The sequence below is a fragment of the Hyla sarda genome, chromosome 4 (assembly GCF_029499605.1).
Source record: "Hyla sarda isolate aHylSar1 chromosome 4, aHylSar1.hap1, whole genome shotgun sequence".
NCBI lineage: Eukaryota > Metazoa > Chordata > Amphibia > Anura > Hylidae > Hyla > Hyla sarda.
Genome location: NC_079192.1, coordinates 172,118,195 through 172,240,090, shown reverse-complemented (window position 1 = coordinate 172,240,090; position 121,896 = coordinate 172,118,195). Strand labels below are relative to the sequence as shown.

The window sequence follows — 121,896 nt, the reverse complement described above, 5'->3', positions numbered from 1 at the left end:
GCAACTTTTAGTGTCACAAATCAGCCCTAAAGTTGCATGTGAGGAGGGCAACCCCCTGCATGCCCCCTCCATGCAAAGCTGCACCTACTACCGGCCTCTTTCCTTCTCGCTTCACAGAAGTCACCCTAAATCCTCCAAAGGTGCACATTTTTGCGCAAAAATTAAAAATGTTGTGCAAAATCTCTGACTTATACATTTAGACAGCAGCTCACACTTTCCTCCTCTCTCTAGTCTTAAAGAAGTTGCAGTGGTGGTAATTAGAGATGAGCGAACTTACAGTAAATTCGATTCGTCACAAACTTCTTGGCTCGGCGGTCGCTGACTTTTCCTGCAAAAATTAGTTCAGCTTTCAGGTGCTCCGGTGGGCTGGAAAAGGTAGATACAGTCCTAGGAAAGAGTCTCCTGAACTAATTTATGCAGGAAAAGTCATCAACTGCCGAGCAGAGAAGTTCGTGACGAATCAAATTTACTGTAAGTTCGCTCATCTCTAGTGGTAATGTTACCTCTATGTTAAACAGGGCCTACATGAATGTGGTCATGTGACCTTATCTGTTGAAGTCCTTTCGCAGGTACTACACACTTTTGTGGCAGGGAGCATTGCGCAACAATGTTTTGTTGTGTGTTTTTTGAACAAAACTGACAGAAAGAAATCGAATGTGCATCATATCATTGGTCCATTAAGAAAGCAGCTGATGTGGCTAAAATATCAAATGTTCCGCAGCCTCACCCCCCCCCCCCCCCCAACTACCAACAAAGCTAAACCCCCAGTTAAAAAATGGTACTTCTCCATGCACAATTGTCAGAATTATTGAAATTTCTGTTCTCTTACATGCTGAACTAATAACTTTTTTTTTTAAATGATATAAAAGTACTAATAATGGAGTCATACATAAATATTCTTTTTCAATTTCAGTTGAATATTTTATTACAAATGTACATTTTTATACACCAGCAACATTCCAAATATATATATATTTGATTCACAAATTTAGGATGTGATTTTTTAAGACTATTCTGAATGTAATTGTAAAAAAACATACCCGAAACTCATTGAGCCAATGGTGTTAATTCATAGAAGGTGTTATTTGCCAACAGATGGACCTATGTGATCATAGCATAATTATTGCCCTCCCAATATGTAAAGTTGGTCTGTAGCTGTGGAGATTTTGTGTATGTGACTATATAACTATTGCAAAAAACAAAAAGTTTAAATAAGCGGATTCTATCTATTATAAATAAGGCATGATTAAAAATGTGTACCATTGTTATCTATCACTAAAGTATACAAAGCCTGCTAACAGATTGCACTGGTCTTGCAATGACTCCTTAACTTTCTGGCACCAGTTGATGTGAAAACATTTGTTTTCCACCGGATTACCCCTTTTATTGCAAATATTGAATACAAAGCCAGGAGTGGATCTGAAAATATGTCAAGTCTTAGTCTTTCCTATATAGACGATCCTCCATTTATGATTTGTTTTTGGCTTTGTATTTAATAGTTGCCATAAAAAACCTGAACATGTGAACGGTACCATGTTACATATATAAACACTAATTAGAATCATTTAGTAATAACTGTGTGGTTCATATATTCTATTTACAGCTGTTCAGTTTACTCCTTCTTTCTTCTTTCTAAAAATAATGATTATTTACAAAGTCATTTACAACTCTTGATAGCGCCCTCTATGTTCTGGAAGACAATGAACCACGTGTAAGAATTTCTTTTGGTACACAAGACAAGATTACATAGTAATCCAATTAGAAAATAAGTTCAACAGTGCTACAAGGTCTCATATGAAGTAGTCATATCAATGGATCTAGCTTGGCGAGCCTCCTTGAAGAATGTTCTGGTTCCTTCTGCAAAGACACGAAGCACAAACAAAGTGAAGTCTCTTTATGGGGGATACAGCTGGTATCTTTAGAAATAGAATACAGAGATATCTTTAGAAATATATATTTCATGGGGATCTGTCACAGAAACACATCATCCTCCAGGTATTAATGAAGTATGTCTCCTAGCTCCAAATGCCATTATCAGAGATAAGCTGCATATTAGAACCTGTTTTATTTTGTTGGTGCTATAAATAAGACAACCAGTTTATATTGGTCTTGTCTTTACCCATAAAATTTATATTTAAAAATAATTGACACCTTAAAGGCTTGACAAAAATCTATGAAACTGTGGACAATGTTTAAAGATGTAGGAGCTAATAAAGTAGGAGAAGGACCTCCTAAAGTAGGAGTAGGACCTCCTAAAGTAGGAGTGGGACCTCCTAAATCACCAGGGTTATAATGGTTCCATCATGGAATATAAGTCATTATGACAGGTCTTTGGTACCTAAAGTAAATGTGAGGAAAATACATCACAAGTAATATAAATATTAAAGGGGTACTCCGGTGGAAAACTTTTATTTTTTAAATCAACTGGTGCCAGAAAGTTAAACAGATTTGCAAATTACTTCTATTAACAAATCTTAATCTTTCCTGTACTTATCAGCTGCTGAATACTACAGAGGAAATTCTTTTCTTTTTGGAACACAGAGCTCTCTGCTGACATCATGACCACAGTGCCCTCTGCTGACATCTCTGTCCATTTTAGCAACTGTCCAGAGTAGGAGAAAATCCCCATAGCAAACATAATGAACAGAGATGTCAACAGAGAGCACTGTGCTCGTGATGTCAGCAGAGAGCACTGTGCTCCAAAAAGAAAAGAATTTCCTATGTAGTATTCAGCAGCTAATAAGTACTGGAAGGATTAAGATTTTTTTATTGAAGTAATTTACAAATCTGTTTAACTTTCTGGCACCAGTTGATTTAAAAAAAAAAAGTTTTCCACTGGAGTACCCCTTTAAGGCCTTTAATTTATATGGTATAAATGCCGATCATTCATTATTTTCTCCATGCCACTTAGTCATTATATACTAAATTACTGTTATGTATTACTGTATTACAGACATTACACTGTAACAAAAATGTATTAGTCAGTTTTCTGAAATAATTCCTTCTTATAATTCATTGTTTAAAAAAATAAAAATAAATAAACTGACACTGAATACAATACATGAATCTTAATAAAAGAGACTAGCAGAAGGCGCCTTACTTGGGTGACTCTAGATCCCAGTGCATGAATCAAAAAATAAAAAGAAGTACTTGCAAAATGTCCGCTTACCCGTAGCAGTTGTAAGGCAGGCTTATTGAGTACCAGCATGTTTCAGGGGTAAACTCCCCCTTCTTCAGGGGGAGTTTACCCCCCAAAGTTATCTGCTACCCCATTTTTGGTTTTATGTAATAATAAACACCTTATGAGTTCATCTACATCCTCTCTGGTTTGATAAATTCCACTGTCTAAGCCCTAGCAGTGCCTGACTAGAAGTTGGAAATGACTGACTACGGCCAATGTCAAAAAAGGATATCTGTCAGCTGGATTATCTGGTCATCAGCTGAATCTACAGTATGTGTGTACGGTATGCTCTTTGTGCAAGGGCACTTTGCTTTTTATTAATACTTCAGTATATGTATATTAAAAACTGTCCCTGAACTGCCAGTTTACTTTGATATGTTGATGTTTGGATTATTTGTATAAACGGTTCATGATATAAATTGATAGATCCTAATCTAGTGTCTATAGACACTGTAATAGTGTAATTATTTCTGCCTTGCTGTTTAACTTTGAGCTTTCTTGGTATATCACAACATGTAATCACATACATTTCACCAAGTACAGTACATTGATGCTTGACATGATTTATCCAACATTGTTATAAATAAAAACTGCATAAAGAACAGCGGATTTTCCAGATGTACAACAATGTAAAATGAGAAGTTAATGGGTTATTCAAGGGAACGACGTGACCCCTGTGGATGAGTCATAAGTTTATTTCCCTGGAATACCCCATTTTAATAGGAGTATTCTTAGGGTATATATTCTCATGTCAGGTTTGTTTGCAACTGAGAAGTAGTTTAAAGGGGTACTCCGGTGAAAAACTTTTTTTTAAATCAACTGGTGCCAGAAAGTTAAACAGATTTGTAAATTACTTCTATTAAAAAAATCTTAATCCTTCCTGTACTTATTAGCTGCTGAATACTACAGCGGAAATTCTTTTCTTTTTGAAACACAGAGCTGTCTGCTGACATCATAAGCACAGTGCTTTCTGCTGACATCTCTGTCCATTTTAGGAACTGAACAACAACCTACAGGTGTGGAAGACCACACAATAAAATGGTGAATATACCCCAGTTAAAAATAATTTATGACAAGTATAATCATGTATAAAAGTAATTTTATTGAAATATATAGTTTAAAAAAATACATATATGTATATCTGAAATCACAGAATCAATTCATAAACGGTAGTATAAAAATAGAGGATATATAAAAGTATAAGTATAAAAGTATAAGGTGGATACTGGGGTGAGAGAGCCTGTATGCCAATAAAATAGATAAAGAAATAAAATAGTTCTTTGAGAAGTCACAATGCTAGTAGTGAGCTGCAATTAATGGTTTATAAATAAGTAGATTGGTAATAATAAATAAATTATAAATTAAGATCTGCAGGGGTTGCATGCACAAGGTGAGGGGAAGGAGGGGGGAGGGGCGTCGTGCAAAATATGTGCAAGAAAAATGTGCAATACTTGTGGAATTAAATTACCACGCAATGGCCGGTGAGGGCAAACAGATATATGTGATTGAATTTGTCAAAGCCGCTTCCGGCGAAACGCGTCGGAGTTGTGGAGGTGGATTGGGGTGAGTCCTGTGCCAGCTTATACCAAACCGTTTCTTCCCTGCATACTACTCTCTGCTGCTAGTCACCACCCAAACTTGCTGCTATCTATCTGCTGCTATCTGTATTATTGCTGCCCATTGCCTGTTGGTTGTTATTGCTTATTATCAGCACTATACTGTGTGACCCAGGTGATATTATTCCCCCTTTTTTCAGGCTGCATGTTCAAGTCCTTGCCCACTTCATTTGCACGGTTAATTAATTTTTTAATTTTTAATTCTTTGCACTTCTTGCAACTCACTTGAGTGTTATGTTTTATTCATTTGCTTTCTGCCTTGGTTATTAATCAATAATTCAATCACATATATCTGTTTGCCCTCACCGGCCATTGCGTGGTAATTTAATTCCACAAGTATTGCACATTTTTCTTGCACATATTTTGCACGACGCCCCTCCCCCCTCCTTCCCCTCACCTTGTGCATGCAACCCCTGCAGATATTAATTTATAATTTATTTATTATTACCAATCTACTTATTTATAAACCATTAATTGCAGCTCACTACTAGCATTGTGACTTCTCAAAGAACTATTTTATTTCTTTATCTATTTTATTGGCATACAGGCTCTCTCACCCCAGTATCCACCTTATACTTTTATACTTATACTTTTATATATCCTCTATTTTTATACTACCGTTTATGAATTGATTCTGTGATTTCAGATATACATATATGTATTTTTTAAACTATATATTTCAATAAAATTACTTTTATACATGATTATACTTGTCATAAATTATTTTTAACTGGGGTATATTCACCATTTTATTGTGTGGTCTTCCACACCTGTAGGTTGTTGTTTTAGTTGCTCTTTCAGTGAATAATAAATCCCCTACCCTACCTATACAATATTTCTATATTTGAGCCCTTGAGGAAAGTTTCTTTCGGTCACATTTTAGGAACTGTCCAGAATAGCATATGTTTGCTATGGGGATTTCCTTTTACTCTGGACAGTTCCTAAAATGGACAGAGATGTCAGCAGAGAGCACTGCGCTCATGATGTCAGCAGACAGCTCTGTGTTTCAAACGGAAAATAATTTCCATTGCAGTATTCAGCAGCTAATAAGTACAGGAAGGATTAAGATTTTTTAATAGAAGTAATTTACAAATTTGTTTAACTTTCTGGCAGCAGTTGATTTAAAAAAAAAAAAAGTTTTTCACCGGAGTACCTCTTTAATGCAGCTGAATGGTGCTGTTTCTGCAGCATGTGCATAGACTTCTTCAGGTCTTATTTGGAAGAATAGGACAGTGGTAGAAATGTCTGCAATAAATCAGCCACATGTGAATATCTCATTCTTGCAACACTTTCTGCCTACAGCTCTGTCATCACTCTGATATGGAATCGATCCCAAGTAAAGAGCTTTTTGTTAGCAATAATTGCTATTGCAACAGTGGATAGGTACAGCTATACTCGCAAGGAAAGAAGATTATACTTCTTCCACTTCTAGATATCAACTAATATGTATTTTAAAAATGTCAGGAGATGCTGCTGAGTTAGCGTCCATGAGCTGGGCTTCCCCTAATGTTCATAATAAAAAGAGGTGTAATGTGCCCTAATGTGCTTCATAATGTGCACACATTCCTTCAGTGAGTTATAATATCTAATCCCGTTCTTTTCGAGAAGCACTATAACACTTCTTTCAGGCAAGACTAAATGTTATGAATGTCTCACCAAAGAATAAGTAAGCCTGCACAAATGGTGCCATGATTGTACTTTTAAGGTAAGCTTGAAGGTATTCATCGTACATAAACAACATCTCTGACAAATTTCTTAGATACCGTATTTTTCGCCCTATAGGACGCTCCGGCATATAAGACGCACCCAATTTTAAATGAGGAAAATCTAGAATACAATGTAAAGTATAGGTCACAGTGATCTTCAACCAGCGGACCTCCAGATGTTGCAAAACTACCACTCCTAGCATGCCGGGACATCCGTTGGCTGTCTGGGCATGCCAGGAGTTATAGTTTTGCAACATCTGGAGGTCCGCAGGTTGAAGACCACTGGTATAGGAGGCAATACTCACGTGTCCCCGCCGTTCCGGACCAGTCACCGCTGCCCTGGTTGTCGCCCTCCATCGCTGTCGCTGCGTCCCCAGGGTGTCCCCGTCACTCCGGAACGTCTCTGCTGTATCCTCGTTCTCCGTTGCCGCCATCACGTCGATACGCATGCCCCCCCCAATAGGATGACGGGGTGGCGTGCGCGATGACGATGAAGGAGAGCGCCGGCCATGCAGGGGATCCCGGCACGGAGCAGACACCGAGGAGGCAGGTAAGGTCCCTCCCGGTGTAGCCGGGTTAGTGTCACTTTCTCTTCAGACGCGGCGGTCAGCTTTGATCGCCGCGTCTGAAGGGTTAATACAGGGCATCACCGCGATCGGTGATGTCCTGTATTAGCCGCGGGTCCCGGCGGTTGATGGCCGCAGGGACTGCCGTGATAGGTATGTATTCGCCGTATAAGACGCACCAACTTTTCCCCCCCAGTTTTGGGGAAGAAAAAGTGCGTCTTATACGGCGAAAAATACGGTACCTTCTAACTACAGACATTGATGGAACAATGAATACATGAACATGGTACATGAAAATGGTACAGTCTTGAAATGACTTAGTTAACCAAAAGTGGAAAATATTTGGAGACATAAACATGGTGGTCCCAGAGCAAAGCAAAACATGATCCTTACCATAGGAAAATGATGTAGAATTGTTGTGTGTGTACGGCTGAATCCCATCTGCTGCTCTGAAAGTTGAGTTAAGAGCTGCTGTTTCTCTCGGCCATATCGTCGAGCTGCCTCCTCCAGCTGGCAAGAAAATTCACCAAGAGTAAGAACCAAAAATGACTTAAAAACACTGTATTTGCAAATGCCACATCGTTTCTACAGTCACCTCTCTCTCCAGGCTCTGTACTCTAGCTTGGGATTTTTCCAGTTTACTAAGTAGAGAAAACTTCTCTCTATCAGTAAATGTTTCATGGACCTGGAAGAAAAATAATAATTTATAATTTATTTTTATCTTATTTTTATCAGATATTGCATTCAACATAATATATAAAAAAAGATATCTAAATATAATTTATATTACAAAAATAGAGTAAAATATATTCTTATTGATCAATATTGAAACATAAAACAGGCATGGGTATGAATAGAATAATGCCTTCACCTGAACAATGAGCTTTCCTTAGTTGATACAACTAATAAAAACTGTTTACTACACAACAAACTGACAATGATTGTAAGTATGTTCCTACATTAGTTACTGTCGAAAGAACGAATATCTGTAAAAAATAATTTGAAACTACTGGCAAGCCAAAGGGTTAATAACGGTTAGTGTTAGTACAATCCTTGCTGTGTCTTTCTGAGCCTCCTTTCTATTTTTCGTTTATAATTGGCCCTTTTTTGTAGCCATATTCATTTTTTTGAGCTTTAGTAAAAGTTTTTGGCTAAAAAAAAATCCTTTTTTTAATTTGGGCAATATTTTAGATGATGTCCATGTCCCAAATCAGGAATAAAAATGCAGGCAATATACAGCAGGGTTTTGTTTAGCCGTAACTAGCTGGAAGAAAAAAGGCTGTGCGCTTAATTATACGGCAATGTAAATTATGGCCATAAAATCAATACATGTGCGAACAAAGGGCTGCTTTACAATTGCGTTCTCAATAGAACTCAATAATAGAAAATATGCCCGTGTTTGGGTTGTTATTTAACTCATAAAGCAGCTAAAAACACTGATCAATGCTTTCTAGCATAAAGTCATGTCAGATTTATGGTAAATTTGTACAATGTGTTTTCTAAATGACAAATTCATAATACTATCAGTGCTATTGCTTATTATTCTGATCTGAACTTGCCCAAGATTTCTCTCAAAAGACATGTAGTACGAAAAAAATGAAGCAATTTTTTTTCTGGGTTCACATATATCCGGCGATCCGGCTCAGTGAACCCTACCGAAAACTGGTCGCAACTGATGCCACAAATGATGGTAAAGGACATCAGTTCCTATCTGATGTCTAGGATCTGGCAGCCATCATTTCTGCTGGATTGCCAGACATATATATGAAGGGATAAGTATAAAGTAATCCCGGCACTACAAAGTTCTTTTGCAATAAAGTGTTTCTTTCTTCAGACAAGGTGTACATCTTAAACGCAGCACGCGTTCCGGCCTCAACAGCCTTTTTCGACTGCATGCAGTTGAAAAAGGCTGTTGTGGCCGGAACGCGTGCTGCGTTTAAGATGTACACCTTGTCTGAATAAAGAAACACTTTATTGCAAAAGAACTTTGTAGTGCCGGGATTACTTTATACTTATCTTGGATACCTTTATCCCTGGCACCTGAATCTCTACAGTGCCGACCCGAATACATTGTGGATATATATGAAGGGGGCCTTGGATTTTGTCCATTTGCTACTTACAGGAACAGGCTGTGGTAATATTGTTGTAGTCATTCGAGCTCTCTCCAGTTCTTCTCTTAGCCGTGAGTTCTCTGACAACAATGTAGCATATACTTCTCCCTGAAGTGTGTCTGATCTTGTCCCTAAGAGTCAGGAAATAAATGAGTATGAAATAAGGACAAGTAACAATCTTTATTAGGTCTCATTCACATGTTTTGTTAAAGGGGTTCTCCGGTGCTTAAACATCTTATCCCCTATCCAAAGGATGCACGCGGCACCCCGTTTGTAATCAGTCCCCGGAGCGTGTTCGCTCCGGGACTGATTACCGGCGACTACAGGGCTGGTGGCGTGTGACGTCACGCCTGCGCCGGCATGTGACGTCTCACTCCGCCCCTCAATGCAAGCCTACGGGAAGGGGCGTGATAGCTATCACGCCCCCTCCCGTAGGCTTGCATTGCGGGGCGGAGCGTGACGTCACACGCCGCCCGCCCTGTAGTCGCCGGTAATCAGTCCCGGAGCGAAAACGCTCCGGGGACTGATTACAAACGGGGTGCCGCGTGCATGATCCCGGGGGTCCCCAGCGGTGGGACTCCCGCGATCAGGCATCTTATCCCCTATCCTTTGGATAGGGGATAAGATGTTTAAGCACCGGAGAACCCCTTTAATATGTTAAAAAAATACACCAAAAACTGGGTGTACCTACAGCTCCGTACTGCTGGGCTGTGAACATTCCGGGTGACATTTACTAAGGCTGTACATAATGGCATAGATTTATCACACCGTGTGAGAGAAAAAATAGAGAGATTTTCCACAACAACCAATCACAGCTCAGATAGCGAGCTCTGGTAAAGTGAAAGCTGAGCCGTGATTGGCTACTGTGGGAATATGCCTCTATTTTTTCTCAACACAGTTTGATAAATCTGGGCCAATGTCTTTCTGCGACTTTTGAAGAAATACGCCACTTGTGCCAAAGGGGGAGGAAAGGCGCTCGGAAGGGGGCCCTGCCTCACATTTACCCTCCTTACATCCGATGTGTGACAACAAAAGTCTCAATAATCTACGTTTCTTAGTGAATCCAGCAAACTGAAAATGGCCAGAGTTTTACATACGCGTGGCACATAGTGAATGCCCCCCCACTAAAAAATGCTAACATTCATTACAGATTTCTGCTGTAGAATTATCATCTAATCCAAAGAACATGTGCAGATTTAGTTTACGAATGTATCAGCTTTTCACCATATTTGTGAGGTAAGGATTAGTAATAGATATCTGCCTACTTGACTGTGATATAAACTATGACGTTTTCTGTTGTCTATTGTACAGATTACAGTGGTCCCTCAACATACGATGGTAATCCGTTCCAATCGGACCATCGTTTGTTGAAACCATCGCATGTTGAGGGATCCGTGCAATGTAAAGTATAGGACAGTGGTCTACAACCTGCGGACCTCCAGATGTTGCAAAACTACAACACCCAGCATGCCCGGACAGCCGTTGGCTGTCCGGGCATGCTGGGTGTTGTAGTTTTGCAACATCTGAAGGTCCGCAGGTTGAAGACCACTGTTAGAGGAAGTTGTATTCACCTGTCCCCGCCGCTCCGGACCGTCACCGCTCGTCACCGCTGCCCGGGATGTCGCCGTCCATCGATGTCACCGCTCCCCGATGCTCCGGTAAGGCCTCTGCTTCCCCGGCATCCGCGCGCTCCGTCGCCGCCATCACATTGTTACGCATGCCGCTCCTATTGGATGACGGGACGGCGTGCGGAGCGACATGATCACGTCGATGGAGAGCGACGACGATGCAGGGGATCCCGAAGAGGACGCGCCGGAGCCCCGAGGACAGGTAGGAGACATCACTAGAGCTCACGGGGCACCGTAAACGGCTATCCGGCGGCAGCTGAAGCAGTCAGATAGACATTTATGCGATGGCCCCGTTTATGCGATGGCCCTCTGAGAGGCCATCGCATGTTGAAATTATCGTATGTCGGGGCCATCGTAGGTCAAGGGGTCACTGTACTTGCTCAGTCTTTACACTAAGATTATATTTGTTTTACCACTACACTGATGGAATAGTACAGGCAATCCTTCTTACAGTATATGCTATATCACTTATTGATATCTTGCCGCTCACATAGTAAACTACTGCGTAAGGAAGCAGATCCAGAGAGTTAATGGCAACTGCCTAAGACATACAAGAAAAAAATGACTTCAGTCAGACATGCATTTAAAGTGATTTATTCAATGTTTCCTAGCTAAACATGTGCGCTAATGGTCTCACTTACGGCTGTCAGTCCTTGCATTCTCTTTCATTTATATTACCCCTTATTAAAGTGTTACTACTTACACAGCTCCATCATTCCATGCTTTGAGATTAATATCACCTCTCACCCAGTTATAAAAAGCCATATATCTTAAAGCAGTTGTGGACAAAAACAACAGCTTAGTCCATAAAACAGAAAGAATTGTTACAGGCAAGAACCTATACAAAAGGCAGAAGTATTCTACATTTACAGCTTTTTGTAGGCAGTTCAGAACTGATATTGATGTCTTGATTTTGTTGTAAGTAACCTCCTGAGGGCAACTTTATGTTATATTGGCAAGTGATCTGACCGCCATATAGACTGCAGGATTTCTATAAGTTTTGTGCCACATATGGCAAATAGGGCAGTATAAAAAGAACAAGTCATTGATTTTCAATGGAGTATACGCCAGTATACATATATCTCTGGGCTAGGCAGTGAAACTAAGATTTCTTTCAGTTCAGTACCACAAAATAATACAGTATAAATAATTCCCTGCATGCTTACTTTTAAAAAAAGATTTATAATTTGTTTTCCTGCTCTTGCAAAGCTGCAGCTCTCCCTATGTGAAGGAAGCTTAGTGCTAAAATACAGTGTATCCCTGTTATTATAAAACAATTTAGTAACCCCCCACACTGTCGTGCATAGTTGCATATATAAGGGGTAAGAAGCTTATATCTGAGCAAAATGGACATGCTATCATCAAGGTTAAGAGCCCTCAGCATTTGGCACCGGACTTCTATCCGACTAGAAAGTGCATCTGCAGGGTACAATAATGGCGTCTATAGGGCCAACATGGCAGCACCCTCACCTGGGGACTTTGGCATTAAAAGAAAGAAAGCTTGTGTATGGCACGCACATCCAAAATAAAGGGGGATGGATCTACAACAGTCTCTATAACAGTCTCTTATGATATATTTTATATTTACAGTCATCCTGCATTGCCTCCTTAAGATCTGCTCACCAGATTGCCCTGTCTGTCAATTATTAGGGGGACAGACAAGGCGATCTATCACAAAGACCGGGATTGCGGAACAGTGTGTTGTCTTCCTGGTGCTCGAGTTCGGCACATCGCGGATCGGGTTGACAGGTTGCTGGGTGGGGCTGGAGAGGACCCAGTAGTCATGATACATATTGGCACCAATGACAAAGTAGAAGGTAGGTGGAGTGTCCTTAAAAATGATTTCAGGGACTTAGGCCGCAAGCTTAAGGCAAGGACCTCCAAGGTAATATTTTCTGAAATATTACCTGTACCATGATCCACACCAGAGAGGCAGCGGGAGATTAGTGAGGTAAACAAGTGGCTCAGAGGCTGGTGTAGGAAGGAGGGGTTTGGGTTCATGGAGAACTGGGCCGACTTCGCTGTCGGATACCGGCTCTACCATAGGGACGGGCTGCACCTCAATGGGGAGGGTGCAGCTGTGCTTGGGGAGAAGATGGCTAGAAGGGGGGAGGAGTTTTTAAATTTGGGACTGGGGGGGGAAGGAACCTCAGTACCTCTGTCCAATAAAACAGAGCAACTGAAGTGGTTGATGTCTGAGGAAAATTATAACATAGTGGGTATAACAGAGATTTGGTTGGATGATAGCTGTGACTGGGCATTAAACATACAGGGTTATAGTCTATTCAGGAAGGATCGGACAAAATGGAAAGGGGGAGGAGTTTGTCTTTATGTGAAATCGAGTCTGAAGGCCGCACTTCGGGAGTATATATATGGAAGGAAAACGATAATGTGTGCTATAAGCCACCAAACATAATGGAAGAGGCAGAAGATCAATTACTGAGGCAAATAAACAAGGCAGCAAATCAGAATGAGGTGATAATAATGGGGGACTAACTATCCTGATATAAACTTGGAGACTGAGACCTGTGAATCTCATAAAGGAAATAGGTTTCTGATTATAGCTAAAGACAATTATCTGTCCCAAATGGTGCAGGGCCCGACCAGAGAGGGCGCCCTACTAGACTTAATATTAACCAACAGACCTGACAGAGTAATTATTGTGCAAGTAGAAGGACACCTAGGAAATAGTGATCAAAATATAATACATAATAGCTTTTTCTTCAATAAGGGAATCTCTCGAGGGGCCACAAAAACAATGAACTTTAGAGAAGCTATGAACTCAGAGAAGCCCTCAACAATATAAAATGGGATTATGTCCTCAAAAACAAGAATACTGACACTAAATGGGAGACTTTTAAAAATATTTTAAATTCTCACTGTAAGATGGATATACCTTATGGAATAAAAGGGTCAGAAATAAAAGAAAACCAATATGGATGAAAAAAAATGTTAAGGGGGCAATAAATTACAAAAATAAAGCATTTAAACTACTAAAACAGGATGGCAGTGAAGAAGCATTAAAAAGCTATAGAGAAAAATGTAAAATATGTAAAAAACAGAAAAAAAAACACGAAAATCGAGACAGATAGACTCATTGCCAAAGAGAGTAAAACTAAGCCCAAAATGTTCTTTAACTATATAAATAACAAAAAGGTCAAAAATGAATGTGTTGACCCTTTAAAAAAATGATAAGGAGGAAATTATAAGCGGGGATCAGGAAAAAGCAAATATATTAAACAAATTGTTCTCCACTGTGTTCACCACAGGTGAAATACAGCTAGATAAGGTAAACTCCCCTTTACAGGTCACCTGTCTAACCCCGGAAAAAGTACAGTGCCGCTTACAAAAAATCAAAGTAGACAAATTGCCAGGTCCAGATGGCATCCACCCCCATGTTCTAAAGGAATAAAGTAAAGTAATGTAATAGACAGACCCCTATTTTTAATATTCAGGGACTCTATAGTAACAGGGACTGTTCCCCAGGATTGGCGCATGGCAAATGTGGTGCCAATATTTAAAAAGGGGTCAAAAGGTGACCCCGGGAATTACAGACCTGTTAGTTTAACCTCCGTTGTATGTAAATTGTTTGAGGGTTTTGTAAGGGATGCTATTTTGGAGTATCTTGATAAAAATAAATGTATGACTTCATATCAGCATAGCTTTATGAGGGATCGGTCCTTCCAAACTAACCTGATTAGCTAGTCTGGAACTGGACCAGGGGCAATCGCTGGATGTGGTATATCTGGATTTTTCAAAAGCATTTGATACGGTGCCACATAAAAGATTGGTGCATAAAATGAGAATGCTTGGACTGGGGGAAATGTGTGCAAGTGGGTAAGTAACTGGTTCAGTGATAGGAAACAGAGGGTGGTTATTAATGGTACTTATTCTGATTGGGTGACTGTTACTAGTGGGGTACCACAGGGGTCAGTCTTGGGTCCTGTTCTATTTAATATATTTATTAATGACCTTGTAGAGGGGTTGAATAGTAAAGTAGCAATCTTTGCAGATGATACTAAACTCTATAAAGTGCATTGTTACAAATGGATCTGGATAGGTTGGAGGTTTGGGCTGGGAAGTGGCAGATGAGGTTCAACACTGATAAATGTAAGGTAATGCACATGAGGAAGAAAAATATGGGATTATGTATTAAATGGGAGAACACTTGGGATGACTGACGTGGAAAAGGACTTGGGAGTCTTAGTTAACAGTAAATTTAGCTGCAGTGACCAGTGTCTGGCAGTGTCGGGCAGCTGCCAAGGCAAATAAAATCATGGGGCGCATCAATAGGGGCATAGTTGCCCACAACAAGGAAATAATTCTACCGCTGTGCAAATCACTAGTCAGACCACACATAGAATACTGTGTACAGTACAGGGCACCAGTGTACAAGAAAGATATAGTGGAGCTGGAGAGGGTTCAAAGATGGGTAACCAGAGTAATATGGGTAATGGGAGGACTACAGTACCCAGACAGATTATCAGAATTAGGGTTATTTGGTTTAGAAAAAAGAAGGCTTAGGGGAAACCTAATAACTATGTATAAATATATCAGGGGGCAGTACGGAAATCTCACCCATGATCTATTTATACCCAGGACTGTATCTATAACAAGGGGGCATCCTTTCCTGTAAGGGCATTGAGACTGTGGAATTCTCTGCCAGAGTAGGCGGTCATGGTGAACTCTGTAAAAGAATTGATAAGCAGTCTGGATTTTTGGAGACTAATAACATTACAGGTTATGGATTCTGGATCTATATGGACAGAAGGTTGATCCAGGGATCTATTCTGATGCCATATTTGGAGTCTGGAAGGAATTTTTACCTCGAGTATGAGTTTCTTTTTGCATTCCTCTGGATAAACTCAGTAGGGACTCATTAAGGTTATAGGTTGAACTTGATGGACTTTGGTCTTTTTCGACCTTATGAACCATGTTACTATATTACAATATATCTGGTCCAGTTCAAACATCAGGAACAATAAAATCTGACTTGGCAGAATATAAAACATTGCAATCATAAACTTACAGCATTTTTTGGAACCTGACGCCATTTGCTCAGGCTCAACATGTTCCCTTGGCACTACATGTGGCTTCAGCCATTCTTACTCTGCCTTACACATTCTATCTTATTGGGGACTCCTGCCTCCCACCTGCATTCCAGTGCTCCCTGAACATCAACGGGTCTGCACAAGAGAAGGGGGACAAGACAGAGGTGCTGGGCAAGTACATGGGGGCACATATAAGGGGAAAAATTTAACACAGTGGTGTAAATATAAAAAGGGCAGTACCACCCACTTATAGTTTAGTGAACATGAATCCAGCCCTGCTAAAGGAAACATGACTGGCACCGGTTTGGGGATATTGGGGATGTCTGGCTGGTTCTGACATTAGACCACAAGTGGGAATATGTAGGTTACAGATTAGATGGCCGATTAGATGTAAGTGATAGGGGCGCACCATAGCTGACACATTTCTGGAGGGTTTCTATGACAAGTACTGTGTGTTCATGCAGCCATTCATGTATCCACCCTCTTGCATTGCTATGTACAGCTAAAGGGGAACAGTAATGATGACAATAGTTCAACCTTCAGACAGAAAGCATCAGAGTACTTAGTCTATATATATCAGTAGATGAACAAATGGGCACTATGGGCACCTCAATACCACATGGTTAATCCAAGGGACTTTACACTCAAGGTCACCTCTGTCTCCTCTCTCCACACGACTTCTCTTCTCATCTTTCAGTTTACTATCCAGCAGTTTCTCCATCTTCTCAATTACCTGCATAAACATAAATCAAGTCCCAAATGTAGTATAACTTAAGGGGCAGTTCTTTCTCAACTTGATGCAGATGTTTTTATTGCATATCACAGAAATGACAACTGAACAAGGCTGTAAAAAAAATATTTTCCCTGTTTTGGTCTATAATAGTTACATATAATCATTTTTCAGGTAACTTCATTATTTGCCTATACAATAGATAAATTATTACTATGTATATCTATTGAACAAATGCTATGTTAATAAATGAGAAAAAAGTTGATATGCATAAGAACCATTATGCTGAAACATAAAAAAGAACCAGAAGCCTTGACTCCCCCTAGACTTGGCTGACCCTTATTTTACTAGGGGGAATAAGTTAAGCTCCTCCTGACCAACTTGCAGTGGTGACTTTTTTGAAACAACAGAAGATACAGGCTGAAATTCCTCCCGTTGGATCCCTGGTTAAACCCCCCCCCCTCCCGCAAGAGATGAATGGGGCATCAATCAATAGACCATCAGTGGTATGTCTTTGCCTTGCTCTGTGTAATGGTTTATGACTCAACAACAATAAAAGAAAAATTGGAGGAGGATTGCAAAAGGAAAATTCAAAGCTAATCCTGATGGATTTTTTTTTTAATGGAACCCAGATGACTATATAGTCCTGCATACTTTTAGGACAGTATTAATTATGGACCTATGAGTCATAAGTGAAACTCATTTATGGGGAAGTATTACTGCGTGGGGTAAAGCAAATACAGCATTCCATAGTAAGAACTTTATAACGTCATTCTATCAATTAACCATGATGATGGGATTACATAATCCTTTCTCTAAACAGCGTGTGCATGTATAGTGCTTACACTTTATCTTACATTAACTGTCAAAATTCTGAGACTACCTTTAGCTCTCAGGGACCAGTAGATGACAAGTAAACAGACAATGCTTATAGCCAAACAGCTTAGTAACTAAGTGAAAAACTGAAGTCTTATTGTCACCTTGTCAATGTCCTTAAACTCAATTAATGCAATAAAGATGGTGTGGAGGGACCTGAAACATTAACCTCACACCTTTATGTTGTATGGTTAACTGAATGAGCTCTACAGAGGCAATGTCTCACCTTCTCCTGCTTTCGCACTGTGTCTTGTATGGCTTTTGCCCGGGTTAGTCTCTGGTGGTACTGGCCGAGCACAGTTTGCTGCTGTTGGTGTGCTCTCTGCAGTAGAAGCAGCTCCTTCTCACGGTCATTTCTCTACAAAATAATTAAGAAGCCATAACACTAAGAAAGCTTGCTAGTATAGATCGATATCCCGAATAACATATCAGTGGCATCTCCTTACACTGGAATGTACTGCATTATTTATAATGAAATTGTTATTGACTGTTGTTGGTGTATTAACTGAGCGTAGGCCAGGAGAAAACAATGCTGGAAAACTCATAAACTATAGTGTAGATAAGAAAATGTGTCACTTGGCTCTATTATTCCAGGACTGTTTATTGGTGATAACACTATGTGGCGGCACTATTGACTCAGCACAAAAATCAGACTCCTTGGTGGACACAATAATCAAACATTGTCTAAAAGAAAAACTGCCTTTGTTTCCCACAGAAACCCATCAGAGCTCAGCTTATTTGTACAATATATGCTCTTGAAGAGTAAAAGCTGCTCTTTGAGTAGTTGCTATGGGCAAGTTTTTTTTTTTTTTTTTTTCATCAACTTTCATACAGTGACCCAACGTATTCTATGTACATGGGTTGGTTATGTGGCTGACTGATGCTGATTTTTAGGCCTGCAAAAAAGATCCAATCAGTTGGTGAACAATACATGTGTTACCTTGTTTGTCAGCTGATAACTGAGCCTATTACACAGGGAAATTCGGAATATAATCACCCTGTGTAATGTGCCCGTAAGTTGTTATTTAAAGTCCTGTTTTCTTTTTCCGTTTTTTTGCTGCCAATATTTATATTTCCATTGTACATTTTCCCAAGGTACTTCTATGGGGCGCCTACAATCGACAAATCCATTTTTTGCCTCTCAGTAAAAACTTGTCTGTATAATTTCCTAAAAAGTTTGTATTAACAAACAATACAAAGTAGACACTGAGTTTCCAGTAATTATATGTGTATGCAGGGCTTGACTGGCCAAACAAAGATTGGCCCAAGCTTCAAGTTCACTAATGGTCTCTAAAGGTTTAGCAGAAGATATAGTCAGTTATGGCCCCATTACATGTCCTGAGATGCTGCGTCTTCTAGATCGATGCTTGTTTACAGAGCCTTTTGAATTGCTATGTGAGTGTGCATTAGGCCAACTTTCCACATGGTTTTTTTTTCTGGTGTTTCTTGGCAAACTGCCACTTCAGGTCTTAAGCCAAAGTCAGAAGTAGACCCATGAGGATGGCGAAGTGTAAGTCTTCTCTTTATATTTCCCTTCCAAATACACTTCTGACTTTGGCTGCAAAATGCAGTGGCAGTTCAACCCCACCCCAAAAAAAAAAAATGCCAGAAAAAAACTGTGTGGAAAGCTAGCCTTGAAGTAGAACTCCAATGAATAAACTTTGTTACATTCTGCCCCTCCCCCGATGCCAATGGAATCGCTTTCCCGTTCTTCGGCCCTGGTCTTCTTCCGGCTTTTGATATCCAACATGTCACACGACATGTGATGTAGCTAATTGCCAACCGAGCAAGGTCCTACCTTGGCTGGTAATAGCCTGAGCAGCCGTTACATGACCCGGGCCGTTACATGACACTGCTGCTTAACCAATCACCTGCTGAGGCATGAAATTGCTGCGGCAGGCAATTGGCTGAGCTGCGGTGTGATATGTTGTGCCCCAAAAGCCAGAAAAAGACCAGGGCCGGAGGGTAGGAGACCAATTCCAGTGGCATCGGGGGAGCGACGGAAGGTAAGTTAAAGTTTGTTACTGTTCTTCCGGCAGCCTGGGCACTTTATGTACAGTCATTTAGTATGTTATTATAATAAAGACAACATTTCATCCCTTCTAGACAATAATCTACATACAGTAGTACTCACCCTTACTAATTCATTCTGCAACTGCTGGACCCGGTCTCTCATACTACGGAGCTCTGATGTTTCACTTGCTAATTTTTGCTTGAGAGTCACTAAGAGAGGAGACAAGAGCAACATGTTCTAGACATTTCTTCATGACATTAGGTGTAACTGGATACTATTAGCTATAAAGTGCTGGCAAGGACTTCCACACTACTTAGTTGTCATTTGACTAAAGGTTTGTATTATAAATAAATTTACTGAAAATTATCTTCTGAATTTTTTTTTTTTTTTTTTTACAAAAGTTTAAAGACCATAACAAAGGCTTTTCTTTAGAGCAGAAATGTAGCAATTAACACTTTTTTGAATTTGTATGTTGCTGTTTCCTTGATGCATTTGGGATTTGTTTTTCATATATCAACATCATTGTTTCCTTTTTCATGTCCCATGGGATGTTTAGATATTAATGCAAGATCAGGGATGCTTTTTCGAAGGTACACCGAATGTATTTTCTCACCAAGTCTGTCTGCAAGCTCAGCTTTTGTCATGACATCGATGTCTGTGTCACTTAGGAGGCTGCGGCCTGCATCCTGATTCAGACTACGTTCACTACGGAGAGCACTGTTCTCTGCTTCTAGTCCGCTCATCTGGTGACGTAGAGCAATGATATCATCTGCCATACGCTGCATGGCGAGACGATAGTTTGCCAGCTCCTATTGGTGGAAAACAGAAAGGATTTAACAAGGCTGGTTTGGGTGTTTAATAGATGCAATTTGTGACATAATTTTAGAGCGTTTTGATAAGGCAGTAAAGTATTGAAGAAAATGGCATTAAGTGATTTGTGGACACTTATGGCAATTTACAAGTGAGGGGAGCAAAGAGACAAAACAAGGTGACACTCACCAAGCAGGTCTATTTATTCAGGGCACGGAGACATCAAACAGGTGACAGGCGGGGGAGTGGAGGAAGTGCGCAAGTTGCACGAAACAACTTGTTCCAGTTTACCCCATCCTCCACCGCAGCTCCCCCGCCTGTCACCTGTTTGATGTCTCCGTGCCCTGAATAAATAGACCTGCTTGGTGAGTGTTGCCTTCATTTGTCTCTTTGCTCCACTGGATTGTATGCTGTTTGTGGCTGAGCAACCCTGCTGCAGGCTTCTAGCGAGTCAGTCCCACATGCTTCCCCGTGTTTCTCTTCACGCATAGTCTCGTATGTACCTGCTTCTTCCCTCCGCTGCTAGCAATTTACCATAACCTGGTTAAAGAGGTATTCCAGGAAAAAACTTATTTTTTTTTTTGAATATCAACTGGCTCCAGAAAAGTTTTGTAAATTGCTTCTATTAAAAAATCTTAATCCTTCCAATAATTATCAGTTGCTGAAGTTGAGTTGTTTTTTTTTCTGTCTGGCAACAGTGCTCTCTGCTGACATCTCTGCTTGTCTCGGGAACTGCACAGAGTAGAAGAGGTTTGCTATGGGGATTTACTTCTACTCTGGAAAGTTCCCGAGACAGGTGTCATCAGAGAGCACTTAAACAGAAAACAACAACTCAACTTCAGCAGCTCATAAGTACTGAAAGGATGAAGATTTTTTAATAGAAGTAATTTGCAAATCTGTTTAACTTTCTGGAGCCAGTTGATCTATAAAAAATTTTTTTTTCCTGGATAACCCCTTTAACTTCCTGATGGTGCTCAATACTGTACTTAGAATACCTCAAAGATAAGATTTGTAAGGGCAGAGTACCCCTTTAAAATATTGGCCCAGATTTATCACTCTGTCTGTAAGAAAAAATGGTTTAACAACCAATCAAATTTCAGCTTACATATCTTAATGACTTTTGGTAAAATGAAACCTGAGCTGGGATTTGCTGCAATGGGCAAACTAGAGAGTTTTTGTCGCAGACTGTAATGTATTTTTTTTTTTACAAGGCTAATGTTTATAAGATTATTATAGAGGTAATTTAAGTGGTTCAGGAATATACCCCATAGAAATCTATGGGCAGAGACTTGTTTCATCAGAGGAATTGCTTCCAGGGAAGACCACGCAACTAACGGAGTATATATAGTACACATTCGAACATGATCACAATGGCACGATAGGATATCTTTCTACACAGGATATTCTACCGGGCTAACTTGTAGCATGATCATGTTATGGCTGGCTACATAGGTGCCTTGTCCATAATATGGCTTTGCAGTCCACATGAAGCATAACTAGTATGCCAGACTTTTGCAGCTTAAAGAAGGTGAAAATGACTGCAGTGCCAATTTAGGCCAGAAGAGGGTGATCTTATACCTTACATTTAGCATACAAGGTATATATATATCAACCACTATTAGAAGGCATAAAAATCTATTTCTCACATCGACATCATATATAAGGTATAAAAAGAGAGCGGATTGTACAAAATATTAACAGTCCTAATAACTGTTTCCTTTAATGAAAGCCTATATAAGTCTAGAATAAATCACTGCCATAAAGACATCAGACATTCCAGATTAAGAATCAATGTTCTCGCTCTATTGAATTCAGTAACAGCTGTTGATATAAGCTTGGTATTTTGCTGGGAAGGGCACGGGAAGTGTGTATTCACATGGAGATCATTGCTCTTTGTTTCTTCATACAAATTGTATAGAAAAAGAATAATATTTTTTCTTTCTGTCCCATGTCAAAAAATAATAGCATTTAGGGAAATAAATGCGTCTTTTATGCGGGCCTTTTTCGATATATCATCAGTTGATGGATTTATGACAATATGTACACTGACTCTCCACTTACTTGTTCCTGATGTTGCTTCACAGGGTCCTCAGACACTTCCATGGTATTGCTAGAAGAAATCAGAAATATTTCAGCTGAAGTGTAGCCTGCAGGTGTATGAGTATCATTATTTCCATTTTAGTTGAAATCCTGACTGGTTCTTCACTCATTGATAAGAGCATTTGGTTCCTGGCTTGGCCCTGTAATCTGACCTTGGGGTTACAGGTTTTACCTCAGGTATTGGGGAGCGAGGTTGGTGCCCGACTGTTTTGAAGGATCCGCTGGGTCAGAAGACCGCCGTTTTCTTGCTGTGTCTTGGACCCATGGGTCTGGGAGGATATCAGCCAGAGCATTGTAGGAGGGCAAAGAAGGTACATCATTCTGGAGCTAAAAATAAAGAGAAGGGCCAAGTGAGAAAATGACCACAGAACGTTTACAATCATTTAGACTGAAAGACACAACAAATGGTCATACTTACAGAGGAAGAGTATGGTCTATAAAAGCTCTCCATGCATGAGAATCAACAAGCCCTCCTACCCTAACCAACTTGGTGGTGTGAACTTGACCTATACAGAAGCTTATGTATCAGAATGTGCCAGGTAAAAGTAATCGGCATGTGCTATTGTGTATACTTTTCTAGCATAAAGACATTAGTCATTTTCCTATGTTACGCTATATGTTCCAAAGAGGTGAATGCTCATCTGTTGTGATACAGGAAGTATAGCTGTGCCCTCAACCCTATACTAATGGGAGATAACCAAACATAATTCTCCCCAGTCTCCTAGAGAGGTAAGTGTTACTAACCCAAACACACACCCTCCTCCCCTCACCAAATAGCAACCACAGCTTCAGCTCTCTTATAGTACTCACCTTTTGTAAAGTAGCCAGTTTGTAGGACAGTCAATAGGCTTAGGGAACACTTGGAATGCAGCTGAACATCCACACCCTGTCCACCTCCTTATTTACTTCTAATTCCGTCCCTCCTTACACAGTATCTGTCTACTTATATCTATCTATACGGATTCATTCCACATAGACACCTTCCTATCCATCCAGTGTCACATTACCTATCTCTAAAACTGGTTTTTCCTCAAAATATGATTAATCCCCTAACACTTCTTTCATGGACACCTAGCTGCGCAGGCAGGTTGTCACAACACCACATCTCCCTGGAAACTGTCACCAAGAGGAAGAGGGCAGGACTTGGACACTGGTCTGTCTGGAGACAATGCAACGAATCCTGGCAATATTGCTGATGTATCAGGCACAATTTTTAGGCAGACATATGATCATTAGGCATAAGAATGAGATTATAACCATGTGATCTGTCTAGTTAGTCTGTCAGTAATTCATATATATTCCCTCCACTCATTGACGACTATGACAGTTCTTCAAATAACATGAATTTAAGCAAAGAAGCAAACAAAATAGAGACAACCAGAAAAGGCAAATGTATATATACACACATATACACCAGCGCTCTTAAAATTGAAGCTTCCATGTATGGAAATTAACCCCTTATGGACTCAGCCCATTTGGACCTTAAGGACTAAGACAATTTTATTTATACGTTTTCGTTTTTTCCTCCTCCCCTTCAAAAAATCATAACTCTTTTATATTTTCATCCGCAGACTAGTATGAGGGCTTGTTTTTTGCGCGACCAGTTGTCCGTTGTAATGGCATCACTAACTTTACCATAAAATGTATGGCGCAACCAAAAAATACTATTTGTGTGGGGAAATTAAAAAAAAAACGCATTTTTGGAAATTTTGGGAGATTTTGTTTTCACGCTGTACAATTTATGGTAAAAATGACATGTGTTTTTTATTCTCTTGGTCAATACGATTAAAATGATACCCATGATTATACACTTTTCTATTACTGTTGCGCTTAAAAAAAATTGCAAACTTTTTAACCAAATTAGTACGTTTAAAATCCCCCTATTTTGAAGACCTATAACTTTTTTATTTTTCCGTATAAGCGGTGGTATGAGGGCTCATTTTTTGCGCCGTGATCTGTACTTTTTATTAATACCATATTTGCTTATGCAAAACTTTTATTACATTTTTTATAAATTTTTTCGGGAATAAAATGTTATAAAAAAGCTGCTATTTTGGACTTTTTTTTTTTTACATTCACGCCGTTCACCGTACAGGATCATTTACATTTTATTTTAGTAGTTTGGATATTTACACAAGTGGCGATACCAAATATGTATATAAAATTTTTTTTTTACACTTTTTGGGGGTAAAATAGGAAAAATGGGACAATTTACGTTTTTATTGGGGGAGGGGGTTTTCCACATTTATTTTACTCTATTTTTTTACTTTTATTACTTTTATTTTTACACTCTTATAGTCCCCATAGGGGACTATTCATAGCAACCACTCGATTGCTAATCCTGTGCAGTGCTATGTATAGGACACAGCACTGATCAGGGTTATCGGTCATCTTCTGCTCTGGTCTGCGGTAAGGCAGATCAGAGCAGAAGACTCCCGGAAGGCAGCGGAGCCAGGTGAGGGGACCTCCGTCTGCCATGCAGGATGAACGGATCGCCGCGGCAGCGCTGCGGGCGATTCGATCATCCTGTTAAGTGACCGCGATGCTGCAGATGTCGTGATCTGTATTGATCACGGCATCTGAGGGGTTAATGGCGGACATCCGCGGGATCGCAGGTGTCCGCCATTACCGGCGGGTCCCTGGCTGCGATCCACAGCCGGGACCTGCCGCGCATGATGCTGGCATCGCTCCGATGTACGCGGTTATGCTCAGGACATAAATGTACGTCCTGGTGCATTAAGTACCACATCACCAGGATGTACATTTACGTCCTGCGTCGTTAAGGGGTTAAACAAATGAGCCCCATCAGATGTCAGATGAATACAGATTTATGTTGCAGTGTAGATGGATGGATGGATAGATAGATGATTGATAGATGCGCCGTGATCTGTACTTTTTATTAATACCATATTTGCTTATGCAAAACTTTTATTACATTTTTTATAAATTTTTTCGGGAATAAAATGTTATAAAAAAGCTGCTATTTTGGACTTTTTTTTTTTTACATTCACGCCGTTCACCGTACAGGATCATTTACATTTTATTTTAGTAGTTTGGATATTTACACAAGTGGCGATACCAAATATGTATATAAAAATTTTTTTTTACACTTTTTGGGGGTAAAATAGGAAAAATGGGACAATTTACGTTTTTATTGGGGGAGGGGGTTTTCCACATTTATTTTACTCTATTTTTTTACTTTTATTACTTTTATTTTTACACTCTTATAGTCCCCATAGGGGACTATTCATAGCAACCACTCGATTGCTAATCCTGTGCAGTGCTATGTATAGGACACAGCACTGATCAGGGTTATCGGTCATCTTCTGCTCTGGTCTGCGGTAAGGCAGATCAGAGCAGAAGACTCCCGGAAGGCAGCGGAGCCAGGTGAGGGGACCTCCGTCTGCCATGCAGGATGAACGGATCGCCGCGGCAGCGCTGCGGCGATTCGATCATCCTGTTAAGTGACCGCGATGCTGCAGATGTCGTGATCTGTATTGATCACGGCATCTGAGGGGTTAATGGCGGACATCCGCGGGATCGCAGGTGTCCGCCATTACCGGCGGGTCCCTGGCTGCGATCCACAGCCGGGACCTGCCGCGCATGATGCTGGCATCGCTCCGATGTACGCGGTTATGCTCAGGACATAAATGTACGTCCTGGTGCATTAAGTACCACATCACCAGGATGTACATTTACGTCCTGCGTCGTTAAGGGGTTAAACAAATGAGCCCCATCAGATGTCAGATGAATACAGATTTATGTTGCAGTGTAGATGGATGGATGGATAGATAGATGATTGATAGATAGATAGATGATAGATAGATAGATCGATAAATAGCAACAAGTAAAAAACAGGAGCACTCAAAAATTTGTAAAAAAAAAAAAAGTGTAGTTTTGTATTTCATCCAATGCATGAGAACAGGGTTATGAGCTGCTTGCACCTGCACACTTTTTTAGGATTGTGCTGCTCTCTTTGGACGTATTTGAATTACATAGAAAGATAGATAAAAAATAAATAAATTCAATACAGCACTCCATTTTTAGAAAACTTGAAAAACATTCAACAAATAATCCATCAAAAACATAGTGTTACAGGCAGGCGTAGCTAGCCTGAAATATATGGGGGTCATATTCAAAACTCTTTACATCAAAAATGTTGTGTTTCGCGCAAAATCAGACACTCAGTGTTTAACATGAGAATTATCCAAGGTTTACACTAGTCACACCAGTTTTGCTAAAGTTGGCGTGGCTGTGTAAATGTCATGTTTTACATGATATTTTCAAAGGGGTGAGAGTCCATTTTACATCAAAATTTGTAGTTTTTTTGTTTTTGTTTTTCTTTAGGTTTTTTTTTGGGAAAAGGCGTTTTTCATCAATTATTGAAAAATAAATAATTATTATTAGAGAATGTTATAAAAAAAAAATGTTTTCATGGTCACTGCACCTGAACTCACATTTAAGCCCTAGAAATGTTTTATTTATACAGTTATCGCTTGTCTGGGCACTAGAAACCATGGAATATTTTGTGAGATGCTTCACCCAGAATTTTACAGGATGTGAAATTTTGGTGCCAAAAGTGCCGATTTTGGCACAACAAAATCCAATATGGCGGCAACAAAACAATTGTGGCACAAAATCTGGCACAAAAAAAAAAGTGGCACAAAAATAAACTCTCACATATTTTCATATTTTCAAAGCCCTTTGAAAATGTGAGGGAAAAAAAATATAATTAATATCTTTGGAATAGAAATTACCGGCGACTACAGATCGGGCGGTGTGTGACGTCACGCCTGCGCCGGCGTGTGACGTCACGCTCTGCCCCTCAATGCAAGCCTACGGGAGGGGGCGTGATAGCTATCACACCCCCTCCCGTAGGCTTGCATTGCGGGGTGGAGCGTGATGTCGCACGCCGGCGCAGGCGTGACGTCACACGCCGCCCGATCTGTAGTCGCCGGTAATCAGTCCCGGAGCGAACACGCTCCGGGGACTGATTACAAACGGGGTGCCGCGTGCATGATCCCGGGGGGTCCCCAGCGGCGGGACTCCCACGATCAGGCATCTTATCCCCTATCCTTTGGATAGGGGATAAGATGTTTAAGCACCGGAGAACCTCTTTAAAGACAATGGAAACTGGATTCCAAGTGGATTTCTACAGATCTAAATCAAAATCTGCATGGAGTTTAACCTGTCTTTACATACCAGTCATAAGCTAGTAGTGTAGGTACCCAGCCATAAATCTCCCTAAATTGCAAATGTGCAAAAGTATAAGGATGGACTGTATATCCTTGTGAAGGCAAAGCTGGATACTGCATGAGGATGAAGCTCTGATCTCACATCATCAGTGGTGCTCCTCTGGCTGGAAGTTACAATAGAGCAGTAGTTTTCCAATGTCACCATGAAATGTTTAGTGTTTTGAGATTCAATAAATTGTCCATAAAAGAGTGCATTCACACCATTTTGGGATCCAGTAGCCGGGCTTATGCTGTACCCCATTCATGTCAATGAGCTGAACGGAGTCAGCAAGTGACTCCAGTCGGTTCATTTTTGAACCGTATCAATTTTTATTGCCGGACTGTAACCGCAGCAGCCCTTGGTTTTTCGTACAGCAACAGCCAACTCCATTCGGCTCATTGACATGAATGGGGGACTGCACAGGTCCGGTAGGGATACGGCAGCAGCCGGTTTTCAAATTGCCAGAGCCCTAAAATGTGATGTAATTGTAGCCTAAGGCTTCATTGACATGTTCAGACATGTGTATTCAAAATATGTGCCCTACACGTAAGCAACTCATTTCTATTTAAAAAAAATGAAACTTTTGCTATTACATTAAAAATCATAGTCAAACATGGCATGAATCCAGCCATAGATAACAAGCTCTAGCGGTCCCAAGAGATCTGGACCAGTCTCTGACCAATTTCAGCTCGGTGTAATGAGTTTTCGTCTCTTTTCTTATGAACATGCCATTATAACCGGCTTGCTCAGTAGTCACAGGAGATTTCTAATTCAGAAATCCCCAAAAAGGCAGATAATGTCAGTGAAAAGATGTATGTAAAGCGAAAATAATCGGGGATAAGGAATGACAGGACAACTGTGCTTGTTCAGAGGACAAGTTACCATTTTGGGAGTGCATGCAACATTTTCATTGCTCTTTCTTCTGTTTTGCGATAGAAACAAAATTAGCATTTCTGGCTATGTACAGTGATCCCTCAACTTACAATGGCCTCAACATACAATAGTTTCAACATACAATGGTCTATTCTAGACCATTGTATGTTGAAACCAGACTCAACGTACAATGTACGGACAGCCCAGATCTGTGAAACGTGTCAATGGCTGGAAGAACGGACCAATCAGAATGGGCATTCACTGGTAAAACCCCTGTATTACTGAAGTGTATGCACTGACTGGTGTCTGGTAGCGCCCCCTACAGTACAGGGAGGTATTACATGTTCTGTACACTTTACCTGTATTACTGAAGTGTATGCACTGACTGGTGTCTGGTAGCGCCCTCTACAGTACAGGGAGGTATTACATGTTCTGTACTCTTTACCTGTATTACTGAAGTGTATGCACTGACTGGTGTCTGGTAGCGCCCCCTACAGTACAGGGAGGTATTACATGTTCTGTACTCTTTACCTGTATTACTGAAGTGCATGCACTGACTGGTGTCTGGTAGCGCCCCCTACAGTACAGGGAGGTATTACATGTTCTGTACTCTTTACCTGTCGCAGGGTTAGCTGCTCCTTTGGACACCAGGTGAGGGCGACTGCATGTTACTTTTTTAGGACACTGCGTGTACTGCACAGGACCCTGAAGAAGCTCCTGTCCTCTACATAGACCAGTGTTTCCCAAGCAGGGCACCCCCAGCTGTTGCAAAACTACATCTCCCATCATACCCGGACAGCCTTTGGCTGTCCGGGCATGCTGGGAGTTGTAGTTTTGCAACAGCTGGAGGCTCCCTGCTTGGGAAACACTGACAGACAGTGATTTACAGCTCCCAGTAGATCTGTATTACTTTTATATATATATATAAGGACTTGATTCATCTATATTAGTTATCTACTTATTTTTCTTTAATTCTCACTTTTTCCTATTTTTTGGATGACATTTTGGGGGCTTATGGTTATGGTCTCAACATACAATGGTTTCCACATACAATGGCCGTCCTGGAACCAATTAATATTGTAACTTGACGGACCACTGTATATGGATTTCAGTGTGTGTGGATAAAAATGTCGGGTCATTACAGAAACATCACAACAATCAAATATTATGCCTAATGCGTGTTTTGTGTCTATAGTCCCAATGAAAACCTGTTTCTTCTTTGTTGCACACTACAAACAAATGTGTTGTCTGATCTTATAGTCAAACTACCTTTCATCTGTCACCTATTCCTTCCAACTTATATTTGGTAGATCTAAGGTCTGCTGTTCTCTAGACCAAACAGTTTGATCTGTGAAAGGTAGAACTTGATGGACATGTATCTTTTTTGTAAGCGATAATAGGTGCAAATAAGAATGTTACTACTTTCATGGTACCTTACTTTATGCACCAGTTAAATATTTGGCAGACAGAGGCTTAAGAAAATAGGATTCTAGAAATCCTTACACTAACATGGGAGAGTTCTAGTATAATAACATTTTTTGTTGAATATAAAAACAGTTTTGAGGTTATATAAAAGCTGTTTCTTAGAAAAACACATTTATTATAAGATGTTGGGTTTCTTAGGAACAGTAGTTACACTATCTGATACAATGAGAGAAGTTATAACAGACGACGTGTCTTTTCTTTCAGCACTCCACACCCTTCTTTAGAAATATTTAAACATTCTCTTCTTCTTGGAACCATCTCCACTTTCCCATAAGAATGAGATGTAGTAAAAATAGAGCATGGCATGTTCAATGCCCTGAAAATATCAGACGATACAAACCTTTAAAAACATACAAATTACCTTTTTGTGCATTCTTAAATTTATTAACTATAAAAACGTCAAAGAAAGATGAAAATAGTGGTCCACGTTTACCTGGTAGTTAAAGGGGTACTCCGTTGCTACACATCTTATCCCCTATGCAAAGGATAGGGGATAAGATGTCTGATCATGGGGGTCTGGCCGCTGGGACCCCCCCCCCATTGATCTCCATGACGTCACAACCACGGCCCCAGCGTTCTAAACATAATATTCAGAATGCCGGGTGTCTGCATGGAGATCGGGGGGGGGGGGGGGGACGTAGCGGGTTAGATGTTGTGTCCTAGGGGATGGGATGTCTAGCAAACAATGCCAAAACAAGGTCACAAGTGGTGATAAATGAGGTGCAAGTGTATTAAGAATGGGCATTTAAGACACTTAGCATACAGCAATGTTCACAAGTCCTACAGAGGAAGAATGGAGCAATGGCGGCACCAATTAGCCTGGTATCCCTTGTACCAGAAAGCCAACAAGATGATCTTTACTGATAAGGGCAGGAATCCCTAAACAGTTGTCTACAGTTGGAGAACTCTTCCTTTTCATAGAGATTCAAGACTCTTTACATGGTCCACAGTGAAGATACCTCCAATAGGTGACATCAAAGAGCAAACTCTTTTCCTTCTGGAGAACAGCTACAATTCATATGCAAAGTTACGCTCTTTCAGAGGGACTGGGAAATTGTGACAGGAAGACATTAGGCCCCCAATACTGTCTATTTATAGTATATGTAGGTATACCTTAGGCTGTATTCATGTTCAGTATTTTGATTTTTATTTAGTATTAGGTTATTATTTCAGTCAATAGTTTTAGCCAAAATCAGGAGTGGGTCCAAGCACTAAAAAAAAAGAGCACATCTTTAGGTTTTGGCTAAAATACACTTAAAAAATACTTTTTTTCTCATTATGTCTCTCTTAGTTGAGGTATACCTATGATTAAAATTACAGGCCTCTCTCATCTTTTTAAGTCGGAGAACTTGCACAATTAGTGGCTGACTAAATATTTTTTGCCCCATTGTACATATGTGCATTTTAGCTTTGCAAACCCCAAGGGGACTACTAGCAATGTTTAAAATTACAAAGTCTGATCACTCTTGGAATCAGGAGGGAATTGTGAGGGCAGATTGGTTAATGCCTTATGGATTTATTGTCTTAATCTGTATCAATATGGGGAGGCATAGTTGTACAGTTACCCACACCACTCCCTTCCTAAGCATCTTTTCCTCACCCTTGGTTGAACTTGATAAACATACTGTCACGATTCGGCTTACGGGTTGTGGATCCGCTGTGTCAGCGAGGGCTTGGCGTGGACCGTGCTAGTGGACCGGTTCTAAGAGGCTACTGGTTTTCACCAGAGCCCGCCGCAAAGCGGGATGGTCTTGCTGCGGCAGTAGCAACCAGGTCGTATCCACTAGCAACGGCTCAACCTCGCTGACTGCTGAGAAGGCGTGGGACAGAAGGACAAGGCAGAGGCAAGGTCAGACGTAGCAGAAGGTCGGGGGCAGGCGGCAAGGTTCGTAGTCAGGATGGATAGCAGAAGTTCAGGTACACAGGCTTTGGACACACTAAACGCTTTCACTGGCACAAGGCAACAAGATCCGGCAAGGGAGTGCAAGGGAGGAGATCAGATATAGCCAGGGAGCAGGTGGAAGCCAATTAAGCTAATTGGGCCAGGCACCAATCATTGGTGCACTGGCCCTTTAAGCCTCAGAGAGCTGGCGCGCGCGCGCCCTAGAGAGCGGAGCCGCGCGCGCCAGCACATGACAGCAGGGGACCGGGACGGGTAAGTGACCTGGGATGCGATTCGCGAGCGGGCGCGTCCCGCTGTGCGAATCGCATCCCCGACGGCCATGACAGTGCAGCGCTCCCGGTCAGCGGGACTGACCGGGGAGCTGCAGGGAGAAAGACGCCGTGAGCGCTCCGGGGAGGAGCGGGGACCCGGAGCGCTAGGCGTAACAGTACCCCCCCCCCCCTTAGGTCTCCCCTTTTTTTTGTCCGGTGACTGCCTCCCCTGGGATGAGGACACCGGGAAAGAATGGATGGTTTCCTCAATGGCAGGCAGTACAGCAGGAGTAGGAATGGGGAGGGAGGGCAGAGGGTGAAGCTTGGCACGGGGCAGGGAGACACAAGGACGGGAGCCATGAGGAGGCACAGAGGCTTGCCTGACGGGACTGGGAGGGGGGGAGAGGCACTTCCTGTGGCAGGCAGAGTCCCAGTACTTGATCTCCCCGGTGGTCCAATCAAGGGTGGGCGAATGAAGCCGGAGCCATGGCAGACCGAGGAGGACCTCAGAGGTACAGCCGGGGAGAACGAAGAGCTCAATCCTCTCGAGGTGGGGTCCAATAGACATGAGGAGGGGTTCTGTGCGGTAACGCACGGTGCAGTCCAATCTGGCTCCGTTGACCGCGGAAATGTAGAGCGGCTTGACGAGACGGGTCACCGGGATGCTGAATTTATTCACAAAGGACTCCAATATAAAATTTCCAGAGGCACCAGAGTCCAAGCAGGCCACAGCTGAGAGGGAGGAGTTGGCTGAAGAAGAGATCCGCACGGGCACCCTGAGACGTGGAGGAGCAGACTTAGAGCCAAGAGACGCCACACCCACGTGAGCTGGGTGCGTGCGTTTCCCAGGCGTGGAGGACGGATAGGGCAATCCACCAAGAAATGCTCGGTACTGGCACAGTACAGACAGAGATTTTCTTCTCTACGGCGATTCCTTTCTTCCTGGGTCAGGCGAGACCGATTCACTTGCATGGCCTCCTCGGCGGGAGGCCCAGGCGTAGACTGCAAAGGATGCTGTGGGAGAGGTGCCCAGAGATCTAAGTCTTTTTCCTGGCGGAGCTCTTGGTGTCGCTCAGAAAAACGCATGTCAATGCGGGTAGCCAAATGGATGAGTTCTTGGAGGTTGGCAGGAATCTCTCGTGCGGCCAGCACATCCTTGATGCGACTGGATAGGCCTTTTTTAAAGGTCGCGCAGAGAGCCTCGTTATTCCATGATAACTCGGAAGCAAGAGTACGAAATTGGATGGCGTACTCGCCCACTGAAGAATTACCCTGGACCAGGTTCAACAGGGCAGTCTCGGCAGAAGAAGCTCGGGCTGGCTCCTCGAAGACACTCCGGAGTTCAGCGAAGAAGGCCTGGACTGTGGCTGTGGCAGGATCATTGCGGTCCCAGAGCGGTGTGGCCCAAGACAAGGCCTTTCCTGAAAGAAGGCTTACTACGAACGCCACCTTAGACCGTTCTGAAGGAAACAAGTCCGACAACATCTCCATATGCAGGGAACACTGAGACAAAAATCCACGGCAGAGTTTAGAGTCCCCATCAAATTTGTCCGGCAGGGACAAGCGGAGGTTAGGAGCGGCCACTCGCTGCGGAGGAGGTGCAGGAGCTGGCGGAGGAGATGGTTGCTGCTGTAGCAGAGGCAGAAGTTGCTGTAACATGGCGGTCAACTGCGACAGCTGCTGTCCTTGTTGGGCAATCTGCTGCGATTGCTGAGCGACCACCGTGGGAAGATCAGCGAGACTTGGCAGCGGCACCTCAGCGGGATCCATGGCCGGATCTACTGTCACGATTCGGCTTACGGGTTGTGGATCCGCTGTGTCAGCGAGGGCTTGGCGTGGACCGTGCTAGTGGACCGGTTCTAAGAGGCTACTGGTTTTCACCAGAGCCCGCCGCAAAGCGGGATGGTCTTGCTGCGGCAGTAGCAACCAGGTCGTATCCACTAGCAACGGCTCAACCTCGCTGACTGCTGAGAAGGCGTGGGACAGAAGGACAAGGCAGAGGCAAGGTCAGACGTAGCAGAAGGTCGGGGGCAGGCGGCAAGGTTCGTAGTCAGGATGGATAGCAGAAGTTCAGGTACACAGGCTTTGGACACACTAAACGCTTTCACTGGCACAAGGCAACAAGATCCGGCAAGGGAGTGCAAGGGAGGAGATCAGATATAGCCAGGGAGCAGGTGGAAGCCAATTAAGCTAATTGGGCCAGGCACCAATCATTGGTGCACTGGCCCTTTAAGCCTCAGAGAGCTGGCGCGCGCGCGCCCTAGAGAGCGGAGCCGCGCGCGCCAGCACATGACAGCAGGGGACCGGGACGGGTAAGTGACCTGGGATGCGATTCGCGAGCGGGCGCGTCCCGCTGTGCGAATCGCATCCCCGACGGCCATGACAGTGCAGCGCTCCCGGTCAGCGGGACTGACCGGGGAGCTGCAGGGAGAAAGACGCCGTGAGCGCTCCGGGGAGGAGCGGGGACCCGGAGCGCTAGGCGTAACACATACATTATGTCTTTTTTTCATCTGTACAAATTATAATAATATTTAATTTTATTTTAAACCATAGGCATGACTGTGGACATGAACACACACAAACTTTGTCTTTACTGATATCTTGAGCTCAAGTGTATCTGATACAAACTAATTGGAAGAGACCAATGGTTGGAGGGTGAATTAATGCGCAACTTATAAACCACCAGAGGTGGTCCAAAAAACCCTTGGGTTCCCAACCATCAAGAACTATTTATAGGACTTTATTAGGAAGGTCCACAACAAAATAATAATTAATAGAAAAAAGGAGAAAAAATGAAAACCACACACTTAAAAACTCTGTGTACAATTAACTACCATAATTTACAGGTGGTATGGGCTCTACTGGCTCCATTATTGCTTATTGAATTGTTGGGGACATTTCTGCAGACAATGTCCCTTATCTACTTATTGATAACGCACACAGCAGATTAAAACCAGTAACAATGTCCCCCTCAACGTTTCACCACCTAAGTGGCTTTGTCAAGAGGCATGTGGGAAAGGATACACCACTGGCCAGGCACATGTGGGAAACCCATAAGGGAGATACAATTCTGGGGTTTTATTAAATGTAAATTAGGTCCCAGGAGAGGAGACCTTAATAACATGTTGCTGCGTACTGAGGCAAAATGGATTAATAAATTACAGAGCCTTAGCCCTCAAGGGCTCAATGAGGGTTTTACATTTTCTGCCTTTTTGTGAATCCTTCCTTCCTTCCTGCTGGGAGTTGTAGTGGGGAAACAACTGGAGGCATACTGTATAGGTGAACACCGTATCTGTGATGGCCGCACATCCTGCTCCCCGCCGAGCTGCCCGCAAGCCCCTCGGCATAATATTTTACCTGTCCCGGAAGCCGAGGCCGGCGTGTGAGGCGAGGGAGCCTGCGCGCATCCTCTTCCTTCAAATTGCTCGCTCCCGCCTGTCTGATTGACAGGCAGGGAGCGAGCGCAGCCTGACTGAATTCGGACCGATGCCCGGCCAGCATCAGTCCGAATTTAAGTGTGACGTCACGCCAGGCTGCAGCCGGCCACTAGGAGGGAGACCCCTAGTGGCCAGTTTTGAAATGTAAATTAAACCATAAAAAAAAAAATAATATATATATATATATATATATATATATATATTATATATATATATATATTAGAGATATGTTGTAGTGCATAAGTACTACAACATATTAAAAAAAAAATGTTGCGCAGCCTGCGCATTGTTGACATGCAACGTCAGCATAGGACATCCAGTCTCTATGCCTATCATGGTTAGATACGTGGAATTCCCTGATAGGTAAGGCTAATAAAGGTCTGCCCTTGGACTTTTTAGCTGTCCATCATTTTATATAGAGAACAATGATTGGAGAATTTATCCATGGATTATGGGAGCGATATTTGATTGGAACAAGATTCTAATGACATCATCAGAGGAGGTTATAAAACCTCAGGTTGGCGTTCTTGGATGCCATTGCCCACATGTCTCTTGACAAAGCCACTTAGGTGGTGAAACATTGAGGGGGCAGTGCTACTGGTTTTAACATGCTGTGTGTGTGTGTGAACAATAAGTAGATAAGGGGCATTGTCTGCAGAAATGTCCCCTACAATTCAATAATCAATAATGGAGTCAGTAGAGCCCATATCACCTGCAAATTACGGTGGTTAATTGAACACAGTGTTTTTAAGTGTGTGGTTTTCATTTTTCTCTTTTTTTCATTAATTATTATTTCCTTGTGGACCTTCCTAATAAAGTCCTGTAAATAGCTATTGATGGTTGGGATCCCAAGGGTTTTTTGGACCACCTCTGGTTGTTTATAAGTTGCGCATTAATTCATCATCCATCCATTGGTCTCTTCCCATTAGTTTGTATTAATGTACACACAATATCTGAGTCCCTGCAGCAGGAACTGAGAGACACAAAGTCAGGAAGTGAAAGCTGACGCAGCTTGCTCAGGGACACATCCCCTGCTAGGGAGAGGAATGCAGGAGACCTGAGCAGTACAACAAATCTGTTATCTTGCCAAAACTAAAGTCAACACAGATATAAGTAACATGAACATGATTCTAATTACAGTGTCAGTAACATACTTGATTTTTTATTTTAAAGAAAAATGACAACATAGCCAATACAAATAAAGTAGGTCCCTAGATATAAAGAACTAGCTGCTAGAAGCTATAAATCTCTCTGTACATTGAGGGCAGGTGCTTATTTAAGGTCCTGTACAGTATGTTAATTATATCAGAGATATAAAATGGAGCCATCCTCACCAGGTGTCCAAAGGAGTGGCTAGTCCTGGTACAGGTAAAGAGCGGTACAGTGCCACTCTATACTATAGGGAGTTACTACTAGACAACAAGTCAGTGCATGCACTTCAGTTTTACAGGGGTTTACCAGTGAAATGCCCATTCTGATCGATCAGATCTTCCAGCCATTCACACAAGCCACAAATCTGGACTAGTTCTGGCATTGTGTGTTGAATACAGTTTCAAGTTACAAAGGTCCAGGAAAAAACATTGTATGTTGAAAATATTTTAACTAGAGGCCATTGTTGTTACGCCGAGCGCTCCGGGTCCCCGCTCCTCCCCGGAGCGCTCGCTACACTCTCCCCGCTGCAGCGCTCCGGTCAGATCCACTGACCCGGGGCGCTGCGATTCCGCTTCCAGCCGGGATGCGATTCGCGATGCGGGTAGCGCCCGCTCGCGATGCGCACCCCGGCTCCCGTACCTGACTCGCTCTCCCTCGGTCCTGTCCCGGCGCGCGCGGCCCCGCTCCCTAGGGCGCGCGCGCGCCGGGTCTTTGCGATTTAAAGGGCCACTGCGCCGCTGATTGGCGCAGTGATTCCAATTAGTGTCTTCCCTGTGCACTTCCCTATATCACCTCACTTCCCCTGCACTTCCTTGCCGGATCTTGTTGCCATTGTGCCAGTGAAAGCGTTTCCTGTGTGTTCCTAGCCTGTGTTCCAGACCTCCTGCCGTTGCCCCTGACTACGATCCTTGCTGCCTGCCCCGACCTTCTGCTACGTCCGACCTTGCTTCTGTCTACTCCCTTGTACCGCGCCTATCTTCAGCAGCCTGAGAGGTGAGCCGTTGCTAGTGGATACGACCTGGTCACTACCGCCGCAGCAAGACCATCCCGCTTTGCGGCGGGCTCTGGTGAAAACCAGTAGTGACTTAGAACCGGTCCACTAGCACGGTCCACGCCAATCCCTCTCTGGCACAGAGGATCCACTACCCGCCAGCCGGCATCGTGACAGTAGATCCGGCCATGGATCCCGCTGAAGTTCCTCTGCCAGTTGTCGCTGACCTCACCACGGTGGTCGCCCAGCAGTCACAACAGATAGCGCAACAAGGCCAACAGCTGTCTCAACTGACCGTTATGCTACAGCAGTTACTACCACAGCTTCAGCAGTCATCTCCTCCGCCAGCTCCTGCACCTCCTCCGCAGCGAGTGGCCGCTCCTGGTCTACGCCTATCCTTGCCGGATAAATTTGATGGGGACTCTAAGTTTTGCCGTGGCTTTCTTTCCCAATGTTCCCTGCATCTGGAGATGATGTCGGACCTGTTTCCCACTGAAAGGTCTAAGGTGGCTTTCGTAGTCAGCCTTCTGTCTGGAAAAGCCCTGTCTTGGGCCACACCGCTCTGGGACCGCAATGACCCCGTCACTGCCTCCGTACACTCCTTCTTCTCGGAAATCCGAAGTGTCTTTGAGGAACCTGCCCGAGCCTCTTCTGCTGAGACTGCCCTGTTGAACCTGGTCCAGGGTAATTCTTCCGTTGGCGAGTATGCCGTACAATTCCGTACTCTTGCTTCAGAATTATCCTGGAACAATGAGGCCCTCTGCGCGACCTTTAAAAAAGGCCTATCCAGCAACATTAAAGATGTTCTGGCCGCACGAGAAATGCCTGCTAATCTTCATGAACTTATTCACCTAGCCACTCGCATTGACATGCGTTTTTCCGAAAGGCGTCAGGAGCTCCGCCAAGATATGGACTCTGTTCGCACGAGGCGTTTCTTCTCCTCGGCTCCTCTCTCCTCTGGTCCCCTGCAATCTGTTCCTGTGCCTCCCGCCGTGGAGGCTATGCAGGTCGACCGGTCTCGCCTGACACCTCAAGAGAGGACACGACGCCGCATGGAGAACCTCTGCCTGTACTGTGCTAGTACCGAACACTTCCTGAGGGATTGTCCTATCCGTCCTCCCCGCCTGGAAAGACGTACGCTGACTCCGCACAAAGGTGAGACAATCCTTGATGTCTACTCTGCTTCTCCACGTCTTACTGTGCCTGTGCGGATGTCTGCCTCTGCCTTCTCCTTCTCTACTGTGGCCTTCTTGGACTCTGGATCTGCAGGAAATTTTATTTTGGCCTCTCTCGTCAACAGGTTCAACATCCCAGTGACCAGTCTCGCCAGACCCCTTTACATCAATTGTGTAAACAATGAAAGATTGGACTGTACCATACGTTTCCGCACGGAGCCCCTTCTAATGAGCATCGGATCTCATCACGAGAGGATTGAACTTTTGGTCCTCCCCAATTGCACCTCGGAAATTCTCCTTGGACTTCCCTGGCTTCAACTTCATTCCCCAACCCTGGATTGGTCCACTGGGGAGATCAAGAGTTGGGGGCCCTCTTGTTCCAAGGACTGTCTAAAACCGGTTCCCAGTAACCCTTGCCGTGACTCTGTGGTTCCTCCAGTAACCGGTCTCCCTAAGGCCTATATGGACTTCGCGGATGTTTTCTGCAAAAAACAAGCGGAGACTCTACCTCCTCACAGGCCTTATGATTGTCCTATCGACCTCCTCCCGGGCACTACTCCACCCCGGGGCAGAATTTATCCTCTCTCTGCCCCAGAGACTCTTGCCATGTCTGAATACGTCCAGGAAAATTTAAAAAAGGGCTTTATCCGTAAATCCTCCTCTCCTGCCGGAGCCGGATTTTTCTTTGTGTCCAAAAAAGATGGCTCCCTACGTCCTTGCATTGACTACCGCGGTCTTAATAAAATCACGGTTAAGAACCGCTACCCCCCTACCCCTCATCTCTGAACTCTTTGATCGCCTCCAAGGTGCCCACATATTTACTAAATTGGACTTAAGAGGCGCCTATAACCTCATCCGCATCAGAGAGGGGGATGAGTGGAAAACAGCATTTAACACCAGAGATGGACACTTTGAGTATCTGGTCATGCCCTTTGGCCTGTGCAACGCCCCTGCTGTCTTCCAAGACTTTGTTAATGAAATTTTTCGTGATCTGTTATACTCCTGTGTTGTTGTATATCTGGATGATATCCTAATTTTTTCGGCCAATCTAGAAGAACACCGCCAGCATGTCCGTATGGTTCTTCAGAGACTTCGTGACAATCAACTCTATGCTAAAATTGAGAAATGTCTGTTTGAATGCCAATCTCTTCCTTTTCTAGGATATTTGGTCTCTGGCCAGGGACTACAAATGGATCCAGACAAACTCTCTGCCGTCTTAGATTGGCCACGCCCCTCCGGACTCCGTGCTATCCAACGCTTTTTGGGGTTCGCCAATTATTACAGGCAATTTATTCCACATTTTTCTACCCTTGTGGCTCCTATCGTGGCTTTAACCAAAAAAAATGCCGATCCCAAGTCCTGGCCTCCTCAAGCGGAAGACGCCTTTAAACGACTCAAGTCTGCCTTTTCTTCGGCTCCCGTGCTCTCCAGACCTGACCCTTCCAAACCCTTCCTACTGGAGGTTGATGCCTCCTCAGTGGGAGCTGGAGCTGTTCTTCTACAGAAAAATTCTTCCGGGCATGCCGTCACTTGTGGTTTTTTTTCTAGGACCTTCTCTCCGGCGGAGAGGAACTACTCCATCGGGGATCGAGAGCTTCTAGCCATTAAATTAGCACTTGAGGAATGGAGGCATCTGCTGGAGGGATCAAGATTTCCAGTTATTATTTACACCGACCACAAGAACCTCTCCTACCTCCAGTCTGCCCAACGGCTGAATCCTCGCCAGGCCCGGTGGTCTCTGTTCTTTGCCCGGTTTAATTTTGAGATTCACTTTCGTCCTGCCGATAAGAACATTAGGGCCGATGCTCTCTCTCGTTCCTCGGATGCCTCAGAAGTTGAACTCTCTCCGCAACACATCATTCCACCTGACTGCCTGATCTCCACTTCTCCTGCCTTCATCAGGCAAACTCCTCCAGGAAAGACCTTTGTTTCTCCACGCCAACGCCTCGGAATCCTCAAATGGGGTCACTCCTCCCATCTCGCAGGTCATGTGGGCATCAAGAAATCTCTGCAACTCATCTCCCGCTTCTATTGGTGGCCGACTCTGGAGACGGATGTTGTGGACTTTGTGCGAGCCTGCACTATCTGTGCCCGGGATAAGACTCCTCGCCAGAAGCCCGCTGGTTTTCTTCATCCCCTGCCTGTCCCCGAACAGCCTTGGTCTCTGATTGGTATGGATTTTATTACTGATTTACCCCCTTCCCGTGGCAACACTGTTATTTGGGTGGTCGTTGATCGATTCTCCAAAATGGCACATTTCATCCCTCTTCCTGGTCTTCCTTCAGCGCCTCAGTTGGCTAAACAATTTTTTGTACACATTTTTCGTCTTCACGGGTTGCCTACGCAGATCGTCTCGGATAGAGGTGTCCAATTCGTGTCTAAATTCTGGAGGGCTCTCTGTAAACAACTCAAGATTAAATTAAATTTTTCTTCTGCATATCATCCCCAGTCCAATGGACAAGTAGAAAGAATTAACCAGGTCTTGGGTGATTATTTGCGACATTTTGTTTCCTCCCGCCAGGATGACTGGGCAGATCTCCTTCCATGGGCCGAATTCTCGTATAACTTCAGAGTCTCTGAATCTTCCTCCAAATCCCCATTTTTCGTGGTGTACGGCCGTCACCCTCTTCCCCCCCTCCCTACCCCCTTGCCCTCTGGTCTACCCGCTGTGGATGAAATTTCTCGTGACCTTTCCATCATATGGAGAGAGACCCAAAATTCTCTCTTACAGGCTTCATCACGCATGAAGAAGTTCGCAGATAAGAAAAGAAGAGCTCCTCCCGTTTTTTCCCCTGGAGACAAGGTATGGCTCTCCGCTAAATATGTCCGCTTCCGTGTCCCTAGCTACAAGTTGGGACCACGCTATCTTGGTCCTTTCAAAGTTTTGTGTCAAATTAATCCTGTCTCTTACAAACTTCTTCTTCCTCCTTCTCTTCGTATCCCTAATGCCTTTCACGTCTCTCTTCTTAAACCACTCATCCTCAACCGTTTTTCTCCCAAATCTGTTCCTCCCACTCCTGTTTCCGGCTCCTCGGACATCTTCTCTGTCAAAGAGATCTTAGCCTCTAAAAAGGTCAGAGGGAAAACTTTTTTTTTAGTGGACTGGGAGGGTTGTGGTCCTGAAGAGAGATCCTGGGAACCTGAGGACAACATCCTAGACAAAAGTCTGCTCCTCAGGTTCTCAGGCTCTAAGAAGAGGGGGAGACCCAAGGGGGGGGGTACTGTTACGCCGAGCGCTCCGGGTCCCCGCTCCTCCCCGGAGCGCTCGCTACACTCTCCCCGCTGCAGCGCTCCGGTCAGATCCACTGACCCGGGGCGCTGCGATTCCGCTTCCAGCCGGGATGCGATTCGCGATGCGGGTAGCGCCCGCTCGCGATGCGCACCCCGGCTCCCGTACCTGACTCGCTCTCCCTCGGTCCTGTCCCGGCGCGCGCGGCCCCGCTCCCTAGGGCGCGCGCGCGCCGGGTCTTTGCGATTTAAAGGGCCACTGCGCCGCTGATTGGCGCAGTGATTCCAATTAGTGTCTTCCCTGTGCACTTCCCTATATCACCTCACTTCCCCTGCACTTCCTTGCCGGATCTTGTTGCCATTGTGCCAGTGAAAGCGTTTCCTGTGTGTTCCTAGCCTGTGTTCCAGACCTCCTGCCGTTGCCCCTGACTACGATCCTTGCTGCCTGCCCCGACCTTCTGCTACGTCCGACCTTGCTTCTGTCTACTCCCTTGTACCGCGCCTATCTTCAGCAGCCTGAGAGGTGAGCCGTTGCTAGTGGATACGACCTGGTCACTACCGCCGCAGCAAGACCATCCCGCTTTGCGGCGGGCTCTGGTGAAAACCAGTAGTGACTTAGAACCGGTCCACTAGCACGGTCCACGCCAATCCCTCTCTGGCACAGAGGATCCACTACCCGCCAGCCGGCATCGTGACAATTGTAACTTGAATGACCACTGTGTAAGCTCAAATAATTCTAAGGAGACTATATTACTTAACAGTACTACACAGATCTGTTATATATATATATATATATATATATATATATATATATATATATATATCTGAGTGAAAGAGATAAGATGGATGCATTTTAGTTACACTACATGTAGAATCTCTGTAAAGACAGTTTTATATGTTTTAAGGGTGCCTGCTTGAATGCAGTAGTCTATGTAAATAGATTGGGACAGATGAATTGCTTGGACTTTGTATAGATGTCTTTAAAAATGGTTATGGTGTAAAAACCCCAGCATGGACTTTATACCACAGACAAAGCAGTCAGCTTAGAATTGATGTGGTTTTAGCTTTTTCTCTGGTGACCTAGGAGCACATTGTGAACATCACGTTGTACGATGGGTCCTTATGTGCAAGTCTAATGTTTGCTGAGAGGGAGCAGCAGGATGGAAAAATGTATGAATATATTATTTAACAAGGCAGAGTAATTTAAACTTTGCCTAGGGCTTATCAACTTCATAAAATGCTCCCATTTCAGTAATAAGATATACGGAAAAGAAATAAATCCCAATTACCCATAGATTAGAGTTTATATAATAAAAAGCTGTAAAATGTGAGAATGGAATCAAAGCTATGAAAAAAGCATAAAGAATGTGTTTTACAGTGTAACTGTATAACACAGTTAAATTGACTTTAACAGAGGAAAAGTACAATTAGGTTTTTTCTACTCATAGATTTTTGTGTTTTTTTGTCTTGTAAATTATTTTGTGTTTTTTTTTACCAGCAATTTTTAACATTCACCTTTTTGAAGACCTACAGAGAATCCTATGAGAAAAATGGCTGAAAAAACACCAGAAGCATGCCAAGTTTAAAAAACAAAAACACAATGGACCAAACAAAACAGCAAACCTGTAGAAAAACGCCACAAACACAAAACACTTGTGGTGTATTTAATTTTTTACTATCAATTTTGAGATCCCATCTGGCCTTAGCATTTTTCCAAGAAAAGAAAATGCATATTTCAAATGTAGGATCCCAGGTACAGTATTCTACAGTATATCAGATACTGTATTGTATGAAAGAAAAAACTCCAAGAAAGATATATGAAAATTGCCCCTTCCACACCATTTGTAAGCCTGGCCTAAAGCTTCACTACATATGCAAATCCTATTCTCTTTTTACTCTTGTTTAGTCTTTATTCTTTAAACCAGCATTCTTCCCTTTCCCAGTAGCTTCCCCCTTCCCAGAAATCCTATAAATCTTTCCCTTTCATTATTCTTCTGTGTGTTTACAAATAGGAATCAGCTTTTAATCAGATTCCCCCCAAGGAGCCATAAATCTGTTCTGGAGACATGCTTACTACACTCTTCATCCTCATGCGAGAATAGTATCCCATTCATGGAAGACCCCTTTGCCCTCTAGTCTGTATACTACATGTAGTACGCTCTATTCTACGCTCATATTTTACACATATAAACTTCTCTATATGATATAAGATTAAATATTTGTCTATAAAGAATTTTGTGGGCAATTATTCAGAAATCAGTACAATAATATGTCCCTTAAAATATTTCCATTGTTTGAATGTATTATCCTATGAGTGAATTAATTGAGTTCTCCTACATAAAGTGAAACTGATCTTGAAGAAACAGTAAGTAAAAAAGCTTCCCTTTATGACCCTTTCACCTTTATCCACAACCCCAGGACTTCAATATAGTTGAATGTTCTGGTGGAGCCAGCAGTTTACTGCCCTGACAAACATTCTCAAAGGCCACTGACACTTCAGACTTGTTGCCTACAAGACTCTACACAAGCCAATATTTTGTAGTTATAATGAGAGAAAATTCTCCCGCTATACTCCTGTAAAACAACAGACTCCATTATAATCAATGGGATCCTGCCATGTCCGTTGTAACCCATCCCGATAATGGCCGTTAAAGGCCAAAAATAAAGAGCCTAATGGACCTGTTATGGGTGGGTCACAATGGCAGTGTGAAAGTAGCCTAACATTGTAGACCACAGATTAGAAGAGGATTGTAGGATTTTATTCAATATTTTTGGGTGTTGGTGGGGGATTGTTGGGGCACTTGGATGTAGCTATACTGAAATAACTTATGTAGTCTACAGAGCACTTGAAACTGTGGTATCTGCCACTATGTAGTCACTGGATGTTGATAATACTGGTCTTTGTGGGACAATATTTTTTGTGCCAAATGGTAAAAATAACATGTTATACTTATTCTATGTGTGAGTATAATTACAATACCAAATTTTTTAAATTTATATACAGCCATTTTTTTTGTTTTTGCTATTTTCTCTTCATGTTATATGAGCCATAACTAAACTTTTAAAGGAAAACTGTCATCCTGTTCACCCACACCAAAACCAATACACTGGGTTATAGTGTGGGTGACAGTGGCGTAGCTATAGAGGTCGCAAAGGTCGCCATGGCGACCGGGCCCCACAGCCCTGCCACTACACTAAATTCTGACAGGTCAGCACTGCGAGGGCCTGGGGTGGAAGAAGGGGTGGCGCCAAGAAGTTCCTTCATGCCGGATCGTGAGGCTGGACTGACCATCGGGTCATCTGCCTGCTTTAAAGCATTTATTTTTAAAGTGTGTGGCTGCGGCCGCCATGCCTCTATGATGCCCCATTGATAGTTGCAGGACCTCCTCCAAGCATGTACCTGTGCTCAACCCTGCCACATTACACAGTAAATGGAAGCAGCATCCCGGCGCCTCACACATCCTCTGCGGTTACCTGCACCGTGATCTCCTCTGGCACTGACCCCGCTACTTCCCTGGCACCCGGTAAGCAGCAAGCCACGACAGTGATCCCCAGGAGCCGGGTGAGTGAACTGAGGGGTGAAGATACGGAGGATGGGTGGTATGTGTATATGATAGATGTGTCTGTATGTATGCATGTATGATAGATGTGTCTGTATGTATGCATGTATGATAGATGTGTCTGTATTTATGCATGTATGATAGATGTGTCTGTATGTATGCATGTATGATAGATGTGTCTGTATGTATGCATGTATGATAGATGTGTCTGTATGAATGTGTGTATGATACATGTGTCTGTATGTATGCATGTATGATAGATGTGTCTGTATGTATGCATGTATGATGGATGTCTGTATGTATGCATGTATGATAAATGTGTCTGTATGTATGTACGCATGATAGATGTGTCTGTATGTATGCACATATGATGGATGTGTCTGTCTGTATGCATGTATGATAGATGTGTATGTATGCATGCATGTATGATGGATGTATCTGTATGTATGCATGTATGATAGATGTGTCTGTATGTATGCATGTATAATAGATGTGTCTGTATGTATGCATGTATGATGGATGTGTCTGCTTGTATGCATGTATGATAGATGTGTCTGTATGTCTGCGTGTATGATAGATGTGTCTGTATGTATGCATGATGTATGATAGATGTGTCTGTATGTATGCATGTGCGATAGATGTGTCTGCATGTATGTGTCTATCATAGATGTGTCTGTATGTATGCATGTGCGAAAGATGTGTCTGCATGTATGTGTATATGATAGATGTGTCTGTCTGTATGAATGAATGATAGATGTGTCTGTATGTCTGCGTGTATGATAGATGCGTCTGTATGTATGCATGATGTATGATAGATGTGTCTGTATGTATGCATGTGCGATAGATGTGTCTGCATGTATGTGTATATGATAGATGTGTCTGTATGTGTGCATGTGCGATAGATGTATCTGCATGTATGTGTATATGATAGATGTGTCTGCATGTATGCATGACGTATGATAGATGTGTCTGCATGTATGCATGATGTATAATAGATGTGTCTGCATGTATGCATGATGTATGATAGATATGTCTGCATGTATGCATGATGTATGATAGATGTGTCTGTATGTATGCGTGTATGATAGATGTGTCTGTATGTATGCATGATGTATGATAGATGTGTCTGTATGTATGCATGTGTGATAGATGTGTCTGCATGTATGCATGATGTATGATAGATGTGTCTGCATGTATGCATGATGTATGATAGATGTGTCTCTATGTATGCAAGTATGATACATGTGTCTTTATGTATGCGTGAATAATAGATGTGTCTGTATGTATGCATGTGTGATAGATGTGTCTGCATGCATGCATGATGTATGATAGATGTGTCTGTATGCTTGATAGATTTGTGTAATACTACAGCTGCAGGTCTGAAGGGGAGTCCTGCCGCTGTCAGCACACTTTTATTTATAAAAAAAAAAATAATAATAATAACACTTTTCTCCCTGCAGGAGCCTCACTCTGGGCCGGCCGTTAGCACAGTTAGATTGGGCGGTGACACTGCCCCCTTAAGAGTAGAGGGCTGCTGGGAGCAGACGTGCCCCACGCAGGTAAGCACATCTGCTCCAAGCCCCTGACAAGTCCCTGCCTGCGACTGCTGCTACATCCAGAAAAAGCAGCAGCCTCTGCTCCACTCCATCCCCTACAGTTACCAGCTGTATAATCTCCTCTGCCTTACTGCATCCCCGGCACCTGGTGAGTGGCAGGTCGCGGCACTGATCTCCAGGAGAGTGAGAGGTTGGGGATGTGTGTATGTATGATATATGTGTGTGTATGTATGATAGAATGTGTGCATTTATGATGTATCTATGTATGACGGATGTGTGTATGTACGATAGATGTATGCATGATGGATGTGTGTATGTATGATGTATGTATCTATGACGGATGTGTGTATGTATGATTGATGTTTGTATGATAGATGTATGTATGAATGATAAATGTGTGTATGTATGATAGATTTGTATGTGTATTTGATATATTTTGTATGTGATTTGTATTTGTATGTGTATGATAGATGGGTGTATGATGTGTAGATGTATCATACATATACATATGCACATCTACTATACACCAGTCACATACACATCTATCATACATAAATACATACTGTACATCAATGCGGAGGGGTGAGGGGCCAGGGGGTGATTGGGTACTGGTCGGACTTTGGGCTCTGGGGAGTGGGGCAGAGGAGCCTGGAGCGGAATCTGAGGGTCTAGGGAGATGGGAAGAGGATCATGTAGGAGGACTTAGGGGTCTGGGGTGGGGGGGGGGGGGGGTTCAGAGGAACCTGGAGAGGACAGAGAGGTCTGGAGGAGGACAGGTAAGATTCAGCTAAACTGAGAAGAAACTGTGTGACAGTATTATGATTATTATTATTATTATGGGCACAGTGTGTGGCAGGTTTATATTCGGCGGGTACAGTGTGTGGCAAGTTTTAATTCAGAGGGTACAGTGTATAGCAGGGTTATATTTTGTGGGTTTTTATTGAGGGGCACAGTGTGTGGTATTATTATATTCAGGGGCTACAGTGGGTGGTAGTATTATATTCATGGGTACAGTTTGGCAGTATTATAATCAGAGGGTACAGTGTGGGGCAGTATTATATTCATAGAGTGCAGTGTGTGGCAGGAATATATTCAGAGAGTACAGTGTGTGGCAGGATTATATTCAGAGGGTGCAGTATGGGGCAGTATTATATTCATAGAGTACAGTGTGTGGCAGTATTATATTCAGAGGGTACAGTATATGGTAGTATTATATTCAGAGGGTGCAGTGTGTGGCAGTATTATATTCAGAGAGTACAGTGTGTGGCAGGATTATAATCAGAGGGTAAAGTATGTGGTAGTATTGTATTCAGAGTATACCGTGTGGGGCAGTATTATATTCAGAGAGTACAGTATGTGGTAGTGTTATATTCAGGGATATAGTGTGTGGCTGGGTTATATTTCAGGGGAATATTGTGTGGTAGTATTATATTCAGGGGGTATAGTGTGTGGCAGTATTATATTCAGGGGATACAGTGTGCGGCAGTATTATATTCAGGGGATACAGTGTGTGGCAGTATTATATTCAGGGGGTATAGTGTGTGGCAGTAATATATTCAGGGATACAGTGTGTGGCAGGGTTATATTTCGGGGGTATAGTGTGTGGCAGTATTATATTCAGGGGTATAGTGTGCGGCAGTATTATATTCAGGGGGTATAGTGTGTGGCAGTAATATATTCAGGGATACAGTGTGTGGCAGTATTATATTCAGGGGGTATAGTGTGTGGCATTTTTATATTCAGGGGATACAGTGTTTGGCAGTATTATATTCAGGGGGTAAAGTATTTGGCAGGATTATAATAAGTTTGTCTTTATACAGAGGATGAGGATCTACTGACAAAGTGAGGAACCAATGATGTCCAGGCATCAGACTCTGCTGAGAAGATGTAGCTGGAAGATGTCCTGACATCTGAACCAATTGAAGTAGAAAAGGAAAGACAACAGAGAAGACGTCACTCAGGTCACTGCGTATTCTTCTGACTGTCCCATCAGCTGGAGTCACTTGTAAGGTCTGCAGTGATGATGGCTGTACCCGTGCTTGGCTCTCCAGCTGTTGTAAAAGTACAACTCCCATAATGCCTGAAACTCTACAGACATGATGGGAGTTATAGCTTTACAACAGCTGGAGAGCCACTTGAACCAAGGTGATTGGTGGGGGTCCCAGCATTCGGACCTCCACCCAAAAAATGGGCTGCTTATTTTAAAATGCAAAGGCCTATTTTTTATACCAGTCCAGCCCTGCCTGTTAGTCACTTTTATCGTTGTGTATTCTCTTGACTGTGTCCCATCAGTGCTGTAGTCGCTGGAGGCAGGCCTGCTGGGTGAATTTAAAGGGGTACTCAGTGATAATTTTTTTTTTACTATACTGCATCTTCTTTGTAAGTTTAGTTTTTTTTGCAATATACATGTGTTATATGTTTTGGCAGCATGTGTGTGTTTTTCTTACCTGTTTGTTGGGCAGGAAGTTCTGTAGTTCAGAAGGTTTTCTTTTACTGTTGTCCACAGTTCTGAGTCAGTTGTGGACAAGATGTCACAGCTTTTTTTTTTCTCTGTCTGCATGAGAGGAATAAGCCACGCCCCCTCATCTCATCCAGCTGAGTACACAGCTCCTCACCTCCCCTCCCCCCTGCTCTGTATTCTAAGGACGCAGGTCTGCACAGGAGAAGGACCTCACAGAGAAGATAAGTGTTATCTGAAGGGGAGGATGAGCAGGTGCACGGGCTGGGGATGTATGGACTGCAGGGGATTAAATCTCATACTGGGAATGATCTCTATATATGAAGGGGGAGGGGGGACTCCTGAATGACACATGCTGGGAGTTGTAGTCCCTGTTATGTGTGTGTGTGTGTGTATGCTAGTGTTTACAAACCAGTGTGCCTCCAGCTGTTGCAAAACTACAACTCCCACCATGCCCTGACAGACTTTGGTTGGTAAACACTGTTCTAACCTATTCAGCATACACATCATGTTACCCCAGTGTTTCCCAACCAGTGTGCCTCCAGCTGTTGCAAAACTACAACTCCTAGCATGCCCAAAGGCTCTCAGAGCATGCTGGGAGTTGTAGTTTTGCAACACCTGGAGGCACCCTGGTTGGGAAACACTGGTGTATGCCCTACAGAGGTGTGGTGAACTACAACCCCCAGGAGACTACAAAGGCAGCATTCTGGTGTTATACCACAGACTGAAGACTCCTGAATGACACATGCTGGGAGTTGTAGTCCCTTTTGTGTGTGTATCCCAACCAAGGCTGATTTTATTAGTGTGCTGTGTATAAGGGGGCTGACCCGGGAAAATTGTAGGATGGGTAAAGGGCGGAACAAACAAACAAACAAAAAAAGGAGCCGCCCCAAATCAGCAAGGCATGTGGCATGCTGGGATTTGTAGTTTTCAGCACAGCAAGAAACAGGAAATAGAAGTAAAGATAGGAAAACAAAGTGGGGGATAAAAAGACAACAAAGTACGGAAATAGAATAGGCTAAACAACAAGAATAGAAATAAAACAAAACAAATAGGGTAAGTCTCAAACGGAAAAAACGTTGACCACCGGAGTACCCCTTTAAATATTCATGATCGCTGTCACGTGAGCACTCAGTAGGCACAAGCGCTCACGTGACCAGCGACCATGAATATTCAAATTCACCCAGCGGGCCTGCCTCCAGTGCGCATTTCAGAGAAGATAGAAGCGGACCTTCAGAGGGACACCGCTCCGGACTACAGGTACGTATTTAACTCACTGACCCTGCATCGGTCTATTGTTCATCCACACTATAACCCAGTGTATTGGGTTTAGTGTGGGTGAACAGGCTGACAGTTTTCCTTTAACCCCTTGGGGATGGAGCCCATTATGACCCTAGGGACGGGAGCATTTTTTGCAAATCTGACCACTGTCACTTTAAGCATTAATAACTCTGGGATGCTTTTACTTATAAATTTGATTCCGAGATTGTTTTTTGTGACATATTCTACTTTATGTTATTGGTAAATTTTCGTCGATATTTGCATCCTTTCTTGGTGAAAAATGCAAAAAATTTCATGAAAAATTTGAAAATTTAGCATTTTTCGAACTTTGAAGCTCTCTGCTTATAAGGAATATGGATATTTCAAATAAATTATATATTGATTCACATATACAATATGTCTACTATATGTTTGCATCATAAAATTGATGAGTTTTTACTTTTGGAAAACATCAGAGGGCTTCAAAGTTCAGCAGAAATTTTCCAATTTTTCGCAAAATTTTCAAAATCGGAATTTTTCAGGGACCAGTTCAGGTTTGAAGTGGATTTGAAGGGTCTTCTGGTTAGAAATACCCCATAAATTACCCCATTATAAAAACTGCACCCCTCAAGGTATTCAAAATGACATTCAGTATGTGTGTTAATCCTTTAGGTGTTTCACAGGAATAGCAGCAAAGTGAAGGAGAAAATTCAAAATCTTCATTTTTTACACTGGCATGTTCTTGTAGACCCAGTTTTTGAATTTTTACAAGGGGTAAAAGGAAAAAAATCCTCTCAAAATTTGTAACCCAATTTCTCTCGAGTAACCACATACCTCATATGTCTATGTAAAGTATTCGGCGGGCGCAGTAGAGGGCTCCGAAGGGAAGGAGCAACAATGGGATTTAGGAGAGTGAGTTTTACTGAAATGGTTTTTGGGGGGCATGTCCCATTTAGGAAGCCCTATGGTGCCAGGACAGCAAAACCCCCCACATCGCACACTATTATGGAAACGACACCCCTCAAGGAACATAACAAGGGGTACGGTGAGCCTTAACACCCCACAGGTGTTTGACAACTTTTTGTTAAAGTCGGATGTGTAAATGAAAAAAAAATGTTTCCACTAAAATGCTGGTTTTTCCCCAAATTTTACTTTTTTACAAAGGGTAATAGGAGAAAATGCCCCCCAAAATTTGTAACCCCATTTCTTCTGAGTATGGAAATACCCCATGTTTGGATGTCAAGTGCACTGCGAGCGAACTACAATGCTCGAGAAGGAGCACCATTGAGCTTTTAGAGAGATAATTTGTTTGGAATGGAAGTCGGGGGCCATGTGCATTTACAAAGCCCCCCATGGTGCCAGAACAGTGGACCCCCTCACATGTGACCCCATTTTGTGGGCTGTGCAAACAAAAAAATAAAATTTTTAATTTTCACGGACAACTGTTACAAAAATCTGTCAGACACTTTTGGGGCGTAAATGCTCACAGTACCCCTTATTACATTCCGTGAGGGGTGTAGTTTCCAAAGTGGGATCACATGTGGGTATTTATTTTTTTGGGTTTATGTCAGAACCGCTGTAAAATCAGCCGCAGCTCATACTTGAAGCAGGAAACTTGCTGTAACCCCGCCCGTGTGAATGTACCCTGTACGTTCACATGGGGGGGGGGGGGGGGGGGGCAAACCTCCAGCTGTTTCAAAACTACAACTCCCAGCATGTACTGACAGACCGTGCATGCTGGGAGTTTCAGTTGGGTTCTGGTACCTAACTCAGTATTTTCCAACCAGTGAGCCTCCAGCTGTTGCAAAACTACAACTCCCAGCATGCACGGTCGGTCAGTACATGCTGGGAGTTGTAGTTTTGCAACAGCTGGAGGCACACTGGTTGGAAAACCTTCAGTTAGGTTCTGTTACCTAACTCAGTATTTTCCAACCAGTGTGCCTCCAGCTGTTGCAAAACTACAATTCCCAGCATGTACTGATCACAGAAGGGCATGCTGGGAGATGTAGTTATGCAACAGCTGGAGGTACGCAACTACAACTCCCAGCATGCCGAGACAGCTGTTTTCTGTGTGGGCATGCTGGAATTTGTAGTTTCGCCACAGATCTCCGTCGCCGCCCGCCGATCCCCGTCGCTCCGCTGCCTCTGGAGGGGTAAGTGGACTCCGGCGCCGCTCCTCTTTGTTTTCCCCGTTCTGCCCCGCCTATTTTGGGTGAGCAGATCGGGGAAAACGAAAGTAAACCCCCTCGCCCCAGATCTGCTATTGGTGGTCGCGTCTAGACCACCAATAGCAGGGATAGGAGGGGTGGCACCCGTGCCACCTCACTCCTATCGCTTTAAGGGGGATCGTGGGTATCTTAGACACCCGCGATCCACCTTCTATTCCGGGTCACTGGGTCACCATAGACCCGTAATGACCCGGAATCGGCGCAAATCGCAAGTGTGAATTCACTTGCTATTTGCGCCGATCGCCGACATGGGGGGGTCTAATGACCCCCTGGGCATTTGCACGGGGTGCCTGCTGATAGATATCAGCAGTCACCCCGGCCCGGTCCCCGCCAGGCGCGCGGTGGGGATCGAAATTCCCACTGGCGTATGGATACGCCCTTCGTCCTTAAGTACCAGGACGCAAGGGCGTATGCATATGCCCTTCGTCCCCAACAGGTTAAAGTACAGGACCATATGAGGCTTGTTTTTAGCAGGAGTAATTGTACTTTGTAATAACACCTTTCATTTTACCATAAAATGTATGGCAAAACTGTAAATACAATTATTTGTGATGTGAAGTGGAAAAGACAACCGCAATTTAAAAAAATTGGAGTTTACTACTAAAAAAAATAATAAATATGTAGAAAATTTACTAGTAATTTTTCTTGCTTTCACACCATTGACCATAATACTTTATTTGCTCAAACAATTCCACCTGCAGCAATATCAAATATGCTTATTTATTTTTGCTGTTTCCATTTTTTTATCTGAAAAATGGGAAAAAGGTAACAAAGAGGTTGATCTTTTTTTTAAACTTTTTTTTGTGTTTTTAACAGACTTTTTTATTCCCTCTAGGGAACTTGAATGAACAGACAATTAGTCATACAAACCATTGTCCTACTATAATATTATACTGATCTATTATGTCGACACTTTATTGCTATAGCCTAGTAGAAAAGGAGAGGACATAACTCAGGTGTTGTGCTGCTTCAAGACTAATGGAAAAGGTGAAATTTTGATAAATCTGTTGCATACTTTGACTGTCTAATATCAGTTTAGACCAACTATTAATTGGCCAAAACTGCACCAGTATTTTCCACCAGAATTTTTGGCACATGCTTTCACATCTTACAGGAAAACTGACAGATGGATCAACCCAACTAAGGGCTGGTTCACATCACGCTTTCCGCAATATGGGACCGCATACGGCAGGGGAGAGCTAAAAACTTGCGCTCTCCTATTGAGCTGTACGCGGTCCTGTATGTAATTTTTTTTAATGAGCCGGCCGGAGTGAAACGTTCGGTCCGGTCGGCTCATTTTCCCCCCTTATGCGCTTTTACACCTGTACCTAAAACCATGGTTGACCACATTTTTAGGTCCGGTTGTAAAAGCACATACGGTGGAAAAATGAGCCGACTGGACCGAACGTTTCACTCCGGCCGGCTCATTGAAATGAATTACATACGGGACCGCATACAGCTCAATACGAGAGCGCTAGTTTTTAGCTCTCCCCTGCCGTATGCGGTCCCGTATTGCGGAAAACGTGATGTGAACCAGCCCTAACCTGAATATACAGGTGGTTGATGCTGGTGATCCCGAGTAAAACAATATATTCCTTACTCCAATCTGTCCATATCTGTATATATTTTAGTCTTTATTAGCTATAACAGTGATATATGTTATCAACAACACAATTGAAGGGGAAATTTCCTTCTGGGAAAATTCAGGGAATGTTCTTTTAAGGAAATGTTCCTGAACAAAAGGCATAGGGAGAGGTTTATTAAAACTTATGCAGGGCAATAGTGGTGGAAATAGGCCTCTGAAAAAGAAAAGACACAATCTGATTGGTTGCTATGGGCAACTACACCAGTTTTCCTCTGCACAGGTTTTGATAAATCTATCAAGTATTGTCATTGATCTGCTAAAACAATTGTTCTTTGTTATATTTCACCTGATGAACTTTTGCTATAGATGAAGTCGGCCATTTACATCAACTTTGGTCTAATGTGTAGGAGCACCCAGGACATGGCCATCTTTATCATGTGGATTTTATCCAAGAAGGACATTGCTAAGGACTGGGATGAAGTTAATCTGTTGCTGTCAGTATTCCCAAATAACTTTCCTAACCAATATACATTCCAACACGAGCAGCCATATCTGTTACAGTCCATAATTCAGCAAAGCGCTGGATCTGTAGGGAGTGATAGTACACAGATGCTGGATTACACAACAAAGTTAAACGGCCCCAGAAGAGAAGGTTCTGCAGTTTCTTCCAACACACAGGACAAGATGAGAAGCCTCAGCACACATACAGTTTACACTCTGGACGCCAGAGATAAGCGGAAAAGCCGCTGTTTGCCTTTCATCGCTCTCTCTTTCATCCTTTCTTTTGTGGAATAATCCATCTGTGGAGACATGCCGAGGAAGAGAGCAAAACTGCGGACACCCCAATTAGTCTCCATCTTTTCCACTTCATCCCTCTATCATGCCTTTTCTCACACCCTACTATTCAAACCACAGTGATAATTTCCTGTGCACTTTGTCTCTGTCAGTGAAAATCTGTTAAGCACACAAAACTATATATCAGCATCTATTTTTTCATGAACATCACTATCTTGATCTTTAGCTCTAGGAAATGCATCTTAAACCTAATAGACAGCAATTGTTGGTAAAGAAAATTCTGTCTTCAAAAAAATGCAGCAAAAAATAATAAAATAATAATAACAATATAGTGTCATGATTCTTTCTATTTACAATCTGCTTTGGGAGGGGTAAATCATGGAACTCAGGCTGCCACTGTCTAGTGCTTTTGGGTTTAGTAATGTGATGTCCAATCAGTGGCCTCAGCTACTGATTGGGTAAGTGACTGTAATGTCTCCACATCTGGACGCATTGGACAGCGGGAATACGAGTTCTGTGATTTCATTGGGGATGCGGGAGCGAGAAAGGTAAAATAAGTTTTTGTTTTGTTTACTGACCCCCTCCCTGAGGATGATACCTGACTATACCTAACAATTGGCCGATGTCCCATCACTGAGATCTTGGCCACTTTCAACTTTTGACGTGTTAATGCAACATGACAAAAGTTTAATCAAATGATCGTAATTCCTTAAGCCCCCTCCCCCCCAAAAAAAAACAAAAAAACTGTGGAGCAAGACAACCCCCCCCCCCCTTTTTTTTTTACCTTAGTAACATTTTACAGATTTATGTGATATATTTTTTGTGACTTACCGTATCTTTTTTGGGAGTTCCCACTTCCTTTCTACTGAGGCTTGAAGCCCAATTTGTTTGTATCTGCCAATGAGTGGAAGCTTGTATCTCTGACGGGTTCAAAACACAATCTGGGCGCTGAAGAAGAAAACAAATATTCATGTACGGATAGTCTTGGAGGACACAGCCATGCTGAAATTGACTGAAACCTTCAGAGCACTATATAGAATATACATTGTGATAAGCATCTGCGCGTGTCTGGTTCATAAGCAGAAAACAACAGCGTGAAATGACCAGTCTTAGCTCTTTAATACTCCGTGCTACTCTTCAAAATGGAAGCATTAGCTTGTAATAGATGTTAATGATAGACATCTGGGGTGCATTTGTGTGCAGGATATGGAGTGTATCTGCATGAGCTTTACTCATTAGGCTGTGATTAACAGTGGAGCCCACCGAAGCCATACAAATCACAGGCCAAAGCATGGAAACCCAACATTTACGCACATATATTTCCATTTTATCCCTTCAGTTCTTTTCCCTTCTGCAGCTCTTTAATTAAAGACTTTAAGAGACCGTATAATATGACGTTGGCATGTTTATCTGTCGCTGTTGCCAGTTCTTCTTTTCTGTCACCTGTCTCTTTTGTGAGAGCCAAACCCTGCCCTTACTATTAGCAGCATAAAACGATATAAGCATCCAACAAACTAACATTCCTTACATGCCCTGTCATTTGTTTAAATACCCCACATTAAAGCACATATCTTTACAGGCTCTCTTTTTACGTTTCCCTTAGGCTGGCATGGGGTTTAAGTGTGAGTCTCGGAATTAATTCAGTGCCTGCCATGAGAGGAGGGTGGTTATTTATTGCAGCTCAAGGGTAAGAAAACCCCTGAATTATTCAAGAGGTCCCCGCCTCATTTCCCTGTTCTGTCCCATGGGGGAAATTAAGCAGAAGCTTCTCCTTGTCCACCTCCCACCTGCCCTGAGGGGTGATATGAAAAGATATCGACAGCTTGTTAGTTCAGATTATAAATGAGAGAAGAGAAAAAAGTAAAGAAGCGTGATAGGGGGGAGACGTAGTGATGGACAGACAGCGCCTTTTCATATTGTTTTCAATCTTTGAGGCACTTGTGATAAATGTTCTTGTGTTTCTATGTAAAAAAGTTACCCTATTGGCAGCCAGCAAACACCGCATTAAATTGGACAAAGGACTTGTGCAAGTGGTGAAATGAACACAAAGCACTCTAGAAAGGTAACAAAGTCAGAACAATACAGAAATAATAAATATAAAGATCTGAAGAGCAACAAAGTAAATAAACAGGCACCGGCAGGAAAAACACAGGGCAAGCAAACAAATGACATGTAAGGAAAGAGTGAAGACCTGACAATGTCGCCTCTTACCTCCGTTTTCAATAGCAGCAGCTGCAGTGATACACTTGGAGCCTCACCAGAACTAGTCTTCAGTTCTGTACCCTAAGGAAGAAAACAGTTTACAACTTTGCCAAGTTAAGATTCTATTTCCCTATTAATGCCACAAATTCCCATCATGCATGAAATAGTTAATTTCCACCATGTATCTGATCATCACACTGAATCCATCCATCCCTACTATTACATTTACCTGAATAGGAATACGAGTTAAGGTGAGGGCCTTATTACTAGTACTCTGTATCAGCTGGTGATAGACATCCATATCCAAAGGGACAACTGAGAACCCACAATGGTTTGACAGGTGCCAGGGGACACGCCATGAATCTAGAAGAAGAAATTGATCACATTTTCAGACCCTTTGCTACCATTAAACTTCTAACCACTATCAGATCCATCCAACAATTGATTTTGTGCTGCATAAGGTTATTTACAATTGACCTTTAATTACCCTTCATTCCCAGTTGCAGAACTATAAAAGTAATAGCTTAGTGAGATTTCTTGCATATGTGTCCCCATAATCTATCATTAGCAACAAGGATAAAGGAGCAGGATGCTTCGTGAAGAAGTAGAAGAATTTAAAAGGAATTTTCCTGAAACATTAAGATTATGTCAAATTAACCCCTTAACGACCAGGGACGTATATTTACTTCCTTGGCCGGCTCCCTCAATATAACGCGGGGTTACGCGGTGATCCCGTGTCTAATCGGGTCCGTCCCAGCATGTATCTGAAGCCGGGACCCGGAGCTAATAGCGTGCGTCAGCATCTAAAACAAAAGTTGAAGCTTCCCGGCTGCTCAGTGGGGCTGATCGGGACCACTGCAGTGAAAATGCGGTGTCCCGATCAGCTAGGATGCGAGCGGAGGTCCTCTTACCTTCCTGAGATGCAGGCTTGAACAATCGACCGCCGATAGCACTGATCAATGCAAAGCTATGGCTTTGCAGTGATCAGTGTATAAGATCAGTGTGTGCAGTTTTATAGCCCCCTATGGGAGCTATAACACTGCAAAAATAAAGTGTAAAAAAAAAGTTAATAAATGTGATTTAACCCTTTCCCTAATAAAAGTCCAAATCACCCCCCCCCTTTTTTTTGTTTTACTTTAGGTACCCTTTAGGTCTCAGTTTTTTTGGTGCAGTTTTTTAGGTAGACAAATATTTTAAAGAGCACTTTCATTTAAGAAAACTTTCCTCCATGTGATTTGTAATGTACCATACATACTTGAGTATAAGCCGAGTTTTTCAGCACGATTTTTCTGGCTGAAAACGCCCCCCTCGGCTTATACTCGAGTGAACTCTCCACCTGTCAATCCCTTTCAGTAGTCTTCAACCTGTGGACCTCCAGATATTGCAAAACTACAACTCCCAGCATGCCCGGACAGCCATAGGCTCTCCGGGCATGCTGAGAGTTGTAGTTTTGAAACATCTGGGAGGTCTGCAGGTTGAAGACCACTGCGGCCTTAGTCAGCATCTAGACCCCCCTTTAGTTTTCTACTCACCTCCCCTCGGTGGGAAGGAAGGGTGAGCTGGTACAGGCCATCTATGCTGCAGGGACCGTCCGCTGGGGAGGGTTAGTCATTCTGGGCTGTACATTTTCACCGGGAGGCCCTCTTCTCTGCTCGGCCCCGGACTAGTGACGTTGCCTTGACAACAACGCACAGGGACGTTCATACGTAGGGACGTCCCTGTGCATCGTCGTCAAGGCAACGTCACTAGTCCGGGGCCGGGCCTGGAGTGGAGAAGCCCGGATAAAATGGACAGCCCGGAATGACTAACCCTCCCCACTGAACCAGCTCCCCCTTCCTTCCCACTGAGGGGAGGTGAGTGGAAAACTAAAGGGGGTCTGGATGATGACGAAGGCCGCAGTGGTCTTTAACCTGTGGACCTCCAGATGTTTTGAAACTACAACTCCCAGCATGCCCAGACAGCCGACGGCTGTCCAGGCATGCTGGGAGTTGTAGTTTTGCAACATCTGGAGGTCCGCAGGTTGAAGACCATTGAAGGGATTGACAGGCGGTGATGATGAAGGGGGGGGGTGATGATGAAGGGGGGGTGATGACGAGGGTGAGGATGACGGGGTGTTAATGATGGGGGTCTGGATGATGACAGGGAGGATGATGTATTTCCCACCCTAGGCTTATACTCGAGTCAATAACTTTTCCTGGGTTTTTGGGGTGAAATTAGGGGCCTCGGCTTATATTCGGGATGGCTTATACTCGAGTATATGCGGTATTTGTAAAACATTTTTTTGTTTTTTTACCCAGAAAGTGTCTATACTATGCTCCAAGAATCTATGCTGTGTTTGAAAGGTAAATCAAGGCTTCCCTCATATCTATAACCACCATGAAGTTCTGGGCAATGCACCTTGTGTAAATACATGTGTTCTTACAATATACACAGTGCTGCCTCCTGAATGTTATCCTCTCTTTTCCATCTTTCTAGCTTGTCATCATCATTATATGCAACAACAGCAGAAACAAATCGCTGCTTAGACCAGAGAAAGTTTTGTGATGTCACCCCTTATTTGCTGTTTCTTTGTTGTAGTATACTAGTACTATATACTTAGTAGTATACTATAAATAAACCCTCTGCACAGTGGCAGCCTGTTCATTCCAGTGTTCTTTCTCCAGCACTAACTCTATTATGGCATAGCATAAAGGAGGAGTGCTTGCAAGTGGGTGCTCTTCTGTGATTGGCCAAATAGGTAAGAAAAAGTCATGAGTACTGCTGGCAGGCAGCTCAGCTTTGGTACTGTTCCCTCAAATGGACAGCATAAAAAACAGCTGTGCACCATGCAAAGGGACTCTTAGGATCCCAACAACAGCTTTCTTTTGAAAGTACTGGCTCATCATCTGGGGAAGGGGCCTCTGCTCGGCAGCTAAGGTATCTCTGGCTTCCTACGCTTGCAGAGAAGCAAGCTGGGCAGAGGCCGCCATATCTGTAAAGCAGCCGAATCATCTGGAGGAGGCCCTGCAGCTATAGCTGATTCCTCATGCCAGGTAAGTGGAGGGGACTATCTGCATAGCCTGGGGGAAGATGATCTGGAGGGGGGGGGGGGGATGGCTGGACGATCTGGGGGCACTAACTGCCTACTTGGGAGGGGGCCAATCTGGTAATCTGGTGGGATTAACTAAATACTGGGGATGGGATAATCTGGGGGGGGGGGATAACTGCCTACTTGGGGGAACTAATCTGGGAGGACCAACTGCCTACTGTGGGGAGGGGGGCTTATCTTAGGGGACTACCTACCTGCATATGTGGCTACCTACCTACCTGGCCACCTACCTACATACCTGGCCACCTACCTACATACCTGGCTACCTACATACCTAGCTTCCTAACTACCCACCTGCATACCTGGCTATCTACCTACATACCTAGCTACCAACCTACATACCTGGCTACCTACCTACCTACCTACATATCTGGCTATCTACCTACATACTTGGCTACCTACCTACATACCAGGATATCTAACTACCTAGTTAATTACCTACCTAGCTGGCTACCTACCTACTTGCCATTTTGCTGTGTGGGACACCAAGGGGGGATATATTACAGTGTTGGCCTATACATAGCGAGATTGTGTAGAGGAGGGGAGGGCAACAGAAAATGCAGAGTCTATGTTTGTTCTGCAGATGCAGAAGAGATGAGTTTTGGCTGGAAGAAGTCAACATGGTGGTCTGAGCTGAATGGAGAAGAAAATAAAAGGACAAGGCTGATCAGAAAAGATGTCACCTGTGAGTCCTTGCATGTAGCTTTAATCACTTATATGATATACAGATCCTGTGCACAGCTGCTTATATACCTCTATATGGTCCTGTACATAATCACTTATATGGTACACAGATCCTATACACAGCTGGTATCTACATTTATATGGTTCTGTACATAATCACTTATATGGTATACAGATCCTGCACACAGCTGGTATATACCTTTATATGGTCTTGTACATAATCACTTATATGGTATACAGATCCTGCGCACAGCTGGTATATACCTTTATATGGTCCTGTACATAATCACTTATATGGTATACAGATCCTGTGCACAGCTGATTTATACCTCTATATGGTCCTGTATATAATCACTTATATGGTAAGTGGGAATATTGGTCTTTTTATAGTTTATTTTATTTAGTAACAATATAGCAGAATTAGTCAGTGGTAATGGTAGTGGTGGTCATGGTTTGGCAATATTATTTGTTCTTTACTGTTGACACACAAAACTAGCAGTGTGTACCTGTGTACATATTTCATTTAGTTTGGAGATAATGACCAGAGGGGACTGCCTACTGTGGGGTGGGGCTAATCTGAGGTTACTACTGATTACCTGGCTTTTGGGGGGAGGGGTCTAATCTGAGGTGATTATCTGGCTATTGGGTAGAGGGGTAATCTGGGGGGGACTGTATAACTGCTGTGGGAGACATCATGAGGAAGTTACTTACCCCACTGTTACTGTGCAGGGCACCATGGAGGAGTATTTTTTTTTAACCATTTGGAGGACTAGAGATGGGGTGTATAGAGGAGGTGTGAATGATAGAAACATTTCCTCTGTGGCCCATGTGATACTAGTTACACCCCTGGCTGTAAGCCAGTCAAGTTTTGTTCATTGCGGGCTGGCCTGGCTGGCTGGCAAGGCACAGCATCAAGTCTGCAACATGATGTAATCAGTGGTGTTGCGACTGGGTTGCGGGGGGTGCGGGCCACACAGGGGTGACACCAGCCTGGAGTGGTGACACCACGTCCGCCAGCAACCCCCCCCCCCCCCGGAAATCATTTGCAGAGAGTGAGCAACAGCAGTGAGTGACATCTTCACCAGCAAGCCCCCCAACCCCCCCCCCCTCCGTACTCATGTGTGCAGCGGCACGTGGATGGCTCCGGACCTGCTGAGAGACTCACACTGTAGCATTTTGACCAGGGTGACACCATGTCCGCCAGCACCCCCCCCCCCCCCCGTAAATCACTTGCAGAGTTAGAGTAACAACTTCAGCAGCAAAAGCACCAACCCCCCCCCCCCCCCACTCATCAGAAAGAGCAGTGTGTGGTAGTGTTCAGAGGGTGCAGTGTGTGGCAGTATTATATTCAGAGGGTACAGTGTCTGGCAGTCTTATATTCAGAGGGCTCAGTTTGTGGTAGTATTATATTCAGAGGGTGCAGTGTGTGACAGTCTTATATTTAGAGGGTACAGTGTGTGGCAGAATTTTTTTTTTTGGGGGGGGGCGCAGTGTGTGCCAATATTATATTTAGAGGGTACAGTGTGTGGCAGAACTATATTGGGGCGCAGTGTGTGGAAGTATTATATTCAGAGGGATCAGTTTGTGGTAGTATAATATTCAAAGGATACAATGTCTGGCCTCATTATATTATAATTGTTTTCAAATAGATTATTAGAATGCGCTGACAAAGTGAGGAGCCATCTGGGCGTCACATTCTGCAGAGAGAAGATTTAGCTGGACCCGGCGGTATGTACCATCTGAATTAGATAAGGGAAGACTATAGAATAGATGTCACCTGTAGTAACTTATTTTATTGTGCATTATACCGGACTATGTCCCATCAGAGCTATAGCCACTTGTAAGTTCTGCAGTTAACAACTTCCAGAATCCCCTTATCACTGGTTACATCATACTGGGAGCTGTAGGTTTACATTGTAAAAGCTTCTTTAGTGCGTTCCCCTTACTTGGAAATTGGTATATTTGATTATAATACTGGAAATGCTTTTCTGCAATGCACATTGGTGTCTCTCACGACAGGCTAAAATATTACTTTGGTGGAGTGTGTGTGGCGGGGGGGGGGGGGTTATTGGGTGACACTATTTTCTACCGCACCGGGTGACACCAACCCTAGCAACGCCACTGATAATGTAATGGAGGCTGCAGTGCTTAGAACCTGTGTAGTAAAAGCTTGGTATTTGATTTACAGGGATGGTTTTTATCCCCAGTCTGGCCCTGCTTATAAGCCATAAGTGCACAGCTTTCTTTATATTTTTAGCCCTCTTTTTATGTATATTCCAGTTTCATGAGACAAGAAGAAATGATCCAGCACTGAGATAACAGTTAAACATAGACCTTCATTAGTATTAGTATAATAAGGACAAAACAGCTAACCCTTTTTCTGCCATGAGTAAGGGTTATCATTAAGCCTTAAATGCAGTAGTTGTTTATTCTTCCTGTACATAGAGTTCCAATGTATTTGTAATAAAGAACTGTTTTACTGTACTTCAAGGCTGGACTGTTTCTTCTTGTCTATTGTATTGTGTCTGTTGTCCAGTAAAGATTTACCTGCAGTAACGGGGTGGTACTCTATGACTAGTGCTGCTCCTTCGCTGAATAGAGTCACCCCATCTCTTCCTTGGAAGAGATAGGAATAATTCCATATAGGCTGTGAAGGTGGGAGCCCAATAAAAGAGATCTGTAGAAATAAGAAGAAACAAAAAGAAAAGCAAAATGTATGAGCACGTAAAACTGAAAAAATAAATCTATGATCAGAAAGCCCAGAGTATTGTCTTTTTTTTTCGGGAACATCTATTAATATTTAAAACAGACTGCATACAGAATGTATAAGGAAAAAAGGGGGGGTACCAAATGCCTCTAGACTAATACCATAAAATGGTACATGATGATGAAATTACAGAAAAAATAATAATAAATAATAAATCGGACTGTGCTTCACTTTAAATGATGTACAAATTTAATATAAAAAATACAAATAGGACATAAAATAAATAATACAAATCTAATACATAAATGCCTCCTACCACAGGGCCCTTGTGGGGAGGTGAGATATTTGAATACAAAGCATATATTAAAAAAATTTTTGTAAAAATTATAGCATGTGAATTACGTTCTACCGCTATCTCAATATATTGTAAACCGACATAGTATACTTTTGTGCGGTATACTCCGTTCTCATGTGATTTAGAACAGTTCACAAAGTGATATAATTACCAACTCCTCAGGGTGGTTTTGGCTGGACGTCCGAGAGATGAATATATGAGGACTGTGTCCAGCGCTAGCGTGCGCTTACGGTGACGGGCCCGGATGCCACAGGCCAAAAAGGTCACCGGTCACGGAATAATTGCAGGCTCGATGGCAGATGTAATGGAGGCTTTATCCAGCGCTGGCATGCGATTGCGGTGACGGGCCCGGTTGCCGCAGGCCGAAGAGAAGTCACCGATCACGGAGTGGCTCCGGAGATGTAGATATACTCGGAGATATATGGATCTTGCTCCGGAAACAGGGAAAGGAAAGCCTCGTGGGAGATCTCTCGGCGTCTGATGGAATGGCGGATGAATTACAGCCAGGTGTAAAATCAGCAGGTGATGGAGTTGTGTCGGAGGTAAATGGTGGCGGTTTGTGGATTGCGGTAGTCATGCGATAAATATTTCATGATAAATATGAAATATTTATCGCATGACTACCGCAATCCACAAACCGCCACCATTTACCTCCGACACAACTCCATCACCTGCTGATTTTACACCTGGCTGTAATTCATCCGCCATTCCATCAGACGCCGAGAGATCTCCCACGAGGCTTTCCTTTCCCTGTTTCCGGAGCAAGATCCATATATCTCCGAGTATATCTACATCTCCGGAGCCACTCCGTGATCGGTGACTTCTCTTCGGCCTGCGGCAACCGGGCCCGTCACCGCAAGCGCATGCCAGCGCTGGATAAAGCCTCCATTACATCTGCCATCGAGCCTGCAATTATTCCGTGACCGGTGACCTTTTTGGCCTGTGGCATCCGGGCCCGTCACCGTAAGCGCACACTAGCGCTGGACACAGTCCTCATATATTCATCTCTCGGACGTCCAGCCAAAACCACCCTGAGGAGTTGGTAATTATATCACTTTGTGAACTGTTCTAAATCACATGAGAACGGAGTATACCGCACAAAAGTATACTATGTCGGTTTACAATATATTGAGATAGCGGTAGAACGTAATTCACATGCTATAATTTTTACAAAAATTTTTTTAATATATGCTTTGTATTCAAATATCTCACCTCCCCACAAGGGCCCTGTGGTAGGAGGCATTTATGTATTAGATTTGTATTATTTATTTTATGTCCTATTTGTATTTTTTATATTAAATTTGTACATCATTTAAAGTGAAGCACAGTCCGATTTATTATTTATTATTATTTTTTCTGTAATTTCATCATCATGTACCATTTTATGGTATTAGTCTAGAGGCATTTGGTACCCCCCCTTTTTTCCTTATATATTATTTTGTACTAGTATTTTTTTGGTGTAAATACTTTCCATTTAGCCTCGATTAATTTATATTGTGAGCTGCACATACCCCATTTTTTTCGATTTATGCATACAGAATGTACTGTGTGCAATGTAGGATGGCGACAGCACCAGGTCAGTGGATTATTGTAAGGTAGTTTATTGCATTCACAAGTGTGCTGCTTTGGCTTTTCTATACAGTCTTTGTCAACCATGCTTTATAAGGGCTGTACAGAACAGCCAAAACATTTCACTTGTAAATGCAAAAAATTACCTCAAATAATCCATTGATGTGGTGCTTCCTTCATCCTACAGTGAGTTGAGCGTATGGGTTGGATGGACTAAGCCCTCCTAGATGATGTGCTCAGGACTCCCAAAAGAGGTGCATATTCCAACTCACAATTGTATCCAGAATGTGTCCATGTTTTAAAACTGTGAATTGTGTTTACAGGGGCTACAAACAGTTATTATAGATTCCATGTAATGGTTTGAGTGTCTTTCAAAATGTCACAAACTTAGACAGTAAATTCCATTCTAGGTGTACCTGGTGACTGTAGATTTAGAAGTCCAATATATATTGTATAGTATAACTATTGAATATTCTATGTTGTATTCCTTTAATTCAATTATTTTGTATATGTACATGCCTGAGGTTTTTTATATTGAATATGCAAGATTCATGGCTCAAAACACTTTTCTGTAGAACAGAACAACTGGCAGGCATACATCAAATTCCTAAAATTGGTATATGTTTACCTGGGATTGTCCCTGTGTTGCTCTTTGTGGTATCTGGAAACAAGATGGAGAAGTTTCTGGGAAAGTCACTTTGACCTGAGACACCCCAGGCATACCCGGAGGCTGAACTGTCTGTCTATAGGAAATACAGTATATATAGGACACATTTCAAAGTCTTTCATTGGCTACTTGATTTATTAATGCAATAAATTAAAGAATAAAGCTAATGCAGGTTAAATCGGTACAATCCAGGCATTTCTGTATTTGTTAAAGGAGTTGTCCAGTATCAAACAACTTGTGTCAGATCTGTGTCAGATCACGGATTGTCTACCTGCTTGGATCCATCACGGTCACTTACTCGGCATTCCGGCTCTCTGTATGAATGAAGTGTGTAGTCCATGGCACGAAGCGGTGGCTGACATGCCCCCTCCATGCAGGGCCGGGTCTGTCTATAAGCAAAATAGGCAGCCACCTAGAGTGCCCTCTTGATTGGGGCACCACTCTGCCCGCTGCAAAAAAGTTAGTAGCCAGCCAGCATTTGAAGCACTTGCTCATCCAAAGCACCCGTCCAGCCAGCACCACCATCGCACCCCGGTTCCATATTAATCTGCATTCTTCAGCCAGCTAGAGGAGAGCCATGACAGTAAACACAGTAATTGCATACGGAGGAGGTTTGTTACAGTGTGTCACCCCAGAAGTAAAGTGATTACCTGACGAGGAGGTTTGTTACAGTGTGTCACCCCAGTAGGAAGGTGGGGCTTGTCAAAGGGCAGATACAATGGGCGGGGTTAAAGGGTGGGAAAATTAGCTTTTGCCTAGGGTGGCAAACATTCTTGCACCAGCCCTGCCTCCATTCATCTTTATGGAAGAGCCTGAGATACGTGAACGCGGGGGTTGACACACTGCATTCATGCAGAGAGTCGTGGGGCTAGGCGGGAGATCACAGGGGTCCCAGCGGTCTCCGCCCCCTCCCCCTCTGCGATCTGACACTTATCCCCTATACTGCGGATGAGTTATTTGATACTGGACTACTCCTTTAAGGATGCTGTGATTGGTGTAATCAGTGATCCTAACTTTATTTATTTTTTGTTTAACTTCTGAACAACTTATGAAAAGATCATGGACAACCACAAATTCATACAGACAAACTGGAAAATGAATTATAGCGAATTAAAGTTGATAAATGATATATGTAAACAGGTCACACTACTGACATGAACGTTTACTCTTACAATAATTTTACAATACTATGCACTTTTCTGAACATTATAAATGCATCAGCTTTTATTTTTACACTGTAAAAAAGTCAGCTATTTTTACAGACTGCCCATTCATTTATGGGGTCTAATATCACTTGAGACAAAGGATTACAGCAGTTTATAAGACAAAAGAAAGGTTGTCACAATTAATAAAATGTTGCTGGATGGCTACATTCTGTTCTGTTCTGTATTATAACCGCACTGGCAGTAAGAGAAGTGACATAGGCAATGATGGTGATGGATGGTAGCATTACTTTAGACTACTGTTTCCTCTAGCTGGCAATAGGAAGAAGTAGTAGTCCCCAAAGACTCTTTTGGCCACCTAATAACATAATACGGTAGATCATTCATATGCACTCATATGATGTCATTTCAGTGTGCCTGCCTTCTCCATCCCATAACATGTTTTTTTTTAATGTTCTTAATTTAATGTGCAGAACAAATAAGATCTTCAGTCAGGGAGACCAAAGATATGCAGTAAGTAGTCTCAGAATAATTTTTATTATCTTATTTCTCAAATTATGTTCAACATTGAATACACGAATGTCAAACAGGGCCAACAAAATAAGCTATAAAACCCTTCCAGGTAGTATTTTGATGTTGTTTATCATACTTGTGTCTTTTCTCTGCCCTAGGTTATTGGACAAGATACAAATACTATTACATTTATTTAGATTTTTCTTTTGTTTTTGTTATTGCTCACATATAACATTTCTTAAATCATTCAACATAAATTGTAGAAATATATATAAAGTACAACTGTTATATTTGCCTTGTAAAAATCTACCTGTAGCTGGGGACAATCCGGGCTAGGGCCAGAAGAGGAAAGCATGGATCTTGAAGGGATCTCTCAACGCCAACTAGTAGAACCTGTAAAGACAAGCCATGGTAGCATTGTATCTGGATTTTACACCAAAATCTGACCTTTAGGACATTTATAGCTTACCTGTAATGCACTGTAAGTAAACCCATTCTGCTGTGTAATGGAGCTTGTTCTACGCTCAATACTGACGTAAAGGTGACAACCATTAGGAGCCTGGTTATGTGCCTGATAAGCAAACATATGTGAACACTGAGGACATATGTAAAAACAATAATTAAATACATGGCATAGGTATCATAATAACAGAGCTATAATGGGGAAGGGAAGCTGCCCCCCTCACATGCTAACCTAACACTACAGCAACACTATATGCAGGTAGTGTTTTGATGGCAAATTCTATAATGATAAGGCATGCTACACAACTATTCATGTCTGAATTGATATCTGACAGAATTTGATGCCATCACTGCTTAAAGTGAATGTCCATCTTTTAACAGAATGGCATTTTGATTTGCATACTGATCTCTTAAAGTTATACTCAGCCCCTAAACATCTTATCCCCTATCCATAGCATAGGGGATAAGACATCTGATCACGGGGGTGTCCCAGCGGACGGCACCGCTGATGTACTGAGCATGGAAGCTTATGGTTTCAGTGTTTGTCATGTAACGCCACACCCCCTCCATTCATGTCTATGGGAGGGGCGTGAAAGCTAGTACACCGCCGTCATGCTGTTTCCCGTAGACATGAATAGAGGGAGCGTGACGGGGTTGTGGTCGCCCATCATCCGGCATGGAGTGGACTTCGCTCCGTGTATCCCATCAGCCCAGATGCCCCTGTGATCAGACATCTTATGCCCTCTCCTTTGGACTTTGCTACTTACTTGCAGATAAAATTCTCAACCTTTATGTTTTTAAAGTGATTGAAAAAATGGCCACTAGATGGCTCTGTTCTGTTCCCTGCCGCAAGTCAAACAGTTAGTTTGGTCTCCTCCCGGCCTGGCAGGAGACCAAACTCTGGAAGTGTGAGGCATGGTGAGGCACAGCTCTCACAGGCTTCAGTGATGTTATGCCTGCTGGGGAACGCCCACTTTCTCCTGCCAGGAGCTCACACAATGTGAGCAAAGAGAAAGGTATGATACAGAGCTTTTTAAAGCTCAGAAATTCTTGTTAAGGGCAGGAGGGGTGTTCGTAGTAGTTAGGGAATATAATCTGTGTTAGTTTAGAAAATATGGTTCGATGAAAAAAACTTTTTTTTTTTTAAATATATCACTCAGTACCTAATCCTGACCATGTACATGTTTATGTGTCTATCACCTTTCTTTATTTTTTTTATTACACTTTTAATTTAGCTCACTAGTCTGAATTCCTCTCAAAGGGAGGGGGCGTGGCCTCACTCTGCAGGTCTCCGCCTCCTCCCCCAGTATGCTGTCTGCTCACATCTCCCCTAGCATTAGCAAAACTACAACTCCCAGCTTGTCCTCACTGACAGTAGCGGGAAACAAGCTGACAGTGGGAAGATTCTTCCTCCAGCTATGAGCCCTGCATTCACAGCTGTCAATCAAGGAAGTGTGTCCATGACATAGGTGATGATGCATGGACACAGCCGGACTAGTATGTGTCCAAGCAGGCAGGGGGGGGCAGTTGTTTGACTGGCTTTTTCTGTATAAAATACTGAAAATTTTCTAATGAAAGCAATTGCATAACCTATTGGTTTTACATGCTTTACAACATATGAAAAGATTTTTATCTGACAGTGCCCATTTAAGGGGCAGAGTACCACTTTAATGAACCTATATAGCGAGGGTTTAGAATTTTATCTTTTACCTTATTGTTTATGCAAAAGGATTTGGAGCTGTCTCTTTGGAAAACAGAGCTTAAACTGACATAAAGATAAAAATTTCCTCAAAGAAAAGATATATTGTAGGCTAAAAGTTACATAACATTTTTGGTGTATCAAACCATAAAAAGTAGTAAATATTGAGGAAAATTTGCATCATATTAAATGTTGTACTGTTTTCTACAACATTTAATGACAGCTCTGACAGTCTTCTTTTTATCAGGTTAGGTTATGGCTTGTAATTTATGAAAGTAAAACACTCTAATGTATACAGTCATATACAGCATTGGTGTAACAATACACCTGGAGAGGCACCTGTACTGTTGTGCAGATGGACTGTATTCTTTCAACATGATTAAAGGGGTTGCCCGGTGAAAAATATCTTAGCCCCTAACCACAGCATAGGGGATAAGAATCTGATAATAGGGGGTCTGACTGCTGACATACATCCCCCCTCCCCAGGACGTGCTCCATTCACTTCTATGGGAGCACTGAAGATACCGGAGCACAGAACTAGGGCATCTCCGGCGCTCTCATACAAATGAATGGAGCATGTACCATTTACAACATGTGCGTTCTCTAATAGCTGGTGTGAGGTACAGAACTGCTTCCTATGCAGTTCTGCGGTCGCACCACCCCTCAGCTGTCCGGAGATTTCCAAACATTACAACAAGGGGAAGGGAAGGCAGAGCTGGGCAGGGCGCAGACCCATACACAGTTCCCTCCTCGCACCTCCCTCAGGAGGAGAGGAGGGATGTAAATTTTCACAGCCCCCTGGACGTAGATTTTCACAGCCCCACTCGCTCAGCTCCGCTCCTGGATGTAGATTTTTACAGCCCCCTTGACATAGATTTTCAATCCAGGGGGCTGTGAAAATCTACATCCAGGGGCTGAGAAAATCTACGTCCAGGAGTGGGGAAGTGAGAGCGGGGCTGTGAAAATCTACGTCCTTGTGTACGGGGCTGAAGGAGGTGCAGATCTGTGTCCTGCCCAGTTCTGCCTTCCCCTCCCCTCGCTGTATGTTCGGAAATCTCCGGACCGCTGAGGGGTGGGGCGACCACAGAACTGCATAGGATGCAGTTCTGCACCTCACATCGGGATCAGGTTCTGAAGATAGCAGTGAAACCCACCTCCATAATCAGATACTCATCCTCTATCCACAGGATAAGATATTTTTTGCTGCATAAAACCTTTAAGACCCAAAACATGGTGTTTACAAATAAGAGATGCATTTGTGACTTTAGTGAATACAAGGTATTACATCATGATGCACAGTGGATTGTATTGAGTCCCCTCCTGCCCCCGTTTACTACCTTCACCAAGCACATATGATATGGGTGAAAGGGCTTCAGAACATGTATAGGCAGTCTGTATTCCAGTAGAAAGTCCTGGGAGGGATTATCAGCCACAGTCAGGATAAGCTCTGTAAGTATAAAAATACAATGTTTATAGACCAGAACACCCCCCAAAAAAAACTATTTTAACCTTGTTACATATCATGTTGTCTTCGATTGCCCATTGCCTTTCAGCAACAGTGACAGGACCAGTGTGCGGCAGCTTCATCACACAGAATAAATGGATTCCCAGAGTTTCTAATGACAATTTCTCAGAGCAGGCCGGACAACAAATGTTCACTGCTGTAGTGGTGTAGAATGAGCTGTCTGAAGCAACCACTAAGATGAAATCAGATATTTCAGGCCTTTTCTCCATGAAGATGCTCTGCCACACTCGGTGAATGTGATTGTGAATATACTCAACGTGAATTAGGATAAAGCCAACATCCACACAATCCCTTTTCTCCCAATGATTTATTTGTTTTGGCTGCTAAATAAACTCTGGATGCAACTAAGAAATGAAAGAGCTTCAGCAAAGGTTATTGGGGGAGATTTATCATTGCTTTTAGAGCATTTTTTTTGTCTATGTTTAGGCGCAGTTCAGGCACAAGCGGCATATGTAGCGACTTTTATGCATCTTTTGATGTAGACAGTTTCACTCTTTTTGCCTACATGTAGAACTTTTTCTTTTTGACCATGCAGTGGTCACATATTTATCCTCTGCGACTTTTGTCAAAAGTCGCTATTTTGTGCGCAAAAGTACTTTTTTAGGCACAAAGCTACACCACCTACCAGTAGGCGTGAGAATTACTTCTACCTTACGCAATTCAACCTTTAACCTCTTGTATGGACGACAGTGTCCCACTCCCTTTCTATGACGCGCTCAGGAGCTAAGCGCAGATCATAGCTGGGTGGTCATGGCAGCTATCTGCCAGCAGGACCCATCTCTAATGCCAGACATCACCGATCACGGTGATGCCCAGCTTTAACCCTTTAGACACCGTAATCAAATTTGATTGTAGCGTCTAAAATGCAAGTAAAAATGTCCCGGCATCTCTGTGAAATTAAGTAAAAACACCTAACCTGCCAAATTCAGGACCAGGGAAAGTGTCTACTTCTCTCCTTCACAAGCGTCTAAAAAAAGTGTATGTGGTAGAGCTTTTCCCACCACAGCAGAGCTGCGCAAAATTCATCATCCTGCTACACCTTCTTGATAAATAAGATGCCCGCTAGTCAAACCCACCACCCAAATAAACGTGGGAAAATAGCTCTACCGTAGACATTCTTTGGTAAATCTGGGCCACTGATCATAGTCATGCTACATCGAATTGTAGTTTACCATTTACATTCTTATGTCTTCCAGCAATTCTAAGCTCTGCAACAATTATATATACTCTGCTTTCTGGGCTGGAATTATGGTACCTCCTGTTTCATAAGTAGAAAGGCGGTGGTGCAGTGAAGATTGACAAACATGCAGTGAAGATAAAGAACCAGAACAGGTGTTAAAGGGTTACACCACTGGCCAGTGTTCAGAACATTTAGTTCCGAATGCTGTGTGCGCACTGCGGGGGTCAACCACGCCCCTCGTGATGTCAGGCCATGCCCCCTCAATGCAAGTCTATGGGAGGGGGAGTTACGCCCCCTCCCATAGACTTGCATTGAGGGGGCATGGTCGACCCCCGCAGCACGCACACAGCGTTCGGATGTAAATGTTCCCAATGCTGGCAAGTGGAGTATCCCTTTAAGCTCACGGGGCACTGTATTGTCTGCCATTACTCGTGGGTACCAAAGCTTTGTTTTCCATGTGGGAGATAAAGAAAAGTCTGGATTCTCAGATCTTTTGAGTGGTCACATTCTAATTAGTGTAAATTGGAATATTATAATGTATTCAGCTCCTTATATATTCGAGCGCCCACACATCTATGTTTTACAGGATCAAAAGAAGTAATTATAAAGGGGGTGTAAAATGGGGGATCTATTAATGATGTATGGGCTACTGTAAGAATATTCATAAATTAGCATAAACATTATGACATTGTTTACAGACATCCTTTTACTTGGATTGTAATAACCATAGGAAATGTATTGAGATGCTGCTTATCCCTTCTGTATGTAACCAATGGCAACATAATTGGGATGTTATAAAGTATCGCCCATAATTAAGTACACTCCTCACATTTTTGTAAATATTTTATATTTTTTCGTGTGACAACAAAGAAATGACGCCTTGGCAACAAAAGTGAGTACACCCCTAAATGGAAATCCAAATAGGGTCCAAAGTGTCAATATTTTGTGTGGCCACCATTATTTTCAAGTGTTGCCTTAAGCCTCTGGGACATGGAGTTCACCAGAGCTTCACAGGTTGTTACAGGAGTCCTCTTCCACTCCTCCATGATGACATCACAGAGCTGGTGGATGTAATAGACCTTGCACTTCCCCACCATGTTTGAGGATGCCCCACAGATGCTCAATATGGTTTAGGTCTGGAGATTTTCTTGGCCAGTCCACCACCTTTACCCTCAGTTTCTTTAGCAAGGCAGTAGTCATCTTGGAGATGTGTTTGGGGTTGTTATCATGTTGGAATATTAACTTTCAGCCCAGTTTCTGAAAGGAGGGTATCTTGCTTTGCTTCAGTTTGTCACAGTACATGTTGGCATTCAGAGTTCCCTCAATGAATTGTACCTCCCCAGAGCCAGCAGTCCCAGGCCATGACACTCCCATCACCATGCTTGACTGTAGGCAAGACACACTTGCCTTTGTACTTCTCACCTGGTTGGCGCCACACGTGTTTGACAACATCTTAACCAAATAAGTTTATCTTGGTCTCATCGGACCACAGGACATGGTTCCAGTAATCCATGTCCACAGTCTGCTTGTCTTAAGCAAACTGTTGCAGGCTTTCATGTGCTGGGACAACAGCCACGAAGACCAATTTGATGCAGAGTGCGGCTCCACCCCTTAACTTCTGCAGCAATGCTGCCAGCATTCATACGTGCTGGATATGACGCTGAGCGCATTCACTGAATTTCTTTGGCCAACCTTGGCGAGGCTTGTTCTGAGTGGAACCTGTCCTGTGAAACCGCTGGTTGCTACAGCTCAATTTCAGGGTCTTGGCAATCTTCTTATAGCCTAGGCCATCTTTATGTAGAGCAACATTTCTGATTTGCAGATTTTCCTTTGGACCCATTGAAGCCAATGGTAGCAAAATCCGCTGAAGATTTTCCACAGCAGAATTCTGCAGATAACTAAATGTACCCTTAGAGAGTTATTTGCCATGAGGTGCCATGTTGAACTTCCAGTGACCAGTATTAGAGAGTGTGAGAGGGATAACACCCAATTTAAGACACCTGCTGCCCATTCACACCTGAGACTTTGTAACAATAATGAGTCACATGACAACGGGGAGGTAAAATGGCTAGTTGGGCCCAATTTGGACAACTCCACTTAGGGGTGTACTCTGTACTCTGTACTTTTGTTGTCAAGGTTTAAACATTTATGGGGGGGGGGTGTTGAGTTTTTTTGAGGGGACAAAACATTAAACACTGTTATACAGGCTGTGCACTCACTACTGTACATTGTAGCAGAGTGTCATTTCTTCAGTGTTGTCACATGAAAAGATATAACAAAATCTTTACAAAAATGTGCATTTCTCCATATCTACCTTCTTCTTCTGCTTCCTCCTCTGTCACTGTCATGGTCAGTGTTTCGCCCCAGACTGGGCTGGTAGTTGGAGCTTGTGCCGCATGAGAGATGCTTTGTGCTCCAGTTCCTTTTTTCTCATTGATGCTGCTCATTCTGCAAAAAAAGGCGAGCAACCGATACCAATAAGAAAGTTGTCCAGCCATATACTTTATACTACAGGGTCATTGTATTGACGTTGTGAACTAGAAATGAGATAGATAGATAGGTCTTTGTTTTATTTATAAACATGTTGCTTGTATCGATACTGTCAGTCACCAGGCTATGACTGACAATTGGATGGGGGAGGGACTGGATGGGGGTTGTAGTCATGTGATCTTTCGGCTCTGGACCAAGGTGATGAAATATTAATGGAAACTGAACCCCCTGAGAAGACAAGGAGGGGCAGCAATATCCCATTAGCAGTTCAAGAAAAAACAATTTTCAGACTGGATTAGCAGCTCTTAAAGCAAAAGTGTTTCTAGGCCTGGGGCCCTCAGATCATTATTGAGCTTGAGAGAATAGAATAACAAGTCTGGCAGGTTTGGTTAAAATATAAAAAGGAAATAAAAAAATGTCCGAGGAGAAATGGGGGCCTGGAGAGCTGTAAAAGCTGTTTATTGAGCCACAGACCTAGATCAGTCGTTGATAATATACAATGCAGCTCATACATAGAACTGTTGTATACTCTCATATTGCTATGTGATGTATTCAGAAAGCCTAATATGCTACATATGGACCGAGGGACATAGTAATGAGGTTCCATGGTCCGATCTTCTATTTGGTAAATCCTGTTATGCAGGCTACAGGAAAAATAAACAAAACAGGAGTACATTTGTGAAAATTACTCTTTGCCGCCTAAAAGTTATGCCTTGCATGAAATACAGTATTCAATAACAGATTAGGTTTCTCATTAAAACTGTTGAGGCTTGTTGTAAAAAACAGCAAATATATTATTAGTCATTTGGAGTTGGCTGTATCACTGGAGATGATGGATGATGGGACATATAATATTAGAAAATGCCAAGCTGCTTCAGGATACTTCTGCGCATTTAAAGGGGTACTCCCGTGGAAAACATTTTCTTTTAAATCAACTGGTGCCAGAAAGTTAAACAGATTTGTAAATTACTTCTACTAAAAATCTTAATCCTTCCAGTACTTATTAGGGTCTGTATACTAAAGAGAAATCCATAAAAGAAATGCATTTCCTCTGATGTCATGACCACAGTGCTCTCTGCTGACCTCTGTTGTCCATTTTAGGAACTGTCCAGAGCACGAGAAAATCCCCATAGCAAACATATGCTGCTCTGGACAGTTCCTAAAATGGACAGCAGAGGTCTTCAGAGAGCACTGTGGTCATGACATCAGAGGAATGCATTTCTTTTTTGGATTTCTCTTTAGTATAAAGCCCCTAAAAAGTACTGGAAGGATTAAAAAATTTTAATAGAAGGGATTTACAAATCTGTTTAACTTTCTGGCACCAGTTGATTTAAAAAAAAAAAAAAAAAGTTTTCCTTGGGAGTACCCCTTTAATGTGGACCACAACAGCTACCACCATTGCCACAACCTCAATGTCCATACAGTTAAATATGCAAGTGATGCCATTTTACTTTTTTACTTTTTCTTTTGTCAATCTAAAAACTCAGTACGGTAACAACTTTAAATAAGTAAGTGAAATACACTCTGCATGTCCCATACAGAGCAGCTTTGGGCATTACCTCACAAAATGGAAAAAACACTAAACAGGCAAAGCTCAATGGATAAAGCTGGAAAAACCAAGAGAATGTTATTTGTTTTACCCCATGAGATAGTTTTAGCACTGTTTTCATATGCCTTCAAACTATAAGTAAAATACCACCCAATTTAATTGAAGGGTCACTTATATTAGTGTCTAACCCCCCCCCCCCCCCCCATTTTGACTCAGTGTCAGTGTCTAAAAGATATATACTCTATGACAAAGGAGAGTTGTGCACCGCTGCATTTTGTTCTGAATATTGTCCTTGACCAATCTGATTGACCACAGTGGACATCCAGGCTACATGGAAGATTTGTATCCTTCAGTAAATATATGAATATCCACGTAAAAAAGAAACAGAGGAGGCCCAGTTCATAAATGAATAAAATGTAGGAGAAAAATTATATATGGAAGCAACTGAATGATAAAAGCTGCAAGGATGGAACGGATCAGAAACAGAAGTACAAGCATTAGCAGTAAATAAGTCGGGATGATCCCGCACTCACCGTGTCCATCGCTGGGTCAGAAAAGGCACATGGAAGGAATGAGGGTGGAGAGGTAGGCGGGGACTCAGAGGCAAACACCACCGGTGTTTGCCTCTGAGCCCCCGCCTACCTCTCCACCCTCATTCCTTCCATGTGCCTTTTCTGACCCAGCGATGGACGCGTTGAGTGCGGGATCATCCTGTCTTATTTACTGCTAACAAATATGTGAATATACAAGAAGTATTATGATCAGCAAATATTGTTTGTAAGTATTTCCAAAAGACTTTCACTTATTAAAGGGGTTCTCCCTTGTTTATACTGTTTTTTTGTTATTATGTTTGTGTGTTATGTGTGTATAAGTATGTGTGTTTTTTATGTGTGTTGTGATTATGTATATATGTATTTTCTTACCTTTTGTGAAGATCCGGAAGCTGGCCCCTTTTTCTTCCAGCGGCTTGCTGTGTAACCTCGGCCTCCGCCATGTTGTGTTCGGTAAGTGGGATGTCGGGGTGTGTGTTCTTGCTTCTGTCCTTCCTATCTTCTGACGTCCGAGGCAAATCTTTTCTTCCTGTTTCTTCGGTGGCTTAGCGACGAATCTGCGGCCTCTTCTGGCGCATGTGCAGGTAGTTTTTTTTTTTTTTTTACCAATAAAGTTTTTTTTGTCTAATTGACAAACTGTCTGCGCTTGCACGAAGCTACGCTATTAGCGTAGGCCTAACGTACGCTACACTGATAGCGTAGCACTTGCGTACTCGCGCATGCGCAGACAGTTTGTCAATTAGACAAAAATAACTTTATTGGTAAAAAAAACAAACAAACTACCTGCGCATGCGCTGGATGAGGCTGCAGATTCGTCGCTGAGCCACGGAAGAAACAGGAAGAAAAGATTCGCCTCGGACGTCAGAAGATAGGAAGGACAGAAGCAAGAACACACCCCCCGACATCCCACTTACCGAACACAACATGGCGGAGGCCGAGGTTACACAGCAAGCCGCTGGAAGAAAAAGGGGCCAGCTTCCGGATCTTCACAAAAGGTAAGAAAATACAGATATACATAATCACAACACACATAAAAAAACACATACTTATACATACATAACACACAAACATAATAACAAAAAACAGTATAAACAAGTGAGAACCCTTTAATTCTCTGCTTGCATATATGAAATCAGAACCTTCATTGTTTACTTCAAGGGGGATACCAATCTGTCCAAGTTAGGTGATAATAATAATGGACATGCAGTGGCTAATCAGTTTCCACTTCATGGTGGGTTATTTACTGAGTGGAGTGGAGTTTTCTTTGTGGGTTTTTGATTCCCGACAGGTATTTTCTTAAGGTATTTACTAATGTTTCCCTACATTTTGCACTTTTCCCTATGTTTTGCTTTTTTTTTTTTTTACAACTGTTCTTATCTGTCAGGTTTTTTCCAGCTCAAATCCACCACATTTTCTGTGGAAACCTTAGTAAATATGTTGGGATTTTTCAAAATTCTCAGGGACATGCCTCTTTTGTTATGACCACGCCCCCTTTCTCCCATGGCCACACCCCCTTTTTGTGTTTTTCTTGTAAAATGGAGTTTTTTTTTTGTTTTTTTTTGGCTGCAAATTGTGTCGCTTGGGTGCAAAAGCCGAGAAAAAAAGAGTCGGGATCACATTGTCTTTTATGTGAGGTTTTCATACAGTGGAAATTAGGGAACATCAGGCATTGGCAGCTCAACATAGATGCTGGTTACCTGTATACCTTTCCCCATCAGAAAGTGGATATACAGGTATTGGCATGTTTGTAACTCCTCGCCATTTAAGAGCCATAACTCTTTTCCACATACAGAGCCCCTTGAGGGCTTGTTTTTTTGCAGGACCCATTGTACTTTTTACATACACCCTTAAACCTACCAACAAGCCATAAAAGTACTGTGAAACAGAAAAAAGAATGTGGGCTGACATTGAAATAACCCCTGCAATTCTGAAAATTGTATGGGATTCTATGTTATGTTATCGTTATTGTGCAGTTCAGTACAATTAAAGTCATACTCAATTAGTACAATTTTTGTTATGTTCTACTTTATCAAATATATAAATGCTTTGAATCTTCATATACTGACTCCTATAACTTTTTTACTATTTTTGTCTACCATTCGATATTGGGGCCAGTTTTTTGCATCGTAATCTCATGGCAGACACAGAGGCTTTCAGAACGCCTCAAGCTGCCATGGTAACTGATCGGCACTCTGGATTTGTGGCACAGAGGTGTTGTTTGGACCCCTGAAAGGTGTGACTCCTGTCAGTTCACTCATGTGTACATGCTGCGAATGCTATCATGGCAATGCAGGGGTAAACTGCCTGGATTGGACTAAAGTCCTATGCTGACAGTTGCAGGCTGCTGTTGGCTGGAAGATACAGGCAGCACACTCCTCATATGGGGAAATGTATCAAAACCTGTGCAGACGAAAAGCTGACCAGTTGCCAATAGCAACCAATCAGATCGCTTGTTTGAGTTTTAGAGGTGCTATAAGCAACTAGTCAGTTTTTCCTCTGCGCAAGGTTTGATAACATTTTCCAACAGAGTGTTCTATATATTTAATGACCGCCAAGCTGCTGTAAAAAGCTGTACCGTATCTTTTTCCACAGCATTAAAGATGTTATCCAGGAAAAAACTTTTTTTTTTTTATATATATCAACTTGCTCCAGAAAGTTGAACAGATTTGTTAATTACTTCTATTAAAAAAAATCTTAATCCTTTCAGTACTTATGAGCTGCTGAAGTTGAGTTGTTATTTTCTGTCTAAGTGCTCTCTGATGGTTATTTTCTGTCTAAGTGCTCTCTCGGGAACTGCCCAGTTTAGAAGCATATCCCCATAACAAAACCTCTTCTGCTCTGTGAAGTTCCCGAGACAAGCAGAGGTGTCAGCAGAGAGCACTGTTGCCAGACAGGAAAGAACAACTCAACTTCAGCAGCTGATAATTATTGGAAGGATTAAGATTTTTTAATAGAAGTAATTTATAAATCTGTTAAACTGTCTGGAACCAGTTGATATATAAATAAAAGTTTTTTCCTGGAATACCCCTTTAAGCACATTTGTAGCCAACTAAGTAGCATAGACATCATGGAGCCCTACTTGCTGAAAATGGCCTAATGTCTTTTTGGAGAAGGTCTTAAGTTTGGGAATGATAATGTAGAATATCATGATTCAGCAATTCATTAACCAAATTAATTACACTCATCTCTATTAGATAATTCATTGAAATGTCTAGTTAAAAGAAGGGTCCCTTCAGTTCTTCAATTTATTCAATGACCAGTCTAATGACATTTTCCCAATGACTCCCCTCATCTTTTCTTTATAACTTAGTAGATAAGAATGGCAGAATTCACATGTCATAAGAAACAGACACTCAGCTTTAGGCTAGGTTTCCACAAAGGTATTTTTCTGGTGTTTTTTTTGGAACACTGCTACTGCAGTTTTTGGGCCAAAAGGAAGAAGCCTATTCAAAAGGAATGGGAAATATAAAGGATGTATCCAATATAGATATGTAAAAGAATGGAGCACTCATCCGGTCTTGACGTGTGAAACAGGCTTCTTTATTAGAAAGAATGAAGTAGTCCAGCATTGTATAGTCAGTTGAATTATGAGGAGTTTATTCATAACAAAACATACAGGTACAGGTAAGTGACCCGTTTCGGCTGTTAGTGCACATCCTTAGTCATGACTAAGGCTGTGCACTAACAGCTGAAATGCGTCACTTACCTGTACCTGTATGTTTTGTTATGAATAAACTCATAATTTAACCGACTATACAACGCTGGACTACTTCATTCTTTCTATTTATTTGGAATTGGTCAATTCCAGTCTGTGACGTTGTGAGGCTGCCAAGGGTGAGCTGGAACCTACTACACATTGGACTTCACTATTAGGCTTCTTTATTGTATCACAATATGCAGTGCATAGTATCCCATGCGGTTGAGCGGACAGGAACAGGTGAGGTGGGGGAGTGGTTTGGGCGACGGTCCGTATCGCGCATTCAGCACTTCGCCAGGCCCCATAAACCACTCCCCCACCTCACCTGTTCCTGTCCGCTTCCCCGCATGGGATACTATGCACTGCATATTGTGATACAATAAAGAAGCCTGTTTCACACACCAAGACCGGGTGAGTGCTCCATTCTTTTCCATATCTACCGTATATACTCGAGTATAAGCCAACCCGAATATAAGCCGAGGACCCTAATTTCACCCCAAAAACCCAGGAAAAGTTATTGACTCAACTATAAGGCTAGGGTGGGAAATACATCATCCCCCCGTCATCATCCAGACCCCTGTCATCATCACCCCGTCATCATCACCCTGTCATCATCACCCTGTCATTTTCACCCCGTCAACATCACCCTGTCATCATCCCCCCCTTCATCATCGCCGCCTGTCAATCAGTGGTCTTCAACCTGCGCACCTCCAGATGTTTCAAAACTACAACTCCCAGCATGCCCAGACAGCCATCGGCTGTCCGGGCATACCTGGAGTTGTAGTTTTGAAACATCTGGAGGTCCGTAGGTTGAAGACCACTGCGGGCCTTCGTCATCATCCAGACCCCCCTTTAGTTTTCCACTCACCTCCCCTCGGTGGGAAGGAAGGGTGAGCTGGTCCGGGCCATCTATCCTGCAGGGACCGTCCGGTGGGGAGGGTTAGTCGTTCCAGGCTGTCCATTTTCACCAGGAGGCCCTCTTCTCCGCTCCGGGCCGGCCCCGGACTAGTGACGTTGCCTTAACGATGATGCACAGGGACGTTCATGCGCAGGGACGTCTGCTGCGCACGGACGTCCCTATGCGTCGTTGTCAAGGCAACGTCACTAGGCCTGGGCCGGCCCGGAGAAGAGGGCCTCCCGGTGAAAATGGACAGCCCGGAACGACTAACCCTCCCCACCGGGCGGTCCCTGGAGCATAGATGGCCTGGACTAGCTCACCCTTCCTTCCCATCGAGGGGAGGTGAGTAGAAAACTAAAGGGGGGTCTGGATGATGACAAAGGCCCGGGATTGACAGGCGGAGAGTTCACCCGAGTATAAGCCGAGGGGGGCGTTTTCAGCACGAGTATATACGGTATATTGGATACATCTTCTACTTTATATGTGAGCACAGGAAAAGTCTAGCAGCCAGAGGATTCCAGCTACACAGTGATTTGTGCAGTAACAGTGCCGGGTACACCTATAAGAGGATAGATTTTGCGGGAAATATAAAGAAAATACTTACACATCTCCTTTCTACTGGATCCACCTATCATTTCGGCTTAAAATCTGCAGTGATAGTTTTCCAAAGAAATGCCAGAAAAAAAGCTTGTGTGGAAACCTAGCCTTTTGCACTCGGCAGCTTATTTCTCATGGTAATATGAATGGCCTGTGTGGCTTTGAAGCTTAAGTCTTCTGGTCTTTAAAATATACTTACAGGCATATAAAAGGGGTAGGCAGAGATCCAACTGTATTTAATGGGATATGGGTAGCCGAATGAAGGGTGACAACAATTATTTCAGTTCCAGGAAGGGGTAAGAGTTTGTTCTCTCTATTAGCGCCTTGCACTGGGTCTCCTTGAGCTGGAGCCTTCTCTGTAACCTAAGCATAAAAATAACAAACAATAAGTGTGTAAAAAAACAAATGTTGTCACTTAAAGAGTGACCATAAAATGAATGTATGTAACATGTTATTTATTTTGCTTTCTCACATGGTTTCTCTTTAAAAGAAGACAATCGCAGATCAATCTGATTACAATTGGACTATACAATGGCAATCTTGATGGCTAAAATTCTCAATAAAGGCACAAAGTTTGGTGGTGTTCCCACAGGGTTCACACACTTGAACATTTCTTAACCCCTTAAGGACCCGGGGTTTTTTCCTCCTTACCTTTAAAAAATCATAACTCTTTCAGTCTTTCACCTAAAAATCCATATGATGGCTTATTTTTAGCGCCACCAATTCTACTTTGTAACGACGTCAGTCATTTTACCCAAAAATCTACGGCAAAACGTAAAAAAAAATCAATGTGAGACAAAATAAAAAAAAATAAAAAAAGACAGTTTGTAACTTTTGGGGGCTTCCGTTTCTGCACAGTACATTTTTTGGTAAAAATTACACCTTCTTTTTATTCTGTAGGTCCTTAAGTTTTTTTGCATTGATAGGACTTATTGATCGATAGGACTTATTGATTTTTTCATGATATAAAAAGTGACCAAAAATGCACTATTTTGGACTTTGGAATTTTTTTGCGCGCACGCCATTGACCGTGTGGTTTAATTAATGATATATTTTTATAATTCGGACATTTTCGCACGCGGCGATACCACATATGTTTATTTTTATTTACACAGTTTTTTTTATGGGAAAAGGGGGGTGATTCTAACTTTTAATAGGGGAGGAGTTAAATGATCTTTATTCACTTTTTTTTTTGCAGTGTTATAGCCCCCATAGGGACCTATAACACTGCACACACTGATCTTTCACATTGATCACTGGTTTCTCATAAGAAACCAGTGATCAATGATTCTGCCGCTTGACTGCTCATGCCTGGATCTCAGGCACTGAGCAGTCATTCGGCGATCGGACAGCAAGGAGGCAGATAGGGACAGTGGAGTACCCTTTAAAGTAAAGTATAATGTTATCAGAAGTATAATAATATTCAGTAGCATGGAAGTTCTCTGTTCTGTTCACTGGAGACTCTTCCAGGTCTGTCTCTTTCAAACCTTGCTATAAACAGAACTGACCTCTTTGTAATCAGATCTCTTTACTGTCAGAGGGGAAATCTTTTTTTTTTTTTACGGACCCAATAGTCTTTTTTTTTTTTTTCTACTGCTTGGTTTATATTAAGAAATTACACATATTATACACATAGAAATTACGCTGGGAAATTACGGTGCTGTAAATGGTATTCCACTACACAGTGCACCCATCAGAATTTCAGCCAACAAAAGAATGATATTGCTCATTCTTTTGGCGGAATCCACGCGGAATACATTGCCATATATGGGGACAGCAATGTTCATGTGGTTCTAGTGCTTGGATTCTCCTACAGGCCTGAAGGACAAGCAAACAAGACCTAACTTCCATCAACCCACAGGTTTAAGTTCCTCATTGCTTGTCCCCCAAACCCCTTTACAGGCTGCTTTAAAGGGGTACTTCACTGGCCAGCATTTGGAAGTAAATGTTCCGAACACTGTTTTCACGCTGCTTGGGTCGGCCATGTCCCCTCAATGTAAGTCAATGGGAGGGGGCGTGGTCGTGACATCACAAGGGGCGTGGCTGACCCCCGCAGCGCAAAAACAGCATTCGGAACATTTACTCCTGAACGCTGGCCAGTGAAGTACCCCTTTAAAGGGGTATTCCAGCCCCCAAATACTAATTCCTATTCGCCGCATAGGGGATAAGTGTCCCAGAGGTGGGACCCACCAACATCTTCAGAACAGGACCCCAACTCTTTCTGCACCGCTGGAGTGGTGGGTTGGCATGTGTGTCATAATTGTCTCCCAGGTATCTCCAGCACTCCCTTGATAATGCATGGAACAAATACACCACTCCATGCAGGGTGAAGGGTCAGGGCCCTCTTCTGGAGATCCTACCTCAGGGACTTCCCTGCAATCAGACACATATCCCCTATCTTGTGGATAGGGGATACATTTTTAAGTGCTGGAATACGCCTTTATCATTCAGAATGTATGACTATACTTATTGTCTAGAAGAAATTTCAAGTCAAGATTTATGGTAATCTCTTTTTTGGAAGGCATCAATGGTCTCCACTTCCCCTTCAATGTCCTCCATCTTGCCAGGATACAGAGTTCGATCTCCAATTGTGATCCTGGAGTTATGGGGCACCTTTGTAAGAGAGACCGGAGAAGGCAGGGCGATGACTAATAAACCACTTGTCCTGTATTATAAAACAGCATTTACCACCTTGTCCTCCTCAATTTTGGACATGGTCACATGGCACTTCACTGGTCTGTGTTTCTAGTATTAGAGTCCGCACAAAACATTGTTGGCATCATAATAGTTATGGAAATGGTAGTTGATATATCAGTGGCTATGACTCCCGAGAGTCAATTCCACTTACTACTCCCAGGCTAACAATGCACTCAACTCTCACCACAGTATGTTACTATGTAATGGAACAGTGTCCCAGTAGCCATATATTGGCTGCAGTAGTATAAAGCTTGTCTTGCAGCAACAGAGTGTATCTAAATAGTTAAATCTTGTTGGGGTATTGTGAGTTAAACTTTTTTAATGTACTTCATTGTTTTCATACTGCTACACATACATACACTGTTACAAGTTATGATGTGCAAGGGTTAATTTTTCTTCTGTACTGCCACCACTAGTGAAATATGTAAAGATGCAAGGTTTTTGGATCACCTGGCTTTCCTTCAGAGAGGCTTCTGCTAGAAGCCAATAGAATGTACCGGGAGGAGTCTTCCAAGTCCAACCCTTTTCCCCCAGAGGGCTGAAACCAGTTAAAAGGTACCTCTCATCAAATAAACTTTTGATATATTTTAGATTAATGAATGTTGAATAACTTTCCAATAGCATGTTAATGAAAAATAAGCTTCTTTCTATTGTATTTTTCCCGATCAGTCCTGTCAGCAAGCATTTCTGACTCATGCTGGAGTCCTAAACACTCAGAGCTGCCAGCCTGCTTTGTTCACAGCCAAACAGGCCATGAACAAAGCAGGCTGGCAGCTCTGAGTGTTCTCCTTTGTGAACAAAGCAGACTGGCAGCTCGTAGTGTTTAGGACTCCAGCATGAGTCTGAAATGCTTGCTGCCAGGACTGGTAGGGAGACCTCTAGTGGTCATTTCTTCAAAGTGGAAAATGAAATAGAAAGAAGCATATTTTTTAATAACATGCAATTGTAAAGTTATTCTGCATACATTAATCTATAATATATCAAAAGTTTTTTTGATGAGAGGTATCCTTTAAGCGTAGTCTAGTCTATGTTCTGGCTAGTGTGTCTTTCTTTCCAGCAAAGCCTGTTGTTCAGCAAGTTAGCTCAGCTCTGGCTTTACCAGATAATCTCTAATCCATTTCCAAGTTGCTAAATTCTAACCTTAGTCGTCAGATCTGGAGCAGTTTTAATCACAGCATTATGCATCATTTCAGAACATTTTTCCTAAGAATAGTCTCCAGTCTATGCTAAGATGGTATCGGTTCCTACAATCTTGTTTCTGCTCTTAAAGAAACAATCATTTAGTCGGAAGAGATAGTAGCTGTACAAGGGCTCTTCTGATAACACTGAATTTCTTGTGGGTTTTTGTCCAGTGCTGTATAGTGTACAAGTCATGAAAATTTTGAACTTATGCCATGCCATAGGGAAACTTAATGCAGATAACCACATTATGTTTCCCATTCACATTATGTACTGTAAATTCACCACAGTGAGCCAAGCTGTAAAAGCCATCCTCACTAGAGTCTACTGTGAGAGAAACATAGAATGTGTCGGCAGATGAGAACCATTTGGCCCATCTAGTCTGCCCAATAATCTGAATACTATGAATAGTCCCCGGCCCTATCTTATATGAAGGATAGCCTTATGCTTATCCCATGCATGTTTAATCTCCTTCACTGTATTTGCAACGACCACTTCTGCAGGAAGGTTATTCCATGCATCCACTACTCTCTCAGTAAAATAATACTTCCTGATATTACTTTTAAACCTTTGCCCCTCTAATTTAAAACTATGTCCTCTTGTGGTAGTTTTTCTTCTTTTAAATATGCTCTCCTCCTTTACCGTGTTGATTCCCTTTATGTATTTAAAAGTCTCTATCATATCCCCTCTATCTCTTCTTTCTTTGAAGCTATACATGTTAATGTCCTTTAACCTTTCCTGGTAAGTTTTATCCTGCAATCCATGTACTAGTTTAGCAGTGTTGAGCGGCATAGGCCATATTCAAATTTGCGATATTTTGCGAATATATGGACGAATATTCGTCATATATTCGCTTAATTAGCATATTCGTAATATTAGCGTTTTATTTTCGCATATGCTAAAATTTGCGTATGCAAAAATTAGCATATGGGAAAATTAGCATATGCAAAAATTAGCTTAAGTGCAAATTCGCATATGCGGAAATTAGCATATGCTAATTTTCGCATATGCGAAAATTCGCAGGCCAGTCTCACACAGTAGTATTAGAGTCTTCTTTACACCACACAAGCTGGAAGCAGAGAGGGATGATCACTGTGATGTGTACTGTGAAAATAATAATAAAAAAAAAACGAATATTCGTGAATTAAATTCGCATTGCGAATATTCGCGAGCAACACTATAGTTTAGTAGCTCTTCTCTCTAGAGTATCTACATTCTTTTGGAGATACGGCCTCCAGTACTGCGCACAATACTCCAAGTGAGGCCTCACCAGTGTTCTGTACAGCGGCATGAGCACTTCTCTCTTTCTACTGCTTATACCTCTCCCTATACATCCAAGCATTCTGCTAGCGTTTCCTGCTGCTCTATTACATTGTCTTCCTACCTTCACAGACTGTGTATGTATCCCCTAGCAACACTTTAAGTGCCTATAGCATTATTCAAGACATTCCTACAGTATTTCTGTCGCTACTGCAACTAAAGGGAACTGTGTCCAAATCCCACACACCCAGCCAAAATTGTGCAACCTCTCACTACCCTGTGTATAAGTTGTGTATTTGTGCAGAGAGAATTTCAATTAAAGTGTATTCTTATTTTCCTTATTAACTCTATATGTCTGGATCAAGTTATTTGCATATACCAACACTGGTACACTGACAGCACCCAAACACCTCACTCCAGGGGCAAGACACTTGCCTATTTGTGCAGACCCCCATTTACAAACATTGCAGGGGTCCATGGGGAACATACAAAGTCCAGCCAGACTACAAAACTAAAGTTACACAAGAGACTTTGCTAGAGACTACTATCCCCAGCTCCCTGGAACTACTCCACCTATCCTCCTTGTTGCCACCACAATGACATAATATACCGGTATTTTACTCTGAAATCTACCTAAAGCACCTGGTATGTATACCTGACCACACACCATTAAAAGACTTTTGTTATTTCTTATTGATTCTAGTCGACATGTTGTAATGTTTGTATCAACTAATCTTATGTCAATAATTATGTAACTGAATAATCATTGTTTTGTATACCCGTAATGCTTAAAGGGGTATTCTGGTCTTATACATCTTATCCCCTATCCAAAGGATAGGGGATAAGATGTATGACCAAAGGGATCCTGCCGCTGGGACCCCCACGATCTTGGTGCAGTCCCCGGCATAAGGCCTGAATACCCCTTTAGGCTAAGTTTCTAATTGTTTTTTTTTCTTTTCTGGCAGTTTTTTGGAAAACTGCCACTGGAAACTTAGCCTTAACATGTGTGGTATCCCGGTACAGGACCTTGTCCTGTGCCTGTCTTAAGTCCCCTCATTTAGAGTCCCTCCTTTCCACAGGGCTCTCCTGCAGGGCTTGCCCCTTGTTCGCCTCGTATAAATGTGTTCCTGTATATTGTACAATATGTATACAGAGGTAGTACAAATGTATAGGAACTTCCTGGGTCATGTGATAATGTCATGTGATGTACCTAGGGTTCTCTGGGTTCAGCACCTACAGGCTTTGCAACCAATGGGATTGGTGCAGCCCCCCTAGTATATAAGGGGCTGCAGTCACTAGGTTCAGTCTCTTGTTCCTACTCTCTTGGTTCCTGCTCATCATCCTGTACACTTCAGCAATACCAATTCAAGCACAATTGTAACTAGGCCAAAGCCTAAAGATCCAGCAGCCACTAAAACCGTGAGTTATAAAGCTCTACCTACAAATTCTTTGTGACTACTATTCAACTCAAATCCTACAATTAGTAGCACAGTGACCTGTTTAAAGCTCAAGACTATTAGTCTCAGCAAAGCCTGTGAGAAACCTGCATCCCCATTACCTCAAGAGAAACTGTTTAATTGTAAAGACTGTTGGCATAAGCAGTTCAGTAAAAGTTCCACTTATCTCATAAAATCTGCTGTGGACATTCCGTTTATTATCCTGCCGTTTGTGGACCGGTTGTCGACAGGGCCTTCTATACAAAACAACCACACCCTGGCGTCACGACAAACCAAGGGTTACTACCACCAGACCCTGTAGCATCATTGCAAAACCCCTATATCACTACCCTTCTGGCTTACCACACATGTCTTTGTAATCTCCACACCGCACAACTGGCATTATATCTGTGCTTTATTTTTCCAATATGAAATGTTAGTATTAATGATTCAAGTGAAAAAGAAAAAATCTTTCTAATTCACTATGCTACCATATCACAAACAAAGAGGGTCATCAACTAAGCAGCAGTAAGCCCTGCCAGCGGCATTTATGGCTAAAAGTAAAAGAATTTGCACAATATTTTTTTCACAAATTGTGCGACTTTCCGGCGTTGAGGGAAGCTTGGCCTCGCATGAAGGGGTGTGTAGGGGTGGGTCCTTCTTACATCACTAGTATTCAGGGACAACTTTCATGGGTTGTCTAATTGTTTATTTATGGGTTGTCTAATTGTTTGTGTTACGCTGAGCGCTCCGGGCCCCCTGCTGGCCTCGGAGCGCTCACAGCGTGTGTCCCCAGGCAGCGCTCCGTCATCTCAGCGTGTGCGTCCCCACTCTCTAGGGCGCGCACGTGCCGGGACTCTTAGATTTAAAGGGCCAGTGCACCAGTGATTGGTGTCTGGCCCAAAGTGGTTATTAAGGGTTAAGGTTTGTGAGAGGCAGTGCTGGTTGGACTTAATTAGGCATTCACCTGTGCACTGCCTATAAATACCTTCTCCTTCTACAGCCTCCTGCCGGATCTTTGCGCCTTGTGCAAGCGGTCCCTGTTGTTCCAGTGTTACCCTGCCTATTGCCGACCCGTTGCCCATGACTACCGCCTTAGAACCTGTGCTGCCTGCCCTGACCATTGCTACGTCTGACTACGCTTCTGCCTATCCCTCCTGTACTGCGTCTATCTCAGCAACCAGAGGAGTTGAGTCGCTACCGGGTGGAACGACCTGGGGGTTGATGAAAACCAATAATCCCTTAGACTCCGTTCCCCTGGTACAGCCCACGCCATCTCTCCTCTGGTCCAGTGAATCCACCTCCTGCCATCTGACCGGACCGTGACAGTTTGTTTATTTATTTATTAAAGGGTCACTCTCATTAAAACACATTTTTGCTATTGCACTCCTTATGGTAAATGAAAAATATTTCTAATATACTTTGTTTAAAAAAAATGAAATTTTCTATGTTTTATTTGTGCTTAAAAAAGCTCAAGAGCACATTTTCCCCCAACTCATACACAGACTTTGGACGAAAGTCCGAACACAGGAAGTGCCGCCTGGAGTGCTGAGGGTGGGGGGGGGGGTGTCCAGCCTCATCCAATCATAGTTCCTCTCACACATAACTCATAACTGCCATATGCTTTTAATGAGAGTGCCCATTTAAAAAAAAATTTCAGCAAATGCCCTTATTAAAAAATTCTAATAAACAAAAAAAGAAACAATACTCACCTCTTGAATCTTTTGACACTTTTCAGCATAGGCTCCAGTGGCCACTGCCAGTCTCTGTTTACAGGCTTCTAGCAATCTGGTGTGATACCAGCCCATGACAACTGCAGCCAATCACTGTCTTCAGCAGTTCACATAGTCAGCAGAGATGCATTAAAGGGGTACTCTGCCCCTGGCATCTTATCCCCTATCCAAAGGCTGCTGGGGACCCCGGGGATCGCCGCTGCGGCACCCCGCCATCATCACTGCACAGAGGGAGTTCGCTCTGTGCGTAATGACAGGCGATACAGGGGACGGAGCAGCGTGACGTCATGGCTCCGCCCCTCATGACATCACGACCCGTCCCCTTAATGCAAGTCTATGGCAGGGGGCGTGACGACCGCCACGCCCCCTCCCATAGACTTGTATTGACGGGGGCGGGCCGTGATGTCACGAGGGGCGGATCCGTGACGTAACGATGCTCCGGCCCCTGTATTGCCCGTCATTACGTGCAGAGCGATCTCGCTCTGCGCAGTAATGATAGCGGGGTGCTGCAGCAGCGATCCCCGTGGTCCCCAGCAGCGGGACCCCGGCGATCTGACATCTTATCCCCTATCCTTTGGATAGGGGATAAGATGTCTAGGGGCGGAGCACCCCTTTAACCTCTTCAGGACATAGGGCGTATGGATACGCCCTGCATTCTGAGTCCTTAAGGACCGAGGGCGTATCCATATGCCGGTGGGAATTCCGGTCCCCACCACTAGCCGGTTGGGGACCGGAGCCGGATGCCTGCTGAAATCGTTCTGCAGGCATCGCGGCATATCGCCGAGGGGGGTCATTATGCCCCCCCATGTTGGCGATGGCCGCAGATCGCTGGACAATTCAGCCCAGCGATCTGCGGCGATTCCGGGTCAATAGGGTCTCCATTGACCCGGTGACCCGGAATTACTACCATAGCCAGCAGGGGTGAGGTGGCACTGGTGCCACCTCGCGATTGCCCTGATTCGTCAGCCGGTTTACCGGACGACCAATCAGGGCACCTGCTGCGGGTGTCACTCCCGCAACCCGCTCCGCCATTCTTCCCGAGGACGTGAGCGGGTGCGGGAAGAAGACCCCGGGAGCTGGTGACCCCGATCCCCGGCGTCAATGTTGGGATCGGGGCCCCAGGAGCGGCGGCGGCAGCGAGGGATTGACCTGTGTCCCGGAGCAGCAGTAGGAGGTGAGTGACAGCCTCCTGCTGTTGCTTAGCAACAGCTCCCAGCATGCCCTTTTTGCATGCTGGGACTTATAGTTTTGCAACAGCTGGAGGCACATTTTTTCTATGGAAAAGTGTACCTTCAGCTGTTGTATAACTACAACTCCCCGCTTGCACAAACAGCTAAAGTGCATGCTGGGAATTGTAGTGGTGCATCTGCTGGTTGCATAACTACAACTCCCAACATGCCCGTTGGCTGTCGGTGACTGCTGAGAGTTGTAGTTTTGCAACAGCTGAAGGCCCACTGGTTGTGAAACTCAAAGTTTTTTTTTACCTAACTCAGTGTTTCACAACTGGTGTGCCTCCAGCTGTTGCAAACTACAACTCTCAGCAGTCACTGTACATGCTGGGAGTTGTAGTTTTGCAACAGCTGGAGGCACACTGGTTGTGAAACACTGAGTTAGGTCACAAACTCAGTGATACATAAACAGTGTGCCTACAGCTGTTGCAAAACTTAAACTCTCAGCATGTACAGTCTGTCAGCGCATGCTGGGAGTTGTAATTTAGCAACAGCTGGATGTTTCTCCCCCCCAATGTGAATGTACAGGGTACACTCATATGGGCGGAGGTTTACAGTAAGTATCCGGTTGCAAGTTTGAGCTGCGGCAAATTTTCTGCCGCAGCTCAAACTGCCAGCGAGAAACTACTGTGAACCCCCGCCCATGTGACTGTACCCTAAAAACACTACACTACACTAACACAAAATAAAATAAAAAGTAAAAAACACTACATATACACATATCCCTACACAGCCCCCCTCCCCAATAAAAATGAAAAACGTCTGGTACGCCACTGTTTCCAAAACGAAGCCTCCAGCTGTTGCAAAACAACTACTCCCAGTATTACCAGACAGCCACTGACTTTCCAGGCATGCTGGGAGTTTTACAACAGCTGGAGGCACCCTGTTTGGGAATCACTGGCGTAGAATTCCCCTATGTCCACCCCTATGCAAGTCCCTAATTTAGGCCTCAAATGCGCATGGCGCTCTCACTTTGGAGCCCTGTCGTATTTCAAGGCAACAGTTTAGGGTCACATATGGGGTATCGCCGTACTCGGGAGAAATTGTGTTACAAATTTTGGGGTCTATTTTCTGCTTTTACCTTTTATAAAAATGTTAATTTTGGGGGAAAACAAGCATTTTAGGTAAAAAAAAATTTTTTTTTTTTACATATGCAAAAGTCGTGAAACACCTGTGGGGTATAAAGGTTCACTTAACCCCTTGTTATGTTCCCCGAGGGGTCTAGTTTCCATAATAGTATGCCATGTGTTTTTTTTTTTTTTGCTGTCCTGGCACCATAGGGGCTTCCTAAATGCGGCATGCCCCCAGAGCAAAATTTGCTTCCAAAAAGCCAAATGTGACTACTCCTCTTCTGAGACCTGTAGTGCGCCAGCAGAGCACTTTTCACCCCCATATGGGGTGTTTTCTGAATCAGGAGAAATTGGGCTTCAAATTTTGGGGGGTATTTTCTGCTATTACCCTTTTTAAAATGTACATTTTTGGGGACAACAAGCACTTTAGGTAAAAATTATTATTATATATTTTTTTACATTTGCAAAAGTCATGAAACACCTGTGGGGTATTAAGGCTCACTTTATCCCATGTTACATTCCCCGAGGGGTCTAGTTTCCAAAATGGTATGCCATGTAGGGTTTTTTTGCTGTTCTGGCACCATAGGGGCTTCCTAAATGCAACATGCCCCCCAAAAACCATTTCAGAAAAATGTTCTCTCAAAAATCCCCTTGTCGCTCCTTCACTTCTGAGCCCTCTACTGCGCCCGCCGAACACTTTACATAGACATATGAGGTATGTCCTTACTCGAGAGAAATTGGGCTACAAATACAAGTAAAAATGTTCTCCTTTTACCACTTGTAAAAATTCAAAAATTGGGTCTACAAGAACATGTGAGTGTAAAAAATGAAGATTTTGAATTTTCTCCTTCACTTTGCTGCTATTCCTGTGAAACACCTAAAGGGTTAAAACATTGACTGAATGTCATTTTGAATACTTTGGGGGGTGCAGTTTTTATAATGGGGTCATTTATGGGGTATTTCTAATATGAAGACCCTTCAAATCCACTTCAAAACTGAACTGGTCCCTGAAAAATATTGAGTTTGAAAATGTTGTGAAAAATTGGAAAATTGCTGCTGAACTTTGAAGCCCTCTGGTGTCTTCCAAAAGTAAAAGTATGTACATTTTATGATGCAAACATAAAGTAGCCATATTGTATATGTGAATAAAAAAAAAAGGAATTCATAATATACATTTTCCTTACAAGCAGAAAGCTTCAAAGTCAGAAAAATGCGAAATTTTCAAATTTTTCATCAAATTTACGGATTGCAAGGATGCAAGTTACTACAAAAATGTACTACGATGTTAAAGTAGAATATGTCAAAAAAACGATCTTGGAATCAGAATGATAACTAAAAGCATTCCAGAGTTATTAATGTTTAAAGTGACAGTGGTCAGATGTGCAAAAAACGCTCTGGTCCTTAAGGCCAAAATGGGCTTGGTCCTTAAGGGGTTAACATAACCCCCTATTCGGTGGTGCTACTCGCAGAGAACAGTGCCCTCACCAGGGGAATTTATGTCAAATCCATGTCAAAAGGTACAAAAGGAGGACAGCATGGGAGAGTAAAAACATTGAGGCAGGGATGTTTCACTGGGCGGGCGATACCGGCTGTTTTACGCACAGTGGCGTATCACCAGGCCCATCGGTGACGTCGAGCTCCAGGTAGGTGTGCCTTAAATACATTAGTGCTAAAACAAAACAGGACTAAAAACACTTAATACAAAACACTAAAACCAGTACAATATGCACAAATATATAAAAAACAAAGCGACCTGAAATGCTGAAGGATTATAAGAATGCATTTAATTAATTTAGCTTGTTTGGTCTTGTTGCTTTGGTTATGCCTATCTGCTTAGACTGGTCAGCTGACCTTGATGTGACCACCTGGTCTGGACCTTTTTAAGCTGGCAGTCTACTCCCAGTCTTTGCTTGCTATAGAGCTCAGTTTATACTCCTAGCTAGCTTTATACTGTATCTGTTATGTCTGGCATTTTGACCCTTTGGCTTCACTCTCTGACTCTTTTTAGCTTTTTTGGACTTTAACAACTCCTGGTTTTGAAGCTGATAGTGGACTTTGACGTACTGTGCGTGTTTGCTAGTTTTGCATGTGTTAGTCTGTCTTCTCCCTACTGTACCTTGACATGTGTCTGTATTATTGTATTTTATTATTTTGACAGTTTACTCCCCTCACTTGTCTAGGGAGGGACTGTAACCGTGGTTGACAGGGATAGGGGAGTGGGCGAGAATAGTGTGCACTCCTTCCCTGCCCCGAGGTGACATTTTAGCAGGCCCATATACCTGCATTGGCCTTGTTCCTGCATTATGGAAGCAATGTCTGCTTTGGTGGAGCAAATGTAGAGCTTGACTCAGCTTGCCCATGAATTCGCTTAAAGACTTCGGCAATATGAGTCTTCCCAGTCTCAGTCAGAATTAGTCCAGACGTTGACTCAGAGGTTGCAAGATCGGGAGCAGTTGGTTCAGAGCTTGCTAGCCAGAATTCAGGAGCTGGAGTAAACCCGAACTCAGGTGTCGTCTGTTCCTGCTTCAGCTCCTGTGGAGCCACAAGTTAGTCTCCCTTATCGATTTTCTGATAACCGCAAAATGTTCGAAACTTTTTGTGAGCTGCAAATTGTACTTCAGGTTAAGGCCTTACACATCTGGTACTGAGGCCCAGAGAGTGGGAATTATTATGTCTCTTTTGCAAGGGGGTCCCCAGGAATGGGTATTTCCCCTTGGTCCCGATGCTTCAGAGTTTTTTTTTTCTTTTTACAGCCGAGGCAAGTGCTCTCTATCACCCAAAGTGCAAGAAAAAGTGCTAACGTGTCACACTAAAAAAACGTGCACAAAGGATGCGGTCTATCGCTAAGCTCTTCTCCAACAGGAGAGAGGCCCCCTAACAAACCTTCCCTTCACCTCAGGGCCAAAAGGCAACAGCAAGGATCCAGGTTTTATGCCCTTTTTCGCCAAAGCTACTAAGGGGCCGAAAATGCTCCTGGCTTCAACCTAGGCGTTAGCCAAGGTATCAGCCAAGGAGCCGTATACTGGTGGCATCTTGACCAAAGCCAAGATGCCCAGGGGTTGCAGGGAGGTGAGGAACCTAATGGCCACACACCACCCCTAGACCGCCATGAGGGACACCCAGAAGGGCTACCGCATCCTGCCAATCCTGTGTACAAAACAACACGTAAAAGTGGCATAGTGACAAAACACAAAAAAATAAATAAGTGGATAAGTGCAGGTATACTGCTCGGTCATCCAGATCTATAACAATTTCCCGGATCCTAGCCAGAAGGCCGGGATACCAAGGGTGAGTGCTAAAGGTGAAGAGTAATGGTGCAGTGCTTTCACTCAGTGAGTTATAACCCCCAGTGAGTTTCGGCACCTCAGGGTCACCACTCCCCGAGGCACAGAAGTACCTCGGCTCTACACCCCTCTACCTCATGGCGAGACCCGGAGGAAACAGGTCACATCAGGGCAGCCGTCGAGCTGATTCCTCAGAACCAGCCCCGGAACGCCCCAGTACACCTGCCCCCTCCATGCAGCACCCATACCCACCAGCCCCACACCGGTGGGACTTCTCCACCAGTATGAAACTGATAAGAACAGATACTACACTTGATCTTAGCCAAAAGGCTAAGGCTAAACACTCCGGAGTTGTCCTCAGTGGACGCCTTATTTGCAGGATTGGGTCTCTTGTATGGTAAACTAGACCGCGCACCATGCGCTGAGAGTCAACTGCGTACATTAAAGGTCGCATGACCAGTAGAGGAGTACTGTGCAGATTTTAGAAAGTGGTGTGTAGCCTCCAATTGGAATACTCCAGCCTTGATTTGTCAGTTCAGACTAGGGTTATCTGACACTTTAAAGTACATGCTTGTTAAGTGTCCCTCTCCTGACACCCTTGACCAAGCCATGACTTTAGCTGTGTATTTGGATAGACGTTTGCGAGAACGCAAACGGGAGTGTTCTTCATCCTCTGTTTCTCCGGTCTCTAAATCTGTGCCTGAGGATGAACCTATGCAGATAGGATCCATTTGTACCCCGGAAGAACGCAGGAGGTTTAGTCAGCTCTATGGCCTGTGTTTTTATTGTGGAGAGGACACTCATTTCATTGCCTCCTGTGTAAAGCGTCCGCGTCCAAGTGGCAATCGTGGAGGACACTTGGGCGCACAGGTATGTCATGCCTCTCAGAGAGCTATGCTCAGTTCTTCTGGGGGGCATTGTTCCTACTAGTGTACAATCTGATATTACATCAAAGAGTATTATGAAGCCTGTTTTGGATTAGCCACTGGTTAAATCGGCGTCTTGTGACATCATGGGCAATAAGAATGTGGAGAGCACTCCAGTTGATTTGCGGTCAGAGGGTAGTAATGAGGATCTGGAGGATCACTGTGAGGACACCAATGAGTGGTGTGGTTTGGAGGATGAGGATACAGATGAGGACATTGATGGTCCATCTGTATCCAAGTCAAGACCTTTATAATCTCAAGTGCTTAAGGGTCCAGTGGCCCAGCTTAAAAGGGGGGGGGGGGGGGGGTACTGTAAGGAGCCGAAGGATTAACTTGCACTGAGAGCTTTTGTTTGGTCTTGTTGCTTCGGTTACGCCTGTCTGCTGAGACTGGTCAGCTGACTTTGATGTGAGCACCTGGTCTGCATCTATTTAAGCTGGCAGTCTACTCCCAGTCTTTGCCTGCTAAAAAGCTCAGTTTGTACTACTAGCCAGCTTTATACTGTATCTGTTATATCTGGCATTTTGACCCTTTAGCTCAACTCTCTGACTCTTCTCTTGGTATTAGCGTTTTTGTACTTTGACAACTCCTGGTTTTGACGCTGATAGTGGACTTTGACTTACTGTATGTGTGTTTGTTAGTTTTGCATCTGTTAGTCTGTCTGTTCCCTACTGTACCTTGACCTGTGTCTGTATTATTGTATTTTATTATTTTGACAGTTTACTCCCCTCACTTGTCTAGGGAGGGACTGTCACCGTGGTTACGGACCTGTTGCCTAGGGTGGGTATGTAAGTAGGAAGGGATAGGGGAGTGGGTGAGAATAGTGTGCACTCCTTCCTTGCCCAGACGTGACAGCTTCTCTTTGTAAGAGGAGCGTATGCCTTTTACCCCCTTTGGAAAAGGGCTCAATGTGCTCTATTCCTGGAAATTGGATACAGCCTACTGGTGAAACTCGAAAAATGTGAATATCGTGCAAAAGTACATTGTATTTCATTAATGCAACTAAAAAGGAAAGGAAGCGTTAAGTGCTCCAAAATCTCCTGGTATATGAATGTGTTGACCCTGGACTTAATGAAGCACAGTGGACCAACACCTGCAGATGACATGGCTTCCCAAATCATAGTATTTGGAGGGGCTTTGGGGTTTTCATGAGCTGTAAGCCATAATCATCACAATTATGACAAATCACAATGTGAACTATCTTGCTCTGCATGTAATGAGTCTCTCCCATATATTAGTTTCACCTTTTAAGTTGCATTACTGAAATAAATTAACTTTGCACAATATAAAGATTTTTTTTTTGTTTCACCTGTATATCACTATTGTGGCATTTATCTATATGACTTATGAACCGAGAGGTTCTTATTTTTGTACAGATGGAGGGTATATGTTCTCTGACACATTCAAATAACCTGCGCTTAGTTTTCCCTATGTAAAAACATTATTATTATGGGCACCTAGTTTATAGTCTTTGATAGATAAATTATGGCAACAGAAAGAGCAATTTCCACATTTAAAATTCCCTACAGGTACACTGTCTCTGAGACAATCTTTGTTAACAGATTATTTTTCAATAGAACTCCTATTGTTTTATTGCACCTAAAGGTTATAACAGGATTATTGTTGAATTTATTTTCTGTCTGACCACAGTGTTTTCTACTGACACCTCTGTCCATGTCAGGAACTGTCCAGAACAGAACAGAGATGTCGGCAGAGATCGCAGTGGTCAGACAGGAAAGAACTACACCACTTCCTCTGGAGCATACAGCAGCTGATAAGTACAGGAAGGATTAAGATGTTTAAATAGAAGTAATTTACAAATCTGTTTAACTTTCTGGCACCAGTTGATTTAAAAAAAAAAAAATTCCACTGGAGTACCCATTTAAAGCCATCCTGCCACTGGAATCCCGCTAGGATTTCCAGTAGCTCTCCAGTGTCTCTCAAATATGAAGCCATGGATTTAAGTAGAGGACCAAACATCCAGTCCAGATGACTGGTTAATGCCTCAGTCACTGATCCAACCCTGGCCACTATAGGGTGGCCTGGGGGATGGCTCAATGACTTATGGATCAGTGACTTATGGATCTTAGGCAAGTGTACCAATAGGGACACCTCTGATTTTCTGGAAATAATTTAGTGGCTACAGATTGGGATAAATTACCTTTCTCAATACATTTTCTCAGTAGTAACCTTAATTTATTCTGAATTTTCAAAGTTGGATCTTGCTTAGGTCTTTCATAAACTACAACATTTCCCAATTGGTTATCTACCTCATTGTTGTGGTCCTTCAGATACCACAAGACCACTGCCAATCCTTTGTCTGCTTTAGACACAATAATGTCCTTCTGCTCAGAAAGCCATTTCAAGGCTTTCTCTTCTGCGGATAAATTCGGGTGAGGTGGTGGGTAAATCAAGGATTTTGTTTCTTTAAGCACATTTTTGAAAAAAAAATATTAAGGGTACTACCTGATATCAAAGGGGGGTTAAATTTGGATTTGTTTCCTCCCATAAAAGGTACAATCTGTGTGCTATCTTCATCAAATATTGTTTCTTTAAATTCCTCTGCCATCATCCTAACACATTCAGCTTCTAAATCAGAAAAATATTTCTCAACTGAAAAACCCAGAGGACCAATAGTGCAAGGCAAATCATCCTCTTTAACGTCAGTAACAGCTGATTTATCTTTATTAAATCTTGAAAAAACTTAGTGAGATAAATTTTTTGGTTAGCCTTATATACAGTAGGTCAATTTCAAATGCTTCCGGGCTAAAAGATTAAAGGAGAACTCCAGAATATAAAAATTGTCCCCCATACTGCCGACAGTAAAAAAATAAAGATGTACATACCTTTCTCCGCTCCCCTGGGGCCTCCGGTAACCCACTTCAGTCTCCGTCGCGATCCTCTTCCTGGTTGCTGGTGGTTGGCAAGTCATACTGCGCTCAGCCAATCACTGGCCGCAGTGAAGTCCCGACTCGGCCGGCGAAAGGCTGAGTGGCAGTGTGACGTTTTCGGCCCCAGCAGCAGGTGCCAGTGTAGTGAAGAAGCATTCTCACACTGCCGTTCAGCCTATCGCTGGCCGAGTCGGGACTTCACTGCGGCCGGTGATTGGCTGAGCACAGTATGACTCACCGACCACCAGCAACCAGGAAGAGGATCATGGCGGAGACCGGAGACGGTTACCGGAGGCCCCAGGGGAGTGGAGGAAGCTATGTACATTTTAATTTTTTTACTGTCGGCAGTATGGGGGACAATTTTTATATTCTGGAGTTATCCTTTAATTCAGTCCGAAATTAAGGCCCTTATTCAGATCTGATAAACAGCAGTCAAATTTGTTACTAGACACAATGGGGATGATCGTTCCAGGTTACATTCTTCCCTTTCTTTGCTTGTCTCCTTGGGTTTGTTCTACTTTCTCTGCTTCCTTCTTCCTCCCCTCCAGATTTTACGCCTAAAGTGCCAGCTTTCGGGATGGTGCTAACATTTCCAGCTCCATTATCCCCAGTGGACACCTCCAAAAGTCTGACTTTTTTTGCATATGTTCTTTGATTCCTAGATTTTTTATTTTGCACATTAGATAGTCTTTGCCGGTTCCATGTGAAGATCATATCCTGTTCAAAATCTCTTTTATCTCTAATATATTTGTACTTTTTTGTCTCTTTCAAAGTGGTTTATAGTTGCTTCTTTTCTTGGTTATGTATAAAGTTATTAAACTGTGCCTCTGTTAATCTTTTCCGTAACTCTACTTTGGCTTTGCACAATTCGGTGGTGGTGTTTTCATATTCTTCCAGATTTTTTTTCAATAACTAGCTGCTGTAATCACATTGAATGCTGTAGGTGTGCCTGATTCCAGGCTGACAAAAACTTGGGATCACTCGCAAACTGAGAAGGGGATTTGTAGATCCGCAGACCCCTCGGTGTTCTCCCACATGCAGCACAAGCCTGCAAGGACTGAATAGTCCAAAATATCTGCGCTTCTTTTTCTGCTAGGGCATTGATGCGGTATTCAAGTGTCTTGGTTCTTATCACCTGGAGCTCATCCTTCAGCTCGCAAGACTATAAAACGCTCCTGCCTCTGCTCTACCCATGCTTATAGCTGCCTCTATTTGTACATTTACATCTATATACAGGTTTGTGGTTTATTGCTTGGTTTGTCCGTGTAATTATTTTTACATAGGGAAAACTAAGCACAGGTTATTTGAACATGCCAGAGAACATATACCCTCCATGTGTACAAAAATAGGAGCTTCTCGGTTTATAAGTCATATAGATAAATGCCACAATAGGGATATATGCTGTATCCGATTTGTAGGAACAAAGCGCATTGAGCCCTGATCTGACAGGGGTAATAGATTTACGCACCTCTTACAAAGAGAAGCTTGATGGATCATGCATTTAGACGCCACAGGCCCGCTAGGGTTAAACGAGTGAAATTAATTAAATGCATTCTTATAATCCTTCAGCATTTCAGGTTGCTTTGTTTTTAATATATTTGTGCACATTGTACTGTTTTTAGTGTTTTGTTTTGTATTAAGTGTTTTTGTCCTCTTTTGTGTGAGCACTAATTTAAGGCACACCTACCTGGAGCTCGATGTCACTGATGGGCCTGATGATACGCCGCTGTGCGTGAAACAGCCGTTGTTGCCTGCCTAGTGAAACACTCCTACCTCAACGTTTTTACTCTCCCATGCTGTCCTCCTTTTGTACCTTTTGATATGGAAAAAAGATTTCTGCAATCATGTCCCCTGGTGAGTGCACCGTTCTTTTGCCTAATCATATGTTACTGTCTTCAGCAGTCATGTGGCAAACTTACTGGTATCGGCCTCCTCTTTCCTCTTTGCTCTGGTGAAGGGCGCACAACGAGTGATGTCATTGCGCGTGCCAGGGCGCAGAAGGAATAGAATCTTTTGGCCTCTAGAGAGCATATTTTTAGAGGCCTACGTGCATGTCATTTTAACTGGTACAGGGATGCTTACAGTTAAAAGCCATTGTGCGATTTGTGTGCACTGCCATATGAACAAACTTTGCACGGATCAATATTAGAGGCGAATATAAGAAACTTTGTTACTAACTTCTGCTATCACACTTTTTCCCTTCTCCCCCTCCTGCTGCTCAAATCATCTATGCAATTCTATGAGGGGGAAAGAGGGAGCTCTGCCCTCCAGATCTGGGAGAACTACAAATTATAAATGAAGAATACCATATACAAAAAGTACCATATTTAAAAAATACAATATACAAGTCATATAATGACCAGAAATATGTATATTAACACTTATCCTTTTTTCCTTCTTTCTTTCAAGAAGTTTTCAGGCAAAAAGTTCTGAGAAAAAAGTATGGATAAGATCCCACTCACGTGAGCTTTCCTGATGGTTGTTGGTGTTTTGGGAGGAGATGGAAGATGTAGAGGAGCATCATGAGGTAAACCCCTAGATACATGGGGAAAAACTGAACGAGGTGGTGATGATGTTTTATCGGCTTCATATTCAAGATCATCCTGCGAAAGAAGTGTGGTTGACAGAGAAAAAAAAGAATATTAGGAAAAATGTATGGAAAAAGTACAACTGTACATTGTCATTGGATTATATTGGTTGTGGTACATGGTCCTACAACCATTATAGCAATAATACATTATACAAAAAAGCTGAGGGGCTGATGGTAGTTGATGGTGGACAGTCACATCAGTGATGCTTATCCAACAAAACAATGTACCAAATGTAATTGTGATGCTCAATAGATATACTGTAGCTAAACAAGTGCTGGATAAGTCTAAGGGTGAAAACAGATGACCAGGTTACATTGTAGGTGCATTGTGGTTTTTATCTGCATTATGTCAACTTCTAATAGTAAGTTATGAAAGTCATTTCAAATTATTGCCCATTGTAAACATCCCAAAGATCAGCTGATCAACGAGCAAATACGTATGTAAAGACAGTAAAACCATCCTTAGTGAAGAGAGCATCTTCCCATGTAAACAGACATGTGCTGATGACAAATAATGTATGTCTATGAGAGGAAAGGTATGAATGGACAATTTCAAGAGCCATTATTTCCCTCCCCAATTATACCCCTATGATAATCTCCTGATATTACCCCTCCTGATATTACCCTTCTTGATATCTGGAAAGTTAAAATGAAGTGAACAATAACCAATGAACTATAATTGGCGCTTGTAACAGGCAGGACCCTAGATCATTAGAAAAATATTTAGCGACATGAACCATTTGCTGATTGAAATGTTATGTAGACCAGTGATACAATGTGGACTGGATGTGCACATAAGGTAGCATTAAAGGGGTACTCCACTGGAAAAAAAACATTTTTTTAAATCAACTGGTGCCAGAAAGTTAAAAAGATTTGTAAATTACTTCTATTAAACAAATCATAAACCTTCCATTACTTCCAGTGCTCCATAGGAAGTTATTTTCTTTTTGAATTTCCTTTCTGTCTGACCACAGTGCTCTCTGCTGACACCTCTGTCCATTTTAAGAACTGTTCAGAGCAGCATATGTTTGCTATGGGGATTTTCTCCTCCTCTGGACAGTTCCTAAAATGGACAGAGGTGTCAGCAGAGAGCACTGTGGTCAGACAGAAAGGAAATCCAAAAAGAATAGAACTTCCTGTAGAGCATATAGCAGCTGATAAGTAATTTACAAATATGTTTAACTTTCTGCCACCAGTTAATTTAAAAGAAAATGTTTTCCAGTGGAGTACCACTTTAATAATATATAGTATTATTAGTTTAGTGCCAATATTTTGGTTTAATTAGCCCCATTTTTTTTCTTTTTAATTGATTTCTTCACTTTGGCATATTAATTATTTGTTTGAGCATTTCTGAGTGCTGTGAAAATGTAATAAATTCATCATACATCGCGCATAGCACATTTGATATAAGCATAAGGGAAAAGCACAGGCTAGGAAATTGGAGTAAATAAATTTCACAATTTATAAATCTCCTCCAATTATGTTTCTTATAACCGTTGTATAGTATTTCACCAGTGACTTTACAAAATTTCAATGGAAAATACATGTAAAATATGAAAAGAAAGCACTAGAACACTGGACAGCCTGACAAGACCACTTTCATTAATACAACATTCAAAAATGATCTACAATGATCTACAAGTGTATTCCACGAGGATTAAGGACCTTTTAAATTATGTGATTATTGGTTGAGTGGACCCATTAAAGCTCTCTGTAAAATAAGCAGCATCAGCTTGTACAGCCTCGAAAATCATCAAGTGGACGCTCATCTACCTGTGTAAATAGGGGATGTACTGACCTTCAGAAGTGACAGACTACACAAATGATTCACTGGCCCTTTATTCACAGTATTTGATCCATTTGAGGTTCCTTTTAATCATCAAATTGGGCAACATACTATACAACTGGTTTATACAGAATATAGGCTGCCAGTGTTAACCCCTGCCATCGTACATGTTTCCTAATATATAAAAAAAGGAAATAATATAGGAGCAGACTGGATGGACGAGGTGATCTTTTTCTGCCAACAATCTTCTACGGTTCTATGACAATGAGAGACTTGGAGGCATTAGGCATATATACCTATGGTATGGCTAAGAGGTGTAAAGTTATCAGAATACATGTGTTTTATTGGAGTCTTGTTTTCAGTACAGCTACAAAACTGTGCAAAGAACAACGGATGGGCCATAAATACTGCAATCTTTGGGCCACCAGATGGCACTAAACTTCTCATGACACGTTATCCAGGCTCCTCAGTGTATATATTTTATAAGATAGTAGGTAACAAAGCTTGCAACTTTTTAGTACAAAAATTGAAAATTTTTTGGGTTCCGGCCCCTATAGTAGATTCCTTCCTAACCTGCTGTAGTCTATAAAGTATTCGTTATTTGTCCTTTCTGTCTAAATGTTATAGCCCACATGTTGAAAAAACAAAATGTTGACAATGTTGACAATTCTAGGCTACATGTATATATATATATATATATATATATATATATATATATATATATATATATATATATTTTTTTATGTACCAAGAGAGAAAATAGCAGGAGATGTTACTGTTACCGTCTTTGGAATTGTAGGAATAACAAAAGTAATATATATGTTGACATGCCCCAAAGACTGTACATGGAGGCCCTAACACTCCTTACTAAAATGCTATAGGCACTCCTTGTGCAACTGCATCTTTCTCTTCAAACAGGAACTGCATTACAGGGGTACATTTGGGCTTCATAGATGTCTATGGGTGACACGTTACAGCTTGGTTCAACATACACAGTTTGATTAAAGAGTACCTGTCACCAAAAAAACTTTTTATATTTTGTTAATCAATTTATTAGGAACAACTTTCCAATAACATGTGATTAACAAAAATGTATCTTTATATGTTTTTTTTTTTACCTAAAAAAACTGACCACTAGTTAGATTGGCACATCCATTAGGTAACGGTTTGCAACATTCTAGTATTTACTAAACATTTTCAGTATATTAAGTGTCAGTCCTTACCTGATCTTGCAATGAATCAAGCCCTGGTGAGGACATACTTTCTACCCTATCTACTTCTTCTTCATCATCTTCCTTTTCCTCTTCATCACCTAAATGTTTATGTTCTAATAGTCCTTTGTTTTCAGAAGCATCATGACGTGTTCTTGGAGTTGGTGTGTTAGAGTTATGTGGATCAGATCTAATTGCATCTGAATGTGAGACATGAGATGTATTAGGAGTGTTTTGCTTATGGGTGTCACGTCTGGGAGTAGTAGGCAGAGAGTTGCCTGCTTTCAGACTGGGTGGTATAGGGGAGGCTGATTTGGAAATATCTTCAATTTTTGGAGGTTTGTATTCCCGAAAGCAGACGTTGTATGCTAGTCGTCCACAGTGCATTGCCATAGGATCTCCTCCAACTCGTAGAAGTGCCAGCACTCCTTGGTAATTGTACAGGGGCTCAAAGGGAGCAGCTCGAAGATTAATGCGAGGCTGGTTAGGACGTGGGTAGATGGCAAATAGGGCTTGTCCCACTTTTTTCCCTCCTTTAGGAGTGCCAGACCCAAACTTTAAGACATCAATGCTAAGACGGACGTCATGGTGTTTATCATTTTTACATAGGCCTGTGTACAACAAGGAAAAATAAGAATTAGCAGAAAGTACTGTAGTAATAAGGATTAGAAAGGAAATAGTTTTATGTAAGAATCTAATTTTCTGTTAAGCTACAACATCAACACAGAACTTAGTATACCTCAAATGCCATCCCGCATAATACTACAAGGGTGGAAAGAGAAAACTTTTTACTATTTTTCTTGATATACATATTGGGATGCCCCTTTAACCAGGTTAAGAAAAAGACTGTGTTTCAATGTTACCTTTTGGCAATACAAACAAAAAGGTATTTTTTTCAAATGCCAATGTATCTGTAAGGTCCTCTTGCTCTGCAATGTCAGTCTCGGCCTCGCAACTTGAAATCATTTCTCCATTGTTGACTCTCACTGTAAGACCTTCCAACGAATCATCAAGCAGAGGATTTTCTACACGCAGCAGAAGTTTGTACTTTCCTGGTTCATTAAACTGAGCATCCAGAAGAAGAAACTCTAAAGACAATACTTTGTCATCTAACCGCAAGCGAGGGGGTCCAGGTGGAACACCCTTAGGTGCTGCTGGAGCTGGCATGGTGAAATTGTCAAAATCACTTCTTACATCATATCCACATCTTGTACTCTGTCATCTACTCTGCTGTTCCATTGCTGGTGTTCATATGTTCTCTCATGCTTTTCCTCACTTCCTTCTCTTCCTTATCTGTCATCACTAAGTTTATACCTGCAGGGAGTGGTAGTGACGGAAGGATCACATTCACCTGGCTGCCGTTTGTTTGAGACAAACCAGGTTACCTGGTGACTTGGGGAGAGTCAATGACTGACTTAACCTGTCCCCTGCAGAAATGTAAACACTGTATCACAACAAGGAACAATACACTTTTAAGTGCAAAGCATCATATTCAGGTGTGGTTTCAAAAGTTTTTGTGAATGAATATGTCATTCTTATACAGTGTTGGTTTTACTACTGCATGTGGTGAATGTTTGCCTTAAATCCATGCTACTCTGGAGTGAGTCCAAAAAGCTAGTTCTTTGACATACAGTAAATTCTTCTAACAATGTAGACATTAGACTATCTTACTGTTGCAAAAAAATAAAAAAATCCTTGGGGGGACAGATGCAGAGAACGCACTGTGAGTTTAGAGGGGTTGTTTGATTAACAGTGGGTAATCCATTCAGGGCCCTCATAAATTATCAAAAGTAAATTACATCTACAAAAACCATATCTTAATGTGGAGCACCTGGAACAGTCCATTAATTTCTATAAGCATTAGCCTCTGATACTTCATTTCTCCTGTGATGACACTGCAGAAGAATTGCTGCCAAATTCCCCTCACTGATCACTGAGATAGGGTCATTTTAGTTGCACAAAAAAAAAACATACTTACCTACTTGTGGTCCCCGCTAGTACCCCACAGCTCCCATTCGCCTCTGTCTGGAACCCTCAATATCTGTCTACTTCCTGCTTCCGAGATGGGTGCAGGACCTGAGATGGGACACCAATGCAGTCAGTTGTTGGCTAAACGAGCAGGTCCTGCAAAAAGCACACGTCTCAGAAGCAGTAGAAAGGCAGAAGATGGGGAAACCAGATAAATGCATGCAAAAGCTGCGGGAGACCAGCTAGGTAAGTATGTTTTTTTAAAAAAAACAATTTCCCCCCTGCAGCATTTTTTTAAAATAAAATAATGGATATCCCCTTTAACATGCCATTTATGCCACATAGCAAATGTACAGTGAATGTTGTGGGGGTCCCAATGTGGGAACTATAGCTATTCAGAATATTGTGATATATCCATATGTAATCAAAGTAACTTCTGTCTCAATTTCTGTTCTAAATAAGAACTATGGGGGAGATAATCATAATAAAATTAAGTTTGTAAATTACACCACATTTTTTGTGCAGGCAATTTTTATTATCGCCCCCATTGTATGGGCAGTATGTTCGTGGGGGCCCCAGCGGTCGTACTCCCTGCAATCTATGAATTATCCCCTATCTGAAGGATAACTTATATTGCACTACAGTTCTCTTTTAAAGCACCACAATATTGCACAACTGTATTTTTTACAATGTAACCTCGCATTTTTTTTGTTATGCAATACATTATGTGGTGAAATAATGGGTACTATATAAAATAACATCCAAGTGGTATAGGTCACAGCAAAAAGTATGCAGACTCCCAATTTCAAAAAGGCTGTGGTCTTTATTTAGGTCATCAGCAGTGCAATGTTTCGGCTATAGTGTAGCCTTTATCAAACATGAATACAAAGTGAATAAAGTGCATATATATAGATCTCAAAAACAATCTGATTGGTACAACATCAGGTGCAAATGTTCACAATTAAACATAGTTACCACCCATAGAGTTTTTCATTGGTTAATAAAAACATGTGACCATGTTGTCATGGTAATCAACAAGTAAACAAATGTGAAAAGTGTTATAGGCATATATAAAGTGCATATTCTCATATTCCCTTAAAAGTGTTGGGCTCAGAGGAAACTAACCAAAGTATGGATGCTGACCTATATCCCCGATCCTGCCAAACAGCGTCTTATTGTGCACCAGCCTCTCGAGCATGTAAACTCCGTTTGTACACAGACTTATTGCTCCTGCGTGTATCCCTGTGCACCACTCCTCCTTTGTTTAATTGGCTACATGCTGCCCTTACACTTATCGATCTAGTTTTAACTATTGCGCATGCGCCGGATCGCCGCGCAAGCGCATTGCTATCTGGTTCTCCGTCCGTGCGTGTCAATCATAGACCTCCGCTATAGACAACGGAAAAGTTGTGCGCAGGCGCGGGAGCCGACAGGCGAGGGCTGGGAAAATCCATCACCTGTCCGCGATCCCCGCGGCCACGCACTAAATCTGAGATATGAATGCTGTCACGATGCCGGCTGGCAGGTAGTGGACCCTCTGTGCCAGAGAGGGATTGGCGTGGACCGTGCTAGTGGACCGGTTCTAAGCCACTACTGGTTTTCACCAGAGCCCGCCGCAAAGCGGGATGGTCTTGCTGCGGCGGTAGTGACCAGGTCGTATCCACTAGCAACGGCTCACCTCTCTGGCTGCTGAAGATAGGCGCGGTACAAGGGAGTAGGCAGAAGCAAGGTCGGACGTAGCAGAAGGTCGGGGCAGGCAGCAAGGATCGTAGTCAGGGGCAACGGCAGAAGGTCTGGAAACACAGGCAAGGAACACACAAGGAACGCTTTCACTGGCACTAAGGCAACAAGATCCGGCAAGGGAGTGCAAGGGAAGTGAGGTAATATAGGGAAGTGCACAGGTGAAAACCCTAATTGGAACCACTGCGCCAATCAGCGGCGCAGTGGCCCTTTAAATCGCAGAGACCCGGCGCGCGCGCGCCCTAGGGAGCGGGGCCGCGCGCGCCGGGACAGAACAGACGGGGAGCGAGTCAGGTAGGGGAGCCGGGGTGCGCATCGCGAGCGGGCGCTACCCGCATCGCGAATCGCATCCCGGCTGGCAGCGGGATCGCAGCGCCCCGGGTCAGAGGACGTGACCGGAGCGCTGCAGCGGAGGGAGTGAAGCGAGCGCTCCGGGGAGGAGCGGGGACCCGGAGCGCTCGGCGTAACAAATGCTAATAATAAATGGGGGAAGGTGCATGTGCATAAAATATAATTTAATGTCATAACTGTGTATCCAAGAGGATTGAATGTAGACTTTAATCTGAAACCGTGCATGTAATTATATATTTTGGACTGCTTATCCCCTTTTTTTTGTGGATTTTACTGTATCCATCATTATATTTATTTATTTTTTTTCTTTATTGTCTTCTTTTTTCTTTTCCTTTTTTTCTTTTAGTTTAGTTTTAATTTTCCACACTCTATTTTTCTAATTTTTTAAATAAATTTTCCTCTCCCCTCCCTCCTTCTTCCCCTTCCCCCCCTTTTTTTCCCCTCCCCCCCCCCCCCTTTTTCCCCTTTTCCCCCCTCCCCTTCCCCCGCCTTTTTTTGTCTTTTCTCTCTTTTTTTCTTTTTTTCGTTCCTTTTTCTCTCCCCCCGTTTTTCCCCTTTTTTTCCCTTTTCCTCCCTCCTCCCTTCCCCTCCCCCCCTTTTTTTCTTTTCTTTTTGTCCCATTTTTTCCTTTGTCCCCTGTTTTTGCTTCCTTTTTTTCACCTTTTCTTTCCCCTTTTTACCCTCCTCTTCTTTTTCTTCTTTTTACCTGCCTCCTCGGTGTCCGATCGACGAATGACTGCTCCGTGCCTGAGATCCAGGCAGGAGCAGTCAAGCGCCGATAATGCTGATCACAGGCGTGTTAATACACGCCAGTGATCAGCATAGGAGATCAGTGTGTGCAGTGTTATAGGTCCCTATGGGACCTATAACACTGCAAAAAAAAAGGGTTAATAAAGGTCATTTAACCCCTTCCCTAATAAAAGTTTGAATCACCCCCCTTTTCCCATAAAAAAAATAAAACAGTGTAAAAAAAATAAATAAATAAACATATGTGGTATCGCCGCGTGCGTAAATGTCCGAACTATAAAAATATATCATTAATTAAACCGCACGGTCAATGGCGTACGCGCAAAAAAATTCCAAAGTCCAAAAAAGCGTATTTTGGTCACTTTTTATGCCATTAAAAAAATGAATAAAAAGTGATCAAAAAGTCCGATCAAAACAAAAATCATACCGATAAAAACTTCAGATTACGGCGCAAAAAATGAGTCCTCATACCGCCCTGTACGTGGAAAAATAAAAAAGTTATAGGGGTCAGAAGATGACATTTTTAAACGTATAAATTTTCCTGCATGTAGTTATGATTTTTTTCCAGAAGGGCAACAAAATCAAACCTATATAAGTAGGGTATCATTTTAACCGTATGGACCTACAGAATAATGATAAGGTATAATTTTTACCGAAATATGCACTGCGTAGAAACGGAAGCCCCCAAAATTTACAAAATGGCGTTTTTTTTTTCGATTTTGTCTCACAATGACTTTTTTTCCCCATTTCGCCGTGCATTTTTGGGTAAAATGACTAATGTCACTGCAAAGTAGAATTGGCGAAAAAATAAGCCATAATATGGATTTTTAGGTGGAAAATTGAAAGGGTTATGATTTTTAAAATGTAAGGAGGAAAAAACGAAAGTGCAAAAACGGAAAAACCCTGAGTCCTTAAGGGGTTAATAAACTCCTATGTAAATAAAATATACTTGTAGTAAGTATTGATATGCAAGCAGCGCCTTGTTGGTCCACAAGCCTCATGTAAGCACAGTTATGACATTAAATTATATTTTATGCACATGCACCTTCCCCCATTTATTATTAGTATTCATATCTCAGATTTAGTGTGCGGCCGCGGGGATGGCGGACGGGTGATGGATTTTCCCAGCCCTCGTCTGTCGGCTCCCACGCCTGCGCACAACTTTTCCGTTGTCTATAGCGGAGGTCTATGATTGACACGCACGGACGGAGAACCAGATAGCAATGCGCTTGCGCGGCGATCCGGCGCATGCGCAATAGTGAAAACTAGATCGATAAGGGTAAGGGCAGCATGTAGCCAATTAAACAAAGGAGGAGTGGTGCACAGGGATACACGCAGGCGCAATAGGTCTGTGTACAAACGGAGTTTACATGCTCGAGAGGCTGGTGCACAATAAGACGCTGTTTGGCAGGATCGGGGATATAGGTCAGCATCCATACTTTGGTTAGTTTCATCTGAGCCCAACACTTTTAAGGGAATATGAGAATATGCACTTTATATATGCCTATAATACTTTTCACATTTGTTTACTTGTTGATTACCATGACAACATGGTCACATGTTTTTATTAACCAATGAAAAACTCTATGGGTGGTAACTATGTTTAATTGTGAACATTTGCACCTGATGTTGTACCAATCAGATTGTTTTTGAGATCTATATATATGCACTTTATTCACTTTGTATTCATGCTTGACAAAGGCTACACTATAGCCGAAACGTTGCACTGCTGATGACCTAAATAAAGACCACAGCCTTTTTGAAATTGGGAGTCTGCATACTTTTTGCTGTGACCTATACCACTTGGATGTTCTGTATCTGGACTGGTTATCCGGATGGTCACGGGCATAAGAGCAGGGACTTGTGCTGTCTTCCCCCTTGGACGTATATAAAATAACAACTTTCCTCACAATAAATAACCCCTCAAAAGGCTCTGTCAATGAAAAATATATTCATTAAAGATCATAAACATGGACAAGGAAACAGAGAAAATGAAAATGTCAGTAAAAGGAAGAGGTTTAAGAAAACGTGCAGCTCTCTGACATGTCTGTCTTTGTAAATTATTTTATTCCTCAATAAAATATCTGCTCTTTGTGAGATTTCTCTGTAATTCCTCCTATTTCTCCATCTGTATACATAAATTGACAAGTGGGTGTTACCAGTTGGGGGGGTGTCCCTATATAATATGGCATTGTCTAATCAGTGTTGTAAGGGTCAGAATGTGGTTGTCACTGGGATGATATAGGGGGTAATGATGAGGGTTGGAGTCCCTGAAGAGTCACATTGCAGAGTCGTGTAACCCAAATTTTGTCTGTGTTCCACATTTGTTCTAATGAAGCTGTTCTCTAACACAAAGCCCAGGAATGAGACTTGAATGAAAAGGGTTTGGTGAAACAACTTTTACTTTACTTAACTCCTTTTCAATTTCCATAATATTTACATTTAATACAGCTTTAGGGTAGGGTCACACGTAACGGATCTGCAGCGTATTTTGAGCTGTGGATCCCCCGGTGACCCAACCAGTGCTTTCAGCTGTTGTTGGCAGGGAAGCAGAGACCTTAGAGCAGTGTTTCCCAAACAGGATGCCTCCAGCTGTGGCAGTCCGGGTATGCTGGGAATTGTGGTTTTGCCACAGCTGGAGGCACCCTGATTAGGAAACACTGCCTTGGAGAGAACTGCAGCAGCATTTAAAAACACAACTTTCAAGTTGGTACCATGTTGCCTAGTATACCATGCCATATATGTAGGTAAATTGTCTAAACCTTTAACGCTGCTGCTGTTATATAGGTAAAAAGTACATGGGGGTGGGGGATTAATGGGGTAACATAATTTTCTACCGCACCATGTCACCAATTCTAGCTATGCCCCTGCCTTGTACTGGCACTGTACTGGTATTTAGAAAATGTATCACTTTTATATACAGAAATACCATATAGATGCATATAGTAGTCCACTTTGTTGGGCAGCTTTATACTGGTATACATTGCTGAACTATAGATATAGCATGCAAAAGACCCAAGATTTGTGAACAGTTTGGGGCCTATGATGCAATTAATCGGCCACTGCCAATATGGGTCCTTAAGGGGTTAAATAGGAAGGAACAGAAATGCAGTTGTACTGTTTGACTTAAAATGAATATGAAGACAGAAGTGTAAATACAGGACACGGATGAAATGAGCAAAGATGATCAAACTTTTAGTTCTTCTCTTCATATGCATACCAAAGATTTCTTTTGCACCAAAATTTCCCCTTTCAGCAAGACAGCCACACTGCGCTTATCTCTTTCAGACAGATTTCCGAGCTTGAATGTTTGAAGTCAGAATCTAAATGGTTTCATTTTATCCCACGACACTGTCCGAACGCAAGGGATTAGGCCTCATCTGCCTAAACAGTAATTAGGGGCACTATGGTGCTTAGGCTGGGCACCCAGGTTTTCTGCTTCCTTCCCTAATGAAAGACACAGCATGAAAAGCAAATGGAACATTGGGAAAACACATCATTAGAACAAATGGTGGGAGGAAAGAACTGATGTGATACAAGGTAATTGCTTGCCAGGGAAATTAGAAGAAACCAACACAGTACACAAATCTATTATCAACAAAAATAACTAGAAGGACAAAAGCATGGACCGGCTAATACAGCACACATGTATATATTGAGAACCAAAGGATAGCTATTCGAGGCAGACAATATACCAAGATGAGGTCTAACGAGTACAAGAGCAACTTAATAATGATAATGAAATAAATTAATAATACTATTAATAATGTGTCACAAGCACTTCATGTCAAATACTACATTAAACTGCAAATATTAGATTATACTATCATCAGGTAGATTATTGTGCCCTGTTTTCACCCCTTTTTACAGTTTATTGATACAGCCTGGGGTTATAGTATATGTGGTGTCCCAGCACCAATAGCTGTCCTGTGGCTTTGGACTGTCTCGGGCAGCTTGGTAGCGTACGGTGTTGGGCCCACTTAAAGACTTGTTATATTAATAATGATTGTATTCTACTGCAAAGTAATGTATACTGTATTTTTCTAGATTGATTATATTCTTGTTATGTATATATATGTTTTATATATTACTGTACCCTTAAATGAGAGAAGTGAACCCCATGTGACCCTGCCTGCCAATGAAAACCTCTGAAGTCTCCCCTATGTAGTGTAGTGGGGGTGGAGGAGCAAAATCCTTCACACTCCATACAGTGCCGTGATCACTGCACACGATGCCCAGATCTTCCTTGGGTGTGATGTTGCTTGCAACTGGAACAGAGTTTGTGACTTGCTTAAAGCAGGCTTGACGTGAACAGGATCCTGGTCACTGAAGAGGCTTAAGAATTGTGTATGGTGGCCACTGGGTGTTAGTAGGATGTACCTAGAATACTTTGTGACGCCAGGGCATCGTTTATCCAAACCACGGTCCAAAGGTGGGAAGCAGTCTTTCTGGGCCAGAAACGATGAGCCAATAAACACACCGGCGTAAGGTTACGGTTAACTGCTTTTACTGAGCTTGTGAAGTTGGTAAAACACAAACAGCTGGCCTTAGTGTGGAAGTGCAGCATACCCCTTGCAGGCCTTGTTGCCATTCTGACACTTGTGGTGCTTTTCACCGAACGGAATTGTAGGATTTGAGCACTGGCATAACGGGGGCCCCTGCAGTGGGGGGCATCTAGGTAGGGGCCCCCAGCCAGCCCGAATATGAAAATCCACTTTTTTTGTTGTTCTCAAACACCCCTTCACACCATGCATGAGGTTTGTTACAGTGTGTCACCCCAGTAGTAAGGAGATTACATTAGGAGAGGGTTTGCTACAGTGTGTCACCCCAGTAGTAATGATATTACATAAGGAGAGGGTTTGTTACAGTGTGTTGCCCCAGTAGTAAGGAGATAACATGAAGAGTAGTTTGTTACAGTATGTCACCCCATTAGTAATGATACTACATGAGGAGAGGGTTTGTTACAGTGCGTAACCTCAGTAGTAAGGTGATTACGTGAGTAGGAGGAGGAGGTCTGTTACAGTGTGTCACACCAGTAGTAAGGAGATTACATGAGGAGGAGGTTTGTTACAGTGTGTCACCCCAGTAGTAAGGTGATTACATGAGGAGGGGGTTTGTTACAGTGTGTCACCCTTGTAGTAAGGTGATTTCATGAAGAGTAGGTTTCTTTCAGTCTGTCACCCCAGTGGTAAGGACATTACATGAGGAGGAGGTTTGTTACAGTGTGTCACCCGAGTAGTAAGGTGATTCCATGAGGAGGAGGGTTATTACAGTGTGTCACCCCAGTAGTAAGGAGATTACAGGAGGAGGAAGTTTGTTACAGGGTGTCACCCCAGTAGTAAGGTAATTAAATACAGTGGGGATAAAAAGTTTGGGCACCCCAGGTAAAAATGTGTATTAATGTGCATAAAGAAGCCTTGGAAAGATGGAAAAATCTCCAAAGGCATCAAATTACAGATAATACATTCTTATAATATGTCAACAAAAGTTACATTTTATTTCCATCATTTACACTTTCAAAATAAAAGAAAACAAAAAAATGGCGTCTGCAAAAGTTTGGGCACCCTGCAGAATTTATAGCATGCACTGCCCCCTTTGCAAAGCTGAGACCTGCCAGTGTCATGGATTGTTCTCAATCATCATCTGGGAAGAGCAGGTGATGTCAATTTCAAAGGTTTTAAATGCCCAGACTCATCTGACCTTGCCCCAACAATCAGCACCATGGGTTCTTCTAAGCAGTTGTCTAGAAATCTGAAACTGAAAATAGTTGACGCTCACAAAGCTGGAGAAGGCTATAAGAAGATAGCAAAACGTTTTCAGATGTCAATATCCTCTGTTCGGAATGTAATTAAGAAATGGCAGTCATCAGGAACAGTGGAAGTTAAAGCAAGATCTGGAAGACCAAGAAAAATATCAGACAGAACAGCTTGCAGGATTGTGAGAAAAACAATTCAAAACCCACGTTTGACTGCACAATCCCTCCAGAAAGATCTGGCAGACACTGGAGTTGTGGTAGACTATTCCTCTATAAAGACATACTTGTACAAATATGGTCTTCATGGAAGAGTCATCAGAAGAAAACCTCTTCTACGTCCTCACCACAAAAATCAACGTTTGAACTTTGCAAATTAACATATAGACAAGCGTGATGCATTTTGGAAACAATTTCTGTGGACCGTTGAGGTTAAAATTGAACTTTTTGGCCGGAATGAGCAAAGGTTTGGAGAAGAAGGCAGAATTTAATGAAAAGAACCTCTGTCCAACTCTTAAGCATGGGGGTGGATCAATCATGCATTGGGGTTGTACTGCAGCCAGTGGCACAGGGAACATCTCACGAGTAGAAGGAAAAATGTATTCAATAAAATTTCAGCAAATTTTGGATGCTAGCTTGATGCCATCTGTGAAAAAGCTGAAGTTAAAGAGAGGGTGGCTTCTACAAATGGATAATGATCCTAAATACACCTCGAAATCCACAGGGGGATTACATCAAGAGGCGTAAACTGAAGGTTTTGCCATGGCCTTCACAATCTCCTGACCTCAACATAATTGAAAATCTATGGATAGATCTTAAAAGAGCAGTGCATGACAGACAGACCAGAAATCTCAAAGAACTGGAAGACTTTTGTAAGGAAGAATGGGCAAAGATACCTCAAACAAGAATTGAAAGATTCTTGGCCGGCTACAAAAAGCGTTTACAAGCTCTGATACTTGCCAAAGGGGGCAGTACAACATATTAACTCTGCAGGGTGCCCAAACTTTTGCAGATGCCTTTTTTTTTCTTTTCTGTTATTTTGAAAGTGTAAATGATGGAAATAAAATCAAACTTTTGTTGACATATTATAAGAATGTCTAATCTGTAATTTGATGCCTTTTGGAGATTTTTCCATCTTTCCTTGGCTTCTTTATGCACATCAATACAAATTTTTACCTGGGGTGCCCAAACTTTTGATCCCCACTGTAAGGAGGGGGTTTGTTACAGTGTGTCACCCTAGTAGTAAGATGATTTCATGAGGAGGAGGTTTGTTACAGTGTATCACCGCAGTAGTAAGGAGATTACGAAAGGAGGAGGTTAGTTACAGTGTGTCACCCCAGTAGTAAGGAGATTACATAAGGAGGAGGTTTGTTACAGTGTGTCACCCCAGTAGTAAGGTGGGGAGTGCCAAAGGGTGCAGTCTAGGGTGCACACACTCTGGGAAGCGGATGCTGCAGCTCTGACCCCCATATGTCCAGGCGAGTAAAAAGATTACATGAGGAGGAGTTTTTTTTACGGTGTGTCACCCCATTATTAATGATATTAAATGAAGAGAGGATTTGCTACAGTGTGTCACCTCAGTAGTAAGGTAATTACGTGAGGAGGAGGTTTGTTACAATGTGTCACCCCTTTAGTAAGGTGATTTCACGAGGAGGAGGGTTATTACAGCATTTAACCACAGTAGTAAGGAGATTACATGAGGAGGAGGTTTGTTACAGTGTGTCACCCCAGTAGTAGGGTGGGGTGCACCAAAGGGTGAAGTCTAGGGTGCACACACACCGGGACGCGGATGCTGCAATTCTGACCCCCATGTTTAGGCGAGAAAGGGGATTATATGAGGAGGAGGTTTGTTACAGTATGTCATCCCATTCTTAATGATATTACATGAAGAGAGGGTTTGTTACAGTGTATCACCCCAGTAGTAAGGTGATTACATGAGGAGGAGGTTTGTTACAGTGTGTCACTCCAGTAGTAAGGAGATTACATGAGGAGAGGGTTTGCTACAGTGTGTCACCCCAGTAGGAAGGAGATTAAATGAGGAAGAGGTTTGTTACAGTGTGTCACCCCAGTAGTAAGGAGATTACATGAGGAGGAGGTTTGTTACAGTGTGTCAACCCAGTAGTAAGGAGATTACATGAGGAGGAGGTTTGTTACAGTGTGTCACACCAGTAGTAAGGAGATTACATGAGGAGGGGGTTTGTTACAGTGTGTCACCCTATAAGTAAGGGATTACATGAGGAGGGGGTTTGTTACAGTGTTTCACCCTAGTAGCAAAGTGATTTCATGAGGAGGAGGTTTGTTACAGTGTGTCACCCCAGTAGTAAGGAGATTACATGAGGAGGAGGGTTATTACAGTGTATCACCCCAGTAGTAAGGAGATTACATGTGGAGGAGGTTTGTTACAGTGTGTCACCCCATTAGTAAGGAGATTACATGAGGAGTAGGTTTGTTACAGTGTATCACCCCAGTAGTAAGGTGGGGTGTGCCAAAGGGTGCAGTCTAGGGTGCACACACTCTGGGAAGCGGATGCTGCAGCTCTGACCCCCATATGTCCAGGCGAGTAAGGAGATTACATGAGGAGGAGGTTTTTTACAGTGTGTCAGCCCATTATTAATGATATTAAATGAAGACAGGATTTGCTACAGTGTGTCACCTCAGTAGTAAGGTAATTACGTGAGGAGGAGGTTTGTTACAATGTGTCACCCCATTAGTAAGGTGATTTCATGAGGAGGAGGGTTATTACAGCGTTTCACCCCAGTAGTAAGGAGATTACATAAGGAGGAGGTTTGTTACAGTGTGTCATCCCAGTAGTAAGGAGATTACATGAGTAGGAGGTTTGTTACAGTGTGCCACCCCAGGTCCAGGCTATTTTCCCTGGTCCCCCAGCAAAATGATGGGGAAAGAGCAGGTGCAGTGCTGCTGAGCATGGAGCCAGGATCCAAAGAGGCCTACTCAGATTCAGGTACTGCTCTCCTTCCCCTCTACATCTCTCTGTAGCCCTCTGTCAGCCCTGTACACCCCTCTGTCACCCCTGTGCACTCCTCTGTCATCTCCGTACACCCCTCTGTAACCCCTGTACACTCCTCTACCACCCCTTAAATATAGGTATAATACTATTAGGGTAGAGTCACAAGAACAGGATCTTCTGCATATATGATGCGCACTATTTGAAGCTTCAAATATGCAGAAGATGCTGTATGTGTGACCCTACCCTTAGTATAGATAAGCGCATTCCTCTTCTATTAACTATGTCAATACAATCAGGATAAATAGAGGAGGAATTGGGGAATTTATCTATACCAATAGTGTTTTAGAAATCACATATATATATATATATATATATATATATATCACTGCTTTGTGTCTGGCCACAAAAGATGTACGGGGTGATGACTGGCATCGCTTCTTAACTCCTTCTTGGTTGACTTGGCAGGAGGCTTACATTGTATTCCCAGCTCAGGAGCCTTCTGCTCTTAAACAGGAAATCCCTTTTACAGCAGGAACTCCTGTCAGGGCTCCCATGTAGTAAACAGCGGTGCTCTGTATACCGTAACCCCTCTGTTTACTGTACAGGCTGCGGAGTTGATAGCATCACGATTGAACTTCTTACACTCCATATTCTGGGCACTCTGCAACAAACCCATGGAGTGCTGAACCCGCACATTTATTGAGAGTTTTGTAGCATATTTGCGTTAAATTAAATTCTGTGGGGGAGATTTATCAAAACCTGTGTAGCAGAAAATTGGAGCAGTTGCCCATAGCAACCAATCAGATTGCTTCTTTCACTTTTCAGTGGCCTATTTAAAAATGAAAGAATCAACCTGATTGGTTGCTATGGGCAACTGCACCACTCTTCCTCTACACAGGTTTTGATAAAACTCCCCCTATATATTTTACACTACAGAAGAAAGAACATGGAAGATGGCACTCCAATCATGTGGTGTCCAAAAAGCTTGAAGTTTTATTGGCCCATCAATATACAAGATGATGAGACATTTTGACCTGACAGAGTCTTTCTCGAGCATCAACTTGTATATTGATGGGCCAATAAAACTTCACGCTTTTTGAACACCACACCATTGGAGTGCCGTCTTCCATCTTCTTTCTACTTGTTACATAGTCTTGGTCAAGCTTGAGTACTGGCACGCACAGACTTGAAAGTCCCTAACACTGTGCGTTATTCCATATATTCTTTCTATATATTGTACACTACAGTGATATTTAACACCATAATGACACAGGGCTTAAATGTATGTCCTGGTGCCCTGGAACTTAACGCACCAGGACGTACATCTACATCCTGTACATGACCGCGAGTACCGGAGTGGACATAAGCGATCCTGCTGATGTCCGCCATTATCTGCAGCAGTGCGGTCGGTAAATTGGATGATCGGATTGCCAGCGACGCTGTAAATCCCCTCCCCCAATAAAAATGTAAATCATCCCTTTTTCCCATTTTACCCCCAGAAAGTATAAAAAAAATCAATTAATAAACATATTTGGTATCGGCGCATGTGTATATGTTCAAACTATCAATATAATAAAAAATATTATAAAATAATATAATAATTTTTTAATAAAATAATAATATTTTTAATATAATAAAAAAGTCCAAAATTGATGCTTTTTTGTCACATAATATAAAAAAAAAATCTAATTACTTAAAAGTTTAATATATGCAAATGTGGCTTCAATAAAAAGTACAGATCACGACACAAAAAAATGAGCCCACATACCACAGCTTTTATGGAAAAATGTTATAGGTCGTCAAAATAGAGGGATTTTAAACGCACTCATTTGTTTAAAAAGTTGAGATTTTTTAAAGCGGTACAATAATAGAAAAGAATGTAACCATGGGTATGATTTTAATTGTATTGACTCACAGAATA

The 121,896-nt window shown here is 42.6% G+C and overlaps 1 protein-coding gene and 1 pseudogene across 1 annotated transcript; both read right to left on the bottom strand.

The window, feature by feature from the left end:
• Nucleotides 1-429: 429 nt before the first annotated feature.
• Nucleotides 430-106,864, bottom strand: CCDC33 (coiled-coil domain containing 33). Its single transcript, XM_056572758.1, has 22 exons — nucleotides 106,462-106,864; nucleotides 103,325-103,465; nucleotides 83,357-83,520; nucleotides 75,690-75,823; nucleotides 72,008-72,117; nucleotides 68,979-69,080; nucleotides 68,820-68,902; nucleotides 66,795-66,909; nucleotides 64,083-64,212; nucleotides 57,993-58,126; nucleotides 57,773-57,844; nucleotides 56,393-56,509; nucleotides 22,562-22,716; nucleotides 22,351-22,399; nucleotides 20,093-20,288; nucleotides 19,600-19,688; nucleotides 17,692-17,823; nucleotides 16,514-16,592; nucleotides 9,190-9,311; nucleotides 7,665-7,754; nucleotides 7,463-7,579; nucleotides 430-1,857 (listed from the first exon to the last, which is right to left on the bottom strand). Exons 1-22 carry the CDS (start codon nucleotides 106,840-106,842, stop codon nucleotides 1,804-1,806), a joined length of 2,766 nt encoding a protein of 921 aa, XP_056428733.1. The 5' UTR covers nucleotides 106,843-106,864; the 3' UTR covers nucleotides 430-1,803.
• Nucleotides 97,299-97,381, bottom strand: LOC130267963 (U2 spliceosomal RNA; annotated as a pseudogene).
• Nucleotides 106,865-121,896: the final 15,032 nt, after the last annotated feature.

Excerpts from the sequence above, each read along its gene's own strand:
- CCDC33 (XM_056572758.1), bottom strand. The coding sequence starts at position 106,842 with ATGGCAATGCACTGTGGACGACTAGCATACAACGTCTGCTTTCGGGAA. Across the intron at positions 69,081-72,007 it reads ATCATATGTGCTTGGTGAAG|GCACATAACCAGGCTCCTAA; the intron begins GTAGTAAACGGG and ends TTTGCTTATCAG. Across the intron at positions 22,400-22,561 it reads CTCGCTCCCCAATACCTGAG|CAATACCATGGAAGTGTCTG; the intron begins GTAAAACCTGTA and ends GATTTCTTCTAG.